General features: G+C 36.2%; 8 protein-coding genes, 5 long non-coding RNA genes, 3 other non-coding genes and 2 pseudogenes across 60 annotated transcripts; 13 read left to right on the top strand and 5 right to left on the bottom strand.

The window, feature by feature from the left end:
* Positions 1-8,296: 8,296 nt before the first annotated feature.
* LOC147941249 (uncharacterized) lies at positions 8,297-9,403 on the bottom strand. Its single transcript, XM_087458437.1, has 2 exons — positions 9,035-9,403; positions 8,297-8,944 (listed from the first exon to the last, which is right to left on the bottom strand). The coding sequence occupies exons 1-2, from the start codon at positions 9,401-9,403 to the stop codon at positions 8,297-8,299; spliced, it is 1,017 nt and encodes a 338-aa protein (XP_087314563.1).
* A 3,584-nt stretch (positions 9,404-12,987) lies between these two features.
* LOC104701035 (defensin-like protein 46) lies at positions 12,988-13,761 on the top strand. Its single transcript, XM_010416663.2, has 2 exons — positions 12,988-13,161; positions 13,473-13,761. The coding sequence occupies exons 1-2, from the start codon at positions 13,077-13,079 to the stop codon at positions 13,619-13,621; spliced, it is 234 nt and encodes a 77-aa protein (XP_010414965.1). The 5' UTR covers positions 12,988-13,076; the 3' UTR covers positions 13,622-13,761.
* A 2,637-nt stretch (positions 13,762-16,398) lies between these two features.
* On the top strand, positions 16,399-16,911 carry LOC147941248 (uncharacterized). The gene has a single exon (XM_087458436.1). The coding sequence runs from the start codon at positions 16,399-16,401 to the stop codon at positions 16,909-16,911; it is 513 nt and encodes a 170-aa protein (XP_087314562.1).
* Positions 16,912-18,418: 1,507 nt separating this feature from the next.
* LOC104701034 (F-box protein VBF-like) lies at positions 18,419-19,756 on the top strand (annotated as a pseudogene). Its single transcript, XR_015561933.1, has 3 exons — positions 18,419-18,752; positions 18,849-18,967; positions 19,063-19,756. The product of XR_015561933.1 is annotated as an F-box protein VBF-like (transcript).
* Positions 19,757-20,109: 353 nt separating this feature from the next.
* LOC104701033 (uncharacterized) lies at positions 20,110-21,724 on the top strand. Of its 4 annotated transcripts, none has more exons than XR_015561930.1 (5): positions 20,110-20,596; positions 20,682-20,786; positions 20,867-20,972; positions 21,065-21,226; positions 21,430-21,724. It is a non-coding gene; the product is annotated as an uncharacterized LOC104701033 (long non-coding RNA). The 4 variants fall into 4 exon arrangements; XR_753703.3 differs by having other exon boundaries at positions 20,295-20,596; positions 21,077-21,226; XR_015561931.1 differs by having other exon boundaries at positions 20,336-20,596; positions 20,682-20,764.
* Positions 21,725-26,730: 5,006 nt separating this feature from the next.
* On the top strand, positions 26,731-28,248 carry LOC104701032 (F-box protein VBF). The gene is made up of 3 exons (XM_010416658.2): positions 26,731-27,121; positions 27,215-27,333; positions 27,470-28,248. Exons 1-3 carry the CDS (start codon positions 26,873-26,875, stop codon positions 27,951-27,953), a joined length of 852 nt encoding a protein of 283 aa, XP_010414960.1. The 5' UTR covers positions 26,731-26,872; the 3' UTR covers positions 27,954-28,248.
* A 6,006-nt stretch (positions 28,249-34,254) lies between these two features.
* On the top strand, positions 34,255-37,807 carry LOC104701031 (uncharacterized). Of its 17 annotated transcripts, none has more exons than XR_015561929.1 (8): positions 34,255-34,306; positions 36,146-36,168; positions 36,334-36,457; positions 36,536-36,633; positions 36,820-36,939; positions 37,051-37,117; positions 37,246-37,431; positions 37,595-37,807. It is a non-coding gene; the product is annotated as an uncharacterized LOC104701031 (long non-coding RNA). The 17 variants fall into 17 exon arrangements; XR_015561923.1 differs by having other exon boundaries at positions 36,799-36,939; positions 37,014-37,117; XR_015561920.1 differs by having other exon boundaries at positions 34,260-34,306; positions 36,799-36,939.
* Positions 34,467-34,560, top strand: LOC147941247 (small nucleolar RNA snoR69Y). The gene has a single exon (XR_015562924.1). It is a non-coding gene; the product is annotated as a small nucleolar RNA snoR69Y (small nucleolar RNA).
* Positions 34,635-34,729, top strand: LOC147941246 (small nucleolar RNA snoR69Y). Its single transcript, XR_015562935.1, has one exon. It is a non-coding gene; the product is annotated as a small nucleolar RNA snoR69Y (small nucleolar RNA).
* LOC147941245 (small nucleolar RNA snoR53Y) lies at positions 34,923-34,998 on the top strand. The gene has a single exon (XR_015563031.1). It is a non-coding gene; the product is annotated as a small nucleolar RNA snoR53Y (small nucleolar RNA).
* A 5,316-nt stretch (positions 37,808-43,123) lies between the features above and the next one.
* LOC147941244 (uncharacterized) lies at positions 43,124-43,824 on the bottom strand. Its single transcript, XM_087458435.1, has 2 exons — positions 43,731-43,824; positions 43,124-43,671 (listed from the first exon to the last, which is right to left on the bottom strand). The coding sequence occupies exons 1-2, from the start codon at positions 43,822-43,824 to the stop codon at positions 43,124-43,126; spliced, it is 642 nt and encodes a 213-aa protein (XP_087314561.1).
* A 2,586-nt stretch (positions 43,825-46,410) lies between these two features.
* Positions 46,411-47,210, top strand: LOC147941243 (uncharacterized). Its single transcript, XR_015560878.1, has 2 exons — positions 46,411-46,584; positions 46,689-47,210. It is a non-coding gene; the product is annotated as an uncharacterized LOC147941243 (long non-coding RNA).
* A 1,327-nt stretch (positions 47,211-48,537) lies between these two features.
* On the bottom strand, positions 48,538-53,704 carry LOC147941242 (uncharacterized). Of its 4 annotated transcripts, XM_087460165.1 has the most exons (4): positions 53,167-53,565; positions 49,834-50,356; positions 49,098-49,709; positions 48,538-48,910 (listed from the first exon to the last, which is right to left on the bottom strand). In XM_087460165.1, exons 3-4 carry the CDS (start codon positions 49,294-49,296, stop codon positions 48,789-48,791), a joined length of 321 nt encoding a protein of 106 aa, XP_087316291.1. In that variant the 5' UTR covers positions 49,297-49,709; positions 49,834-50,356; positions 53,167-53,565; the 3' UTR covers positions 48,538-48,788. The 4 variants fall into 4 exon arrangements, with proteins under 4 accessions (XP_087316291.1, XP_087316293.1, XP_087316292.1 ...); XM_087460167.1 differs by having other exon boundaries at positions 49,098-50,356; positions 53,260-53,704; XM_087460166.1 differs by having other exon boundaries at positions 49,098-50,293; positions 53,167-53,563.
* A 5,551-nt stretch (positions 53,705-59,255) lies between these two features.
* LOC104701029 (uncharacterized) lies at positions 59,256-62,597 on the top strand. 19 transcript variants are annotated; one of them, XR_015561897.1, is made up of 8 exons: positions 59,500-59,844; positions 60,332-60,363; positions 60,486-60,584; positions 60,673-60,771; positions 60,862-60,921; positions 61,071-61,341; positions 61,469-61,697; positions 62,349-62,597. It is a non-coding gene; the product is annotated as an uncharacterized LOC104701029 (long non-coding RNA). The 19 variants fall into 19 exon arrangements; XR_015561904.1 differs by having other exon boundaries at positions 60,480-60,584; XR_015561907.1 differs by lacking the exon at positions 60,862-60,921 and having other exon boundaries at positions 59,256-59,844; positions 60,469-60,584.
* Positions 62,598-67,739: 5,142 nt separating this feature from the next.
* Positions 67,740-69,034, bottom strand: LOC147941241 (uncharacterized). Its single transcript, XR_015560680.1, has 2 exons — positions 68,809-69,034; positions 67,740-67,941 (listed from the first exon to the last, which is right to left on the bottom strand). It is a non-coding gene; the product is annotated as an uncharacterized LOC147941241 (long non-coding RNA).
* Positions 69,035-73,612: 4,578 nt separating this feature from the next.
* On the top strand, positions 73,613-79,554 carry LOC104701028 (uncharacterized). Of its 2 annotated transcripts, none has more exons than XR_002032731.2 (7): positions 73,613-76,766; positions 76,975-77,089; positions 77,171-77,833; positions 77,918-78,444; positions 78,521-78,645; positions 78,807-78,963; positions 79,036-79,554. XR_002032731.2 is itself a non-coding variant. In XM_010416654.3 (7 exons), the coding sequence occupies exons 1-7, from the start codon at positions 76,576-76,578 to the stop codon at positions 79,519-79,521; spliced, it is 2,259 nt and encodes a 752-aa protein (XP_010414956.2). In that variant the 5' UTR covers positions 75,012-76,575; the 3' UTR covers positions 79,522-79,554. The 2 variants fall into 2 exon arrangements, 1 of the variants encoding a protein (XP_010414956.2); XM_010416654.3 differs by having other exon boundaries at positions 75,012-76,766; positions 78,812-78,963.
* Positions 79,555-79,993: 439 nt separating this feature from the next.
* Positions 79,994-81,599, bottom strand: LOC104701027 (dormancy-associated protein homolog 3). 3 transcript variants are annotated; one of them, XM_087458215.1, is made up of 4 exons: positions 81,392-81,599; positions 81,059-81,241; positions 80,468-80,583; positions 79,994-80,121 (listed from the first exon to the last, which is right to left on the bottom strand). In XM_087458215.1, the coding sequence occupies exons 1-4, from the start codon at positions 81,504-81,506 to the stop codon at positions 80,119-80,121; spliced, it is 417 nt and encodes a 138-aa protein (XP_087314341.1). In that variant the 5' UTR covers positions 81,507-81,599; the 3' UTR covers positions 79,994-80,118. The 3 variants fall into 3 exon arrangements, with proteins under 3 accessions (XP_087314341.1, XP_087314342.1, XP_010414955.2); XM_087458216.1 differs by lacking the exon at positions 79,994-80,121 and having other exon boundaries at positions 80,213-80,592; positions 81,054-81,241; XM_010416653.3 differs by lacking the exon at positions 79,994-80,121 and having other exon boundaries at positions 80,213-80,583.
* A 1,499-nt stretch (positions 81,600-83,098) lies between these two features.
* LOC147941240 (uncharacterized) lies at positions 83,099-84,313 on the top strand (annotated as a pseudogene).
* Positions 84,314-104,649: the final 20,336 nt, after the last annotated feature.

Raw genomic sequence — 104,649 nt, 5'->3', positions numbered from 1 at the left:
AAACTTTTTTCGGTTCGTAGATAAAGTCGGCAAGTTTAGCGTCGAAATGACACAACTTTCTCTTTTAGTAAATCAGTTTACTAACTTTCCCTCTTCACAAATGATGATTGAGTTCAATAATTCTGTGGCGTCATTTGAGGATCAGTTGTTTGCTTCTCCCTCGGTCTCCGAAGTAACAAGGCCTCAAAGCAAGGTGGCCGAACTGGAGGGCCAGGTGGCCGTATATGCCCGACTTGAGTCTGAAAACACGAAGACCGTAGAGAAAGCTGAGCAGATCCAGACTCAGATGAAAAAAGCTGAAATCGAAGTGTTGGACCTCAGGGTTGTAAATGAAGATATGAGGGGGAAGTTAAGGGAAGGCCGAAGATCTCTACCACGAAGCAGTTGAGAGCGAGAAGACCGCACAGGACAAGCTCCGTGAGATCATGCTTCACAACCAGCTCTTGGAAGGCGGGAATAGCTGCGAGATTGAGAGAGTCTGGAGAGAGGAGCGGCAGTCTCTGAGGCGGTCTCTTTGTCCCTTGATCAAAGACGTGAAGGCGCACTTCGACAAACGTGAATGGCTTGCTCCGGCGTAGATCCGAGCTGCCGAAATTAAGGCTAACCGGATGCTGATGGAAGAGATTTCACGTGGGGAGATCGAGGACATTGAGGCTGAGCTCGGGATACTCTGACATGACAAAGAAAAAGCCGAGACTGATGTCGCGAAGGTAAACCTCCGTGACTTTGATCTTTCTGCATAATCCAGTCTTTTGGTGGACACTCCTCCAGAGCTTTTTTGCACTGAGCCTCTTTTGAGCATCACAATCGACGAGTCCAAGACTAAATTCGGGCAAATGTCAAATCAGGAACTGGAATTCATTCGAACTAACACGACTTCAGGAGTAGCCGCACCAGAAGTGACTCTGACCGAGCTCTTTCATGAGATTCCTTTGGAAGTGGCTGATGCTACAACTGAGCCAGGCTCCGTTCCAAATTCTTGAACCTTATGAATTTAATCAGGGGTTGTTCTGGTCCATGTGACCCCCCCTTTTGTTGCTTTTGCCCCTTTTTGTTTTAAACTTAGTTCGATATTTTTGGTTGCGGTGACCATCCCGAATAAGAATACTCTTGATATAATTTTATCGGTTTCGTTTCATATTTCTTCGATTTTACGATTTGATCCTTTATTGACGAAGTAAGACCTTAGTTTTTTTATATAAAGTAAATGATTTGTTTTAATGATCGCACGAACTAGTACTTCGATTCAAGGGCCTTTTGATATATCATGGTTTTTAGGTGTTTTTAACCATGATATAAGGAGTCTTTCAGAGTTTTTTGAATTGTTTTTTGGTTCTTTGTGAGTCTTTACAGGTTTTATAGGATTTAGCATGGATAGGAGCATAATGGAGCTAAATAGAAGGATTTGGAGCACATTCAAGCATTGAGGCTTAGCTGAGAAGTTGGGAGAGATTTCACGTGGGGAGATCGAGGACATTGAGGTTGAGCTCGGGATACTCTGACATGACAAAGAAAAAGCCGAGACAGATGTCGCGAAGGTAAACCTCCGTGACTTTGATCTTTCTGCATAATCCAGTCTTTTGGTGGACACTCCTCCAGAGCTTTTTTGCACTGAGCCTCTTTTGAGCATCACAATCAACGAGTCCAAGACTAAATACAGGCAAATGTCAAATCAGGAACTGGAATTCATTCGAACTAACACGACTTCAGGAGTAGCCGCACCCGAAGTGACTCTGACCGAGCTCTTTCATGAGATTCCTTTGGAAGTGGCTGATGCTACAACTGAGCCAGGCTCCGTTCCAGATTCTTGATCCTTATGAATTTAATCAGGGGTTGTTCTGGTCCATGTGACCCCCCTTTTGTTGCTTTTGCCCCTTTTTTGTTTTAAACTTAGTTCGATATTTTTGGTTGCGGTGACCATCCCGAATAAGAATACTCTTGATATAATTTTATCGGTTTCGTTTCATATTTCTTCGATTTTCCGATTTGATCCTTTATTGACGAAGTAAGACCTTAGTTTTTTTTTATATAAAGTAAATGATTCGTTTTAATGATCGCACGAACTAGTACTTCGATTCAAGGACCTTTTGATATATCATGGTTTTTAGGTGTTTTTAACCATGATATAAGGAGTCTTTCAGAGTTTTTTGATTTGTTTTTAGGTTCTTCGTGAGTCTTTACAGGTTTTATAGGATTTAGCATGGATAGGAGCATAATGGAGCTAAATAGAAGGATTTGGAGCACATTCAAGCATTGAGGCTTAGCTGAGAAGTTGGGAGACAAGTGCAGAAGTATGCATCGACCGATGCAACTGATGGCATCGATCGACACAGAGCCAAAGACGAAATCAGAAGTTTTCCCAAAAGTTTTGAAGATTTACAAAGTTGTCCCAAAGTTTTCTATATTTGCATCATTAGACCCTGGACGTGTTTTAGGAATATAAATAGGTTTTCTAGGTCATTATTTAGACCTAAGCTTTATTTTTCCCTGCAACCTTCTGAGAGAAAACCCTGAGAGATTTTTAAAGAGCTTTTGGAGAGAAGATTCTGAACTCCTTTTTTTCTTCCTTTAATCTCTTAATGCTATCTATTTTATTCATGATTTGTGTTCTTACAATTATGTTTGAGTAGATCTGCTTGTTAGGTTTAGGGTTTCTCATTAGGGATTTCATGGATTGTTAGATTGATTTATTGTTTGGATTTATTATCTTTCTTGTTCTTCACCATAGGTTGTTCTTAATGCTAGATCTTTGATTAGTCATCTGAATTTAGATCTTAGGATTATTGATTGATATGAGAATATAATTAATTTTCCTAACAAAAATCTTTGGTAAGCAAAATTACTTTTTGCAAAGAGATTTGAATTAGTGATTTTGTGAACTTATCAAAGCAAAGAGATTTTCATTGAGAACTGATTTATTTTACAATTGTGTTTAGAGTTCAAGAATGGTGCTTAATTATTGAATCATGCTTGCTTAATTAATTGATATGATTTTCCATGATTTCCAGAGAATTTCCCTAGGCCTAACGTTTCATCCATCTGAATTTACATCTCTTTTATTTTCTATTTAATCTTGCAATTTAATTACAATATTTCTGTTTAGCGTAATTAAAATATTATTAGATCTATTGTGTGAATCTGGAGTCTTTGTGAATTTGATCCCTAAGTACTACAATTGATCTCTTAATTTGAGAGTATAGCTCAAGGTTAAATTTAAGCATATCACCTTCGAAGTAAGACTTTAGCTCAAAAATTTACGAAGTTACGAAGTTAGTCTTCAGTTTAATAATTTACGAAGTTAGACTTCGATTTAATAATTTACGAAGTTTGACTTCGGTTTAAAGCTTAAGAAGTTTGACTTTCGTTAAAAGCTTACGAAGTTTGACTTCGGTTTCAAAGCTTACGAAGTTTGAAGTTTGACTTCGGTTTGATGACTTACAAAGTTAGACTTCGGTTTAAAAGCTCACGAAGTTTGACTTCGGTTTGATGACTTACGAAGTTAGAATTTGGTTTAAAAATTATTAAGCTAGACCTTAATTTTTTAGAGTAGAAAGCATAAATAGACTAGTGAAGTCGTGTATTGTGTAAGCTAGTCGAAAACCTTTTGGATTTTAATAATAAATTGCTGGACCCGAAGTGGGCTGCCTACGTACACTTCTCGGGATCAAGCCAGTCGTGGTTCGGTACAATGCTAATTAAAGTACAAATTAATTGTAGAAACGCTTGAGGTGCAATGAATTCCACGATCTTCAGACTGGATTTCCCTTGGAATCTTCCAGACGATAAACGCCGTTTCAAACTCCGCAAGTGATTTTGTATGGTCCCTCCGAGTTGATTCCAAGTTTTCCCACGTTTTCCTCCTCGATATTCTCGTGAACTTTCCAAAGAACCAGGTCTCCTACCGCTAATTCTCTTCCCCAAACTTTGGAGTTGTAGTAGCAAGCTACAGTGTTTTGGTAGTTTTGCATCCGAGCTAAGGCCTGATCCCGGCGCTCATTTATGACATCCAAGGTATCTAGCAGGAATTCTTCATTATTGGTTGGGACTACGACGTCGACTCCATATACTAAAGAAAATGGTGTTTTATTAGTTCCCCATTGGGGTGTGGTTCGAATTTCCCAGAGTACGCTTTGCAGCTCGTCTGGCCATCTTCCGTCCAGTCTTTTCTTGAGGTTGGATAATATGACTTTATTCATTGCTTCGGCCTGTCCATTTCCCTGTGGGTAACGCAAAGGCGACTTATTAAGTCGTATCTTCCATTCTGCAAAAAATCCCTCAAACTGCGAGGAGATAAATTGCGGACCGTTGTCCATGACAATTTCGTACGGAACCCCATATCGGTAGATTATGCTTTTCAGCACGAACTGCTTCACTTGCACATGCGTTATGGCTGCACAAGCTGCTGCTTCTACCCATTTGGAAAAGTAATCAGTAAGCACTAATACATACTGAACCCCTCCTGGCCCCCGATGTAAAGGACCGATAATGTCCATCGACCATCTCATGAAAGGATAGGGTGCTGACACCGAGGATATAGCTCAGTAGGCTGATGGATAGATGGAGCATGCTTTTGGCATTTGTCACAAGTCTGGGCGTACTCTTCACAATCGACGAGCATGGTGGGCCAAAAATATCCTTGCCTTTTAATCTTGAAGGCAAGAGTGCGACCTCCGGAGTGATTGCTGTTAGGGCCATTGTGGACAGCTCTTATTAGTGCAGCAGATTCCTTGACAGCCACGCATGTTAAATATACCAGTTACGCTTCGACGTAAAAGTACTCTGTTATATATGCAATACCGCACACTGACAATCTCCTATCCCCCCATTGTTAGTGGGCGTGGTCCTCACAAGCTGCTGCAGGATCATGGCTGTGTCATGGTTCGGTGGGCTAGGTTGATCCGGTGCAGGAACTTTTGTATTGGCCTCCAGCTCATTATTAGAAAGTTGTCTGATTTTCGGAGTTTCCACAGCGGGTGGTGAAGTCGTAATTGGAAGAAGGTCGCGAGTTGCCTCTTCGGCTGCTAGCTTTTTCTTTATGGCTCGAGTTACTACACTTGAGTTCTCTAGACGTATGCTTGGGTATTCGATGATTTCGACCAGAATGACTCGTGTCATGGTGGGGTCCGAAGTCGATGCTAACGCATTTGCAGCGAAGTTCTCACTTTGCGGGATCTTAGGTGAATTCGTGGGCTGCCGCTAGGTAAGCTTCCATGCGCCCATCTTTAGCCTCGTACTCTCCCGAAATTGATTGGCTACTAACTGTGAATCTCAAAAGACTTTGAGCTTTTTGACGCCAATCCCCACAGCAAGGCGAAGTCCAGCCAAGAATGATTCTTATTTGGCCTCATTGTTTGATGCGCTAAAACCCAAGCGAAATGATTGCTCGATCACTTCGCCTGTTGGAGAACTAAGGCGAACTCCGATCCCTGCACCAGTCTTTGAAGAAGCTCCGTCCATGTGCAAGGTCCAGGGAACCTCGACGTCGTCCTCGACCGGGCTGGTAAGTGGTAATTCTATGAGGAAGTCTACTAAAACCTGTGCCTTCGCACAAGTTCGAGTTCGGAAGTCGATGTCATATTCACTCAATTCGACAAACCATTTGGCTAACCTGACCGACTGACTCGGACTGTGGAGCATCGTACGAAGTTGTTGCGTTGTCAGTACGATGATTGAGTGAGGCTAGAGGTATGGCCTCAGCTTCCTCGCTGAGGTTACCACGGCCAAGGCTAATTTTTCTATCATCGGATACCTAGATTCAGCTCCCGTGAATGACTTACTGACATAAAAGATTGGCCTCTGTTTGCCCCTTTCTTCACGAACTGATACACCCAAATTCGAGGATCACTCAGCCGGATTAGAAAAGATAGAAACTCGCCAAGGTGCAAGGTGCAACAAGGGAGATTTGATGGATTGAAGGGTCGCACAGCAGTTGCGGAAGGCTGCTGATATTCCCAACTCCAATCGCTGCTAGATATGACACACTAGTCCAACAAAAGGAGGCTGTTGCTTGGATATTACACAGCAAGAAACAAAGAAATGTTCTAGACAAAGAACAAAGAGATATACTCATAAAATGAAAAGAAAAATTGATTGATGATTCTCAAATGAGATTACATGAGTTTATATAGTGATAAGAAACTTGGTAACAAAGCCAAGTATTGATTATTTTTTAAACTAAAAGACATTAAATATAGATAGTTGAATGAAGACCCAAGACTTGAAGTTTTCCTTCCCAATGTATTCTTCCCAAGGTGTCCATCCCAAGGTGAGTTGAACTACATTTCCGTCATCCCTCTTTGACCACAAAATAAAGTGATTATTTTGGACTTTCTTGGACTTGAATTAGGCTCAAAGTGGGCTGGACTTGATAGATATCATCTCCAATAGTTTTTCCCATGCTCTCTTTGGCCATAATCTCTTGAGTAAGCCCATGAAGTGCATTCCTTAGCTTCCTAGCTTTTGTTCTAGTCATTGGTCCTTCAGGTACAAACAATGGTTCCTCAGCTACAAGCTCCTCTGATTCAAGCTCAGCTACATATTCCTCAGGTTCAAGCTCAGCTACAAGCTCCTCCTCCTTAGCTCCATCTATGATCACATCACGAACTATGACTCCACTTACCGCACTCAGGTTTTGCCAAAACTGGTGGTTCGGACAAATACGTTTTTAGCTGAGAAAATGCTTCTTCGCACTTCTCGTCCCATGCCAACTACTTCCCTCGTTATTTCAGCAACTGGTAGAAGGGAAGGCATTTATCCGTAGACCGGGAAATGAAATGATTGAGTGCTGCAATTTTTCCGTTTAGACGCTGCACCTCCCAAAGGGTTTTGGGAGAACTCACAGACAAAAACGCATTGATTTGCCTCGGGTTTGCTTCTATACCTCGTTCTGTAACAATGTATCCTAAGAATTCTCCTGAAGGGACCACAAATATACACTTCGTGGGACTAAGCTTCACCCCAAACCGATTTAGGACTTCGAAGCAATCTTTTAGATCTGTGAGGTGCAAACCCGCCTCCAAGAATTTTCCTAACATATCATCAATGTGAACCTCCATGGTTTTCCAGAGCTGCCTTTCGAACATCCTGTTAACTAATCATTGATAGGTTGCCCCGACATTTTTCAGCCCGAAAGACATTACTTTGTAACAATAAGTTTTGTGGTCCGTAATGAAAGCCGTATTCTCTTGATCTTCCAAGTTCACGAGGATTTGGTTATAACCAGAGAAGGCATCCATAAAGTACATCAGTTTGTGCCCCGAAGTCGATTCGACTAGCCTATCTATATGCAGAAGTGGGAAACCGTCCTTTGGGCATGCTTTGTTTAAATCAGTGAAGTCGACGCAGACTCGTGACTTCCCATTTTTCTTTTTTACGACTACCGTATTTACAAGCCACTCCGGATACTTTACCTCTAGGATTTGGCCGGCACTGAGTAGTTGGTCAACTTTCTTATTGACAATGTCAGCTCGCTCAGAGCCAAGCTTCCGTCGTTTCTGTTTTACTGGCCGGAAGGTCGGATCCACATTTAGCTTGTGCGAGATGATGTCAGGGCTGATTCCAGTCATCTTGTCCACTGACAATGCAAAGGTAGCCATATATTCCATGAGGAAAGAAATCAAGTTGGCTCGGAGTTCGCTCTCCAAACCTGCACCTATCTTGATCTCTTGATCCGGGAACTTTCCATTAATAAATATGGCTTCGGTGAGATCGCCTTTGAGTTGTTTTCGAACTGGATTCTTTGCGACCTCGTGATGTGTTTGCTATTGAATCAGCAGCTTGTGACTCGCAAGATAACAGCTCCTTGCCACTCTTTGGCTTCGTAAAATCTCCCGAACTCCGAGTGGGGTTGGGAATTTAACACACTGATGATACATTGACGGAATTGCCTTCATATGATACAACCATGGTGTTCTCATAATTGCATTATAGGCCGCGGGTCGGTCAAAGACCATGAACTCTATCTTTTTGACCACTCGTTGGGTGGACACTGGCAAAGTGATTTTCCCTAGGGACATTAATGGCTCGCTTGTAAACGAGACCAGAGGTGATGGGGGACCCATAATGTATTCTTTTCCAATGCCCATTCTCATAAGTGTTTCAGAAAAATTAAATCTACCGAACTACCGATATCTATCAGGATACGACACACTTCATAGTTTGCAATGTCTAGCGAAATGACTAGGGCGTCATCATATGGGGAATCTAAATCCTCGGTCTCCTTTTCCGAAATGGTAACCTCGGGAAGATCACTGCTGGTAAGCTTCATTCGCTTAAGGCCCGGACTAGTGAGCTTCCTTTAGTGATCTTTAATTGTTGTTATCGAATTGCAAAATAGACGCGATCCATCCATGATGACGTCTATTCTCTTTTCCGGCCCGGTATTCTCATCTGATTGCTTCGGCTTCTTGGGAGGTGGAGCATCTTCGTCGACTTCGGATGCTGGTTCTGGTTGAACTCGTCGATAGTCACGTTTGGTATTTCGCCAGACACAAAATTTTCTGCAAGTAGATATATTAGTTTCTTGCAACTCTAGTTGAATGTCCATTGGCTTTGTGTAGCTCACAGTATTGTTGTCAACACGGATCCATTTATTACTTGGGAGGACTCCGCTTGTTGAGCGGGGTGAGAACGGTGGCTTGGACGATGATCCGCTTGGGTAACTTTTCTGTGGAGATTTATCAACCGCGAAAGTTCCTAGTCCGGACTTCAACATCGGGGAAGGTGTCTTCTTGGATGGTGCCTCGAACCGAGGCTTGGTAGCCGCCTTGTACTTTTGAGTTGCAGCTGCTTTCTCTTCTTCCGCGACTATCCAGTTCGAGGCTCTATGTAGCACATCCTGAATTGTGGGGACCGGGTTGATGGTTAATTCTTCTTGAAAACGAGACTCGTGCCACAGGCCATTTTTCAGCGCTGCCAGGGCAATTGAGTCAGATAGCCCCGGTATCTGGACTTAAATTTCTTTGAACTTCGTAATATACGAGCGAAATGACTCTCCAGCCGCTTGGCTAAAATTCCAAAGTTGGGTGTCGGTTACTGCTGTCTCGATTAAACTCGAGTATTGTTTGATAAGCGAAGCTGACAACTCCGTAAAGTTCTCAATTGAACCTACTGCTAAAGATGCGAACCACAACAAAGCTGGTCCACAAAGAGTTTCTGCGAACAGCTTGCAATATCCGACATCGGCTTCGTGAGGCTCGAGGTCCACTCGACTTGCTGTGAGCAAAAAGGTCTTAAGATGCGTAGTCGGATCTCCTTTGCCCTCATAGCTCGTGAACTTGATTTTTCCAGTGTCCTTAACATGGACTCCTGCTATCCGAACTGAAAAAGGTGTCTGCTTGGATTCCTCAATTACCCGTAAGATGTCGGGCGCTAAAGTGGTTGCGCTATGTACTCTAGATTGCATCGCTCAGATCTCGTCCTGCATTCGATGGACCTCAGGATTAGAGGCGAAGTTTGGAGTGATGCTTTCGTGGAGGATAGCTCCTCCTGCCGGGAGGAAGCCGAACTAGGGTAGGCAAAGCAGTCGTACCTTCGACTCCTACTGAAGTGAGGTTTTCACAAGAAGACGAAGTTGCGACTTGGGGAGTGACCGGGAGTGGGAACACGATCTCGGTTGCTGGTGGCGTTGTTGTTTGAGTTGACGCTTGCTGTGGGGTAAATGGTGGAATGATACCACTGAAGTCCAAAGCGCGCCGCCGTGGGGCTTGCTCGGAGGAGAGGAGGTCTACTCGATCAGCATATGCACAGTGAGATGCGGACTCGATCGGCATATGCACGGTGAGATGCGGACAGATCGGTCACGGAATTGGAGATAGCCTCCAAACGATTGGAGACATGTCCTTCCAAACTATCGAAACGTTCAGACAAGGCGGCAGCCGCCTTTTGCTGGCAATCGGACTTCTCCGCCAAATCCTGCAAAATTTTTTGGATTGATTCCAAGGTTACCAGGTTTGAAGATTCGTGAGCCATAATAGTGATGCCAGGTGTAGGAGCGTGAAAGATGTCGGAACTAATAAGATTTAGGTAACAATCCCCCTCCTTCTAGCGCCAAATTTGAGATCGCAAGGATGAACTTCTCTTCCCGAAGTGAGTTTCTGGACGGAGGAGCTTGTCATTGTGCTAGTTCTGAACTGTTTGAATGATTTGCTTTTGCACGGAGTGAAAATAGTATTCTTATTGTATGTCACCAAAAAATTGATCCCTTTTACAATGTCTTAGCCCCTCTACTTATTCTTATTACCAAAACAGGATAATTAATGTGAAATCAATCTACTCTGTCTATTACGCACTCTATTTATGGTGGTTGGTCTTTGGAATCTTTGACTATATCTCCGAGCTCCGAAGTGATTTAATGTTCCCGTTCCACCTCACACTTGCTTCTCCTTACTGGACCTCCTCTGGTTTAATGGGCCGGTCTCACTATTCATCTCAGCCCACCTTATTTAGTTCGGGACCAAGTGTGTGGCTTGGGACGAGTAATCGAGGTACCAACAATCTATTGCATCTACTCTCTTTTCACATTATACTAGATGAATACCCGCGCTATGCGCATGCTTATGGTTTACCGTTATTTAAACAATTTTGCTACTAATTTGTTTTTTTTATATATGTAGAGATTATTTTTGTTTTTTTTTTAAATTGTTGAAATCTTGAAAAAATATAATTTGACGTTGATTTGTTTAATACTTCACATAGATTTTCTCAGCTTGTAATTGAACTATTAGATACATGCATGAACAACATTGTTTTGAGAGATTTAAACATTCTATAATTTTTGTCTACAACGTCAGAAAAAATATATCAAATGAAGGCTTGATCTAAAGATGCATATTTACAAAGATTTTTTCGTTGAATATTTTATTCAAAAAAAAAGCTTAAGTATTTAAATATATTCATACTTCTTAATTAAATAATATGAAACACTAACATTTTCATTTATCAAGAATTGCACTTTGACTAACTCTTAATAGATCTAACTAAGATAGACATTTTTCTTTCACGTTAACTCTTCCATTTCTTGAATATAACTTTAGATTTTGTCTTTTAATAAGAAGTTCATTTAATTTTCTTTTTGATAACTTCTAAATATTAGAATATAATTACAAACATTCATGAATTTATTCAACTATCATCCTCTTTGTCTCTGTATTTTTCTAAACCAACATTCTATAGTTTAATTCAACTATTTTCTATCTAATAGTAAACAAAACTCCAATCTTCTTCATATATAAAATTTTAATTCTTTAGTAAAAAACTTTCATGAATTTCTCTACAATATTAATCAATATCTCGATCACTGCTGCAACACTTCAAACTAATGAAAAAATTGTAACACATAAACCATATGTCCATACAATCATGGTTTACGCCAAGAGGAAGAAGTGAATATTTGATTCACTTCTGATGCCCTTTTGTCTTCTGGTGATGCATCTATTTTTTTGGGACATGTTCTAAACCTCTCTAAATTTTTTAGGTAAATATTGAAATTGTTTGTGATATATAAAAAAAAATACATGGAAGATGTTTTATATTCCTTTTAGTTTATGTTTGTTTGCTTTTAATGAGAAAACATGTGGCACTCTCTCCACTGCTGATGTGTCACTCAAATGGAGAGAGTTAGTCATCTTTCATAGTATAGATTATCTCACTTATAATATATTGATTATGAACACATATCATAACTATTATTTATCTTCCAATATTTTTTTTTTATCGGTTGAGTGATCATTACTTACTAACGTAGACGTAAAAGATTTTAGAAAATATACCCATCCTTTGTCGCAAAGTTTCTTTAACAGTATTATATACTATACGTAAGTTTTGGTTCCTAGTAATAAAATTCATAATTGAACTCGTTTTTATCCACATACATCATATTATAACATCAAATATTACATTTATCTTAACTGTTTGACAAAAAAAAAATTATGTTCACATATAGAATTTTTTTACTTTAAAATATGTATAGTCTACTATGGTCCATATAGTTTTCTTTTATTTTGATTCTCCTAAATCTACAAAATCATAAGATTACTCTAACTTTTAAATATGTGTATTTATCCAAAAATAGAATTGTTTTTAAATTTTAATTAAAATTCTACAATCTACCACTACTTTTATAATTGTTTATATTACAAATAGCTTTTTCAAATTCATTCTTAGTATTTTTCACTATTTTTTTTTGGTGTGTGTGATGTTCAGAATAGGGTTTCTTTAATATATTTTATTTCAAGTAACCTTCTACATTTCTCTTAAATATATGTTTATTTTAATTTTTGAGCACTTGATTATTATTTTATCTTTTTTATATATCTTTGTTTATGTAATCTCTATTCACATTTTACTTTGATATTTTTCTGTATTTTTTTCATTTTTTTTTGGTTTATATATTAGTTTAAATTATTTAAAATGATTGTTTTTAATAATAAGAAAAATATTACACAAATAAGTAAATTAATTGATGCATTAACTTTAGATTTTATGTTCTTTGATGATGTGAATTAATTTATTAAAGTTGAAAATAAGAATTGATGAGGCGGAAGGAAGGAGAAGTGAGAAAAACTAACTTTATATATATAGATAGATTATATAGCATAATGATTTTACCTTTACCAAAAAAAAAAGTTAATGATTTTACAGATAATATGTAATTTTCAGTTTCTTTTTAGATATGAATTTTGAAATCAGCTAAAATTTATACCATATATCTAAATATAAACAAAATTGTCTAATATTACATTATGAAATATAACTTAAGATATTGATTGATCATAATGATAATATATCCAACAAATTTTCTTTGACTATATATACACTCACAAATGTCAAATTTTAAGTTCTCATTATGATCATTAAATGTAAATATTTACATAGTCATAAATGTAAAAGATCTTTTGCCAAAAAAAAAAATTGACAAGAAACGAAAATCTTTTAATGATAATACAAAATATTGAAGACTAAAAGTTATATAAATAGAACCTATCTCTCTTTTTCTTTATCACTCAATAGAACCTATCTCTAAGATCCAAGAAATAAATCATTTGAATTGCTCAATATAGTTTATAGAATAAATTACTATGTGTGGTACTAAAACTTTGGTGATTTGTTTCCTTGTAATAATACTTGCAGTTTCGTTGTCTAACAATAACGTTTTGGTTTCAGGTATGTTTAAAGTTTGGTTTGGTTATTTTGAAAATTAGTAGTGATCATTTCAAAAGATCACAAGATTTATATATATATATATATATATATATATATATATATATATATATATATATATATATATATATAATTGGTAATGGCAATGCTTTTATTTGATTGTTTATATGTGTGTATATATATATATATATTTTTTTTTATATAGACATGCATTAAAAAGTTTCCTTAAAATTATATTGTTTGGACATGTTTTATAAAAAGAGTTACACCTGTTTTATATTGATTATGTTCAATATATATGTGGACTTGTATAGGGATCAAGAATTTTGATGTTGACCATTGCGATACTCGGTGTTACGGAAAGGATGAATGTATGAACTACTGTATTCAAGCTGGATATAGAAGTGGAGAATGCGGTTCTCTTTGTATTCCATGTCCTATCAAATGTTGTTGCCAAAAGTAGTGAAAATTACTTATATGTATATCTTCTCTTTCAAGATTGACGATTCTAGCTTTGCATTTAATATCTTTAAGTTATTGGACTTGTATCTTGCTTTACATATAAATGCAATGAAATAAAACAAAACAGTTTTTAATAATAAATAATTTCCTCTTGAAATCCGTATTTTACTATAAAACGTATTCTCTTATAAAAATAAACATATTCTAAAATCATACGTAAATAGCATAAGAATGATCCACTTCACCACACTCTTTTTATAACCTCTCAGTATTATAGTATTTTTTTTTTTAAGATGGAAGATGAAGATGGAAATATTTTTTTAGTGAAAGTTACAATTTACTACTATATAACTAGAAAATTAATTTAAAATTTATTTATTGGTTGGTAAGTTTAAGTAAATAATGACATGAGAGTTTATACAATGACATGAGAGTTTATGATTTCGGACACCGTAACTAATTTTCGTATCAATTTTATCTTGTTATGTTTAAAACCAAGTAAGATTAATTTTATCTATCTTAACATTTTTGGGGTACATTTTTGTGTCATTTTTTTTTATCTTTGTATCCAAACAAGTTCCAACTAAATTCTCAACAATCTTTACAACCAAACATAAACATTTTCTTATTTGATAATATTAATTTCAAATTTCCTAAAATCTATCTACCTAATTTAAAGCAATATGTTAGATTAAAATATAATTTTCTCTTCACTTTTATTTAATTATTTGAATTACTATTTAATACATAAGTTTAATAAATTTTAGATTTTTTAGCATATGATGTGATTTGAATTTTTATAAACGGATCTATATTTTAAAAATTGTTTTAGGATTTTTGTAAACAAAAAAGTATATTGGGTTATTTGAAAAACAAATATATACCGATATTATTTGAAAAACAAATTTGTGTCATCCTCCTTTTTTCAAAACGAAGAAAAGCAAAAATAATTTGTCATATAGGGGGTATGGTAGGGAGGTCCCTCCAATAGGAAATGAATTTCCCATAAATGCCTTTATAAAAAACATAAAATTAACAATTGTATGATAACATATACATTTGTTGATATATTTTATAAAATATTTAAGTTTACAGAAAGTGTGAAAAAAATATGATTTTTGGAATGCAATTGTGATATTAGATAATCTATATTTATTATGTGAAGTGACATTAATGCAGTAAGTAATGGTAAGTCATTAATGCACAAGATACCATTATACTAGGGATTGAGTTCTGCTCCCTACGAATGTAGTGATTTTGCTAATGAACCGGTCTGTTGTGGCCCAATGGTTGATAAAAAAACTATATTTATTCTTAAGACAGTTGAAAGCGTGCAACTGCTACCAGCCTTAACTATTTTATGCAGTTTTTTTATTGTAGGTTTTAGTTTGAAAACTATACCGTGTGTGTGGAAACGTAATAGTAAATTACACCAAAATAAATATTGGTCCTGATCAGTATGGTGTCGTTGCGACTCTTTCAAGCGATCAAAATTAAAATGTGCACTTGACCAAATAAATGGTAGTGATGACAATACTATCGTTGTGACTATGTTTATAGAAGTTGTCGGTGTGATCATATATCGCCAGAAAAACGGCGATAGTTAAAACGATCGTTGCGATTTCTTTTCATATAAGTGATTAAATCTTTTTAATAGAAGCGGCGACTTATGTATGGGATTTAACCTCCGGCGACGTTAATTTTTTAGTTGCGGAAAGTGGTTGCTGCGACTATGTACGAAGAGGCCCCTTATCTTCCACATTATTGTATTTCTTCATGTTATTGGTAAAATGAAAAAAAAAATTGTTATTGGTAAAATGATTCTTAAAAAAATGCTTCATTAAGTATATTTATTCTCTTTGATAATCGTTTCTCATGAAAAATTTGATTAATCATTGTTCTCTTCTTTATTTTAACCACATTTTTCACATTCCTAATTTATTTTATACATAATTTTTTTGAGAAATAAATTTTATTTCAGTAAAACAAAATTAGAAAAACGTCAAAATATTCCCCACTTTTAAAACTGGTTTGAAAAGCATCCGTTTTTTATTGACTTTTTATTTTAGTTATCAAATTTTGTTCACCGAAACATTTTAGTCTTACTCTTAATTGACTTAGATAAAACAAATTTTGGAATTTCATCATCCACTATAAAAAAGTTTTTATAATTTTGAACTTTTTTTTTAAAAGAGGTTTTTTTCTAAAAAATCCATACTTCATCAGTGTTTCAAAACTTACAATGTCAACTCATTCGGGGTATGGCGGTAAGTAAGTCTTCACAACCGAATCAGTTGATTTGGCATTTCTCGAAGTCTGGGAAATATTCAGTCAAATCGGGATATAGACTAGCCCGAGAGGTGGTCGAAGAAGTTGAGTTTGGCCCTACATGTACAGCTCTTCGAGCACATGTATAACAGGTTAAGGTCGTACCAAAGGTTAAAAAAAATTTGTGGCAACTCGCGTCCGGTACACTTCCTGTAATAGATCGACTTGCCCATCACGGTATCCAGTGCGATTAACAGTGTAAAAATGTGATTATGTGCTTGAGACAGTTAATCATGCTTTATTTGAGTGTCTCCATTCGTGTGAAGTTTGGGAGTTATTTCCGAATTTCGTAGCGTCAGGGGTTTCTCTTATGAATCGATGTATTCAAATTTAGATTTTATTTTCTGGCGGGCGGCTTCTTTGCTAGGTAATCCGGATCAAGCCCACTAGTTACCTTGGCTTCTATGGTCGATCTGGAAAGCTCATAACAAAAAAAATTTCCTAGACATAATGGTCGATCCAAATGATATTTTTGATCAGGCTTTAACTGATAAAACGACTTGGGAGGAGGCTTCCTCCATTGATGGAAATACATCGGACCCATCCCAATCTTTCGTTGATCGGGATCGCTCGCATCGCTGTCATGTTGATGGTTCTTGGAAGGCTTCCGATATTCACTCAGGACTGGGATGGTGGTGCTGCAATGAAGCGGAACAGACCTTAGTTTTAGGTGCAAAGTGTATTCGACGAAGCTTATCCCCTCTTCATTCAGACTTGGATGCTTTGATGTGGGCTATGGAATGTATTCTTTTTGCGATGGTCTATAGCCCTAAAGACTGGCCGACTTTTTCTAGCCATTTGGAGGATTTCTGTGTGCTCAAGGCGGCGTTCCCACTATTCTTACTCACTCAGATTTCACGGGCGTCATATTTCAAGGCAGATTGTTTAGCTCGATCGTCGCGATCTCTTGTTTCTGAAACTTCATTTGTAAATTCTTACTCCGGTTTGGGCAACCAGCCGTGAGATTTTTTTTAGCTTAATTTAATGTATGGTTGAAAAAAAAAAAAAAAAAAAAAAAAAAAAAAAAAAACTTACAATGTCAAATATCCTGGTAAAGAATACACTAGCTAAATAAATGAGAATAATGTTGGATATATATGATTTGTTTATTCTTCAGTCCAATAGATCACGTGCCAAACTTGTAACCTTTATGAAAAGTCCACTAATCATATTATTACGGTATTACCCTTGATAAAAATAAAAAGGAAAAACACAATAATCACGAGACGTGTTTTGCTTTCTTTTTCACCTTTCATAATTGTAACTAGGATATATTCAACCTTTTTTAAAACAATTATAATATAATAAGAAAAATTATTATTATATTTTTTAAAAAATTTTATTTTGAAATAAAATAAAATAAAAAATAGATGATAATAAAATCATAATTTAAAATCTTAATAAAATCTTCGAAATCTAGTTATTAAAAATAATTTAAAAATAATTTTATTGTCTACTTGGATATAAAATCTTAGTTGAAATTCTGATTGGTTTATATTTTTTAAAAAAAAAAAATTAGTAATTTTCGTTCATAATTTTATTAGAGAGAGAAAATAATTATTTTTAAACTAATAATTATCTGTATTTTTAAAAAATCTTAGCTGTTAATTTTTTGAAGTAAAAATTAGTTTTGATTTGAATATATTTTTTTTTAATTTTCTAGATTTTTTTTTATTTTTAATCTGTCAACATTTTTTATTTTTAATTAATTATATTTATTTAATTAATTAATTAATCTTAATTAAATATTCTAATGGTAATTGAATGTAATTTTTTACATATTTTAAGATTAGTTTCATATTTGTACTTCCCAATTAATATAGTAGGATAAGTAATAACTATCAGATATGTCCAAAGAATTTCTAAATTTTGAATTTCCGAAATTAATTATCTGATATCCCACCTCTAAAACAAGGTTTAGTCAAAATTAGAGATTTTTTTCTTTTCACATCAACTATCATTAGAGATAATTATTTCATATACCAAGACAAAAAGCAAGTTAAAATCTATTCAATTTCAAATATTTTTTACTGCCCATGCAGCACTCAACATTTTCAAATCCTTAAACAAGGACTAACAAGGACTATATGACTTGTCAAAGATCAACTATTCAGATAAATCAGGTCTATTTTTAAGTTTAGTACTACTGAAAATGAATGAGAATTTAAGACTTAAGTTTGTTAGGAAAAAAACTAAACTTGTAAAATATGATATTTTAAAGAATGGTCTTAGTGTTCCTAGTGGACGAGAGAATCGAATAGTAGTTTAATTCATGACAAGTTTTCTCTTCCGCGTTAACTTTTCTCTTTTGGCCCACAACCAAAGGCTTTTTTTACTTTCTAAGTTTTTAAGCTTCCAAATGAATAAAATAATATTGACCAACGGTCCAAAATAGTCAGCAGAAATATGCTCATCATCACTATATATACTCACCATCTCTATCTCCAACTCCAAGCAAAACTCATCTCCACACTTACAAAAAAAATTAGAGCAAATCACAAAACGAAACTCTTGCCTTCTTATTAACTTCTTACTAAAAAAAAAAACAGAAGAAGATGTTGTTACCAGAAGCATGCGTAGCCAATATTCTTGCATTCACATCTCCGTCGGATACATTCTCATCGTCAGAAGTCTCTTCAGTTTTCCGGTTAGCCGGAAACTCCGACTTCGTATGGGAAAGATTTCTACCTTCCGGTTACAAAAGCCTACTCTCTTAATCTACTGACCATCATCAAATTTTCGTGTCCAAAAAGGAGATTTATCGATGTTTCTGCTATTCCATTCTCATCGACAATGCTCGAAAGGTTCGTTTTATATGAGTTAACACTTTGAACTGAAATTTTTGAATTGTTTTTAATTTACTGGAACTAATAATATCTTCTTATATGATGCAATTTCAGCTGTTCAAGATCGATAAATTTCCCGGGAAAATTTCATACATTTTATCAGCAAGAGATATGTCCATAACTCATAGTGACCATTCATCTTACTGGTCTTGGAGCAATGTCTCAGATTCTAGGTCAGTTTTTTTTTCTGAACATAACTATTTTTGCTTTGTTAAAATGTCTCGAAAATGTTTTATTTTTAATTAATTTCTTCTATTAACAATTTCAGATTTTCGGAGTCAGCTGAACTTATAACAACCGATCGATAAGATGTCAAGGGTAAAATCCAAACCGGAGTTTTATCACCAAACACAAAATACGGAGCATATGTCATAATGAAAGTAACTAAAGGCGCTTACGGACTAGACCTAGTTCCGGCGGAGATCCAAGAATGGTCAAATTAGTAAGAGTGCAACTTATCTAAGTTGCTCGGATGAGAAGAAACAACAAATGAAGCGGCTGTTTTACGGTAACCGAGAAGTGCGAATGGCCATGACCGTGGAGGCGGTGGGTGGGGACGGGAAAAGGAGAGAGCCAAAAGGTAGAGACGACGGTTGGATGGAGATTGAGTTAGGAGAGTTTGAGACACGAGAAGGAGAAAATGATGATGAGGTCATTATGACTCTCACGGAGGTGAAAGGATATCAACTCAAAGGTGGCATTGTGATAGATGGTATTGAAAATGAGGCCTAAATCATTGAATTAGGATCAAGATTATTATAGAGCCCGGGTCTAATTCTTTATTTGTAAAAATGAAAGTACCACCACCTCGATTCGAGTAGCATTGGCTACGGGGGTTCGAAATTTAACATGGTTTCCTTCGGTTCCAAGAAATTAGTATTTGGGCCTAGGAAGCTGTTATCACTACGGGGTTTGTGTCTTTTAGTAAACTAAATTTATTTATTTATTTTTTGCTGCGATCACTAGCCTTTATTTATTCACTGTTATTGCACGTTCAAAGAGTAGAAATTTCAAGTCTTTAATTATTTGGCTCGTTGAAGATTAGTGTACAATCTTGAGTGGGACATTCCCTGTGAGACTTGAGATCTGACATGTCAAGAATATGATAAGATCAAGTTAACTATTTTTTTCCGTATCAACTCAATCTTCGGGTATATAATAATACGAATTGGAGGCTACGTACATTTAGGTAGAGAATTAGGTAGTTAGATATAAGATGGTCATGCGTTTGTCATTATTAGTCCGTTAGAGAAAATTCGTCAGAGAAAAAAAAGTGTGTTCATAAGAGCATTCCCATTGGTCATCCTTTGCGGATGTGTTTCATTTATTTAATAATTAAGTGATTGAAAAATAAAGTTTTAATCTGAAATTGTCAGAGACCTGTGTCTCTGCGGAGAGTATTTTAGATACCCACAGACACGCACGTGTCACTTATCTAGAGGTTACGATTTTATTTTATTTTTGATTTTTTTTTCTATCTCTTTGCTTCTTCTCTCTTTCGATTCCAACACAAAACACGAATCGATCAAAACTAGGAAGCTATGCAATCTCATCAGCAACCTTGTATCTCTTGTACTACTTTCAATATCCTTGCTCCCATCCAGCCCCGGCTCATACCCATGGCGAGAGGGGCAATGGCCATGGGACAAAGTTTTTTTTTTTTAATCATTAAGCTAATGGGGACCAGAAAAAAACAAAAACAAAAAATTATGTTGAAAAGGGTCTTAAAACAATTGTATGCCTAGGGACAAATTTTTTTTTGAGACGGGGCTGCTCCCATCTATAAACGTCTCTCTCCCAAGGTTTTGTTTCTTTTTCATCAATTTTGATTTTTTTTTTTTCTTTTTGGTAAATTTTTGGATTATGTGTGTGTTGTTGGAAATGTAGGATCAGAGTCTTCGTGAAAGTGATAATCGAACGTATTGGCTTGGAAGGAATCATAGAATCATTGATTGGTTATTATATGAGAGGTCCTCCATCATTTGTTTACAGGTTGTTCGACGAATTGCCTCTATGAAAGGAAACTCTTTTTTTTTTTTTGATGCTCTGTTTCTGATTTTTTTGTTCTAAAGGAGTTTTGGGTAGGGAACGAAGAGCTTGTTAATATGTATGAGAAGAGACTTGGTGACGCTGGTTATCTCAGTTACAAGCTTGGCCGTACTAATAACCGTGGCCATGGTATTTAACTTTGTGACAATCTTCTTGGCATTGATGTTTGTTGTTTCCATGTGTATGTGGCGTTTTCATTTGTGATTTGGTGATGATGATAGGTTTGCTTACAGCTGTTCATAAGGATTATTTTAGAGTATGTAGAATCTTATAAGAAGGAAGGAGGAAGAAGAGAAGATGCAGAGCTTAACATCAAACGAAGTTGCGGGTTTAGTGGTTGGAGCTCTGCTTATCGGTGCCACCATCGCTGTTTCTCAGAGAAGGTAACGTTACAAAGCTTTTTACAAGTTGCGGCTTTAGTAGTTGATTTCCGATTGATTCTTCATGTAGATTTAGGAATGAAATGCTGGAATATGAACTTACTTAGAAATGTTGTTACGGAATGGTTATATTGTAATGTGCGTCTTACTATGTCTTGGATTTTGTAGTTAATTATTTATGTGTGCTGGTTGATTTTGTTGTCAAGGTTGATGGAAGTGGGAAGAAGAAGGCAGGTGGGTTTTCTGTTGGCAAGAAGAAATTGAAAACGAAACTGACTCCAGCTGCTCAAGCTATGGAGCTAGACAATTGACAAGGAACCTCAGTTTTCTTTTCACTTGTATGTAACCCTCTGTTCTACATTGTCATCTTTGTCTCTTTAGTTTCGTTTGAAAAAATCAAGTTGAAGCTATAAATGATCTGAAGGTACTAATGTTGTAACATAGTACAGACTCAACAAAACTCAACATAAAACAAGAAATCAATGTTCAGTTTTGTGTGCAGTTTTGTGTTGAGTTTGGAAGACACCTATATTTAGGGATGACTAATGGGAAGATAAAAACTAACAACAATAGGATGAAGATGTAAACTTAGATTAATATTATTTTTAATATTTTTAAAAGTTAGAGATACTAATTTTAGGATGTGCAATGAGTTTGCTCAAATGTTACCGGTGCGATGTTATCATCAGATTGTAAAAGCCTCATGACGTGGATACTCTCGCATCAATATCCATATCCTTTGTAGTATTCTTATTTCTTTTTTTAAAGTATATATATGTCAGTGTTTATATATGAAGGACATGAATCACGTATGCATGCATAGATTTTGATGATAACTATCGTCCAGGAAAATTTCACATTTGTAAGAGTGCGTTATGACATGGTTTTTAACTCACGACACGTTTAGGTTGTCGATGGAGTTTTTCATGTTACTCTCAAACTTTCTCTCGAGCTCAGTAGAATGTGGTACCCAACTTCAGCATAGGAACAGCAACCTTTAGATACGACGAGACCAGCAACATCTCGCTTATGTTTATCTCTTCCATGAATGGAGAATTTTTGTCATAACCTTTTTGGTGCATTTCTCATTGGTGTTGAGACATGCATGAAGGATGTGCTTCGTGGTTGTCAAGATTATATCATTTGAGATCTGTGTGAAATTGTATTCGTTAAAAATATATATAAAATAGCGGTACGGCCTAGATGAGGAAAACAATACTATACTATTATAATATATATAATGTCACATGTATGGGTTCATGAGAAAGTGAAATAACTGATTAAGGGCTTGACTGGTTCAAACGCTGCGGTTGCGGTTGCGGGAGATTGCGGAAGCAGACGATTGCGGTTTCAAGCGTTATTAAGCATTTTGAATGACTGGTTTAGCTGTTTAAAATTGGTGCGTTTGCGGGAGGTTTACGACTGGTTAACCAGCGGGTGCAATAACGGTTGGAACATAATAAATGTGATATCTAATATATAAATGTTTAAAAACACCAAAATTTTTATTAAACTTGATTTATAATTAAAATTTATTAAAATAATAATTATTCAAAAAAAATCATATTGAAATACTTATTCCTTTATGCATTTGGCTTTTCACCAAAAATTTAATCAAGTAATTTGATAAATGACAAAACATATGCTTTAGATCGTAGATCTTTTCTCTTTTCTCTTAGATCGTGGGTCAGTAGTTGCATCGGTAAGAACGGTCAAGTGAGAGTTGAGAAGAGTCACTGGTGATTTGTTTTAATATTTTTCACAAATAATCTTATTTTCTTAAATTTCTGATGAAATATTATATTTATTTAGATTTTTTGAACTTATGTGCGAAGTGCCATTAAATTTACATCATGTTTTCCGGGTTATTGTTAATTGGAATATTATTTTCTTCTAATTGTTTATTTTATAATCTCTGCAATCGTATTCGTACTTCATTTTCTCCCATCCTTAATGAGTAAAATGGTTAGATAGAAAATATGACAAAAAAAAATTCATTATCATTGATTTCTTTTAAGTTTTTCTACAAAAAAAAAAAATTCAACCGCAATTGTCCGCAACCGCAAACACTTGCGAAAAACAGCTTTTGGAATTCAATGGTTTGGAGCGGTTGGGAGCAATTATGAGCGATTGGAAGCGGTTTGTGTAATTGGTTCTAATCACTAGCAACCGCTACCATCCGCAAACACAGCATTTGCGGGAGAAAGCGGGAGAACCAGTGTTGGCCTGTTGCTTTAGATAAAATACACGGTACAAAAGTTATGTTTGGTCAAGGAGTCAACTTTCCAAAAGGAGGGGCTATAATGCACATGATTTGTCAACAGTCAACCTAGTTGAATTCACTGTAACGAATACTATAATGTCTTTCTTTTCCGGAAATAACCAAGAAAAAATATACTAGTAATTTGTCAAATTGGGCAATGATGACTTTAAGGCAAATCGCCAATGTATTTGGGGTTCCGGCTAACAGGAAAAAAAATATCTTAAAAATGTTAACTTAGATGATACTACAAGAAAGAAAAGACGAATCATAAAATTTTACAATCTAATTTGGAGATTTAGATATTTGTGTACGGGTTCATTTCTGTCTTTCTTTTTGTTTGTGTTTTTTGAAAATTATATCTTTAAAAAATACTTGAATTTGTACAATGTGATAATAGTATATATTTGTTATAATAATAGTCAATAATAAGGACTTTTGGAAATATGCAACTCCAACACCTTAAATTAGCCTTGGCATTTTCTTCTTTGTCGTAAATTGTCACTTCTCATTTTCGTATTAAAAATATCGAATGCGATTGAATGAGACTTCGGATATTAAATACAATAATTTCAACCATTGAAAATAAATTTATAGCATGATATAAAAACTCCTTCCGTTAGCTTTAAACCAACCAAACTTGAATTAAGAGGTTATTCTATTATTTCTCAAAACAAGTGGTGTGATAAGAAAAATATCTAATGGTATATAACTAATGGTATATATATAAAAAAATAAAAATAAAAATAAAAAACTAAAGTTCTATATTTTATATATTCGAAAAAATAACTTGCAGTGTCCAACTCTAAAAACTAAAAAGTGTATATCATCAATTTTGACAATTGTTTTGGAGATTTTTGCTCAAATAAATAATGGTATATCACCAATTGAGAGAAGCCAATATCTTATATCTTACTAATATAAAATTTGATTTCAAAGTTACTCATTAATAAAATCATGACACATGTCAATTGTATCAATAAGATTTCGACATGCGTCAATTCTAAATTTATCAAAATAATTAAAAAACAAAAAAGTAAAAATTACAAACCTATTATATAAAGGAAATCTATATATCATCAATATTTGTTTATTTCTTTTTTAAAATATTTTAATGTAATTATGTTGTAGTATTTTAAGATATTATTTAAATTTGATTTTTTTAATAAGAAATTCATGCTGATTTTTTTTTAAATATATATATTTTTTCTTTGAGTAAATAATATGTTTTTTTTAACGGCAGTTAAATGTATTATCAATATTTATTTAATAATATTATTATGTTGTAATAGTTTAGGATTATTTATTTTAGTTTAAATTCTAGTCTTCTCTGGTTAAGGATATCTGGATATGTAAGATCAATATTTATTTATTCTTTTTTAAATAGTTTTGTTTTATTTTATTATGTTGTAATATTTTTAGATTGTTTGTTTTAGTTTCTATTTTATGTCTCTAAATTATCTAAGACTCATATATTGTCATGGTTATAATTTTTCAATTTTTTAATTCAAATTAATTGTCTTTCAATTTGTCATATTTTATTGGGTCAGTCATAAACTCATTGCTATTGTGTAGATATTTTTCTCAGTTTTTCATCCAAAATATTTTTTGAGTAAACAATTTTAGTGGTTAATGAAATTGTCACAAATAAATTTTAGTGGTGAAAAGGAACTACATCAAAGTGAAAGTAAAGAGACGAAAATTGGTTTGATTGGTTATAGAGACATTTTATAGATGGTGATAAAGAACATATTATAACAATAAAATGATTTTGGGTGTAAGAACACATTATTGATGGTAAAACATTGAGTAAAACTGTATGTGGATGCTAATAAGATGACGCTTTGATGAGTTTAAACATTTTGTGAATAAGTTGTGGAACATTTTTAAATAGTAATATTACGAATATTTGAAAAAGTTTTGGTGGCTGATAATTTAGTTTTAGATTATTGTAATAATTATTTTTAGAATATAAAAATATAAATTAATATATTAAAGTAAAAATTTCTAAGTAAAAATATTTGTATATTTACTTCTGGAAAATATTTTTCACTTATAACAAAGTATTAATATATTCTTATAAACTTTGTTTTATTGGACAGTTTTAAAATTCGCACATCGTGTCGATCCTAATCTAGTATATATATATCAGTAGTCTCAATGTCTCATAATATTTAGTTTTAATAATCAGAAGTGTAATATCATACACAATTACACTTGCAAATATGGATATGTAAATATGTGAATTTATTAATTTATGATTAACAAATGTAAAATTTCAGTGTTGTAGTATCTAAATTCAGAAAGTTTCTTTACTTTTTTTGTAGTGGGTTCTTTTCGTTAAATTGTTATATAAGAATATTTAAAACTTCTAACTTTTAAGATGTCAAAACTTTATAGTATGTCGTAAAAGATAAAAACTATCTTAATAGATGAGGATATAACTGATTAGTTAATTAATCTATTTTGACATGCATAGAATGTTTGATTATATTAGTCATTAGATCACTTGTCCAATAATAACACTTTCGCTTTGTGACTAAAAAGGGAAAACTCAACAAATTCACGAGGCATCTTTTGTTTAACATAGATAAATGAGAATTACCACTGGCGTATCGGTATCGATCTTATATAATAAGACGTCAACACTAGTTAATTTGACAAAAGTCACCACCGACGCGTTTAAACGTCCTTTGTTTCCTTAGGAAACAACGAAGAAAAATCAAACAAAAAATTCAAATAGAACGTGTACAACTAGTTGAATTCTTGATCAGGTTTGTACATCTTTTCGAACCAAAGACCACAACATTTTATATGATCTCCTTCTAGATGTCACATGAACTGACAATCTTTTAACTTTGTTTAATTAGAGTTTTTACCGATTGAGTTATTGATTGCTTGATCTGACCAATCTGATCTAAGCTAGAACAACTCCAAAAGAGATATCGGTCTTATATAAACCATTTTAGAGTTGATGTGAACTTTTTTTTTTTCTTTTTTTTGTCCTCAAGATTGTTTGGTTTTAAATACGGAACCGTTAACAAATTAAAATATACTTGGCCTCGTACTATATTTGGTCTCGTAACTCACAAGTCTCTAAACGTTGTAATTGTCAACGTACATATAACTCATAGCACAATTTCCTCTTGCGCGTGAACTTTCTCTTTTGGAATGCCAATCTTTTACTTTTGGCCAACAACCAAACGCTTTAATATTTAAATCGATAATATTTGACCATTGGTACAAAATGGTCAGTAGAAATATGCCAAACATCACTATATATACTCACCATCTCTATCCCCAGGCATAACTCATATATCACAGTTATCAAAGCAAATCCACATAACCAGAAAACAAAATTCTGAATCCATATAAGAAAAAAGAAGAAGATGTTGTTACCAGAAGCATGCGTAGCCAATATTCTTGCCTTCACTTCTCCAGCAGATGTATTATCGTCGTCGGAGGTCTCTTCGGTTTTCCGGTTAGCCGGAGACTCCGACTTCGTATGGGAAAAATTTCTACCTTCCGGTTACAAAGGCCTACTCTCTCAATCTACTGACCATCATCAAAGTTTCTTGTCGAAAAAGGAGTTTTATCGATGCTTCTGCGATTCCATTCTCATCGACAATGCTCGAAAGGTTCGATTTTATGAGTTAATTTAAAGTATAAACAAGGACTTCTGTTTTAGTCTACTTGAACTAATAATATTTTCTTATATAATGCAACTTCAGCTATTCAAGATCAGTAAATTTTCCGGGAAAATTTCATACATTTTATCAGCAAGAGATATGTCCATAACTCATAGTGACCATTCATCTTACTGGTCTTGGAGCAATGTCTCAGATTCTAGGTCAGTTTTTTAATATCTTTTCTCAAAAAGACTATTTAGTTATGCTTAGTGTATATGTATAGTAAATGTTTCACTTAGAAATAATTTTTACTAAACATATATATATATATATATATATATATATTCGAATTTTCAGATTTTCAGAGTCAGCCGAACTTATAACAACTGATCGATTAGAAATCAATGGTAAAATCCAAACCGGAGTTTTATCACCGAACACAAGATACGGAGCATATCTGATAATGAAAGTAACCAAAGGCGTTTACGGACTAGACCTAGTTCCGGCGGAGACTTCAGTTAAATCCAACAATGGTCAAGTTAGTAGTAGTGCAACTTATCTATGTTGCTTGGATGAGAAGAAACAACAAATGAAGCGGCTGTTTTACGGAAACCGAGAAGAGCGAATGGCGACGACAGTTGAGGCGGTTAGCGGGGACGGGAAAAGGAGAGAGCCGAAAGGTAGAGACGACGGGTGGATGGAGATTGAGTTAGGAGAGTTTGAGACACGAGAAGGAGAAGATGATGAGATCATTATGAGTCTCACGGAGGTAAAAGGGTATCAACTAAAAGGTGGCATTGTGATCGATGGTATTGAAGTGAGACCTGAATCCCTGAACTAAGATCAAGATGCTAAAAGCTATGCCATTAAGTCTCACGGGGGGCTAATATGCGAACTGTTAAAAGAACGGAAGAAACTGATTTTATCTATTTATTTATGTCTTGACCGTAGCCTATTTTGTCTATTTCTATTCATTATTATTGTGAACATCTAAGGCAGTAGAATTTTGCAGTTTTTATTATTTGGCTCGCATGAAGATAATGTACAATCTCACCTGAGTGGGTCATTCTGACTAGAGTGTTTAGAGCGTGTTTAATGGGAGAATACAATTTTGAGGCTCTTAAAATTTTTAAATATTTTATTGTGTACCTTTTTAAAAATAAGAATTTCTTAAAGAGTAATTAAAATTTTGCTCCTCTAATTGGAGTTCTTATCTTTGAAATAAAAATATTTTAAGTAAAACATAATTAGTTTAAATGTTTAGATATTTTAAATTTTTAGAAAATGAGAAATTACTGTATTTCAGACATTTTTAAACATACAAATTATAAAAGCATAGTAAAAACAGAAATACAAATCATAAATGAAAAATAGATTAGTTATAATCTTGATTCTAATCTTGATTTATGCCAAACTTTTGTCATATATGCTCAATCAAATCATCTTGCAATTGTTGATGTGTTGTTCTATCACAAATGTCATTTCGCATGATCATCATATTGGTGAGGTTTGAAAGCCTCTCTCTTGAATATGTGAAGTTCTGTTTGATTGTGTTTGTTCAAATATGTTGTATCAAACTGCGTGTATCTATCGCATTCGTCTTCTACTATCATATTTTGTAGTATGATACATATTCTCATTATCTTTCCAATTTTTCCTTTATCATGGACAAAAGTCGGGTTATTGACTATAGCGAATCGAGCTTGCAAGACTCCGAAAGCACGCTTGACATCTTTACGAACAGCTTCTTGATATGTAGCAAATAAAGATGCATTTGGACATTGTGGAAGCTGAATAGATGGGATAAAAATAACACATTTTAGATAAATGTCATCGTGAGATAGTAGGCCAATTTATACTAGCGCCCATTGACAATATAATTCACCTTTGGAGCACGACCTTGTAAATATATCATCAAAAACTGGTGAGCTATCAAGAACATTGATATCGTTTAATGTACCTGGAGGTCCAAAAAATGTGTGTCATATCCAGAGATCTTGTGACGCTACATCCTCTAAAACGATGGTTGGCTTTCCAGTTCCATGTATATATTGACATTTCCATGCGGTTGGATAATTCTTCCACTCCCAATGCATACAATTGGTGCTTCCTATTGAAACGACCGACCCGCTTTTTTAATAATAATAAATAAACATAATAAAATATAAATAATAATCTAAATAGTGGTCCCATACCCACTAGCCACCTAACCACAGACAACCAACAGCGGAAATAACCAACGATACCATTATACCAAATACCAATATATAATAACCAATATCCAATAAAGTCATACAATATGAAATCATCAACCTAACAATGTTCTAATAACTCATCTCTAACAACCTAACAGTAGTTAGATCACAATCAACAAGACACTAGAACATCCTCCTTTTCATCGCCTAGATTCTACGATCACACTTTGCATTTACCTGCATCACAAACACAAATTGAGATGCATGAGTATTTTAAAAACACTCAGTAAGGCAATCCTCCCATATACTGGGCTATACACACAAGCAATAGAGACATCTCTAACCACCAACCCTCAATCAATAACCAAACAATAACAAACCAGGACTCTGCATCCACTGACACTACCCTTGCATCGACCGACACCAACTGAGGTTGCATCGACCGACACATGCTTGCATCGACCGACACATGCTTGCATCGACCGACACATGCTTGCATCGACCGATGCAAGGTACACTTGCATCGACCGACACTCACACCGCATCGACCAAAGCATGCTCGACATTGCACGAAAACCCTAGTTGCATCGACCGACGCCTCCGCATGGCATCGACTGATGTCCCTAGGTCAAACGCGCCGTCCTCGCATTTGCATCGACCGACGCACAAAGTGCATCGACCGATGCACATGCTGAGCATCGTTTTTTTTTTACGAAGCTTCTCACCGGATCTTCGTTCCTACAACAACAAAACTTGATCCCATGCCACAAGAAAGCTTCCCAAAGTCCCAAATAACATTCTAACAAGCCAAACAACACATACACAAGCAGATCAGAGAAATCTCCAGCTTAGATAAGCCATGGTCAAAACCACGCTCCTAGGAAGCTCATACAACGATCCCAGCTACAGATCTCTACAGAAACAACCTCAAATCTCCCAAAAACCTCAAGAACACTCAAGAACTTTTTTCCTCTCTTTCTTTTTCTGCAAAAAATGGCCAAACAGCCAACCCACGAGTTTCTGCTTTTATAAGCGATTCCAGGGTTTTTCTAACCCCAAAACACAATGTTTAACTTAAACTTGTCCGCACAAAACCGACCTTGCATCGACCGATGCACCCCTTAAACCGGGATTCCGGTTCACGGATGTTACACCTATCATCCTGGGAAATCCGCGTATATCTCCAATATCGAGTAGTCGTTGAAGATCTGCTGGTGTGGATCTCTTTTGGTACTCATCTCCAAATAAATTTATGATTCCTTGAACAAAATTTTCCAAGCATGAAATTGCAGTGCACCAAGCTGAAGGTATTCATCAACCGCATCAGCTGCACAACCATATGCCATCATACAAATTGTTGTTGTAGACTTATGTATTACAGAGAGACCGAACCTTCTAGTAGCATCTCTTCTTTGTTGAAAGAATGAAATTTCACTGGAGAGTCGATCAACCATACGCCTGAACAAGGGCTTGTTCATTCTAAAACGACAGTGAAATAGTTGAGGAGGGTATGTTGCATTTTTACAAAAGTAATCGTTCCACAAGCAGTTGTATCCTTCTTCACAATTTCTTTCAACGCGTGCTCACATTTTCTTTGGCTTTGTTGCTTCTTGATGACCACCATGTTGACTTAAAAGATTTTCCATCGCTTGTCGTCAATTTGATCACAAACATTATCAATGCATTCATCAATGGTATCATCGAAACTATCACGGGAAGATGATGCCATCTTTGGAGAGTGTTTGATTTGTAAAAGTGAAAAAAAATATGGAGAGTGAATGATTTGTAAAAAGGAAAGAAAATATTGAGAGTGTTTTATTTGTAAAACAAAATAGCTGTGAAATTTGTTGTACCAAACTACATGAGTTTTGTAGAAAAGTTTGTGGTCTATAAACTTTGCAAATTTGTGGTCTAGAAACATTATGATTGTCATGGGAGAACAAGTATGAAAAGAAAGTTTGTGGTATAAGAAGGAGAAAAGCAAAACTTGTAAAAACTTAGTGGTGTGGCCAGGAAAAAAACAAAAGAAGAACAAGTACAAGACTCAAAATTGTCACGGGAAGAGGGCAAAAGTACAAGTACAACAATTAGTGGTCCAAATACAAGGCTCACATGGTTGGTGATACCCCAAAAGTACAAATAATTCAAAGTCATTCTGCAAGGGTTTGACACGGAAAGTCAATTTTTTTGCCGACGCTCACGTCACACATGGTTGGTGAGACCTCAAGGGAACTTCAAGAGCCTCCAAATGAAGTTTGACCTGCAATACTACTGTTATTACCTGGTCCTCTTTACACTCGGCTCCATTATCAAAGTGGCTTATAAATGGTCTATATACGTATGAGACATACAGTCAATATCCTATAAAATGGGAACAAGAACGCAACAAAAAAACAACAAATATCACAAACACAAACTCATTTTACAGAAACTGGTCACATAAAAATCATGAAAATACAAAAGATATATATAAACTGATATACTACTCATACAAAGAAACATATAGTACTCATACAAAAGAAACATTCAAACATTACATAAACTGATATAACATAATCTCAAAGAAAAGAAACTCTCGAACTGAATTGCTTGACAACATTTCATTAATAAGCTTGTCTTTTAAAGCAATTTTTGTTCACTAAGTTGATCCATTTTTGTAAGTAGGTTGGTATGCTTACTGTGCTTCTCTTTTAAAGCAAAACCATTCTCTTTCAAAGCATAATCTTGTTGCTTTAGCTCAAACATCCTTTGAACTTTGCTGATCTGAAACTCTAAGAAAACCTTCCCTTCTCCCTCAATGGTGCATGTATTGTTAACATTCTTTTTCGTTTTTCCCTTTATAGCCTTAACACCACGGAGACGAGTCATACATTCATATGTTCCATAGATTTGTGGAAGCGAGCTTGAAGACTGCACAGAACCATCCTCACATTTTCTTCTTTTTTGTGGTTCCACTCCCTTTAGTAGATGAAGAAGCACACTATTTATGATCATTTCTAAGCCCTCGCCAAGCATGCTCTATGGTGAACTTCACCTTGTGATCATTGAAGTAGATTTGGTTTGCTAGCTTCATCACATCATCCTCATTTTGGACACTTGATTTCTCCTTTGTGGCAACCTCATAGCATCCAACAAACTTGCAGACTATATCATTTATCTTCCTCCACAAATGAGCAGAAGTAAAACCTTGCGGTATTTGATTCGTTTTGAAAGAGGGGATAGATGAGCTCCTTTAACCACGTTAGTAGAGCTGTATGAAGACCAGAACAACTATCAAGATGGTTGTAAATAAGAAAAGAACCAAAAAGATCTTCACAACCAAGTTTAGAGGACTTACTTGATATACAATGTTCCTCTTTGTAAGAACTACTTTTACTTCTTAAATCCCATAGCGCAAAACGTCCATCTCTTGAACCATATACAATAAGATCAATTCAAGGTTAAACTCATATCTTAAAAACATTGATACCTAATAGCCACACTCTCAAACAATGGTCAATACCGATGGAAACAAACAATCTATGCCTAAACTCATCTTCAATCATGGCTAATTTCATTAATCCTAATTTTTTTGGGAATTAGTTTTTTTTTTAGGTTTATAAGAATAAACTTGTATGATACTATTGAGTATTGTTTTGGAATCATCTGGTTACGTCATATGCTAAACAAGTGTGAGATCGCGGGTTCGAAGCACCACAGTGTAGATTTTCGACAATTATTTGAGAAGAAAACAAAACAAAATGACACTGTTTTGCAATTTCGATGGCACGTCAATACACATGTGGATTCTGAGTCAGCATTTCTAACGGTTGACTTAAATCCGACTTTGAAATTAACTCAATTTTATAAGTACATGTATGAAATTTGAATTTTATTGGGGTACATGTCTAAATTAGCACTCCTTGTTTGTACAAGAAGGAATTGCACTTTTGGGGGGTGTACGGGTATGAAATGACCCTTTTCCAGTAGTATTTACCATAAAAAGTATTTTATAAAATTAAAATAAATTTTCAGATTTAACGAGATATATTATTGAAAATAGATAGATGAAGGAGACATTTTTGAAAAAATGCAAACCAAAAACGATAATTATCAAAAATCTCATGTTTAGTTGTATAATTAATCTAATGTACATATTTACAATTTCATATACAAAATAGTCTAATATTCTATTTTGGTTAATGAAATATATTACGTAATTATATAATTATTTGGAAATTTGTATTCATAATATAACTATAACTACTTTAAAAAAAAATTTAACCAAACTTAAAACAAAACAAAAAATTATCCAACATTGTATTATGAAAGATTTAATAAAATTGAGTACTACAACAAAAACTAAAATAATTGTATTTCTCTATTAATAGGGAGATTTTCAAAAATACCTATTCTCTTTTGTCATTTTGTCCATTTTTTAAAATATTCTTTTTATGTATAAAATAACTAAATTCTAAGCCCTAAAATCCAAATACGAAACCGTAACCCTTCAAAATTATATCTTAAATGGATAATAGAGAAGCCAAACGTAAAAAAAAATCTAAAAATTAATATAACATATTGTAATTGTATAAAAGAGAGTAAAAATGAATTTTTTTCATAAAATGGTATTTTTGAAAGGAGAAATCCCAAGAAGGGTATTTCTAACAAATTCTCCTATTTTAATATCACCTATTTTATAAAAAATTATCAAATTAAAAAGTAAATATACATTTTTAATATACACGGATGATGATCTGATTGACATACATTACATTACAAAAAAATTTAAGTGCTATCGGAAAAGCAAAAAACACAAAAATTTTGGTTAATAGAGAAGCTGGTAAGCTTTATAGGCCTAACATATCATGACATAGCCCAACTAGGTTTTAGCCCAAAAAGAAAAAAGGTTTAGGTTAACGAGGGCTCGTAATATGAAACCCTAGTTAGTTTCTCTTGCCGTCTCTATAAATCACTTTTCTATTAACTTCAACCTCCTCCATCATCGTTTCTCATACAGGTTTTGATCTCTTTTTTTTCCATTAAAATCGTAGCTTTAGCAGTCATTGAGTTATCAAGCTCGTGTCTCTCGTCTCATTGATGTAGTCTGTTTGGAATCTCAGGTCTCTGTTTCTAGTGTTGTGCTCTGTTCTTGATTTGGTTTGCGAATTAGGGGTTTATTGAGGTGATGATGATAACATATAATCCCAGCTCTATGAGACCTTTTGTGGTCCAGGACTAGAACTATGTTCATTCATATATCTGAGCCTTCTTGCTTGATTTCAATTCTTTGTTTGATTAGTTTTCTTTTTCTTTTTAAGCTTTAGCGTTTTGGATTTTAGGGTTGATGTGGCGATGATGATAACATATTATCCCAGCTCATTATGAGGCCTTTTGTGGCCAAGGAGAATAAATGTTTCTATAACATTATCTGAGCCTTACAACTCTAATATTCACAACTGTTATTTTGGTATTGTATATGTTGCACATCGTGTTCCCTATGATGATTTTAAATTAATGCTAATGTATATCTGATAAATTTATTTGATGATAAATGATTTGCTGAGGGAACTTAGCTTTTTTATCAAGTGTTTTTTGTTTTTGGGTATGATTGTTTTTTAATTGAAGGTTAAAGGATTCCCTGTGATGGTATTAACCATGCTAATACTGATTGTCTTGTGACTGAATCAATGTTATGTGTCTGAGGGAATCTATTAAGAATTTTCTACTGTGTTTGTTTTAGGTGTAGTCGTCTCTTTCATAATATAAACATTGACTATGTCTTATAGTTTACTTGGTGATAGTGAACTTTTTGTATATTGAGAACATTGACATGGAGGAAACGAAAAGAACTGAACACTTCCAAACACAGAATCCTTATACATATATACCTTTTTAATCCTTTAACTTACAATTTTTTTTTTGGTGTCCTTTTCCTTATACATGTATACCTTTTTAATCTATGTGCGTTAAGCCGGCACATGAAGTTACTATTATGTGTTCAATAATTATATGTTTATCCTGTGTTTCATAGCTTAATCAGTGGTTCTCATCTTCATTTCACTACAACAAATTTGGGTTTTGGTAGCAGTTCTTTTTAGCACTAATTCAGTAACTGCTACTAAAAGTGCCAAAATAGATTGTGAGCTCTATTGTAGCATTGGATTAGTGCTGGGGAAAATTTTCAATAAGCGGGAACCCAAAAATCACTACAATAGCTGAAAAATCATTTGGAGGCAAAACACTTAGCCAAAACTTTGTTTTTTCCGCTACTCTCTCTCACTTGGACTAAACACTTAAAAAAACATTTTGCAAAAAATAAATATCTCATTTTCTCAGAAAATCGATTCCCATCCTCCATCGCCTCTCATCCTCTGTCGCCACCACCATGGGGACAACAACACACCAATAAACCTTTGTCGCCTTTCGAACACCGATGACAGAGTGAAAACAAAACCACCGATGTTGCTTCCGCTTCCCTCCGATTCAGATTCTGGATCTGAGACTGATTCTGATGGCTTCTTACAGGGCCTCCACGCCTAATTCTTTCCTTCTCTCTCACGGTTCTCTCTCTCTCGCTTCTCAAGGAAACAAAGTTAGAGTCTTTTTTTTTATCTCGGTGGTGATTCTGTGAAATGGAAGCTTCGTGTGTATCTTTCTTTTTTTCATCTTGGTGATTCGGTTCTAGGGTTAAATACTTAGCTTTTAATAATTCCTCTAGGTGAATGTTTCTCCTTTGACATTTTTCTGAATCTTATTCAACGGATTTAAGTCCAACTACTTTTTGCTTTTTATGCTTTCATTGTTGTGTGGATTCTTATGTTTGAATTATTATTGATTTTGTTTGTATGGTATACAGAGGCTGGAGCTGGAGAAGAAAAGGTAGGCTTGTTTTTGTTGTTTTTCCTCATATTAGTACCTTAGCTAGGATTGGTATTTGTACAAGGTTCTGCTGGGTTTTAGATGAAGAGTATGAATGTTAAAAGTCTGAATCTTTCTACTTTTAATTGGGGCTGATTTGTGCAGTTTGTTATGTTTCTTCTTTAGCAATGTGTCTATTACAGTTGACAACTCGCTAAGCCCAGCTCACACCCTCATTCAAGGGAGTGACAGAACAGACAGAACCTTCTCAAGGGACTTACTACTACTGATGAAAATACTGCTCCGCCATGTAAATGTTTTGCACAACTCTCTACTCTTTCCATCTGTGTTGTTTAACTGTGTTCTTACAAATATTTTTTGGGTGCAGGAAGTTGCTACTTTGGGGACTGTAAGTCCTTAAGTATTGTGGTGAAACTGAGTTTTTCGATAAACTGGAGATGGTGAGGATTAATGGCTGCAAGAAAGGTAACTAACTTCTCTCAATGCGGTCTGATGTTCTTCTATCAACACTTTTTTTAGAACTCTAAAGTCATCAAGACATGTATAGTTTTTGTCTTGTATGTTTCATTACGTCATTTTTCTTCTACAGAGGTTGAGATTACTTTGATAGTTGAATTCTAATGTTTGCAGGTGACTCTTCCAATATGATAGGAAGCCAAGTAGTCACCCTCGGTGTATCAAGATCTTGGTTTCGGACTATATACCAAGTGTTCCCATCTGTTTGAGCTTGTTGAAGAATAATAAATCCTCAATTGCTGATTTTGATCCAAGGTAAAAAATGCTTTTATTTTTTTAAAGTTAAGATATTTAGGTGAAGTTAGCTTTTTTTTGGGATCTCATTGTAGATTGTTATGTCTGCTAATTCGCATATTACCAATTCAGTGACTCTTGGTTCCAAATTCGTTTTGGTGGTCATAGTCTTCTTTAGTCATGGTTTGGTTCTAAGCGAGTAAGAATCTCTTTCCAATCTTCTCTGTTTTCTCTCTTGTGGTTATGTACCTTTTCACATCTGGAGTTTAGTTACCTTTGTAGGAATCTGTACTCACATATGAATTCATTTGGCATTTGTTTTCACAGCTATTGATCGATAAGGGGTCATGTTTTAGCTGCCATGAACTCCAACGAGTTTGTTCTTCTCTCTATTTCTCCGCCTGTAAGATGGCTGCAAGATAGGAAGCCAAAAACACATCTGCTTTGAAGTCCCAGATTGAATAGCTACAACTGGAGAGGGATGGATTTCAAAGGATGGTGATTGGAAACCAGGTTTGTAAACACTTTAAATCCATTTTCCTGTTCTTCATATCTCTTGTTTAATCCTTTGTAACATTTGCGAGTTCACCAACCTTAGGAAAGTAAGAGTTTTACCATTGCTTATGACCGATTCAATTTTATTATGCTGACACTCTTTTATTTTTCCCACTTACAGTTACTATAAGGTGATCTGCTGATGGTATGAGTGGAGATCTACTAGGACTGCTTCGGTTTCTTTATTACTTGGTTTGGTGAAGAAATATACTTGCCTTCTTTTTAATTATGACTTGGTGATTCAAGCATTTGTATCTTTTGGGTATTTGATAGAATGATTTTATGTAAAATGTATGTTTTATAAATTTAATGTAATATTAATTTTATTTATGAATTAATTTGCAATTTATATTTTATGCACTATAGGTTTCAAATAATTGAAATATAGAACATAATAATATACATTACAGCAGCATTATCAAAATGAACAAAACAATATTTTACAGCACGAAATGTTTACTATAAAAACAAACATAATAGCACGAACTAAGCGCTAGTTAATAATATTAAATAGCAAAGTATTAGCGCTATAATAGGTCAATCTATCATAACGCGTAAAAACTACTATGGTAGGAGGGGGTATACTATAGCTCCTCATTATACAGCGTTTTCAAATGCGCTATAAAAACCTTTTAGTAACACTTTCCGTGTGATAGTAATGTCCATATTTCTTGTAGTGTTTTCTGAATGAAACACAAAATTATGGCTTAGGTTATATATATTTTCAATTAAAAGAGAAATTTTATTATAAATGAACTTTTTGTGGACCGATCGAGGTGAAGAAGACAAAATTAACAACAAACATGAACACAGAACACCTAAAATGAGACGAAATAAAAGATCACAATGTCTTATCACAGTTTCAATATTTTAAGCGAAATGCTGGAAAAGTGTAAGTGACTTAATCATTAATACCATCACATGTATAAGAAAAGGGGCACCAAAAAAAAATTGTAAGTTAAAGAAGCACAAAAAAAAAATAATTTGTAAGTTAAAAGCATAAAAAATTTGTAAACTAGAAAAGACACAAAAAAATATTATATAAACTAAAGAGACCAAAAAAAAATATAGTAAGTTTTTAAATAGATTTTTGAGCATTTTTTTTTTCCCAATGTAATATGTTTAAGCCGGTACTAAAAGTACTAAGTTTAACATAACTCATGTTCTTGTCGAAAAGTTTAACATAACTCATGTTCTTGTCGAAGACCTTTTGATTCAAAACACCGTTTCCTATTTCATTTTCAACCAAACATAACCTGAAATTTGAAATCTTACTTGTATTTAGCGATTTGCAAACGTCAGGTATATTAGCCAAGACTTTGATTGGTGATGCAAAGAGCAAGAGAGTAACTAAAGTTATTAACCGAACCACATACATTTTTGTTTTTGGAATTTATGTTTTAAGATTTTAATATGAATGTATAGGATCATATTTACCATCATTTTCAAATTTTTATTAGAATCCTAAAAATTATTGTTTTTTTCTGCTGTAAATTTTCTGGACGACACCCCTGAATCCTGAAACCCCCTAAACCGCATATTTTTCAGTGAATTAGGGCATATATGCTAAGGTACCAATTTATAGTTGCTTCCAAATTGAAATCATAATTCACATGCACATAAAAACTAGAAAACATTCTTTTTATTTTATTGGAAATGAGAATAGCATATATATTATATATATATGTATTGTATATGTAGAAAGAAGAAAAGAAAAATCAAACTCTGCAATTAAAAGTGCAGAGGCATTGCTTGCTCGATGGCATGCACGTGCCTTTTCCATTCTTGTACTTCGCACTGCATACAGTGACACACCAATCGGCTACACATGGTCCTTGTAATTGAATATATTCATGACACAGTTCTTGTCCTTGCGTCTCCTTTACTACCACCAACGGCCCTGATACAAATATTTAAATATAATCTCAAATTTTCTGTTATAAAATAAAAGACAATAATAAGAAGAATACTATCAAATAAAGGAGAAGTCATGTGAAAATACGTAATATGAAGTCTTATTTTAAAATATTAATCAGCATAATATGTAAGTGTGAATCAAACCTAGAACGAGAAAGACCATGAAGATAGCAATAACAAGAGTTTTAGACATCTTTGTTGATATAGTTGAATTGAAAACTTCAAAATTAACAGTTATGGGTGTGATAGTAAGGTACACGTAAAGACCATTTATATAAAAAATTAGATGCATGTGACTAAATGACTACCGATCAGAATAAATCATAGGATTTTTTTTTGAAAATTGACTACAAGTGGTCAAAACATATAAGAATGTTTCTTAAAAACCAGATAAGAATGTCATTAAGCAGTCAACAAAGGATTAAATGCATAAGTTTCTTAAGTACATTAATTCAAACTTTTTATAATAAATTGTTTTTTATTTAAATTTTAAATAATAATGAAATAAGGTAACCAATCAGTTTATTTTTTTTTGTTTGTTTTGGACAAAAGAGGGTAACCAATCAGTTAAGGCCATCTATAGATACTCATTTAACAACTGCTCTTTAAAAAAAATGAATGGTTAGTTTTCTATTGTAATTCTAGAAAAGAGTGGTGGGTGTTATTTTAGCAATTGTAGGTTATAACCCTTTTTAAGTGAAATGGTTATGCATTAACAAATATATGTATATTTTTTACTATATACAGAGATTAGATGCATGTGACTAAAATAAATTAAGATTAAATAACCATATATATACACATGAAGACCATATATATAAAAAAAATTAGATGCATGTGACTAAATGAATAAAAATTAATAGAAAACAGATTTTGTAAATGACTAAATATAATTTAAATGACTAAAATTTAAAAGAAAATTAGATTCTGTAAATAACTAAAGATCAAATAAATCACAGAAAAGATTTTTGAAAATTGACTACAAATGGTCAAAACATATAAGAATGTTTCTTTAAAAAAAACAGATAAGAATGTCATTAAACAGTCAACAAAGGATTAAATGCATAAGTCTCAGTACATTAATTCAAACTTTTTATAATAAATCATTTTTATTTAATTTTTAAATAATAATGAAATAAAGTAACCAATCAGTTTTTTTTTTTTTTTTGGACAAAAGAAAGTTGGACAAAATAAGGTAATCAATCAGGCCATCTATACAATAATCGGAATGTTGGTGTCGAGCGATACCCAACCATCCACAAGGTTCACGGGCGTTAGATAAAGTAAACGAATACTGATTTTGATTCATTAACCACCACGACTGTCAGTATATTTATATACCTGTCACGTACAAGATGATAATCTTGACTTTTTTTTCTTGTATGAATCTTAATTGGTCCAATTTGAACTTTTTTTTTCTTCTATAATATATAGTGTGTCGTTTTGAGAAGAAGTTGAAGTACAAAAAAGACCAAGGCCAAGATAAAGAAGTTATTGTTAAAACAAAACACATTTTAGATTGCACTCGTTTTTAATATAAATAAATCGTGTAAAAAAGTATCTATTGTTGATAAATATTGTCAGCTCGAGCTCTTACTAAACCATAATTGTAATTACTCGAGAAAATTTAACTTTCTTCGTTTCTCCATGAGTAGTTTTTTTTTCGAAAAAGGCTTTGCATGAGTCGGTTGTTCAATGAATCAAAGAGATTCCATAAGTGTTTCATGTTTTTAGAGGATTGCAATTATCATTGTTTCACTTTCAAACATATGCACTCATTTCTTTAGCTTATCCAAAATGTCTTTGAAACACTATTGTTTTGACCAAATTGGTGGTGGTCTCATACAACAGAATTGGTTCTCTTGTACCTTGAATTGATCAGTTCCCATTTGGTATATGATAACTCCCGCAGTTCACCAAAGAAAAAAAAACACTTACATATGTTGTGTTAAATAAACTAAACGATACGACTCTCTTTTACCAGTTAAATGAGAAGCAAACTGGATAAAACAGAAACCACCGGATAAAGCAGCGGCGTCAATAATTATAAACATAAGATGCAAAATTACAGACGTGTGGTGCAACACCTAAAACGAACAATGCCTTCATAGATTTTCGAAACACTAACCTAACTAGAAAAAAGAAGGTGGAAAAATTGTCGATGTCACTGCTACACAATTACGAAGATGCATTTTATATAGAGCTGATGTCTGATGATCTGATGTTGTTAGGTCTAAATGCCGTTTTGATGATCCAATGGTTGGGGATAATGCCATTATTTTGAAACTAAGTCCGATATATAATGGTAGGAGGATTGGAGATGGACCAAAATCGAACTGTCGAAATGACTAGCCAAGATTGAATGGTTGAGATTAATGAAAAAATATCTAGAAAATTATAGATAATTGTCAATATGTTTAATATAAAAGTACACCATTATTTATAAATGTATGATGTACTGTTATATTTATTTTAGATTAGAAAGCTAGTCATTAACAATATTTTGGCATGTGTCAAATTTTCAGTTTAAAGTTTTGACATTTGTAAAAATTAATTTGAATATTTTTAAATGTATTCAAATATTATAAAAAAAGAAAAAATTTAGTAACATTACACATTACAAACATGTTTCTATCATCCAAGAAGCGATACCAAATTTGTATTGAGCATCAGAGTTAAGATTGATACTCGCTCCGTTTTAAATTAGTTGTCGTTTAAGTTTTTTTTTATACAAATCAAGAAAACAACTCAATTTTCTATTTTACCCTTTCTTTAATACATTTTCTAATTTTTTTATTGGTCAAAGCATAAAATATTTTTATCAAACATATGCATTAGAAATCTAAAACGACAAGTATTGGAAAACAAAATTTTTACTTTATAATGACAACTAAAAGAAACAGGAGGGAGTATTAATTTGTAAGCAGTTTACCATCAGGCTTAGTAATAATTAATTATAAAAAAGTACAATAAATTATGTTACTAAAATATGTGAGAAATTACTGTGTAAATGAAATTCACAAAATAACTTTTTTTGTAAAATTTGGTAATATTCTGAATAATGGTAAATAGTTCGAACATTTGGTGATTGACAATTTAAAATTACTAGATTTCTGTAAGAAATATTAATAATCACTATAATATATATATAAATATATATGTAAATTATTAGTTTATTATGATAAAAAGGTAAATAACTCTAATTACTAACAAAAATACTCTCTATTTTTTTTTTTCAACCAAATATTAAATTAGAAGATAACTCCAGGATTGATTGCCCAAACCGGAAGATAAGAGTTTATGATTCTGAGACTAAAGATCTCAAAGAACGAGCAAGACAATCTGCTCTCACATTTGACGTACGCTGGATCCTGGTAAGAGTGAAGGCGGAGAGAGATGATCTGAAATAGCTGAAATCCTCTAGCAGATTGGAGAAGGCGGGGCCATTCATCTGGGGACTGTACCATCACCACTAACTTTGCACAATCCGTCTCATAATTTTGACAATTAACACCAACATTCAGGAGAGACTCCATAGCCCAAATCAACGCTTGCAACTCCGAATGAAGGGGTGAAGGGCTTCGTCTAAGGCAACATGCTCCCAAAAGTAGCGTCGTATTTTCACCATTGCAGTACCACCAACCCAACCCCATAAAACGATCTGAACCCTTCCATTATCCATCAACCTGACATCGGGAAGAGGGTCTCGGTGCTTCCGAGAATTTCAGAGGATTCAAGACTCCCGCGGAGAAGGACTTGGCCTCCTCCCACAACAATTTTTCACTAGTTTCCTGATTAATAACATCGATTGGCCTGCTTCCGTTCCCTGGAAAACTTTTTTATTCCTATCATTCCAAATTGACCATAAAATCCAAGGTAGACGGAAACAAATGTCCGAAACACCCGACTGAGATGACGCCCACCAGAATATAAAATCTAAATTCGAGTACACTGAGTCATAGGGGAAACCATCGGGAAGTAGTAATACCAGAGACAACTCCCAGATTCTATGCAAATGAGGGAACTCGAAAAGAGCATGATTTGTAGTTTCAACCGCAGAATCACATCGTATACGGAGGGTATCACACTGTACACCCCGATGAGCAAGTCGTTCCAGCACTGGAAGGGAACCGGAAGCTATCTGCCAGAAGAAATGTTGAATATTCGGGGGAACTTCAAGTTTCCAGACTTGTGCCCTAAGGGCCATACACGTCGGTCCATACTCAACTTCTTTAATTAAATCTTGTGCATGCCGATAACCAGATTTGACCGAATATTTCCCTGATTTGTATAATGCATATTTAATCTATCTAGTTTAAAGGATTTACTGCCCGTCATACTCTGAATAATCAGAATTTTCTCTGGATCCATGAACTCCTCCAGAATAGGAAGATGCCATTCCTTGGTGATTGGGTTAATCAAATGGTTAACCATTGAATAAGGGTGTAACACTCTCCCTCGACCAGTAGCTGGCCTTGGTTGGTTATCCGGTATCCAAGGGTCTCTCCATACAGAAGTATTACAACCAGAGCCTACCACCACTCTTGCCCCTTGTTTCACCAAACCTTTTGTTGAGTAAATACTTCGTCAAGCGAACGATGGAGAGTATGGTTTTTTGGCCATTAGGGGATGTTTATTCCTAAAATATCTACCTCGCATTACCCTAGCCATTAAAGAATGTCGGATAGTGAATTAACTGTCAATACTGCTTACTAGCATCGTGTCATTAAACTTCTTTGGAGAACGAAAACCCAAACCTCCTTCACAGTTATCCTTACACATTTTATCCCAAGCTTACCCAGTGCAAGCCATGTGCCTTATCGTTAGACTTCCACCAAAACCGTGCAATCGCACTTGTTAATTTAGACATCAGATTGCCTCCGACAGTTTATAACATGACATAACATGATTTGGGAGGGCCAACGCAACTGATTTAATCATAACTTCCTTGCCACCTTTCGATATATATTTTTTGCAGACCAGCCATTTGCATGATCATCAAAATGATCGTTAACATAACTGAAAACCTTAGTTCTCGAGCCCGGTAGATTTTCAGGAATACCCAAATAAGAACCCATACCTCTTCCGTAGAAATACCAATAACAGATATACACTAGTAAAATTTACTCACATAGCCACGGCTTGTCCACAAAATTTCCATGGCTAAAAAAAAGAACCACATATCATATAATTAATAAATCAACTATTACAAAAAATAACAATTAAATAAAATAATTTGCTGTAAAATATATTAGGTTATATAATTTACTACAATTTGGAGGGAGTGAAGTTTTGGGGATAGTGGAAAAATTTGAGCCTTACCGCCTAAATAATTTGGGTTTGTGGAGAGAGGTAAAAAACTTGTATTTTTTTGGCTAAGTGTTTTTCTTCAGTCTTCCTCTTCTCTTTCATTTCCCTAAGGGCATCTCCAACCCCACTCTATTTTAGAGTCAAAACTCTATTATAGAGCAACATTTGATCTAACCCTACTCTATATTTTACTCTAAAATAGAGAAAATGATAGGATTGCTCTATATATAGAGCAACTCTATTTTCACCTCTATTTTTTTACACTAACTCTATTTTTAACTCTAAAATAGAGTAATACATTGGAGAAAAACAATGCTCTATTTTAGAGTTGCTCTATTTTATAGGAAAAAATAGAGTAACACATTGGAGATGGTCTAAGTGTTTCTCTCCTCTTCCACTAACCTAAGTTCTCTCGTCTAAATCTCACAACACCGCTACTTCTGAAACGACTGCACCCAGATTCCTAATCCTCACACAGGATCTACGGGAAACGATCTCACCGGAACCCCATAATTCCGACGAGACAACCAGCGTAGAAATCGCTCATTACAAAAACTCTCACAAACATACCAAACCCCACCTCATCTAGTTACTGAGTTGCACAACCAACCATCTCTAGCAACTGAGTAACAAGAGAGGTGAGCTGGAATATTTGATTTCGTCCAGCCACGGACAACACTTCTCCACAAATACTCCAATTCACTATCGACTCCTATAGTACCCCCGATGCCCACGACATCACTTCCGTTGATCTCTCCTCATCGAAACCTAACTCCAGCTGTCCTCCTAGGACCCAAACACACAACAACATGTTGGTGTCGACCGACACCCCAACCTTACCATGAAGACGTTTATACCAGACCATACTACAAACACTTGACTACAACACAAATCAACCGCTAATTTCATAATCCCACCATTAGATATGAAGCCTATAGCACCACGAAGGTTCCCACCAAATTTCAGCCAAATAGGATTCTGTTTTCTCCTCCAAACGTTGCTCCTAAGTAGCCATCACGAACCAGTCTGCGCAGTCCATCTGCGGGTGTTGGTGTCGACCGACACCACAATGATGTCGAACGACACCAACCCAGAAAACACGATCCGAGCCTCCCTTCAAGCTCCTTCTCGTCGCAAATCCCTAATACCTCAAGCCCATATTTGATGTAAAGTCTCAAAGATTTTTGGGGTTTTGATTTATGGTTGTTTCTCGGCTGAATTTGCTTCAACTAGTTATAATTTACCTTGATTTGAAAGCTTATTATAAAATCAGTTACAACCCCTCATGTATTTCTAACTATTAATAAGTTTGTTTCTTCTCTAACCATGGTCTTTTAACAACTATAGATGACATCACAAAGCAAAAACGTTACCCTTGAGGCACTAATGAATGTACCAGCAAGGCGAGACCAACCACGACTCCATCCTTAGAAGCTCAACGGAGCTTTATGGTATGGTTTTGCACTTATTAAAAGTTCACAGTTACACTTACACATTTAGAAAACACTATTGTTACAATTTTGTCAATAAATCCATTCGAACAACTTGACAGAGCAATTTCATGGGACCTTGGTGGAATTGGTCCACAGTTCCTCATAACAAAAAGAATGAGTGGTTGCAGGATTTTGTGGTCAGTGTTTGTTTTTGTTATTATTTTGTGATTGTTTGATTTATCTTTATATACATCATCTAACTAACATATTTGTTTCTATTGTAGCAAAAGTATTATTGGGATAAGGTGCACCAGGATTTAGTACATAGCAATTCGATGACTGAGGTTATGGATTTGGTTCGTGATCGGATCAGAAAAAAAGGGACAACCAGACTGCATCATCTGCTCCACTTCCTTCTAATACGCATCTCATCAACAAAACATTTCTGGAGGTTAGTTCAGTTGCCTTAATCTTCTGGATTTTGGGTTTAGTTGCAGCTGAAGAGTTTATCATATCTTATATTTTTCTAACACTAAACTTAATAATTTTGTCCAGATAAATAATCCAAAAAAGGACGTATTTACGAAATGAGCAGCGCTCAAGATAAGGATGTCGGTCCAAACAAGACTTCACATCTTGCTTGCAATCTTGACATGTATATGTGGTTATCTAGCTTATAGACTAATGTAGCAGCTGTTAAAGTAGATACGACAATGCTGAAAGAAGATGTGATGAAGCTCAACGCTGACTTGAAGCTGGTAAGGGAATGTGCAACATCAATGCAAGCTTCTACACATGTGATTCTAAGGAGTATTGGTATTGATCCCATTCATAACTCACCAAAGGATCAGACCCTCAAGTTCTCCTGTCATGGTTAGTGAATCCGTCCCTGCTTCCACTCCTCTACAACCTCAGAACAATAATGAGGAATGATATGATTATGTAACACATGACTTGACTTATGTTTTGGTATTTTATTTCGGTATTTTGTTGTGTTTTGGATTTAAAAACATGTCTCGATGCCTTTTGTAAAACAATAATATTTGGATTATATATATGTTCAGTCTTTATTTTCGATTTTGCATTATTTTTTTTAATGCAATTTTGTTCTGCTCATTTAACAAATTTCCACACGGGATTGCTTACCACTACCGATGGAAAAACTACGATAAAATTCATGGCTCCTTTGCAAATTACCCACTGACCAACCACGATTCATGTTGTGGCTATAGAAACCACGGAAAACCAAGACAAATTCCATGACTACTTACCCACGAATATGGTTGTGGCTAGACCGTGGTTAAATAGTCACAGATACGTTCGTCGTAAGTCATAGCTAATATAACCACGGAAAGCCACAGATTTTCACAGACACAACGCTATAGCCATGGAGTTAGTCTGTAGCAAGTCGTGGCTAATAAGTGTTATAGCCACGGATTATAGGTTACATCCACAAAAATTTCCGTGGTTATACCATTTTTTTTACTAGTGGATTTTAACTGGGTTCGTATGTTAGAGGGGAGACTCTTACCAAACATGATAGAAGACTTCTCCAGGTTAACCTCTTGCCCTGAAGCATTCCTGTAATTTCCTATTATCTTAATAATTGTTTTGCATTATATCCCCTCTGCTTTACAAAAGAACATATTATCATCTGCAAACAACAAATGCGAAATGGTGGGACAATCTCAAGCTAGAATGATACCCATAAATTTATTCTCCCGTTCAGCCTTTTTACAGGAGCCTCTTGCAAAGCCGCCTTCAGCGAAGAAATAAGCGAAGGCCAATACAAATGTTATTTTTTCACCACCAAGAAATGGAATTCCGAAAATTCACGAAGATCGGTATCCGAAATTTTTTTGTACGGTTCCACTCTGACTCTACTGCCCCTGTTAGTCCATCCTTCCCTAACCAATGCTTATCAAACCAAAACTGCATATTCCCTCTCATAACTGTTTTTAGACAAGTCCCTAAAATTGGAGAATGATCGAAACCAATCATCTCCAAATATTCTACCTTTAAACGAGGGAAAAAACAATGCCAATCTTCTTTTTCTAACCCACGATCTAAACGACATCGAACCACCTGGTTATTACAGTGATTACCTCTCCATGATAATTGTTCACCATAGCAAGGGAATTCTAATATACCACAATGTCGAAGCATTGATTGAAATGGCACAAAGGAAGACGTTGATATCAACACACCACCCTTTTTTTCATGATTACCAACAAGTTCATTAAAATCACCGATCATAAACCAAAGATCAATACGGAAAGAACCAATATCTACTAACTTATCCCACACCTACTGTAAATGTTGGGATATAGGACCACCATAAACAAAAGATAAAAAGACCATTTGTTGCCCAATAAATGCTTGAGTATCAATAATACGATCACTATCATATAGAATTGAAATTTTTTATTTCATCCATAAAAAATAGAGCTAAACCGCCCCTGGACCCACGAGGTTCAACGGTATACAATTTATTATAACCAAACTTATTCTAAAATTTCTGTAAATAAGAAAAACATTTTTCTGTTTCTGATAAAAATTAAATGTCGGGTCGATGCTTCTTCCACAAATCTCCCAAATACTCCTCTGTCAGGTCAGTCCCTATGCCCTGACATTTCCAACTTAGAACCTTCAAATTTAAGCCAGTGGTTTCAGGAGAGCCACCATCTCTTTCTTGACTTGACGACCACCTCCAGATGGTTTACCGCTCATAGTGTTGTTCCCCTGTTTCCCCATCACCTTCTGTTTGTTGCCTTCACCTGCAGATTTAGACAGGGCCTTAAAAAGTAAATGTTTCCCCGGAGAAGGCAAAGGCAAAGCAATTCTCCTAGAGTTATTAACACCTTTTTTTAACGTGAACACCTTTTTTCCCTAAATTTACATCACCCATAGCATTGCTAACTGCGCCCATAACCAGCTCAAACAGGAGAGAAGAAGAAAAAATACCTTGCAGAGTATCATCTGCAACACCATGAGACTTTAGAGGATCTTCCCCCTTACCCGAGTCAGATTCCACATTCACCATAAGATCACCATCCGGATACTTTCCCTCCTCAAGCAAATCATCTGTTTCTTCCTCAAAATTCGAAACCACCAAGGCCTTACCATCCCCTGCCTCTTGAGAAGCCTCCAAGTCCAAGTCCATCTTGGAACCACTCAACTATGCAGCCACCGAAACCTCACAGCCATTATCCGGAAGCCTCCTCTCACTATTAGTGTTCTTAACCTTATACAAGAAGCTCTCGGACCACCACCCTTTCTATTAAGATGAAAGGTAGCACCGTGACCAAGAAGCTCCCCACTAACGGACTGTAATCCTCTCGTTCCCCAGACTCGCTAGTCTCAGCCCATAGTGCCTCGCTTGACCCCAAGACGGGCCCTGATATTTCTCATGTTGACGAGAACTGAAACCACCAAAATCACCAGCCCCAACACTCGGCTTCTCCCAACCACCGTCACTGTGAGAGGACCCTTGTTTAGCCACAGATTGCTGTCTCTGTCCTCCCCTCTTGTCATTCTGGTTTTCCCCTACATGATCTCCCACCACCTTGTGTAACTCTGGACAAACACACACCTCATGAGTTAGACCCATCAGTTTCTCATAATCCAAAGTAACAACAACCTCATTGCCAGTATCAAAAGGCACAATCAACTAAAATAAGAGAGGATTGAAGCCATTAACCGTAACACAAATGCTTCCGACTCCTCATCAATCTCACGAAGAATACCAATCTTCTTGCCAATTGCTTGTAAAGTAACCATCTCCCATAGATGCATAGGAATCCCAACAACTTTCACCCAAAAATTGATAGCCGAAAGGGTAAGTAGAAGAAATAATCGGCTCCCACTTGACCAACGAGATTATTCAACCATCAAAATGATATGGCCCATTCTGCAAAACCGCCTGAAGATCAGCCTCATCTTCAAAGTAGAACTGAAAAAGACTTTATCCCAAGTCTGCTCTCACCACTTTATCCTCAAATTTCTATATCTTAGGGAGGTTGGCTACTAGGGATTCCATCCTTTGGACAGAAGGATTCCTCCACCACCCAATAAGAGTCAAATAGAACTGCTGAATCCTCTGAGCCAAGATAGTGTTGGAGACCTTTACCGTTTCAGTACGCATCAGAGAGGCCTTGCTCCTGTTAAGTGCCAGTTAAGCCATGTTAGACAAAGAGCACAGCAACCGCAACGACAAAAGGAATCTGTGGGAAAAGAGAAGAGCACCAGTCAGACCACAATTGTCAAAAACAATCCAACTGCAGAAAGATGTGAATAATATACACCATAGCATCACAAGTACCCAAATAAATAACCCTTTGGCCACCCAAAATCCATAATTAAAAAGGCAAGATATGCAGATCACTACACATCCAGAAACAAGCACTATGATCGAATCCGTGAGGATCTCTGAATCAAAAATTCCTAAGGAATAATAACCACAGTTTCCATGTAACGACCGCACCCGGATTCTCAATCCTCACACAGGATCCACGGGAAAAAATCTCATCGGAACCCCATAATTTCCACAAGATAATCGATGTAGAAATCACTCCTTACGAAAACTCTCACAAATACACCAAACCCCACCTCATCTAGTTACTGAGTCGCAAAACCAACCACCCATAGCAACCAAGTAACAAGAGAGGTAGACTAGAATATTTGATTCGTCCAGTCACTGACAACACTTCCCCACGAATACTCCAATTCACTATCAACTCCTCTAGTGTCGAACGACACCTCCACCTAGTGTCGAACATCACTCTCCTAGTGTTGGTTAACACCAACTCCCACGGCATCACTTTCGTCGATCTCCCCTTATCCAGACCTAACTCCATCTGTCCTCCTATGATTCAAAGACACAACAACATGCTGGTGTCGTTCGATACCCCAACCTTATCACAAAACCGTATATGCCAGACCACAATACAAATACTTATTAAATCACAAACCAACCGTTTGATTCACAAACCCACCGTTGGATATGAAGATTATAGCACCACGAAGTTACCTACCAAATTGCATCCAAATCGGACTCCGTTTCATCCTCCAAACATTTCCCCGAAGTAGCCATCTTGAACTAGTTCACACTATCCGAGGGTGTTGGTGTCGACCGACACCACCATGGTGTCGAACGACACCAAGCCTACAACCAAGATTTAGGCTTCTCCTTCAGCCCTTTTTGACCGTAAAACTCTAACTCTCCATAATACTCGCTTCCCATACGAATAATCACAAACAAAATATCCTCACAAGGCAACAACCAAGGAAAACAACCCATGGATTGTTCTCAATCCATCTTACCCATCACAAATCCATCACAATCATTCCAAAACCCAATATAAGCCTAACATCAACCACTTACCTTGGTTTAGGGATGAAATATGAGGAAGGCGCAACACCTCACCATCAGCAGTGCTTCCTTGTCCTCCTCCATGCCACAACATCACCACTCCCCTTCAATTCCCATCCCCAAAACCATCTCCTCACCTCCCTCACATCCATAGATACCCAAAACTATCTTCTCTTCTCTAGGGCAGGAAAACGGCTGGGAAGGGAACCCCTCACCTGAAGAAAGCGTTCTCTTTTTATAGGGAAAGTTTAGGTTTTTCCTAAAACCGCTAAACCACACTCGACTAGAGATTAACCAAAACCGCAACCTATAAACCAATGGTGTTGAGCGACCCATCCTTAGTGTTGGTCGACACCAAGCTTCAAAAACCGGAACTTGGTTCACATGCGTTACATTCCATAAGCAACATACCAGAGAATCTGCACTCTGATACCCTCGACCACTGACCAAATTAGAGGACCAATAAAATCTCGATCCAATGGTACAAAACCAGCCAAAAATTCCAAAATCATGAATCGGATCATTACAATTCCAAAAACAACCACGAGAATCGAATCTCTAAGGATCCCGAAATCAAAAAATCATAAATAAAAGCAACAACAAATCCCATAACCACCAAAACATCGGATCCTCGCCTTGATATCCTCAACGACGAACTTTATTCGTGCAAAAAGCAGATCCCGACACAGAGAGGAAAGCCCAACCGAGATCTCCATAATCTTAAATCGGATCATCCTGATCCCCAAATCACTGCCCATCGAATCAATCAGATACCGCCAGATAAGATCCGATACAACCAAACCTCTCCTTTTGGCGACAAAACCACACACCTCCGGAGATAAACTTCCGGTCCATCTCCGAAACCAAATACCCACTGGAAAATGCGAGAGACCATCTCCCGTCCTCCATCATCGAAAAAACACATTGCAAATCTAGAACCACTCGCCATCGCCGTCGCACTTCATTTAAAAAAAAATACTCTCAATTTTTCTTAAGAGTTTTTGGATACTATTTTCGTACTATAGATGTTTAGTTTAAATTTTATTTTAAAATAGATATTCCTGCCACCAGATGTGTCATTAAATAATATGTCTCTATATTAGTAAAAGAGAAGTACAAAATGATTTCCGGGTTGATTCAAAATTAAAAAAATCATCGAAATCAACAAAATCGGATCCAGACAAGAAATATTCGCGGCATACATAATGGGTTATCAGGGGTTATATTATCTGCTTATATCTAGGATCGAAAAAAACTGTTTTCAAAAGGGCATTAGTTTCGGAACATTCCCCTACACGTTTTTGCGTTTTAGGAAAATCAATTATGAACAAAGATATTAATCTTCAACAAATATCTAGATTACCAAACTGATCCTAAATTTGAGTCACCTACAAATATGTAGATTACCAAACTGATCCTAAATTTTAGTTACCTGATTAATTTCCAAATCAAAAATCTCATAAAATACTATCCTAAACTAACAAACCCCACAAATAATTAATTCGAAGATTTGATTACCGATCAATTATGCCATATACTCCTGAAATTTAAAGAGGATATTTTAAATTTAAAGAGAATATACCTTAAAACTATCCTAGTCGAGTAACCGATATACATCTACCTATAAATTCGTGTTAGTCATCTAGGTTGAACTCATCATACCCTTCTCCAATTTCTTTGCTTCATTTTTCCATTATTCTTGACAAATGGCGGTCATTTTTCCAATCACAGATTTAACACAAAGCTCCATGGTACCTTTAGTTGTGTCGAAGGTAATAACAAGCTGCTGAAAAGTAGAAACCACGGTAATGATTTGAAAGATATTGGAAGCCACCGCATGTGTTCCATTTCTCTTCTTTTGTTGCGGCAGTTTCAATGGCTTCTCCGCTTCCAAATCCTGAAAGCTCATCTTTTGATAGAGAGTGAAGCTAAAAATTCAAGGGTTAAAGAGAGAAATTCATAATTAATCGATGAGAATCTGCCAAACGTTCTTGATTATAGAGCAATTTCTTGATTATGTTTGAAGAAAATAGCAAAAAAAAAGAACTCTAAGAGCATCTCTAATCCATCTCTATTTGTTTTCTCTATAAATAGAAAAAAATATAGCAATCTATTTTAGAGGTAAGTTTGCTCTAACCCACCTCTATTTTCACTCTAAAATAGAGATTGCTATATTTTCCTCTATCCAATGGTTTTCCCTATTTTTTCCTCTATAATTGGAAAACTCTCTGATATAGGCAATTTTGCTCCAACACACATCTATTCTCACCTCTAATATAGAGATTGTTATTTTTTTCTCTATATATAGAGAAACTTTATTTTTTTCCTCTATAAATAGAGGAAAATATAGCAATCTCTATTTTAGAGGTGAGAATAGATAAAGGTGGATTGGAACAAATTTACCTCTAAAATAGATTGCTATATTTTCTTCTATTTATAGAGGGAAAAAATAGTGATGGATTGAAGATGCTCTTAGACCATCTCCAATGGTTATCTCTATTTTCTTCTCTAAAATTGAAAAACTTTATAATATAGGTGAGTTTTACTCCAACCCACCTCTATTCTTACCTTACTATTTTTTTCTGTATATATAGAGAAACTCTATTTTTTTCTATAAATAGAAAAAAATATAACAATCTCTATTTTAGATGTGGGAATAGAGATGAGTTTAGGAAAATAGATTGCTATGAGTATAAAGATGCGTTTAAGAAAATAGATTGCTATATTTATAGTGAAAAAAATAGTGATGGTTTGGAGATGCTATAAGAGAGATACTGTTGCATAAAAGACACGTTGGGGCGAGGGTAAGAAGTAAACGAAGGACATGCGTTTATCTGAGAATTTATTGCCTTCTGGCACACTTTATTTTAAATGTATATTTCAAATAATAAAATATTAGATTGTTGTATGTACATTGCAGATTTTAAGGAAATAATATGAAGTCAACAAAATTTTGAACCCCTTAAATCATGATGATTATGATGATATATACGTATAGTGAAAAGAAAATTACATGATTTAAGGAGTGCAAAATTTTCTAATTGTTAGTGATGATTACATTTATACGGTTAATGATGATTACATGAGTATAAAATTTTCTTTTACGAAACACATAATAATTATAGATTTTGATTCTGTTTTTTTATTGATCCTTTTTACGATCAAATCACATCCTAACTATTCTTACTAATAAAACTGATATCTAAATCTCTATGAGAGATTATAAGAAAATATATTTTAAAATTTGTGGTATATCTAAATATTACTAACTTGTCTAAATAAATAGGAAGAAAGGGTTCTTTAAAGAAAGGAGAGACCATAATGATCACATGATAAAAAAAACAATTAATGTAATAATTTTTTACTTTTTTTAAAACTTCAATTCTAAATCTTAAACATATTTTATTGAGCATATCATACTGCTAATTATAGTGTATATTTTATCCAACAAATTTTTATATTCAAGTGATATCACAAATAAAATTTTACCTGTTTGTTTTTTAATAATAATAATATATAACTAAGCATCTCATACTACTTAATTAAACCAACCAAACCACAATTCCTCATTAAACCAGCAAATACCATAAAGCACAGCGGAAATATACCAATAATACAAAACCAACACACATCAATACAATAACACTCCTAACCATCCTATCCAACAACCTAGCACAACTCTATCCAAGGTTCCAACATAAACAATATAACCAACAACACACAAACGAGACCCTAGATCATCTTCCTTCTCATCGCCATGATTCCACATCACATACCTGCACACCACAAACAACAATTGAGATGCGTAAGTATCACAAATACTTAGTGAGGCAATCCTCCCATCTACTGGGCTATACACACAAGCAACTGAGATTCCATTGTTTAACAAACAACAAACAAAACACAACAAACCAGGAAATCACGAATCAAACAAGTTGGTGTCGACCGACACCAGGTAGGTGTCGATCGACACTGGCCCAAACATGGTGTCGATCGACACCAAGTAGACACGTTCAGCTCGAAGCCGATCGTCGAATCTTCGTTCCCAAACATCTCCAATCCGTTCCAAGCTCACCCAAAAGCTTCAGGAACCTATAAGAACCATAACACAACCACCACAAGCAAGAACAACACCACAAAACACAACAAATTAACCACACAAAGGATTCTCAGGCTTAGATAAGCCATGGTCATGCACTCACCTCTTTTGCAGGAACATTCTGACTCAACAACGACGAATCCAACCCTTAGAAGCCTTCTCCTTTGTTCCTAGCACAAGATCTCCACTCCACAGGAACATATCTCACCAAAACAGCTTAGAATCTCCAAAAGCCTCCAAACTCTCAAGAACACCTTTTTTTCTCTTTTCTCTTAGAACGACCAAGACAACCTCTTTTCAGGACCTAGGTCAATTTCAAATTTTTAGTTGAATTTTATAATTTCATACAATATAATAAACTTTAAATAATTTATTTTGAAATATTTTTAAAATATTAAAACTTGATATAAAAGTTAGAAACTATAAACACTTTAATTGATGTGGGATTTTCAAAAATACTCCTTTTCCTATGTCACTTTTTAAAAATACCCTTTAATGTTGGTCATTTTCAAAAATTCCTCTTTTCTATGAATAAAATCACTAAATTCTAAACCCTAAACTCCAAATATTAAACCCTAACCCCTCAAACTATATCCTAAATGTAAAATGAGAACCCAAACCTAAAAAAAAAAATTCTAAAAATTAATTTAACACATTGAAATTATGTAAAATAGGGTAAAAATGAAAATGTTCAAAAAAGAGGGTATTTTTGAAAAGGGGTATCCCAAAAAGGGTATTTTTAACAAATTCTCTTAATGGATTTGTTATAGCAATGTCAATAATATGTTACTATAATATGAAAGAATTTCAAGAAATCAAGTATATTAAAACAAAAAGTATAACAATATATTACATTACTCATAGTATAATAATTTGCTTTTAAAAAACCAAATTTTCAAAATTATGTCTTATAATGACATTCAGGTCATGATGTGGAATATACATTGTTGAAATAACTTTACATACATAAACTAATACAACATATTAAAATTTTATTTTTAAATATAAAATAGACAAAATTTTGTATAAAATAAAATTTAACCAGTGTTATAGCACGGACACTTATCTAGAATCATTAACAATACAAGTAATATATATCTGTAAATATTTCTTCGCGCTGTAGCGCAGATCTGATCCTAGTTAACTTAATAAATAGAGACAAAATAAGTGAAAAGATAATAAATTATGTGAACCCTTTGAGAAACTTTATGATCTGTATTTCATTTTTTTTTGTTATGGAAAATTAATTATGTAATATTAATACATTAACATAATATGGAAGTTGTTGACAAGTAATAAAAACATAATATGGAAGTTATTGACCAATTTTTTTTTTTTGTTCACTAGCTGTTGACCAATAATAAAAACATATATGGAAGATCGATAAAGAATTATTATCATCTATATATGTATATGTATATAAATATATGCAAACGCATGACCAAGACAATCAACATTAGGCCTGTTTGTTTACATAGTCGCGGCTACCACTTTCGGCGACTGAAAAAATTAACGTGCCGGTGTTTAAAACCCAGACATGAGTCGCCGTTTCTAGAAAAAAAGGAATCATAGCGATCGTTTTAGCTGTCGCCGTTTTTTCTGGCGACATATAAACATACCGGCAACCTCTGTAAAAATAATCCCAACGACAGTTTTTTTATTTATCACCAATTATTTGGCCACATTGACGTTTAAATTTCGATCGTTGGAAGGAGTCGCAGCGACACCATAACGAACAGGGCCATTGTATTGTAACTACATACTAAAATATCAAAAACATTAAAGGTAAAATCTTCTTTATAATAAAATGAAAGTATAGACTATATAATTTTAATAAGTTGATTACAAATAGGTTATAGATTAATTAGTTACAGGTTAAATAGTGAGTGCAACATTAATTTTTTTTTTTGTCAACCATTGGGCCACAACTGGCCGGTCCATTAGCCAAATTCCTACATTCGTAGGAACCGGGACTCGATCCCGGGTGTGATGGTGTCTTCTACAAATGGACTTACCTCCTACCACTACACTAAGGTCACTTCACGCAACATTAATTTATTTTCGGAAGATTTTATTACTAGAGTACGGTGTTTCCAAAAATCTTAAAGAGAGTATTTTAAAGAGTGATTTTATATCATCTAACTTACCATATTAATTCTTTTTATTAAATTATTCATCAAATAAAATACGTTGATATCTAACTTAACATATTAATTTGTTAATTATCATTATACTTCACCTCTCATTTTTATATATGAGTATATCTTGTGAAACAAATAAATTATCATATTATTTATTATAATTAAAAAAATAGTTTTATTTTCGGATATACCATAAGTTGAAATTTTAAAAACAAATATAAATTGTTCAATCTATAAAATATTCAAGCTTTCGTAATATTATTCTTTAAGATAATATCTATTGAATTAAAAAATTTACTGAGTAACAGGTGAAAATTTGAATATTTAAATTCAATTTCAAATTTTTAGTTGAATTTTATAGTTTCATACAATATAATAAACTTTAAATAATTTATTTTGATATATTTTTAAAATATTAAAACTTGATATAAAAGTTAGAAACTATAAACACTTTAATTGATGGAGGATTTTCAAAAATACCCCTTTTCCTATGTCATTTTTTAAAAATACCCTTTCATGTTGGTCATTTTCAAAAATACCCCTTTTCTATGAATAAAATCACTAAATTCTAAACCCTAAACTCCAAATATTAAACCCTAACCCCTCAAACTATATCCTAAATGTAAAATGAGAACCCAAACCTAAAAAAAAAAAAAGTCTAAAAATTAATTTAACACAATGAAATTATGTAAAATAGGGTAAAAATAAAAATGTTCAAAAAATAGGGTATTTTTGAAAAGGGGTATCCCAAAAAGGGTATTTTTAACAAATTCTCTTAATGGATTTGTTATACCAATGTCAATAATATGTTATTATAATATGAAAGAATTTCAAGAAATCAAGTATATTAAAACAAAAAGTATAACAATATATTAAATTACTCATAATATAATAATTTGTTTTTAAAAAACCAAATTTACAAAATTATGTCTTATAATGACATTCAGATCATGATGTGGAATATACATTGCTGAAATAACTTTACATACATAAACTAATACAACATATTGAAATTTTATTTTTAAATATAAAATAGACAAAATTTTGTATAAAATAAAATTTAACCAGTGTTATAGCACGAACACTTATCTAGAATCATTAACAATATAAAATTTACAAAATAGGTGTCTTTTTCAAGTTATCATATTTAGCATATGAGTTTCTTGCATATAATTTTATTGCATAATGTTTTATCCACAAAATTTTTAAAAACAATGATATAAATTATATTTTATATAAAAATTACAATATATATAAAATAAATTTTAACTCTAGCACGAGTCTTAATCTAATCTAATTATAAATAGGTAAGTTTTTGTAGGAAATGTTATTAAAATATTGACGATGTCGTATACAAAACCATTTAAAATCGATTTTGTACCTTATTTTTCTATACTGGTTTGTTTTCCTCTTTAGGTTAAAATATATTTTCCGGAAAAAAGCTGTTGCGTCTTCTAAAAACATAAGTAATGGCAACTAAAGAAGTTTCTATCTCTTCTCTTGCCTTCACTAATGGTGTTTAGTCTCATCTTCCAGCCCATAATTTCAGGTAAAACATTTATTTCACTAGTAAATGTTAATCATACAATTACATTTTTTTCCTAAAAAAAAATAATAACAAATATTAACTACAAATAATTACAGATTAGTGACAAAATTTTAATTAATAAAATTTGTACCTAATTGGTTACTAAACGTAGCTATGTAATAACAAATAGTAACAGCAATAAATTGTAGCAAAATTGAGACAAATTTAGGAACACAAAATGGTGTAGCAAAGGGTGCACACGAAACAAAACGTCACACATTGTAGTAAAACTATTATTTTAACAAATTAAAATATTATATCGCTCTCTTCTTCTCTAGTTTGTCCTTTCTTTCGATCCATCTTCTTTGTTCTCTCACTGGATCGTCTTCTCTCTCTCCCTTTATATCATTTTTTTGGTCTAAGAGTTTCGTCGGTCGTATGCACACCAAGTGTTCGATGAAATCACTGTGATGGTGTTGTGATTGGATATTGAAAGGGATCTATCTTAAACAACGATTTGTGTTCTTCCTCGCTCTTGTTATCTGTCGCTCTCACACAATCGCGATTTGCAAGTAAGCCTCTTCAATTTTCTTAGATTCGAGTAGTTCTCCCGAAAATCAGTTTCAATTTCGTTCTCATGTTAAGGTTTTTGGGATTTGACTTAGAAGTTGTTGGAAATAGAGATCTAAAGTTTGGATTTTTGGTTGGTTTAATTAGTTTTGGAGATAGAAACAACTCAACACATTCTCATTTCTGTTGCAAAGTTTATGGGGGGTTTTTTTTTTGTGATTCTCTTTAGGTGTATTTGGGTCGAAAGTTAAAAACATTTTTGATTTATCACTACTGTTACTGCTTTGGTATTTTGGGTAAAGTGCTGAACTTTGTTTGGTTTCTTCTTATGTGGTACAATTTTTTAATTTTTGTTGTTGTCGCACAAGTTTGGAGATAGAGAAGCTTCTCTTTTCTTGTAATCACAAGACATGTTAGTATATTGAATGGTTTAATTAGTACGTTATTGTGGCTGTTGTTGTTTTCACTAAATGTTTAACTACACTACAGGTTTTTGCATTGAGAGATGGGCGATAGTGAAGGTACCATCAAACTTGTTTAATTTGTTTGGTCTATGAAACATCTATTTGTGGGTTATTAGTTGTTTGTTTTGCTACTGTTTCTTGATGTTCAGTTTCATGTTCAAGGCTTGTCTTAGTTGCAGGTGCCATCTATTATTCATACCGATACTTGTTTTTTCCTCATTAGACCCTTTTCATGATGTAAAGAGCAAATAAACCCCTTTATGATTCACTTCTTTCAGGTAAGTACTCTTGTTAAACCTTTAAGTCTGCAGCTATTAATGCATATTTGTTTCAAACTTAATTTGATTCTAGCTGTTTGATTCTCAGAACCTCCTGATTTAAGTATTTGGTTTTCAAGCTATGTTTATGAATCGCGGATGCTGGATACAAGTGATGGTTTTTGTGAAGAAAGGGTCTAAAAAGAAGGTTTTTTTTTTATTATAAAACATCCATCTCTTGTCATATCCCTCGTATATCATAATGCATGACTTCTTTCTATTGTGTTTACTCTTGTAGTGATGTTACATAACATATATACTCTTGTAGTGATGTTACGTAACATACATAAATCCCAAGGTTTGCTTTTTTTCTTTTTTCTTTTCGTGATACTTTAGTTTTGTAAACCTGAATTGAAGTTCTGCATATGTAATGATGATATGGTTATCTATTGATTGTGAAATCTGATTGGCTATTGCAAGTTATACTAGTTTGGTTTATATCCTCAGATTTGGTTTAATAAGTGTTTCATGTTCGAGCACAATATCACAATCCCAAGGAAGCGATCAAGTGGTTGAAGCAATCCGCTGAGAATGGTTACGTTCGAGCACAATGTCACTATATCAGTTAGCTCTTTGTTTACACCAAAGCTGGGTTGTGCAAACCAATATGCTAATATCATCTGAGATTGAAGTATTGGTATAAGATAGTTGTGTTGTTGATTGTATTCATATGATCCAGAGAGATTTTTTGAAGAACAAGGTCTAAGATTCATGCTGGGTTGGTGTTTTTTAATCTTAGTCCTTTTAAAACTTTAGTCCTTGTTAATATAGTATTAGTATACTAGATAGTGATTGAACACAACATTAATATTACATTCTTTTTAAACAAATGTGTTTGTTTTCAGGTTTGTTTTTAATAACTCTCCATGGCGAGCCCAACTCAAGGCAACAACAGGGAGAACCGAGCTGCCAATCCTGAAGTTGTGACTGAATCTCCGCAAATGGCTGAACTTCCGCAATGTGTGTGATGAGTCTCATGAGCAAGAAGATGATGACGATGACGACGAGCTTGTAGGTAGTGCACTCTTCTGATGAACTTGTTGTCTCAGCTTTCTATCATCCCTCTTGTCTAAGGTACTTGGCTTCTACGGCTTTCGTTTAAAGCTCTTGTCTTTTGTCTGCTAGTGTAGAACTCTATCTATTTTGAATGTTTAAAGCTAAGGTTTAACATTAATCGGAACTTTTGTACTTTCATTTTGCAATTTGATTTTCGAGGTCTTTTTTGAGATAATTTGTTTTGGCCCTACATATAAATTTTGTAATGGATACGAAAAGGTGTAGCAATTTGTAACAAGTTTATGACAAGTAACTTGTAGCTTGTTGTGAGTCAATTAGCGACAAAATTTTTTGGCTTTTTGAAACTAGATGTTACTCATACTTGTAACAAATAGTTACATATACTTGTAACAATTAGTAGCATTTTGCCACAGATTAATTAGTATCTAAACTGTAGCACTTTGCGAGAATTAGCTATAAAGGAGAAATATTTTCTTGCTACGAAAAACATGTAATAATTACAAAATATTTAGTAACTATACAGAACAATTGTACTAGTGGATTTGTTCGGGACTGTAACACAAATATATGTTTTTGTTTAGATTTGAAATCCTCATGAGAAATTTGAAATATTTGGTTGTGCAATTTACAAGATAAATTATATAATTTATCATTAAATATCCTTCAAATTTTTATTAATGTGTTTATTATATATATATGACCAAATAGGACGATCAATGGAAGTTTTGGTCAAGCCGTGACACACCGGAATGCAATAATATATGCATATCAAAGGGTTATAAAAGGGGAATTTGTCGAACGTACTGGACACTCCATTATTGTTATTGCTACTCCCAATTTGTAGTTCATGATGATCCTCCCATGTCTGATCCACCCATGTCTGATCCTCTTCATTAATTATTAAATCACTATGTACTATGATCAGTTCTATGAATAAAAAAAAACATATTTTTACTATGACATATTTACATATATCTCATCCAAGCTTTTGGCTGATCATATTGTTTACTTACAATGTAATGATAAACAAATCTTAATATATATATATATATTCTAAAATATAAACACCGATGTTATTCTTCTCTGAATAATTTTATGTGATTTCCCGCCCCTCAACTTTAAATCATTTGCCATTCCACAACTTTGGATCATATAAATTTTCAGATTCTTCCCATACAAGTCTTCGGTTATACAACATATCTAATTGAATTTTAGCCTCATACATATATGACTCATTCATTTCTTCTTCCATATATGACTTCTTCGGTCCTTTCTTCCATCATCTTTTAGAACTTGTCTCTCTTGGTGGTATATCTCTCTCCTATTCTTTGCAATATGTTAATATGTTAAACACAATACGAAAAATGTTTGCCAGGTACACACAAAGTATACTCCAATACATGGTCACACATATAAACAATATAAATGTTTTATTAACTATATGAACTATATATCTTAACATTTTTGAAGTACATTTTTGTGTCAACCTCTCTTATCTTTGTATCCAAACAAGTCTCAACTAAATTCTTTACAATCCTTAAAACCAAACACAATCATTTTCTTATTTGATAATATTAATTTCCTAAAACATATCTATCTAATTTAAATAAATATGTTAGATTAAAATATAATTTTCCTTTCATTTTTATTTAATCTTATATTTAATTATTTTAATTACTATTTAATACATAAAGTTAATAAAATTTTAGATTTTTTTCAGCATATAATGGGACTTGAATTTTTATAAACGGATATATATTAAAAATTGTTTTAGGATATTTGTAACCAAACAAGTATATCCACATATAGAGCTCGGAATACATTTTTGGAGTACAATAGGGTGCCATCACTTTTTGCCAACTTCAGGTCGGGTTTTTAACTAAAATTATAACCGATTCAATTATCCGAATCCTCCTTAAGATTGCTGAATATTTTGGGCCGGTTTTAAATCCATGCATACTTATTTACATCCAATTAATGCCCATTGTATCTTAGAAAATATCTAATTTGCATGCCGAATTTTTAGGACCGAGTTTGACAAAAAGAATTGATAACCCAATTTATGTAATCAAATCCTCTTAATCACGTCTCTATAATATAGCAACTAATTCAAGATGAATACATCTTAGGAAATATCTAATTTGCGTTTAATAAACGATTACATATTTGGTAAGATCTTATTAGCTTTAAATGAACACTATTCATCCAATAATATCAATTGAGAATCATAATAAGAATATGTCAGATCATTTATTCCTAAATCATAACTAACAAATTGTAAAATGTATATTCTCAACTTGCAAATCAAGAGTTTCTACAAAACTCTACCTACAACCGTTACAATATATATATCACCAAAATAATAGACCTGTGGTGTACCACGGGGTAAAACCTAGTTGTTATTACATAATGACATGCATAAACAGACATGAGTTATTAGAGGTGTTCCACAAATGTCTGCAATCGAGTAAATAGCTCTACGAACTAATGGATCATATCGAGTTGGAAAATGGAAAGATTTGTACAAGTTATACCATTCGTCACCACTTTGTGGAAAATCGTTAGATATGAATATGTTAGATACCTGTGACTCGATTGACGAAGGTGAAATAGTATCTCTCTCCAAAAAAGCATGTTTTTTTTTACCACCGCACGAAGAAAATATTTTGTTGTGAATGAACAAGATAGTGAGGAATTGTCCATACGTAAAATCAGAATTATTGAGACGTGTACAACACCATAACCATCCATTACAGTGCTTTATTTGCCAGAATTCGGTGTTGACCGATGTTGACCAGCATTGACTAATGTTGACTGGGCGTTGATCATGTGTTGGTATATACTTGGTGTAGATGGCAAACATTTTATCTATTATACCTATACCTAGAGTCACTGAACTTTTTAATTGTTTTGAATACCGCATAAGTATAAAATCCTAACTGTGCGTAAGAATTCTCCTTTTGATAAACCATTTGTATCTTGTGGCAACATATACCCACAAATAAATTGAAAATAGTATCTTATTCTAACCACAAAGAACAATAATGAATGAATCTTGATTATATCTTTCACATAAAACAGTAAATTCTCTCAGTCTACATACATGAAAGAGGGATTCACCAGCTATTTCTCTCCCGAGAACTATTGCATCAAGGCAAATAAAGCTTAAACTTTGATTCCGAATTATATATCTCCGGAAAAAAGCTTCAAAACTTATTTTTTTCCAAATCAAAAATTTGAAACCTAATCTACCTTTATATAGATTACATTGGTTTAAGCTTTAAATCCAAGACTCAACCATCTATCTCTTTAAATAAACCAAAAACAAATTATAATAGAACTTTTTTTTTCGAAAGGCGGGAAAGTCTTTGAATGAAAGAATTGGAGATGAATTGTTAGGCAGAGGATGCTAAGGTAAATACCACAATCTGATGTTTTGTGATATTCGTTCTTTCATTTTTTATGTTTGTTTTTGTAACACCCCAACCGCCACCTCTTAGTGGGTTCCATGTCCATTTCCAGTCCACGGACCCATCTTCTTTAATGGGTTTCACGTCTTCTCAGTAGGCCCATAAGCCCATCCATATAGATGGCCAAATCAATTCTTTAAACTTCTCCGCATGTCATTGAAATCAGGGTGTTACAGTTTGGTTAGTATTTAGAATTTTTGGTTTGTTTGTTTGTAGTCTTAGATTTCATTATTTGTTGTTCGATCATGTGTTGTTGATTATTGTAAACAGTTTCATTATTTTTGGTTTTGTGTTTCCGTATCAACGTATTGCTGTTTAAATTATCTTACTCCCCATAACGGGGTGTGAGTTGTTAAAAAAAGAAAAGGAAAACATCAGGAAAAAGACCATTTCTTACGTGTATACTTTCAAAAGTACCAATTTCTTTGATTGCTGACGTGGAGGGTGATAAAAAAGGCGATTTAGGGTTTCAAACTTTTTTCACACGATTGATGCTGCCGGCGGCGTCTCCGGCTCTCGAAGGGGTGGATCTGGCGACAAAGGAGAGGGTTTCATTGGGAGATGGTGGTTCTGCAGTGGTGGAGGCAGCAGCCTCACCGATGGTGCAGGGTGAGGAACCCTTGGGGACCAAGTCTAAGCAGAGTAGGGAGTCAAATCTCAGCACTGAGGGGGTGATTCTAAATAAGAGATCATATGCTAATGTCGCTCGCAAGCACGTTTTCTCAAAGCAAAAGTTTGATGTCGTGGAAGTTGATGGGAAGCAAAAGGTGATTGTCCCAAAGGAGGTTCTCCTTGATTCTAAACCACTCTGGGAGGATTTTCTCCTGGGAAAATTTCTAAGTTCTAAGGCTCCTCATGTTGGTAAGGTGCACATGATTGTCAACAAGATTTGGCGACTAGGGGATACCTCTACTTTGATAGATGTTTATGACGTGAATGAAACGACGGTGAAATTCCGGATCAGAAGTGAGACCGTGGGTCGTCGAGTGTTAAACAGGGGTATGTGGAATATTATAGATATTCTGATGGTGGTTTCGAAATGGTTTCTGTTTGAGGAGGAAACTCAGCCTGCACTGAAGTCCATACCCTTGTGGGTTAGCTATCAGATGTAACTCCCTCTCTGTTCCAACAGCACCAATAAGAGTGCTGTTGGAAAGCCAGTTCGGTTGCATCCGAAAACTGATACCTGTACAAGCTTTGATGTCGCGCAGATTCTGGTTGAAGTCGATTTAACGAAGACTCTGCCACAAGATTTTGTATTAATGGGGGAGGAGGAGGGAGAACTTGATGCAGTCGTCAAATATTCTTATCCCTGGTTACCGCCAAAGTGTGAAGTCTATGGAAAATGGGGTCACATAAAGGCGACCTGTTTAGCGAGCTCTGCCACTCAACAAGTGATCAACCCTCCTCCTTCTGTGACTGTTCAAGAGTCAGTGAGGGTTGTGTCCTTAGTTTCACTTGTTGTTTCCTCCCCTGCAGCTAGCAGTGAGCTTGTACGACCAACAACTGGGGCTAATCTTGGATCTACTAATGTTGAAATGGTTCATTCTCAGGATGTTGTAGGTGGGGAGGAGTGGCAAACTCCAAAGTCTGTGCGCAGTCCTGGGAAGACAATCGGAACAGAGAGTTCAAATGCCATGGTGTCTCTCCTTTCTAACGCGTTCTCAGCTCTCAGTGATAAGGCCGCCGAGGATGTTTCTGGTGAGGACATTGAATCCACTAAGGAGGATGTTGATTCAGCTGAAACAGTTGGAGAGCAGTCACTGCAACGGGAGAAGCTGGTGGAGGTATCTTTTATCCCACCGCTTCGTCCTTCTCTACCTCGCAGTTCAAAGACAGCACATAAGATCATTCCAAACCCTTCTACTCAACCTCCTAGTTACCTACCTAGGGATCAGAGTAAAAGGACCGTTTCCAAGGATCATTAATGTCTGGTTTCTTTTGGAATGTTCGCGGATTAAACAGAATTTTAAAACACTCCATCATTAAGAAATGGATCGAAGATCAGAATTTTGAGTTTGGCTGTCTTATTGAGACTAGGGTGAAGGAACGTAAAGCTCAGTGGTTAGGAGCGAAGTTGTTTTGCGAATGGTCGATTTTGTCTAATTATGAGCATAATGCTTGGGGGCGTCTTTGGGTGGTATGGCGTCATAATGTGAGGGTTACTCCAATGTTCAAGAATAGTAAAATGATCACTTGTCTGATCAAGTTAGAGGATGCAGAGGAGGAGTTTTTTTGTTCGTTTGTTTATGCTTCAAACTTGATAGAGGAGCGGAAAATCTTGTGGGAAGACATACGCAATCATAGGGACTCACCTATGATGAGGGATAAGCCTTGGCTTTTCTTTGGGGATTTTAATGAAACTTTGACTGTAGAGGAGCACTCTAGGGGTGTAGATTGTAACGCCCCTGAACCGTCCTATGACCGGACAGGCCAACGGACAGTCACGGGACGCTACTATGGGAACTGCACTGGGGTGTTCCAGCCGAGGGACGGAAGCTGCAGACTTCCCGACTGGTCCTCCGTAGCACAATTCCGCCCACGACCGAGACTGCTTAGGCTTTGCAACCCTCGCGTCTGGTGTGTTGTGTTGGCCCGGACAAGGCTAGTACCATTTGAACCACACCACTTTAATAAAACAACTTTCATACTTTAATTACTTAACGAAAATACGTTCATAAAACATTAACAATGTTTTTGGTACCAGGCCTAGAGCCTAAACATGATAATTTAATTTTACAAAAACAACATCTTGCAAAGGCAGCGCAACTCTACACCGGCTGGCCTAACGTCCTGTGCTCCCCTCTAAGGCTTTTCCCCACTATGGTTACCTGCAAAACAAATATGGAGTCTTGAGTGCTAACACTCAGTGAGTTCGGAAACCTAACAAGAAACCAAACCCAACCCCAACCCCAACAAGCAACACACAACATAAGCTAACTAACAACAACTACATGCAGCACTCAAATGCAACATGCAAGCCAAATGCAAGAAAAACAAGCAAGATAATATACAAGTTAGTCATGCAACAAGTATACTATCAAAGTATACGCATGCGGAAGCTAACAACTATTCTTCATCTTCAAGGCCCTTCACTCCTTCATTCCATCACTTTATCACTTCATCACTTCGTGACTTCCCCCATACCCGTGAACACCTATACTCACAGCCACAAAGGCACGCGAGCATAGAACATCACATGAGAGTCCCTCTCTACAGGCGCTCTCGCCTACACCGTCGTGTAGTACTCGGCCCTAGGCAGCAACCCCGTCTCTCCGAGTCTTCGTAATCCGCTCTGATTACGGCCTTGGGGAAGTCTTCTCCTGCACAACCTGAACACACAACCAAACAAACCTGCAAAGCACACAAGCTACATGCAAGCTACAAACAACAACAGGCGATGCACACAAAGCAACATGCAACAATGACAACATGCAAAGCACACAAGCCACATGCAACCAGAAACAAGCAACAAAGAAACTAGAAGTAAATCTAGAGACTAAGTGCTAGACACAACCTCACCAACATGCAAGGAAACAAAGAAAACGAGACTTATCTATCTAGAACTCAATCTAGAAGAAAATAATCGAATCTACCCCAACACCCACGAAAATGCCTAGATTTAACCCGTAAATCCTAAGCAAAAACAATTAAAAACCCCACCTATCATGTGCCATATCACATGCATCAAAACTCACCTGGCTTGGCTGAGAAGAACAAAATCTAAACAGACTTCTAGCAAAGACTGGACGCGAACAGCTCCTACAGCGGCACTTGGCTAACAACTCGCGGAAGAGAAACTCTAAGGAAAGAACTCTCTCTCTCGCTCTTTCTCTAGTCCTCACTCTCTCACTCTCCCTAACTTCTCTTAACTCTCTAGCTCTCTCTTTTACTCTAACTTAGCAAGAGAAACGAAAATCTCTCTCAACACACACTAAGGCCTCCTATTTATAGTAGAAATGGTGTGATTCTGGCTGGGACAAGTGGCTGGACATGCGGCTCTCTCTTTGCATGGCGAACAAGTGGCGATTTTAGAAGCTTCTCCTCCACTTCTCTCTTTGATTAAATTATTCACTTAGTGCTCCACTAACAAACCTACTAATTAAAATAATCCTGCTAACACAAAATATGGGAATAAAATATGCCCACTAATCCATCACTTTAATAAAATAATTCTTAGTGGGTTTCCTCCCCACTAACACCAAAATTGCCCATAAAATAATTATTAATGAGTTTCCTTCTCATTAACGCACGCTGGCGGTCGGACACGGATGGATCTGCGGTACGCTCTCGGATGGATCTGCGGTACTTGGTACATGGTACGTGGTACGGTACTATCGTCCATTTTTCGGCCTTTCTTCTTCTTTTTTGACTGTCCTTCCTTATTCGGTGTCCTTCGTCTTCCCAACTCCCTTTGTCCGAGGAATTTTGACTTTGGATTTTTACTCTTAGCACGGGTCACTACATAGATGGTCCGAGAGTTATATAGGGCATGAGAGATTTCCAGTCGGTTGTCAACTATTTTTCCTTTGCTGATTTAGCCTCGCATGGTCCCTTGTTTACATGGTGTAATAAAAGGAAGAATGATCTCATTTCCAAAAAGTTGGATCGTGTTTTGGTCAATGACGCCTGGCTATTAGCATATCCAACCTCCTATAATTTCTTTGATGTCGGAGGGTGTTTCGATCACTCGCGTTGTCGGATAAACATTCTAAGGCAGGTTGAACATCAGCGACGGCGTAAGCCTTTTAAGTTTGTCAATGCCATGGTGGACATGACTGAATTTAAACTGTTTGTGACAGAGTTTTGGGAGGGCACTGAACCTATTCTGGTTTACAAAGAAGCTCAAGGCTCTAAAACCGAAGCTTCATACTCTTGCACGCGGAAAGATTGACCACATGGTGGCGAAAACAAAGATGGCATATGATCTCCTTTGTGAGAATCAGATTTCAAACCTACTTACCCCATCTGCTGATGCTTTGGTAGCAAAGAAAGATGCATATGATCGATGGTGTTTTCTTGTTGGTCTTGAAGAGAAATACTTAAAACAAAAATCAAAAATCCATTAGTTGAAAGTTGGTGATCGCAACAACAAAACTTTCCATTGAGCAGTTCAGACAAGAGTGGCAACAAAAATGATCCGGAAAGTTCAGACACCGATGGTCGTACAGTATCTAATGAGGAAGATATTAAGAAGGAAGCTGTTTGCCATTTCAGTGAGTTCCTTCAGTTCATCCCACCGGATTTTGAGGGAGCTACGGTGGAGGAGTTGCAGGATTTACTGCATTTTCGTTGTACTTTGGAGGATAAGACCAGACTCACAAGGCCAGTTCTAGAGGAGGAGATCAGAAATGTGTTGTTTTCAATGCCATCTGACAAGTCTCTGGGTCCGGATGAGTTTACTATGTAATTCTTTAAGGCAGCTTGGGATATCATAGGTGGGGAGTTTGTGATTGCAGTTCAGTCCTTTTTTATTAAAGGGTTTTTGCCTAAAGGTGCAAATGCTACCATTCTTGCCTTAATTCCTATAAAGGTGGAGTCAAGAGAAATGAAAGATTACAGACCAATCTCCTGCTGTAATGTGTTGTATAAGGTGATCTCCAAAATATTAGCCAACAGACTTAAGTTCCTTCTACCAAAGTTTATTGCCGGAAACCAGTCGGCGTTTGTCAAGGATCGTCTTCTGATTGAGAATGTTCTGCTTGCTACAGAGTTAGTTAAGGATTATCATAGAGATGCTATTTCCAGTCGATGTGTCATTAAGATTGACATATCAAAGGCTTTTGACTCGGTTCAATGGCCATTTCTTCACAATGTGCTATCAACATTGGATCTCCCACCTGTTTTTGTGCATTGGATAATGCTCTGTGTGACAACGGCTTCCTTCTCTGTTCAGGTGAATGAGGAACTTGCAGGCTTCTTTCAAATTTCTAGAGGATTAAGGCAGGGTTGCTTGTTGTCTCCCTATCTGTTTGTAATAGTGATGGATGTTCTATCTAGAATGTTGGATCGTGCTGCTGGTGAGCAATTTGGTTATCATCCACAATGTAAGAAACTTGGTGTCACCCATTTGAGCTTTGCAGATGACCTCATGGTCTTGTCTGATGGTAATGTTAGGTCTATTGAAGGCATAGTGGCTGTTTTTGACAGTTTTGCTAAAAGATCAGGTCTTCAAATAAGTATGGAGAAGTCTACAATATACTTGGGAGGCCTCTCACCCTCCGCTTGCCAAGAAATCCAAAACAGTTACCGTTTTGATGTGGGAAAACTACCGGTCGATACTTGAAACTACCTTTGGTTACCAAGCGTCTAACTACTTCAGACTAATCACCACTTATTGAGCATATAAAGCAGAAAATAGGCTGTTGGACAGCACGATTTCTTTCATTTGCATGCCGGTTAAATTTGATGTAGTCGGTGATTTGGAGTTTATGCACCTTTTGGTGTCTGGATTTCGCCTTCCACGTCACTGCATAAGGGAGATAGACAAACTTTGCTCTACTTTTCTCTGGTCAGGCCCATATTTGAATCCTCATAAAGCTAAGGTTTCATGGGAGGAGGTTTGTAAGCCAAAAAAAGAAGATGGACTGGGGCTACGGTCCTTAGAGGAGATGAATGATGTCTGTTGTTTGAAGCTGATATGGCGTATTGTCTCGTCGGGGAAGTCTTTGTGGGTTCAGTGGATACAAAGTACTCTGCTAAAACACATGAATTTTTGGTCTGTTACATCCATTGTTGCTGGTTTGTGGGTGTGGAGGAAACTCCTCAAGTTTAGACCGATTGCAGCTACTTTCTGCAGAACCGAAGTTAACAATGGACTTACTACCTCTTTTTGGTTCGACAACTGGTCGAGTTTGGGTAGGTTGGTCGATGTGGCAGGGGATCGAGGCTTTATTGAAATGGGGATCAGTAAACATATGACCATTGCGGATGTGTGGGGACGCCACCGCCTGCAACAACTAAATCAGATAGAGGCAGAACTTACTTTGAGATTTGATCCAGCTAACCTCAGGGACGATGTTGTTCTTTGGAAAGGTAAAAATTATAATTTTCACTCGAAATTCTCCACAATGGAAACTTGGCTTCAGACTCGATCCATGGCTGTCGAGGTTTCATGGCACCGTTGTGCTTGGTTTACTCATTGCACGCCCAAAGAGGCTTTCTGCACGTGGTTGGCACTCCGCAACAGGCTTTCCACTGGTGATCGCCTTTCACAATGGTCCACGGCTGCTCCTGGTAATTGTGTCCTCTGCAATAACGCCACTGAAACTCGTGATCACCTGTTTTTTTCATGTAGCTACTGCTCTGAGATTTGGCAAAACATTGCCAAAAATGTCTACAAGACTCGCTACTCAACCAACTGGAACTCTATAGTTAACTCAGCTTGTAGCAACTGGAGGGATCGAACAACTAGTCACTGAGCTTGCTCTGTTCTGCAAACGATGATCTACACAATTTGGCAGGAGAGAAACGGGAGGAAGCACGGTGAGACTCCGAATCCTCCCTCACGACTCATCTAAATTATTGACAAGCATATGAGAAACCAACTTCTCGCTATTGGTCTCTCGGGGGATCAACGCTATGAGAATGGTTTACTCACTTGGCTAGGGACTAGATATTGATTACAATTTTTTGTACTCTGTCTAAAACTCTCAAAGCCTCGAAGCACAAGTTGTACAAAGGAACTTTTCTTTTGAATTTAATTTAACATTACATTCAAAAAAAAAGGTACCAATTTCTATCTGTTTAAACACATAATATCAATTTATACTTGTTCTCATATAAATTTTTAATTTTATACCTAAACTTTCAAAATCTAGCCAAATTAGAAATCAATATTGAGACTGTGTGTTTGTACATGTAGAAATTGACAGTTTTGAAAGTGTATGGGTAGAAAATGACCATTTCCCCAAAAATTTCTTGACTAATATGTATATTGTATCATTATTGTCATAATATTGTGTATCAAGTAAGCATTTCTTTTAGAAGTGTAATATCATTTTTTTTTGTTAAAAACTGTGCAATATTGTTAATAAATAGTTTACCAGTAGAATCCATATAAATATTTGTCCCGTGTTCGTATATATATTGTTATATGATATGTTTTTTTCGAGTTTTGATGCTAAAAAGTACGTTGTAATTGATCATATTAGTTATTAACAACTTATCAATAGTTCCTATTAGAAGAGGACATGCTTGAAGTAGATATTATGATAGAGTCATTTTTCAAAAATTCCTAAAATTAATTAGGAATTTTTATATTATTAAAAAATAAAAATTAAAACGTTATAATAATTAATGTATAGCTATTTGAATCATCATTTAGTTTAAAACAATAAAAAAAAAAAAAATACATACATACCAGTGCGTAACACATGTTCATAATCTAGTAAATAAAAAATCCACTAAAAACATTACTCAAAAGATAACTCTCCTCAAAGAAGACAAAATATATGAGAATAATCAGTATATATAGTTAGAAAACGAGTGGATATTTTTAGAAGGGCGATAGCATTTCTAGGGTTTTGATCTGCGATGAAGGTGTTCTGTTCGGTTTTTTTTTCGGTTTTTCTTCAGTCTCTTTGGGTTAATTTGGTCAGCATCTACGAGCGTAATCATAGATTGTTGCTTCTGGTGATTGGATTTGAGATCTGATTTTGCAATTGGGGAAAAGTTTGGGGATTTGGAATCGTCTGATGTCTTCGATTGTATCTGAATTGTATTGTGGCTTCTCATTTATGTGGTATCTCAGCTGTTATTCCCAGAAAGGAAAAGCGGATAGCTTGGTTAATCCTTCAAAGCTGATTCGCTTGTTTGATTTGAAAATGTTGGTTTTATCGGCGTCTTATCTGGTGTGATTCTTCAGTTCTGTCTCTCGCTAGAAAGCGGAGTTTGCGAGATATGGTGGGTTGTGTATTGATTTTGTGGATTGGAACGCAGAGGTTGAGGATCTCGTTGGTGAACGTGTATAAAAGGGTTTCTCCCCGAGTTGAGAAAATACATATTTCCTATTTTTTATTTCTCTCTTTTTGGTCTCTCTTGGTTTTGGTTCTTGCTCCTCTGTGTTCTCGGGTCTTTTGCCAGTTTGTTTGCGATGTCTCAAAGCTTGGTTCTATGTCAGGTTTCAGCTGCAAGAGGTGCTTTACCAGCTGTGGTGAAGCGTAAGGTGAAGATCATGTATTTTGTTAATACGACATTGATTGAGGGCTATTCCAAAACGGTCATCAGAAGGTGTATGAATCTGCGATCGCACGACATGAAGACGCTTCTATTCATGCTCCCAAGGATTTGTCATTTGGAAGGTAAGGTTGTTGGAGCTGTTTTAGGAATGGGTAAGTTCCAGTTCAACTTTGATGATGAGGCGGACATTGTCGAGGTGTTAAAGATGGTTCCTTTCCATTTTGATCACTGGATGGTTTCAATGGTCAGATGGAGTCCAACAGTGGATCCCATCTATCCATCTTCTCTGACCTTCTAGTGTCCGTGTCATGGGGGTGCCATTTCAGTTCTGGGTTGAGCCTACTTTCCAAAGCATTGGTGAGGACATAGGGCGTGTTCAGGAGGTGGACAATGATGGTGGCAGGGTTCAGGTGACGGTGAATGGTTTTAAAACTTTGTGTTTTGAAACCAAAGTTGAGTTTTACAATGGAGAAGAAACCGTCGTTTCACTCCGCTATGAGAGGTTAAGTTGAGTTTCAGTTTGTGTTAATGATAAAGATCATTTTCCATAACTGGAGGCGGTTAAAGAGGCTGCTGCTCCTCTGGCATTACCGGATTTGGTTGAAGCCCGACACAGCCAGAGTTATAAGGGGGCTATCAAGTCGGAGAGGAAGCAAGGATCTGGTCAGGAAGGTCTTTCTCGGGGTGGATACAGAGGGAGATCTAGTGGGGAGGGATCTCAGGGAGAGGGGAGCGTCCCTTTGAAAGAAATTTTTGGAGAGGCATAAAGCCTTAGTTAGACTCTGCAGTAGGAGAGCCTTTGGCTAAGCATCGGCGGTTTCAGTATGAGTAGTACAATGAGCATAGGCATTTAAGGGAAGCTGCGAAAGAGTCTGTGAACTCGCAGACGGCGGTGGTGGAGGGTGGCGAACCTCTAGCTCAGGCTGTGGGTAGCAAATCTATTCCAGTAAAGGTTGTTCGCAAAGCCTTATTTCAGGATGGTGAGGCTGGGGCCTCTCAGGTTGCGGATTTGGAGACTTTGCAGCGGGTTGAGGGTCTACATATGGTCGCTGGTTTGGTTGTCGCTGATAAGGAAGCTGATTTGTCTGCTGTATAAGAAGGAGTGGATCCGGTGATTTCTGGTTCAGAACAGGAGGATGGGCTGGAGTCATCTCAGGGAGATGTGGCTCCTGTGATTGGTGATCCTAGGATGACTTGTGCAGGCATCAGCACATATGTAGCAGGGCTGGTTATTGAGGGTGCAGAGGAACATGCAGCTTCAAGTGTTGTGATTGCTTTGGTCCCTGCTGTGGAGGAAACTGCCCCGGAACAGACTGGTTTTGATTCATCGGTGAAGACTGTTGCTTCTGGTGAAGATTGTTGCTTGGTGTGTCAATGGAGACAGACCCACCTTTGGTGACTTCGGGTGCTGCTTCGGGGTGATTGATAGATCACGCAAGCGAAAAGGCCCAATGGGCCTGAAGACGATGTGTCCAAGAAGCTGAACGTGTATCATAAGAATATCCCCTTAGTTTGAGCTTTATCCCCATTTCCAACACTGTCGGGCAATTTTCCTTCTAAGTCCATCTTTGCAAATATTGATTTTTTTATTTTGGCGCATACAGCAGATCCTTAACCCGAATGTGTATTCTTGGATCTTGTGCTATATTTAGAAGGCTCGAAACGATAAAATCTTTACTAATCTAGATTTAAATCCGCTTGCGATTTTGCGATTGGCGGAAGATGATTCTAAAACTTGGTTTATGGCGCAGATGGACGACATGGTAGACATATCACCAGGTGTCCCAAGGGCCATATTTGGTAGCGAGTAGTCTAGCGGTTGATAGCCCTGTTACGAGTTATCATTGTTTTGTCGATGGATCTTAGAAAGTAACATACCAATATGCTGGTTGTGGATAATATTGTACCTTAAATATTTCACATATATATATATATATCCGATCATATAAAACACAAGTATGGCTCTAGTGTCTAGTCGCATACCTAAAATATTTCATGTTTGGTTTTGTCATCACCAATTTGGTGGTTTGTGTCTTGACATGATTCGCTTCTTATAAAATAATTGTCTACTTTAATACCTAAAATTATACTATAATACTGATTTAGAATTAAAAAGAGAAAACAAAACAAAAGTGTTTGTTCACTTCAGATGAACTCTACTTTATTCCTCCACGGTCTCTATACGCCAAATATCTGTTTCTTCATTCGACAAAAAAAACCTCCAATCTCATGTCAATGTTTTGTCTGTAGATACTATCTTACTCTCTCTCTCTCTCAGAGAGCTAATGTCTCTAGGACGGTCGGAGTTCGCCGACGGCGTAGCGGCGCGGAGTCTCAGCGAGATCTCAGAGGTAGACGCCGTAAGAATCGGAGCTGATATCGTATCTGCGGCGAGACGTCTCATAGCGCTTTTGAGGTCTATCGGAGATTGTCAATGGCTTCATCATCCACCCGTTATTGCGGAAGCTATTAGAAGGTGACAACAAAAAAAAACTTCACCTTTACTCTTATCTCCTGAGTTTTGATCGGACGGTTTAGATTCATTTTGTTATCTTTCTATTAGTATCTTCTGGTCCCTAAAGGTTGGATCTTTATTGGAGTCTGATTGAATTTATTCCTGAAAGGTTTGATTTTTTTCTTTTCTGATCATGTAATTAAATGCGAGTGTTGTTGTGTTCTTTAAGGTATGATGAGCTTTGGATGCCGTTGATTTCTGATCTAACGGTTGGTTTAAAGCCTCCGATGATTTTGCCTCCTATTGATATTGAATGGGTTTGGTTTTGTCATTCTTTGAATCCAGTAAGCTCTGTTTCCTTCTCTTATTTAACAAAGATTCTGATTTGATCGGGAATTATATCGTTACGATCTTATCTTTGTTAGGTGAGTTATAAGGATTATTGTCAAAAGAGATTCTCCAAACTTATAGGGAAGCCTGCGATTTACGATCAAGAGAACGAGGATTACGCGGTTCTACAATGCGAAAAGGTTTGGGTTTTACGGTACCCGTTGGAGAGTTTCGAGAACAGAGCTGATCCTGATTCAGTTGAGACTGTTTCTTCAGTGAATGAAGATGTGAAAACTCTAGTGGAGAAGCAGAGGTTTCTTTGGGAGAAGTTTTCAGCACCTTATATGTCTGAAACCGTCTACTTGATCGCTGCTCGGTTACGTTACAAAGGGTTTCTGTTGATCTTACACAAGTTTAAAGACGAGATATCTCGTCTTATTCCAGCTTCTGATATACTTCTTATGTGGCTCACACATAAGAGTTACCCGACGGTATATAAAGAAGATGTGGATGAGATGTTGGAAGAGATGACGAGAAAAGTGGTACGAGTTGGAGAAGCAGTTGAGAAAACAGAAGTGGAAACAACTAAAAGACTGTGGGATAGGTACTTCAATCAACCATATGAGAAAGCAGGTAGTGAATTGACGGTAATAGCGAATGAGTCACGTCTTAGTTTCAACGCAGTGTTTTATTGGCCTGTCTCTGATATGGACGTTAACACCGCGTATAAGTCCGTTCGACCTAGATTTGTTTTGGAAGTAAGTTCTTGCTTTTGATGTAAATGTCTTGACTCTGAAGTAAAGGTGGTTTTTTTTGTATCTGAAAATGATTATTTTTCGCAGTTGTGTATATTTATAAGGCTGAATCCAAAAGCAGAGCGGAATGAGTCTATAGATCGAAGTTTTCTTCGTTTGAGAGTTGCTAGATGTCATAGGAAGCTGCAGCTAGATAAGAAAATGACAGATTTGTCTCGCGATGCTTCGTGGCACAAGGGTTGGCATCTTTACTGCGAGTTTGGGACGTTAGGGGTTGTTTTGGAATCACATCGTGAACGTCCTCGTGGTATTTGCTTCAGAAGTGGTAAACCGGAAGGGGTGATTGAGTTCCCGTGGAATGATCTGTTAAGAGCACATTCATTAGCATCTGGTAGGTTTCTCGGTAAGCAAGTGAGTGTGTTTGCTTCGGTTACTCCCCCGGTACAAGCGCCCTACTTGCTGAGATTTGTGCCGGATCGAGTTACCGATGATTCAGGTGCTATGATATCTGATTCAGTTCAAAGAACTAACAACTTCCGACCTCAAGAAGGAAGATGGCTTACACGGACCGTTCTTGATCATGCTGGACGAGAATGCTTCGTTATCCGAATCAGGTAAGCTCCACAATATGTCTGTTGAAACTTGTTTCTCCTTCTGAACTGACTCTCTTTGATTCTAAATTTGGTTTAGAGTGGGAAAAGGAGTGTTTAAACGTGGAGGTGAAGTTCCATCCCCAGTTAAATCAGAGGAGCGGATAACAGAGATTCGTGTAGGTTCTTGGTCTTATATCGAGGGCTCAATCGGTAAAGCTCCAGGTACATTGACTTAGGAGACAAGAAGATATTTTGTTTAGCGTTTGAGTTTGCAAAATATATCTTTAGAAAAACTGGAAAATATGGTTTCTATTATAAGAAAGTCGAAAATGAAACAGTAGCAGTCTTAAGCAGAGTACCGATCATCGTGTTTGCTCGTCTAGTACAGGGAAGGTGGTTGGAACCGTGACGCCTAAAGAACCAGTTGAGGATTGGGAGGCTGCTTGGGAATTTTGGACTGAAGACGAATTGCGTATCCGTTGGGACTCATCAGGAGCTATCTCAGAGCTAGGTCTATATTCAAGAAACCCTGGTTCGCTGGTAGGGTTTCAAGATTCAAGAATTTTATTCGCGTTTTTTTCAAACCGTTTTCTGATATCTTCGGTAATATAGGTTCGGCTATTAACTGGACGGAGAATGCAATATAAAGGAGAAGATGAAGAAGACGAGGAAGGTTTTGTAACAGTGGTAAGGTCAACAGAAGAAGATCCAACAGAAAAAGCAACTGCTCTAATCGACTGGAAGCATCAAGCCGTGGAGTTTCTACCTGAGGAAGATGCGGTTTTCGTCTTGCTATTGTCGGTATCGATTCTAAGAAGTGTAACACAGAGAAGAAGAGAAGATGTTGGTAAATTGTTGGTACGGAAGAGGATAACTGAAGCTACCGGTGAACGGGACTGGGGATCAGTTATCGTCGATGCTTCATCGTCAAATGTATCTTCTTCCGCAAGTCCATACGTAGAACCATGGTATCGGAACTCTGGTAAGGTTTTGGCGATGGGGGAGAAAGTACAAGTTGCGAGATATCCGTATCCTGTTATGAGCTATTCTAATGTTGATGGTGGTGATAATTTGTATAAACACGTAATATTCGGGTGAAAACTTCAAAGAAATTGCATAATTTTTTAGAAAGATGGATTGGTGTGACCAAAATTGATACGATTCTTGGTATGTCTTTTATCAGCTAGACTGCTTTGCTTAATATATTGTAAGTTAGCTAACAACTTATAGATCGTTGAGCCTCTTTAATTCTTGAATTATTCGCTGGTTCAAAAGTCCAGAACCCGAGATGTGTTGGAGGACTTACCTAAACAGAATCTTTAGGATCCCACAATGTACAAGATATACTTTGCTTGTCTTACTTTTGAGTCGCTTACACCTTATTAAATGACAAGTGTTACTACATTTGAGGGTTTGGCGTTTATGGCACCGTGGTCTAAGTAGCATGTGGTCCCACTTGTTTAGTTATCCAAGCTATTGTAGGGTCTCACTTATTTAGCATGTGCATTTTGTTCCCCTTACCCTGCTGTCTCCACAATTACAAAATGATTTTTCAGATTTTTGTGTAATATTTGGTTATCGTAAAATGAACTTTTATAAAATTTTGAAAGAGTCCGGAGATAAAACATTTTAGTGTAGGAAAAGTTTTAAAAGTCGTTCTCGCATGGCCTACAAAGAGATTTTGATGTCAAAAAATCAGAGTGTAGTGTTTTTTTTTGAGTGGTCTACTTCTCTACTTGGATGTGAAGGATAGATAAGCTATAAACTGATAAGATAGAAAGACCCAAAGTCAAGCATCTACATGTCTTCTGTTATTATCATTGCAGCTAAAATGTACAAAAGCGTAAAAGCATTACAAAAGTGGGATAACACATAAAAACAAACACACAAACAAACTCATACACGCACGCAGAAAAGAACTCTTTCGCCTACAGAAGCAAAAAGAAACAAGACTTTGCAATCGACCACTTGATGTTGTCAGAACGCCAGCGCTTAAGGGTACTCTGTTTTTGTTCATCTTTTTCAAGATTTGTGTTAGAGATCACATGCCGTAAGTAGGAGGAGGGCTCCCTGGTCCAGTCTCTGATCCTGATCCTCCTGCTGCCTTATCGAACGCATCCGACGTCGACCGCCTCCTAAACCGAAAGGGTTCCTTTCCTCCTGCGTTTGCTCCGTTCACATCCCAAAAATGATCATTTTCTCGTTAGTAAACCTCATACATTCACTTTAAACCCATAAAACTTTGACTCCTTCAACCATGTATTAAAAATCTATCAATCCGACTTCAATGAAATGTTAACATCCACACACATACACTTGTCAAATCCTCCTATTATGTTGGGTAACGTATAACAACATTTGACAAGACAACACACCTAATCCAACCAATATAACCAAACTAATATCACATAATGACCAAATTGGAGTATCAAATCATAATGGACACACTATGAGACAAAACTTTATGTTATATGCCTTACACACACACTTCTATACCTAATCTAATCGCAGTACATGATTTAATAAACATTAAATGACAAAATTACCCTTCAACGAATTAAGTGAGTGTACTGTTTCACCTAACTAACAATGATATGAAAGTGGTAAAGTTAAAAAAAAAAAAAAAAAACCTCACCGGAGAACGGAGATGGTGGCGGAGAGAAAGGAGACAGCGGCGGAGTTGAACCGGCAGGCGAAGCCGGAGCTGAACCGCCTTGGTAACCCGGTGGTTTAATAATCATGATGCTACGTGTAACTTTCACAGCCTCTTCCGGCGAATCCTCACCGTACGATCTCGCACTTCCACCTTCAGATTGATCTAATAATCACAGCCATTAAAAGATTACATCAAATCAAACGATGTTATCGGATCGATCATCAGGTTTAAATACTTCAGTGCATGTTTTTACTAATTTTAAGATTCGTTGATTCAATCGGTTTCAATTTTTATAGCAATAACACGGCGTACCATTGCCGGAGCTAGGTCGGAAACTGAAGGTATGGTGTTTCCGAAGCTTGCCAAGGCCGTTCTCTGGCCGTGGACCAGCGACGGTATCATCCCACAGATGATCAAGTAAGCCCATAAAGGGGTTGAAATTGATAAGAATCTAAAGTTTTTGGGGTCTTTTTTAGGAGTTTTTCTTAAAACTTGTTTGTTGTAAGAGAGATTCAATGATTTAACAAGGAGGCGATGATTTAAAGGCGTATGAAAAGATCTGAGTCGTTGATCTGATCTGACGTGGCGTCTGGATCATAGCTCTACGTAAAGGTGGATAAGGTCGAGTGTGGGACCCGATAAGGTCGAGATATTTAGATCGGAGTGCCACGTGGCGTTTCATCGGAGGGTTATTAATGCGTCTCACGTGACCGCATCTTTCGCTCTCTTGTTTACTTTATTTACGGTTGTGTCCTTAGCTTTATCTTGATTAAGTTTAGAATACCCCTCGATGTATGTTTATTTACAGTGTTACCCTTCCCTTTTGATCTTAGCCGCCAACAAAAGAGACCAAGTTCTCTCACTTTTAGTTAATATCGGAGCTCTATTTTGTTTTTTCCTTTTTTTTTTCTTTTTTTTTTTCTTTTTCTTCTACTATCCGAGCATGACAATTAGATGTAGTTTCAATTTTATTAGGTGTTGTTCGTTTGCTAATCCAGATGCAGTATGTAGATGTAAATACGTATTTTTGTTTGTTTAGTGATAATTAAGAGCATAATCTGGATGCTGTATCTGATTGTATTTTCAAAACTCATTTAAAAAAATTAAAATTTTCGGATGAGTATTTTTATAAAGTTTGGATAAAGTGATCTCATCCAAAAATGTTTAAAATTGAATATAACCCTAAAAATCAGTTCCCCCAAATTCTAATTTTGACAATCCTAATTTCAAAAATCGACTTGTGCGACACCATAGTCGAAGCTCGAAGCTCGACAAAGCTCAAAGCTCGCAGCTCCATCGATTCTCCACCATAGAAGAAACTCGCAGCTCAATCGATTCTTCACCATAGAAGAAGCTTGCAGATTCATTTTGATTCTCCAAGCTCACGACAGTCGTAAGTCGATTCTTCAAATTTTGCTTTTTGGTTTTAGTTTCATGTTGTAGCAGAAGCAAACTCTACTATGTTTTAGTATCGATCTTGATTTTTTTGCATCTGGGTGATTATGAAACGATGAGATAGCTCATGTTCTTAAGAAATTTGCTAGTTTAGTATCAAGTTTTAGACGATACACGGAGGGAGTTACTACTCTTTTGTTTACAAAATCTAAGTAAGAGAACCATAGTCTTAGGATGCACACTAACATGAATCATTTGAATCCTGAAGTGAAACTTATGTTTCCATGATAAAGAGTGGTTACATAAGGATTCTAAGACTGTGGAATCGCATGTAACATAAGAGATTGAGATGTTGTTTTTTGGTTTCATATGTTTGTTTTGCAGCTTGTTATTTTGCAATCAAACTATCAAAGAGAAGATGACATCCGTACCTAACAGTGATGTAAGTATTTTCACTCTTTTTATCAAATGTTGATTTGAATCTCTGTTTTGAGTTGAGAAGTTCGATTTGTAACCTCTTTTGAATGAAATAAGCTTGGTTTGATCAGAAATGTTTGTTGAGATACATGGACTTGATATTACATAAATGTTTTGAATGAAATAAGCTTGTTTTTATTGCAGGATACTTTCAGATCATTTTTTGAGGATGATGACATGGACTTGATATTACAGGAAGAAGAACACATGTATTATGCAGTACAAGAACATTGTGGAGTTAATACTAATAGAGAGGTTCAAAGGACAGATCGAGGTGGAGGTTGGCGTCGGGTGCAACGGTTTATGTATGAGTCTGAGAAACAATGTTTTGATATCCTCCGTATGAATCAAGGTACGTTTCTGAGTTTATGTCAAGTGCTATCACAGAAATATAAACTTGAAGAATCATGCCATGTCTATCTTGAAGAGAGTGTAGCAATGTTTCTTGAGATGGTGGCACAAGATGTAACAGTACGGGTCTTAGCTGAACGATATCAACATTCTTTAGATACAGTAAAAAGAAAGCTAGATGATGTTTTGGGTGTTCTGTTGAAGCTTGCAGCAGATATAGTGAAGCCATCGAGATGTGAGTTTTCCAAACCTAGTCCTAAACTAGTAAATGATGATAGGTATTGGCCTTTTTGTGATAACTGCATTGGTGCTTCGGATGGCACTCATATATCTGTTCGCCCTCTATCTAATAACTCTGAAGCATATAGAGGCAGAAAATCTGAACCAACAATGAATGTTCTAGTGATCTGTAACTTCAGCATGAAATTTATATTTGCTTATGTTGGAGTTCCTGGTAGAGCACATGACACTAAGGTTTTAACACATTGTGCTACTCATGAACCTTCCTTCCCTCATCCACCAAATGGCAAGTACTATTTAGTAGACTCAGGTTACCCAACTAGAACCGGTTATCTAGGGCCTCATCGTAAAGCTAGGTATCATCTTGATCTGTTTGCAAGGGGAGGACCACCTACTAGCACTAGATAGCTGTTTAACCGTATACATTCTAGTTTGCGTTCAATGATAGAGAGAACATTTGGTGTTTGGAAAGCAAAGTGGAGGATTTTAGATAGGAAACATCCTAAGTATGAGCTGAAGAAGTGGATAAAGATTGTGACAGCAACTATGGCACTTCACAACTTTATTCGAGATTCACACTATGAAGACCGTGATTTTGCTTATTGGGAGGTGGTAGATAATTATGAGAATCATGGTGACCAAGCTGTAGAAAATGAAGAAGAAGGTAACATTGAATATATTCCTTACATTCCAACTGGTGATAGATCAATGGAGGCTCTACGTGATGTTATAACTGAAAAGATAGGAAGAGGACATCAACTTCCGTATTAGCATCACAACAGTTTCACAAAAGACTATGGTACGACACTCCTTTCATTGATTCTTGTGTTTGTTTTGTTTGTTCATGTAGCGGCTAGGATTAGAGAGATATTGGAGAGGTTTTGATTTGGCTCGTTGATGGTTTTTATGGCTTTGTTTGGTCAATATTGGAGAGGTTTTTATGACACTAGTACTTGATATTGTTCACGTACCATGGTAAAGATGCGAATGTCTAATTGATTGTTGCAGGGGAACCATGACACTCTTGTCTCAAGGAGGAGGATGTCTCAAGGAGGAGGATCATCACTTATGATGACTTGTGATTGTTGCAGGGGAACCATGGCACATTGAGAGAAGTGGACACTTATTTTTCAAATTGATAGCACACTCGTATTGTTGTGTTTGTTCAAATCGATGGACCACTTTTGAATTTGTTATCTTCTAAACATAAAACATATTTTGAACAAATTCATGTTTTAGAAAATTACTATAAGGTTTTGTTGGATCCTATTAAAGTTATTAAAGTTAGAAAATACATGTTTAATGTTAATTGATATAACCAAAATATTTTTTATAGTGTATTTTTAAATTATAAAAGATGATTTCATTTTTAAATATTTATTAGATGTTTATTTAAATTTTATAAGAAAATTATTTTACTATAAACATAACCAAAATCACTAAACCACAAAATGAAGGGTATTTTGGTCATTTTCATGTATTGTATCTAGATATCTATACTAGATTACAAAACAAACATAATTTGTTCTAGATACAATTTCTGGATGAATTAAACCAAAAACACAAACGAACAGTATCTGGATGTTGCGTCTAGATATTGCGTCCAGATACTAAATCCAGATATTGCGTCTAGATCACGAAACAAACAGCACCTTAATCATTTTTTCTGTTTTTTGTTTTCTACGGCAACTCAATTCTATTATCATAAGAAAAGTGTTGCATAATCCATACAATCATTCAAACAGATAAATAAAATTGAACATAATTTTGATGAAAAAATGGAAATGACTTTGTTTTTCCAAACGAAAGTCTTAAATGCTACAAAAAAAAATCTGTTAAGCTTTTTCTCTGTACAGACTCTGATATGATCATAAAACCATCCAAGACGACTCTTGAGTCTTGTTCAACACGAATAAAGTCGAAGATCAATTCTTCCAGCCAAACGAATATTTGGGATATATTCTTACCTCATTTGGAGCATATCTTGAAGTGGAAGCACTCCAATCAGAGTTCGAATGAAGGAGTTATTCATTTTACAAATCAAGTGAACTCATGGCTATGCGATTTGGACCTATGAGCATTCAACGGAGAATTCCGACCAGGTCAGAAGGATTCAAGCTATCAACTAAACTGTTCTGGAATCTTGATCCATTCCAAAACCACGAAGAATTGGAATCACATTGAGATCAGTTCATATGTGAAAGATATGGATATCTCAAGTCAGTGGATCTATCTCAGTCCCAGTTTCATGTCTAAGACAAAGATCGTGTTACACATACCAACTCAGAAACAATTTCGACATGAAACCACTTGGAGGAAGTTAATGGATCTCTTATGTTTCCAACAAGATCAGAAACAGAAGATTTGGCCCACGGAATACAAGGATACACTTCATTTGCCAAAGGAGGTCAATCTAATTCTTCACATGAAGAGTTTTAGGTCCAACTTGTTTAGGTGCTTCCAGAATTATGTTTGGCAACCTGGAGGTGTTTCTACTAAGCCCAAGGGGAAGAAATGGTACAGCCCTTGTTGTTTCTCATCAGCAAAATATGACCAAGGAGTGAAAGAGAGAGAAGTTCAAGGATGCACTTATTGGGCTAATTCAAAAGGTTATAGGCAAAGAGAGCATAGGAATTTCTATTAGGGATGATATCTATCAAGTTCAGTCTACTTTGAGCCAAATACAAGACCAAGAAAGCCCAAAATATTCACTTTATTTTGTGGTCAAAGAGGAGTGACGAAAATAGAGTTCAACTCACCTTAGGAAGGGAAACATGCACCAAGAGTTGGGTCTTTATTCAACTTACTATCTTTATTGTCTTTTTAGTTTCAAGAAATACTTGGCTTTGTGACCAAGTTTTCTATCTCTATATAAACTCATGTAATCTCATTTGAGAAAATTCATTCAATCAAGAAATCTTTTATCTTTTATTTGAGAGTGCAAAACTCATTTGTTCCTCTGGAACTTGTTCTTTCTCCTTAGTGGGTTACATCAAAGAGTTTTCGGTATATCAAGTGATTCTGCCGCACTTGACGTTACCATTTAGTAGCTGAGGATTGAAGAGTCATTATAAGAGAGTCTAGGGCATAAGAATTTTCGGGATTCGTCTCACGCTTTGTTATTTGTCTCCGCGAAACTTCTATCTAAAGTTCCACCGCCTTGTTTTGTTTGGTTTTTTTAAGAGAGTTTGGGGCATAAGAATTTTCGAGTTCATCTCACGCCTTATCATCCAGTTTCGTGAACCTTTGAAGTTCTAGGATTATCAGTGTACCTACCTTAGACCGTCGATTCCTTGGGAGAATCACATCAGACTCATAAAAGGCTAACATTTTATGGATGTAATTTTTCGTATATTGTTCGAGATAGCTCGAAACCATGTTTTTTAGAACAAAATACACATATTCTCTTTGTAACGTTACAAGTGATGTTAAAGTTTTAATACACAAATTAAAAATATATAATTTACTTCTTTTTCATAAAAACATTACTCTTTCTGTCCTTTAAAGATTTACATTTTATGAAAATGGTTTATGAATGTAAATCTAGAATTTTAATATTAATAATTAATAGTATTTTTAATATTATTAATAGTATTTTTTCTGGCTAATAATTAATTACGGTTCTCGATCATATTTAGTATATTGAATATGTTATACAACATCAAAAAGAGTTTATAAAAATAATATTGTACAGTTATTAGTTATTAATAATTCAAATTAAATAATATTTTAAGTTTCCAATAATATATTTTAAGTTTGTCTTTGTTTGTACGTTGTTTGGGAAAACACTTTGTGACTTAAGTGACAGTCATGGCCTATATATAGAAAAAAGGAGAATTGTATTGTATAACCAACAAAAAAAAAAAAAAAAATTAAAACTAACTATTCTAACTATTAAAAAGTAATATACTCTATATAAATTATAATGTATATTATTTTTTAATCTTGCCATAACTTTTCCATTAAAAAGTAAGGATGTTTCCTTATCTAAGCTTAGGCTTCGTTCTGTTTGGAGATATGCTAGTCTTTGTTGTTTGCAGTGGGTTCTTCTCTTGGTTGCTTGTTTCATGTGGTTGATAGCTTCGTCGTTCATTATCGTGCTTGTTCGAGTTTGGTTTTATCGAGTAGCTACGCCTCGCTCTCTGTCCTTGCTTTGCAGATTTGTTTAGATCTTATTATTTTTTGTAAGTCTTCTACACAGACAATTCTGGACGTTGTTGTCATCGTCGCATTCGGAAGCGTTTCGGGTCCTTGCTTGCCAGGTTATGAAGACTTTGGTTCTGTTTCTAGAGATTGGTTTCTCTTAATGATAGGAGGTGGTTGAAGTTAGCTTTGGATTGACCGTGGGCATCCTTAGTAAATCTCATCCGCAGGTGGTTGGGGAGAAGAGCTATTCTTGCATCTTGAGACTAGTTTTTTATTTAAGAATTATACCTGGTCGCCTATGTTCTTACTCTACGGTTTTGTCCTCTTTTTCGGGTTAAGTTCTCTACTTTGTATTTTTTCTCTTGATTTCGTTTTAAGCTTCCGGGAACTTCTTATTGTTCGCCGGCTTAGTTTCCCTTTTTTTAGACTCCAGGAATATCTTTGTTTTCCGCCGGCTTAAGCTGTAATTCATAATGTATCCTTCCATATTTTATAATATCAGTTGACAAAAAAAAAACTTCTCCACTTTTACCTCCTTGCCAACACCACCACCTTTACCTCCTTGTCACCACCACCACCTCCACCTCTTTATCACTATCATCGCTAGCACCCCTAACGTTTCCAATGTACTAGGGTTTTGTTTTTCTCTACCCACTACCACCGCCGACCACCGGCCGTCACCTCCGACGATCGCCGACCACCTCTAACTTCCGACCACCGGTGACCTCCGGCAAACTCTGATCTCCGGCAAACTCTGATCACCGGCGAACTCCGACCATCTTCGATCTCCAGCGAACTTCAACGAACTCCGGCTATAACCAGAACACAAAAATGGTAATTCTATCTACCTATCATCCTATTATTTTATTTTTTTTAATTAATATACTATATTCTTAATTAAATTTGTGAATATGGTTATTCAGCAAATTGACCCTAAAAAAAATCATTAAAGTATTTGACCATACATATATAATTTTATGATATCATGCAACTTGCTCGTCATTATCATGCAACAACGATATCAATGCTCTCTGCTTTTCTTCTTTTAGATCAAAAAGTTTCTTTCCACGATTTTTCATTAAATTACTTACATTAATTTAATATTTTATATATAAATTGAAATTGTTGATGCACTTAAAATCAAACATACAAAAGCAACTTAATTTTACTACTGCAAGATAAAATTTTGAAATATTGTTTATAATATTAGATTTTCATATATGCAAATAATACTATATGATAGTATGTATTGATACCATTATAGATTTGTACGTGTAATATTAATAGAAAAATTCCTAAAAATATCATAATTTATGCTTTTTTTAAAAAAAATCACACTTAAGTGTTTTTCTTTTTACAAAAATACCACAGAGTTTTTCTTTTCCAAAAATACCATAAACACAAAAAAATTGATTTTTCATTCGATAGAACTTTTTTTTTTAGGTTTGGATTTACAAATTTAGATTTAGGATATAGTTTTTAGTGGGTAGATTTTGATGTTTAAAATTTCGGAGTTATTTTTTAATAGAAAAATTTAGTTTAATTTTGTGGTATTTTTGAAAAAATACAATTTGATGGTATTTTTGGAAAGAAACTAAAAATTATATTGTTTTTGGAAAAAATCATTTTAGTGGTATTTATGAGAATTGACCATATTAATATGGTGTTAATATTGCCATATTGGTAACATTTGTTAATACATACATTATGAAAAATCAATATTTGTTTATTATGAACTGAAAAAAAATTATACGTATTTTTTATTTTGTGCTTTTATTATTGGGTTTATAGGCATTTTGTTTGGTATTAGATTATGGTTGTTTAATTTGATTAAATATTCTAATACGTTTATTTAATGGGCCTCAATTTAGAAGACACATAAATAAAAACATCAACCAAAACAAAAAATTTGATCAAACAACGACCAAAAGTAAAAAATAAAAAGACAATTATTTTGTTTTTTCGTTGACATTGAAGAATCACAAAGAAACCATAATCTCTTTTGATTTAGAATTTTCACAATAAACTCATTGCTGATGACTCATTCTGTTGTAGCAAAATTATTGTATCACGTCTGACTGTATTGTTCTTGAGAAGTGGATACAAACAGACAACTTTTTTTTTTTGTCAAACTTAATTAATTCATTCATATAACGTAAAGGTTTTCAACTCTAACTGGGGATGATTCATCTAGAGAAGGTAGATAAACTTTATAAATAGGGTCAGCTAAGGTAACTTGCAATGAAAGGCAAAGAAGTAAAGAGAGACATGCTAGTCTAATAGAAAAGTGAGAAACTAAACTTATATTTCCTAGGTCGATTCAAGTTCAAGGAATTTTGGATCAATGTAAATCTTATGACATCCAATTCTATTAAGGTCGGAGACACGATTCATCTAACTTTTAGGCGTTGTTCGTTTGGTGAACTAGATATAATATCTGGATATAGTATCTAGACATAGTATCTGTACGCAACATCTAGATGATGTTCGTTTGTGTTATTGGTTAATGTGTTCATAAATTATATCTGGATGCAATTATGTTTGTTTTGTAAGTTGATATTTATATCTGGATACAATATATGTAAAAGACTAAAAACACGATTTTACGGTTTTGGTGGAAAAATGTGATTTTGCAGTTTTGGCGGAAAACACGATTTTGCGGTTTTTGCGGAAAAACGTAATTTTGCGAGTTTGGCGGAAAAACAAGATTTTGCGGTTTGGGGGGGACGAGATTTTGCGGTTTGGTAGAAAAACAATATTTTGCGGTTTTAGCGAGTTTTGTATTTTTGTGGGAAAACGTAATTTTGCGAATTTGACGGAAAAATGAGATTTTGCAGTTTTGGCTGAAAAATGAGATTTTGCGGTTTTTGCGGGAAAACGAGATTTTGCAAGGGTGAGAAAATAAAATTTTGCGGTTTTGGCAAAAAAACGAGATTTTTCGGGTTTGGCGGGAAAACGAGATTTTGTGAGTTTGGCGAGAAAATAAAATTTTGGCTTTTTTTGCGGGAAAACGTAATTTTGCGTTTTTGATGGGAAAACGTAATTTTGTATTTTTATGTTTTGGTGGAAAAACGTAATTTTGCGGTTTTGGCTAGAAAACAAGATTTTGCGGTTTTAGCAAGAAAATGAGATTTTGCGTTTTTACCAATTATGGATGAGTTTACCTCATCCAAACTCTCCAAAAAAAACTCATCCAAAAATTCAGTTTTTTTATGAGTTTTCAAAACTCATCTAGAAACCTAATCCAGTTCATTTCTTAATTGTCACTAAACGAACGATAACATGCATATGCGTCCAGATACTGCGTTTGGTTCACCAAACGAACAGCACCTAAATAAATCTGTGCCATTAAATGAGGTACCATACGATATACAGAAAAGAAACAAATCAATGAATCTTAGGAGTATTTTTTAATACCAGTCTATATTCATCAATCCACCAAAAAATAGAATCAAAATGATAAGTGCAATCATATATCCTTTGTTAATCTCGAGAGTCATAGAGTCATGGAATCATCGACCAAAGTCTGTGGAGTCATAAGTGAATCATAGGACTTATAATACTTAAATATACATAGCTAGGTGCCTTGGTCTAATATCCCCTTCAAATTGTTGAGAACCATGAATCTCTCTTTTTGATCTCTAGCTAATATTATCTTGCGCCAAAGGGTTACCAGTAATCATAATTTCAATTTTTGTCATGTACATTGTTAAAAAACCTAGAAAATTTGGAATTTCTTATTAATGTCAGGAGGTGGGGAGCATGAGATATATACAATACGATGGTGGATGTACAATCACAGAGGTTCGGAGACCGGTGATGTGACGAAAGAGTTTTGTGATGCCTTGCGCGGTTTCATGTGCCAGGCGACAAACCAAGATTTTGCTCGTGAAAACGGTACAATATTTTGTCCATGTCATAAGTGCTTAAACGATAAATATTTGGAATTTAATCTAGTGAAGAAGCATCTTTATAATAGAGGATTTATGCTGAATTACTATGTATGGTTACGTCATGGAGATAGTTGTAGCAGTAACGCTGGATGTAGTAGTATGAATTATGTTGTTGATCAACCTAGTAGTTATTGGCATCAAGAATCTGATCAGTTTGGTTTTTATGGGTATAACGAGGAAATAGATTTCATGATATGGTTAATGATGCATTTCATGAAACTATTGCTGCATTTCTTGATAGTAATATAGAAGAACCCAACGTAGATGCACAACGTTTTTATGCTATGTTAGATGCTACAAATCAACCTATCTACGATGGATGTAGAGAAGGGCATTCTAATTTATCATTGGCATCTAGGATGATAACAATTAAAGCTGATAATAACTTAATTGAGAATTGCATGAATTCTTGGGCTGAACTAATTAAAGAATATTTGCTAGCTGATAATATATCTGCTGAGAACTACTATTAAATACAGAAGTTGGTTGCGAGTCTTGGATTACCATCTGAAATGATTGATGTGTGCGTTGACTATTGCATAATTTTTTAGAAAGATGATGCTAAGCTGCAGGAATGTCGGTTTTGCGGGAAGCCGAGATATTAGCCTACTCAGGGAAGGACATGAGTGTCATATAAAAGTATGTGGTAATTGCCTATTGCTGATAGACTAAAACGCTTACCAATCAAAACGGATTGCAGCGGCAATGAGATGGCATGCAGAATATTCTACTGAAGTAGGAGAAATTACACATCCATCTGATGCAAAGGCGTGGAAATATTTTCAATCGGTATATCCTGACTTTGCTTGAGTGTAGGATGTTTGTCTTGGCTTGTGTACATATGGTTTTAGTCCATTTGGCATGTCAGGGAGACAGTGCTCTTTATGGCCTGTTATATTGACAACATACAATCTTCCTCCAGATATGTGTATGCAAAGAGAATTTTTGTTCTTCAGTATTTTCCCACCAGGTCCTAAGCATCCGAAGCGAGCTCTAGATATCTTCTTGCAACCTCTGATTCATGAGCTGAAGCAATTGTGGTATGAAGGTATTCAGGCGTTCGATTCTTAAAAAAACAGAATTTCAATATGCGGGCAGTGCTAATGTGGATGATTTGTGACTTCCCCGCATACGGAATGTTATCTGGATGGACAACACACGGAAGATTATGATGTCCTTATTGTATGGATAGTATAGAGACATTTCAGTTAAAGTATGGGCGAAAACCTTGTTGGTTCTATTGTCATCGTCGCGTCGGTTTCTTCCCTTGCAACATCTGTATCGGGGGAACAAGAAGTTGTTTAGAAAGAATAAAGTTGTGCATGTTCCTCCACCAACTTACGTCTCTGGCAATGATTTGTTTAAATAGATCGATTACTATGGTGCTCAAGAAACATGTAAACGTAGGGGTAACTGGCACACACCAGCAAACATGCCAGATGGATATGGAAGCGCTCACAATTGGCACAAGCAGAGTATTTTTTGGGAGCTTCCATGTTGGAAAGATCTTCTCTTGCGGCATAACCTTGACATGATGCACATCAAGAATTTTTTTTTGATAATTTCATCACTACTCTTTTGAATGTGTAGGGTAAAGCAAAGATAGTATGTGTGACAACCCGGCCGTGGACCCCACTAGCCTCACTGCTAGTTGCCCCCATAGGCTGGCCCTGCAGGGTATCGATCATAAACCATCACTGTGGATATCCAAATCTACCAGTAGGTTATTGGTGCGCCACCCTTTAACAACCTTCCCACAGGACAAGTTGCCACCATGGTGAGGGGTTAGGCTCGATGCCCTGCAGGGCCAACTTGGAGTCCATTTGGGAGCCTAGCGGTGGGCTAGTGGGGTCCACGGACGGTCTATTGGGACAGCTAGCGGGGGGCTAGTGGGATCCACGGGACGGGTTGTTACAGTATGAAATCAAGGTTGGATTTGGCAAAAATATGTGCTAGGATCGAGTTACATATTACAAGAAATGGAAAATTACCAGTACCCCAATTTCGATTGATAGTGGAGGCTAAGAAGGTGTTGTTCGAGTGGGTTAGATCTGAAGTGAAGTTTCCAAATGGATTTGTCTCAAAATTTTCAAGATGTGTAGAGTAAGGTCAAAGATTTTCAGGTATGAAGAGCCATGATTATCATGTCTTCATGCAACGACTACTACCGTTTGTATTTCTTGAGCTATTACCAGGAAACGTTCATGAAGCTATTACATGTATATATTTATAAAATGTAATATATTTATATAAACTTATTTAATTAATTCACCCATTTGATTGATTATGCATTGGCTCGTAGGAATCAAAGCATTTTCCCGGGAATTATGCACTAGAACATTGACCATTGACGTCATAGAGCAGTTACGGAATAATATTCTAGTATTGATTTGTAACTTGGAAAAAAAATATTTTCTCCTGCTTTTTTTGACGTGATGGAACATCTTCCAGCCATCTACCACATGAAGCAGATCTTGGTGGGCCAGTACAATTTCGGTGGATGTATCCTTTTGAGCGGTTACAATTTTGGTGGATGTATCATACTACTTTAGCCCCACCGTGAGAACAAAAAAAACACATACTCGACGATACGACGATAGAGGCGTTACACCTACATATAACGTTTCCGATGTTCCAAATATCTTTACTCAGATACGAAGACTCGTTGTAAAGCTAAAGGAAGTTTGGTGGAAAGATCATAGCTATTGTCGAGCAGCTAACAATTACATCTTGCGGAATCTAGATTATGTTGAACCTTTTGAGAGGTATTCTTTTAAAAAAAAAATTATTTTATTTTCTAAGATAACAAATTAACCAATATCTTTTTTTTTTATATAGAATTTTCAAAATGCAGATTCGTGAAGCATATCCTACTATGAAAATTACAAAGAGAAGGATGTGGAAATGAACCATTGCCTCTTTGGTTGCATGAGCTTGTTCAAGAACCAAGAGAAAATATCACTACTGCTCGATGTACTTTACTTTTGGTTACAGTTTTCATACGTATGCACATGGAAGTCGAAAAGCTACAACAAATTATGGAATCTACGTACAAGCTGGTGATAGCGATTTCTGTAACATCCGCGAACCAAAATGGGGATTTTGGGAGTGGGTTTCGATCAACACCAAGAAGAGTGTCGACCGACACCATCAATTTTGGTTCGACCGAGTTGATTTAAATTGTCATTTTGGTTTGGTTTGGCTTATTTGGGAATCCCTAACCGATGTTTATAAAGGAACACTCAACCTAGATCATGGAATAGAAGTTGTTTTGCCGTTCTAAAGAGAAAAGAGAGAAGATAGAGTGTCTTGAGGTATTTTGGAGATTCTAAGCTGTTTTGGTGAGATCTGTTCCTGTGGAGTGGAGATCTTGTGCAAGGAACAAAGGGGAAGGCTTCTAACGTTGTTGGGTGAGAACTTTTTGCAAAAGAGGTGAGTGCATGACCATGGCTGATCTAAGCCTGAGACCAATTTTGTTTTGCTTGTTCTATGTTGTTTGTGGTGTTTTCTTGCTTGTGGTGGGTGTGTTATGGTTCTCATAGGTTCCTGAAGCTTTTGGGTGAGTTTGGGACGGAATGGAGATGGTTAGAAACAGAGATTCGATGATCGGCTTCGAGCAGAACACGTCTGCGGAGTCGGTGTCGATCGAAACCAGGTGGGTGTCAGTCAAGACCAAGTAGGTGTCAGTGTTGATCGACGACATGTTGTTGTCGGTCGACACCAACTTGTCTGACGCTTATTCTCCTGGTTTGTTGTGTTGTTTATGTTGGTTTGTTGTGTTGTTTATGTTGTATAACATTGGAATCTCAGTTGCTTGTGTGTATAGCCCAGTAGATGGGAGGATTGCCTCACTAAGTATTTGTGATAATACTTACGCATCTCAATTGTTGTTTGTGGTGTGCATGTATGTGACGTGGAATCATGCAGATGAGTAGGAGGATGATCTAGGGTCTCGGTTATGTTGTTATGGTTATATTATTGATGTGGGAACCTTGGATAAAGTTATGTTAGGTTGTTAGATAGAATGATTAGGAATGCTATTGTATTGATGATATGTTGGTTTTGTATTGTTGGTATGTTTCCGCTGTGAATATTGGTTGTTGTTGGCTTAATGATGAATGGTGGTTTGGTTGGTTTAATTAAATAGTACGAAATGCTTAATTTTGTATTGTTATTATTATTATTATTTTAAAACGGGTCAGGTTGTTTCAGTTTGGTATCAGAGCCCTTACAGTTCTAGGATGGTTTAGTGGTTGGTTTAGAGCGCTTTAGGAATTTAATTGGTTGAATTATTTTCCTGTTGTTGGATGTATTATGTTGTGTGATGGAATTGTTTATGAGTAGTTAGTCAATTTGTTGTGGTATGGAGTCCTAGTATCATCCTCTTCGAGCCTTCAATGAGATTGCACAGTGAGTTGTGTTCCTTGTGTAGTTAGGAGTCGTTTTGTTTGCTTAGCCTTATGTTCTTGGTGATACAGATGGCTAGAGGTGAGGGTACTGCTGGCCGCGGTCGAGGTCATGGTCATGGTCGTGGGCGTGGTCGTGGGCGGGGACAGGTTCCCGAGGCCAGTGTGAGTGTGACCCAGAGCATGGCAAGTGAGGAGGTGGCAGAGTCACAAGTTCATCCTAGAGTGCCTGGAGACCAGGGTGGTGATGGTATCGGCAGAGCGGGTGGGCTCGGTGTTGGTATCGGTGGGTGGGGGTCGCATCGGAGGGTGCTCCAGGTAGGAAGGATGTCCTGATGGGTTTCCTAGCTCATGTTTTGGTGCGGCTTCCAGCAGCAGTGCCGCCAGTGGTTGGTGGGCAGGTTCCAGCAGTGCCACTAGTGGTTGGTGGGCAGGTTCCAGTGGTGCCACCAGTGGTTGGTGGGCAGGGTCCAGCGGTGCAGCCTAGGGCGGGTGTACAGGTAGGTGTGCAGCCGGGGGCCGAGGTAATGGATGCATAATATGTTCAGATGCTGATGCAGCTATGGTAGGTGGACGCGGGATTTACCCGGGAGGCACGGATCCGAGTGTGACAGATGAGTGGAGAGAGCGGATGGAAGATATTTTCCAGTCGCTTCGGTGCTCCGACCACTATTGGGTAGACTTGGCAACGCACTACCATTCGGGGGATGCGAGGGTCTTGTGAAGATCGGTGACGGCAAAGATAGTGCAGCATGAGATAACTTGGATGGACTTTGTGAGAGAGTTTAATGCCAAGTATTTTCCGCAGGAGGCACTTGATAGCATGGAGGAGTGGTTCTTGGGGTTGTCTCAAGGCAACCATACTATGAGGGAGTTGGACGCAGAGTTCAGTCGGCTTGTGGGTTATGCATGCCGAGCTTTGGAACCAGAGTCGGATCAGGTGTGGAGGTTCTTGTTGGCTCTACGTGATGACCTAAGGACTCGGTGCAGAGTGAGGAGCTACGCTACGAGAGCAGAGCTGGTGGAGATTGCAGTTGGGATAGAGGATGACTTGAGGGAGCAGGTTGTGGTTGTTAGCCCTACCGTTCAGGCAGAGGAGACATTGGAGCACAGCATTCTGAGCAAGGCTAGAAAGTCGGAGCAAAGGCATAAGAGGAAGCGGGAGGACACGTCGGTGACGAACCAAGGTGGTCAGAGATGCTATGGGTGTGGGAGTATGGATCACAGGTTGGCAAGCTGTCCCAAGAGGGGCGGGACGCAAGGGAACATCCGAGTGTGCTATTACTGCAAGAAGGTGGGACATATCAGGCTTTAGTGTGCGAGGTTGGAGCAGTTGACCGTGGGAGGGGTGCAGCCGAAGGAAGGGCTGAGCACTAATCCTGGAGTTTAGATTATTTCTGTTTTGATTGGTTTTGTTAAGTTTTTTTTTGTTATGGAGTTGTAAACGTTTATTGCACTTGAGGGTTTAATAAGATGATTAGTTCTTATGGAATCTTAATGCGTAATGGTTGAATGTTTATACGATTCTTGAAATGGAAAATATCCATAAATAGAAAGTTTTTAAAAAAGGAAAGTTCTATGGATAGTTAGGACTTGTCTATTTTTGGGAAAGGGGATGTGAAATGCCGGGGTGGCGGGAATTTTGAGTGGATGACCTGAAGAGTGTTCACAGATGAGATGATCAGTTCTCAAGGATTTTTGATTGGTGATGTCACGGTGCTAAGAGAATATGCATGTTCTAAAAATGGGAAGTTTTATGAATAGTTAAAGCATGCCTTTTTATGGAAAGTGCGGTTGCAAACAAATAGAAAGATCTATGAATCGTTAGAACTTGTCTATTTTTGGAAAAAGCATGTGTAAACATCCGAATGGTTGAGACGTTTAGAGTTGGCCTGAAAAGTGGTCATGGTGTTGGTGTGATGTGATTCTCCCAAGGAATCGACGCTCTAAGGTAGGTAGACTGATAATCCTAGAACTCTGATGGCTCGCGAAGCTAGATGATAAGGCGTGAGGTGAACTCGAAAATCCTTATGCCCCAAAACCAAACAAAGCAAGGCGGTTGAACTTTAGATATAAGCTTCGCGGAGACAGATGACAAGGCGTGAGACGAATCCAAAAAATCCTTGTGCCCTAGACTCTCTTATAACGACTCTTCAATCCTCAGCTAATGAATGGCAACGTCAAGTGCGGCGGAATCACTTGATATACCGAAACTCTTTGATGTAACCCACTAAGGAGAACTCTTTGATGTAACCCACCAAGGAGAAAGAACAAGTTCCAAGGGAACAAAAGAGTTTACCACTCTCAAATAAAAGATAAAAGATTTCTTGATTGATTGATTTTCTCAAATGAGATTACATGTGTTTATATAGGGATAGAAAACTTGGTCACAAAGCCAAATATTTCTTGAAACTAAAAAGACAATAAAGATAGTGAGTTGAATGAAGACCCAATGTTTCCCTTCCTAAGATAGTTGAATGAAGACCCAACTCTTAGTGCATGTTTCCCTTCCCAAGGTGTCCTTCCCAAGGTGAGTTGAACTCTATTTTCGTCACTCCTCTTTGAACGCAAAGTAAAATAATTATTTTGGGCTTTCTTGGCTCGTATTAGGCTCAAAGTGGACTGAACTTGATAGATATCATCTTCAATAGAATTTCCCATGCTCTCCTTGGCCATAAGCTCTTGAATTGACCTATTAAGTCTTTCCTTGATCTTCTCTCTCTTTGACTCTTTGATCCAACTTGCTGCTGAGAAACAACATGGACTGTACCATTTTTCCCCTTGGGCTTAGTAGAAACATCTCCTGGTTGCCAAACATAATTCTGGAAGCTCCTAAACCAATTGGACCTAAAGCTCTTCAGGTGAAGAACTAGATTGACCTCCTTTGGCAAATGAAACATAACTTTGTGGTTTGCTGGCCAAATCTTGTTTTCTTGGACTTGTTGGAAACATACGAGATTCATTGACATCCTCCAACTGATTTTGTGTCGAAATAGTTGCTGAGTTGGTCTACGTAACACGATCTTTGGCTCAGACGTGAAATTGGAAGTGGGATAGATCCACTAACTTGAAATATCCATATCTCTCACATATGAACTGATCTTAATGTGATTACAAATCTTCGTGGTTCCGGAATGGATCAAGATTCCAGAAGAGTATGGTTCATAGCTTGAATCCTTCTGATTTGGTCGGAATCCGCCGTTGAATGCTCGTAGATCCAAATCGCGTAGCAATGAGTTCACTTGATTTGCAAAATAAATAACTCCTTCATCCGTACTCTGATTGGACTGATTCCACTTCGAGATATGCTCTAAATGAGGTAAGAATGTATCCCAAATAGTATTTTAGCTGGAATAATTGATCTTCGACTTCTTTCGTGTTGAACAATACTCAAGGGTCTTCCTGGATGGTCTAATGATCATATCATACCCCTCCTCTTGAAAAATTTTCGTCCTTGAAACTGTAAGGCCATGGGTTGGATTGTGTTGAAGTGATTCTGGTGGCTTCTCTTTGAGAGAATAAAAGACTCCATATTGTTGACCAGGAGGCAAAGTTGCACTGCTTTTAGCGAGACCTTTCTTGATTCCCTTAAAATCCAAAACTTGCTTTATCTTGTTGGACCATAAGTGTATCGTTGGATTTTCTCTACTTGGTTCCATAGCCACTGCTAGTAAACTCTTTATTCTGTTTTCTGGTTTGAAAAATGCTGAATCTCCAAAAACAAAGTTCACTTCTTCCACCATTTTGAAATCCAGGGTATATACTTCAAGTGTATAAAATATTGGATACCTCTTTGTTTGTGAATTAGCTGAATCATCCATACTACCAAAGTTGTTGATGATCATGCCTTCCTTCGTGGCTTCCTCAGTCTGATCTTTGCTGACCTCTTTGTGCTCTGGTTCCTCAGCTTCTGTTTGCTCACTTAGTGATTTTGTTATTTCCAACAGATTATCCTGAATCGGCAACTCCTTATGCTCCTTGTTTTGAATGTGGTATTTGGTATGAACCAGATTCTCTCGCTGCACATTCTCCTTTCCCTTGACTTGCAAACTTAATGGTATTTTGGCAACCAACAAATCTCCTTTGGCAACAAGTTCCCCACAGTTTTCTCTTGTTTCTTTGGAGGTAGTAGTAGGCTTTGCTTCAATGGTCAATTTTGGGGTTGTCTTCTTCTCCATAGAATAGCTCTGTTTCAAAGGTGATGAACTCAATCCACAAGCTTTATGTGTTGGACCCTTCCTCTTGAGTTGTTTCTCAACCAAATCATCCTTTGACAACATATCCTCCATACTTTTACTTCTCTCAGATAACCTTTGCCGTCTTTGGTGTAACTCTTGGTGATAATGGTTGGGCACAAATCTCTTTCTCATGACTGCTTTCATTTCATCCCATGTGTCAACTGGCCGGTCTCGGTGATGCATCCTGCTAGTAACCAGTTTATACCACCAATTGATTGCATGATCATAAAACTCGGTAGCAGCCACTTGAACCTTCTCGCGGTCCGAATAGTCATGACATTTGAAGACTAATTCCATTTTCTTTTCCCACTCTAAGTAAGCATCTAGATCATTCTTTCCATAGAATGGCGGTATTTTCAGCTTCATTCCTCTCAAATCATCATCATTTCTTTCTCTACCCTCTCTGTTTCAACTCGGACACCGTTGACCCTCACTAGACTAATTGCCTCTTTGGCTGTAGTAGTCGTCTACTTCATTTCTGTGACGCCTAGGTCGATCTCCTTCTCTGCTATGATGCAAAATTTGTGGTTGTCTCTGTTATGCCTTTGCTTCAACTTTATTCAACCTCTCATAGAGGGCATTCATCTCAACCCTCAACAACTGTCGCGTCTCTCTCATAAGTACATGGACTTGTCGATCATTAGACATTTTTTTTTTCCTTCTCTTTTTTTTTTGTTTTTTTTTCTTTTTTAAAGATAAAAGATGAAAAAGATGGAAGATGAAAGAAAGAAAATAAAAAGATAGAAGATGAAAGAAAGAAGATGAAAATATGAATAGATGAGAAGATGAAAGATTTTGATTAGAAGAATACCAAAAGTCCTTGAGCGGGCTCTGATACCACTTGATGTGATTCTCCCAAGGAATCGACGCTCTAAGGTAGGTAGACTGATAATCCTAGAACTTCGATGACTCGCGAAGCTGGATGATAAGGCGTGAGATGAACTCAAAAATCCTTATGCCCCAAACTCTCTTAAAACAAACCAAACAAAGCAAGGCGGTGGAACTTTAGATAGAAGCTTCGTGGAGACAGATGACAAGGCGTGAGACGAATCCCGAAAATCCTTGTGCCCTAGACTCTCTTATAACGACTCTTCAATCCTCAGCTAATGAATGGCAACGTCAAGTACGGCGGAATCACTTGATATACCGAAACTCTTTGATGTTAGCCACCAAGGAGAACTCTTTGATGTAACCCACCATGGAGAAAGAACAAGTTCCAAAGGAACAAAAGAGTTTACCACTCTCAAATAAAAGATAAAAGATTTCTTGATTGATTGATTGATTTTCTCAAATGAGATTACATGTGTTTATATAGGGATAGAAAACTTGGTCACAAAGCCAAGTAGTTCTTGAAACTAAAAAGACAATAAAGATAGTAAGTTGAATGAAGACCCAATGTTTCCCTTCCCAAGATAGTTAAATGAAGACCCAACTCTTAGTGCATGTTTCCCTTCCCAAGGTGTCTTTTCCAAGGTGAGTTGAACTCTATTTTCGTCACTCCTCTTTGACCACAAAATAAAGTGATTATTTTGGGCTTTCTTGGGCTTGTATTAGGCTCAAGCTAGACTGGACTTGATAGATATCATCCTCAATAAAATTTCTCATGCTCTCCTTGGCCATAAGCTCTTGAATTGACCTATTAAGTGTTTCCTTGATCTTCTCTCTCTTTGATTCTTTGATCCAACTTGCTGCTGAGAAACAACATGGGTTGTACCATTTTTCCCCTTGGGCTTAGTAGAAACACCTACTGGTTTCCAAACATAATTCTGGAAGCTCCTAAACCAATTGGACTTAAAGCTCTTCAGGTAAAGAACTAGATTGACCTCCTTTGGCAAATGAAGCGTAACTTTGTGGTTTGTTGGTCAAATCTTGTTTTCTTGGACTTGTTGGAAACATACGAGATTCATTGACATCCTCCGACTGATTTTGTGTCGAAATTGTTGTTTAGTTGGTCTACGTAACACAATCATTGGCTCAGACGCGAAACTGAAATTGGGATAGATTCACTGACTTGAAATATCCATATCTCTCACATATGAACTGATCTTAATGTGATTCCCAATCTCCGTGGTTTCAGAATGGATCAAGATTTCAAAAGAGTTTGGTTGATAGCTTGAATCCTTTTGACTTGGTCGTAATCCGCCGTTGAATGCTCGTAGGTCCAAATCGCGTAGCCATGAGTTCACTTGATTTGTAAAATAAATAACTCCTTTATCTGAACTCCGATTATACTGATTCCACTTTGAGATATGCTATAAATGAGGTAAGAATGTATCCCAAATAGTCGTTTGGCTGGAAGAATTGATCTTCGACTTCTTTCGTGTTGAATAATACTCAAGGGTCTTCCTGGATGGTCTTATGATCATATCATGGTGATATTCCGGTGAGGGAATATGGTTGTTGGTAGGACATTACGATGTTTTACGCGAACCCCGGGAGGTGGTTCCGGTCGGAAGATGCTTATAGACGTTAGGACTTTTTTCTCATTAGGAGATGATTAGTTCTCCTACGGAGATGATTAGTTCTCGTGAGGGGATGATTAGTTCCCCTGGTGCACCCCGGGCTTGATGGGTTGCGATCCTGAGAGCGGCAGAGGAGATGATTAGTTCTCCTAGGGGATGATTAGTTCCTCGAAGGGGATGAGTAGTTCCCTTGGTATTGAGATCTCGAGGGTGACAATCCGAGGGTGAGATAGTATGGCTCGAGGATGACGGTCTGAGAGTGCAGGTGGTGAAGTTTGAGGGTTGCAACCTGAGAATGTATGTGTGAGAGAGCAAACAATGTCTAGAACGTGGTTATGAGCATATGACTGGATGTAGACCTCGGAGGTCGGGAGTGACCTCGTGTTTTGGGTTGTGCTGACCAGTGGGGTCAGGGTTATATGAACCATTGGGTCACGGGGATGTGTAGGCTGTTGCGATAGTAGCACGAAAAACCTTGGCTGACGGTTTTCAGTCCGGTAGGAGAATGTACGGGCTGTGGTGACGGTTGCATAGAGGTCCTCGGTTGAGAGACGGAGTTGTGGGATTCGAGGATAAATCCTTGTTGGTGGGGGAGAATTGTAACATCCGCGAACCAAATTGGGGATTTTGGGAGTGGGTGTCGATCGACACCAAGAGGAGTGTCGATCGACAACATCAATTTTGGTTCGACCGAGTTGATTTAAATTGTCGTTTTGGTTTGGTTTGGCTTATTTGGGAATCACTAACCGATGTTTATAAGGGAAAACTCGACCTAGGTAGTGGAATAGAAGTTCTTTTGCCATTCTAAAGAGAAAAGAGAGAAGAGAGAGTGTCTTGAGGGATTTTGGAGATTCTAAGCTGTTTTGGTGAGATCTGTTCCTGTGGAGTGGAGATCTTGTGCAAGGAACAAAGGGGAAGGCTTCTAGGGTTGGATTCGTCATTATTGGGTCAGAACTTTCTGCAAAAGAGGTGAGTGCATGACCATGACTGATCTAAGCCTGAGATCTCTTTTGTTTTGCCTGTTCTATGTTGTTTGTGGTGTTTTCTTGCTTGTGGTGGTTGTGTTATGGTTCTCATAGGTTCCTAAAGGTTTTGGGTGAGTATGGGACGGATTGGAGATGGTTAGAAACGGAGATTCGATGATCGGCTTCGAGCAGAACGCATCTGTGGAGTCGGTGTCGGTTGACACCAGGTGGGTATCAGTAGACACCAAGTAGGAGTCAGTGTCGATCGACACCAACTTGTCTGACGCTTGTTTTCCTGGTTTGTTGTGTTGTTTGTGTTGGTTTGTTGTGTCATTTGTGTTGCGTAACATTGGAATCTCAGTTGCTTGTGTGTTATCCAGTGTGTATAGCCTAGTAGATGGGAGGAGCCTCACTAAGTATTTGTGATAATACTTACGCATCTCAATTGTTGTTTGTGGTGTGCAGGTATGTGACGTGGAATCATGGCGATTAGTAGGAGGATGATCTAGGGTCTCGGTTATGGTGTTATGGTTATATTATTGATGTGGGAACCTTCGATAAAGTTATGTTAGGTTGTTGGATATAATGGTTAGGAATGTTATTGTATTGATGATATGTTGGTTTTGTATTGTTGATTTGTTTCCGCTGTGCATATTGGTTGTTGTTGGTGATGTGCGTGGTCTTTCACTTCAATCTTTTACCTTAAAAAGACCACACAATGGCTGCAAGTGCACAGCTAATCAGTAGTAGTATTTAAGGATCGATCCCACAGAGAGAGAGTTGTTGTTTAGAGAATCCGTCGGAAGAGATGTAATGCTAGGACTCAATAAAAATGGGGGTTTTAGTTGTCACAGTTGTAGCAAGCAAATGAACGTAAATAAAATGCAAGAAAAAATAATAAAACAAGCGTTGGGCATCAAGGGGAATCGCAGGGGTT

Source organism: Camelina sativa, chromosome 7, assembly GCF_030686135.1.
Source record: "Camelina sativa cultivar CO46 ecotype springtype chromosome 7, ASM3068613v1".
NCBI classification, from domain to species: domain Eukaryota; kingdom Viridiplantae; phylum Streptophyta; class Magnoliopsida; order Brassicales; family Brassicaceae; genus Camelina; species Camelina sativa.
The sequence above is the reverse complement of the archived record's forward strand: the minus strand, read 5'-3'. Positions and strand labels throughout refer to the sequence as shown.

What these genes read in the sequence shown, in the direction of transcription:
- LOC147941249 (XM_087458437.1), bottom strand. Translation starts at nt 9,403, where the DNA reads ATGCAATCTAGAGTACATAGCGCAACCACTTTAGCGCCCGACATCTTA. An exon ending in CGAGTTTAATCGAGACAGCA is followed by an intron (nt 8,945 to 9,034) that starts GTAACCGACACC and finishes ATTTAAGTCCAG; the next exon opens with ATACCGGGGCTATCTGACTC.
- LOC104701035 (XM_010416663.2), top strand. Translation starts at nt 13,077, where the DNA reads ATGTGTGGTACTAAAACTTTGGTGATTTGTTTCCTTGTAATAATACTT. An exon ending in CAATAACGTTTTGGTTTCAG is followed by an intron (nt 13,162 to 13,472) that starts GTATGTTTAAAG and finishes GGACTTGTATAG; the next exon opens with GGATCAAGAATTTTGATGTT.
- LOC147941248 (XM_087458436.1), top strand. Translation starts at nt 16,399, where the DNA reads ATGGTCGATCCAAATGATATTTTTGATCAGGCTTTAACTGATAAAACG.
- LOC104701032 (XM_010416658.2), top strand. Translation starts at nt 26,873, where the DNA reads ATGTTGTTACCAGAAGCATGCGTAGCCAATATTCTTGCCTTCACTTCT. An exon ending in TCATCGACAATGCTCGAAAG is followed by an intron (nt 27,122 to 27,214) that starts GTTCGATTTTAT and finishes ATGCAACTTCAG; the next exon opens with CTATTCAAGATCAGTAAATT. An exon ending in AGCAATGTCTCAGATTCTAG is followed by an intron (nt 27,334 to 27,469) that starts GTCAGTTTTTTA and finishes TCGAATTTTCAG; the next exon opens with ATTTTCAGAGTCAGCCGAAC.
- LOC147941244 (XM_087458435.1), bottom strand. Translation starts at nt 43,824, where the DNA reads ATGGTTAACCATTTGATTAACCCAATCACCAAGGAATGGCATCTTCCT. An exon ending in GAAAATTCTGATTATTCAGA is followed by an intron (nt 43,672 to 43,730) that starts GTATGACGGGCA and finishes TATACAAATCAG; the next exon opens with GGAAATATTCGGTCAAATCT.
- LOC147941242 (XM_087460167.1), bottom strand. Translation starts at nt 49,296, where the DNA reads ATGGACTTGGACTTGGAGGCTTCTCAAGAGGCAGGGGATGGTAAGGCC. An exon ending in TGCAGATGATACTCTGCAAG is followed by an intron (nt 48,911 to 49,097) that starts GTATTTTTTCTT and finishes CTAAATCTGCAG; the next exon opens with GTGAAGGCAACAAACAGAAG.
- LOC104701028 (XM_010416654.3), top strand. Translation starts at nt 76,576, where the DNA reads ATGTCTCTAGGACGGTCGGAGTTCGCCGACGGCGTAGCGGCGCGGAGT. An exon ending in GACCTAGATTTGTTTTGGAA is followed by an intron (nt 77,834 to 77,917) that starts GTAAGTTCTTGC and finishes TATTTTTCGCAG; the next exon opens with TTGTGTATATTTATAAGGCT. An exon ending in CAAGAAACCCTGGTTCGCTG is followed by an intron (nt 78,964 to 79,035) that starts GTAGGGTTTCAA and finishes TCGGTAATATAG; the next exon opens with GTTCGGCTATTAACTGGACG.
- LOC104701027 (XM_087458216.1), bottom strand. Translation starts at nt 81,506, where the DNA reads ATGGGCTTACTTGATCATCTGTGGGATGATACCGTCGCTGGTCCACGG. An exon ending in CCGACCTAGCTCCGGCAATG is followed by an intron (nt 81,242 to 81,391) that starts GTACGCCGTGTT and finishes TGTGATTATTAG; the next exon opens with ATCAATCTGAAGGTGGAAGT. An exon ending in CATCTCCGTTCTCCGGTGAG is followed by an intron (nt 80,593 to 81,053) that starts GTTTTTTTTTTT and finishes ATGTGAACGGAG; the next exon opens with CAAACGCAGGAGGAAAGGAA.